This window comes from Melospiza melodia, chromosome 12, assembly GCF_035770615.1.
Source record: "Melospiza melodia melodia isolate bMelMel2 chromosome 12, bMelMel2.pri, whole genome shotgun sequence".
Lineage (NCBI taxonomy): Eukaryota > Metazoa > Chordata > Aves > Passeriformes > Passerellidae > Melospiza > Melospiza melodia.
This window is the reverse complement of record NC_086205.1, coordinates 11,217,263-11,332,297: the sequence shown is the minus strand read 5'-3', so window position 1 is coordinate 11,332,297 and position 115,035 is coordinate 11,217,263. Positions and strand designations below refer to the sequence as shown.

Genomic DNA, 115,035 nt, shown 5'->3' with positions numbered 1-115,035 from the left:
GATGGAAAATTCGGTCGAGGTAGCTGCAGTAAGACAATGGGTTTCCCTCTTGGCAAGTTTATCTTTGTTGGGAGTTTCTGTAACAGACAATAGAAAACGGTTTTGTTCTGTGAGGCTGGAACATCAAAGGTGTCATTGAAATGTGACAAGATGTTCATAGTATGAAATGGAAAAACATTGCCATACAGCTGGTTTTGTAGTATATTAAGGAGAGCACTCTATATAGATACTGTTCTATGTTGCAGGATAATTCATTTGGTGCCTGAATTTTTTAAACTTAATTAGTTGTTATAATCTATTCTATTGGGAATAAGATAATGCTGCTTATTCCGTGTTTCTACACAGTACTGTAATGGAATGAGGTAATTATTTTCGTGCTTAACAATTCAAGAATTTTAAAAGTGATCTTTTAGTATGTGTATTTTGCAAGCTGTCTGCATGATATTCTGACAAGTATCCTCTTAATAGACCTTTACTTGACCACTTTTGTTTATCACAAGTGCAAAGAAATTGACTCTGTAGAAATGTAAAGACAGCAGGTGAAGATGTGTGATGTGTTTCATGACTGCACAAGTGGTGTGTGCTGTGCAATGTCTTGATTATCACAGATGTGTGAAAAACAACCCCCTGACACCCAAGAAACCCCAGGAACCAAGCAGTATTTGTACAGACTCTGATGAAGGACGCAGTTTGTGGAGACAGTAGACGATTTTTGTGTCACTTATGTCTATTGAAAAAGATCCACACCAGCCTTTTAAAGTTGTATACCATAATATAAAGGCCCTGAGGAGATAAATTACTGGGATCAACTGTGGCTCTGACTGAGATTTGTGTATTTAGACCAGTGTTTTCCAACTTGGAGTCGCTTGTTAGCTGTCTAAAAGGTTATGCCTCCTAAAATCAGGCCTGACCGTTAGCCCCTGTTGACTTCAGCAGTAGTTGTAGATATTCTGCACCAAAGAAAATCACAAGACTTTTATTTAAGCATCTAAATGAGAATTTAGGTGCTTGACTTCAGGTACAAATATTTGAAAATTTGGGCCTTAACCTCTCTGTTCTTCAGTTAATGCATCTGTAAAGTTTGATAATAGCATTGACCTACCTCACAGGCAAGATGTGAGGCTTTATTTATTAATGTTTTTAAGCAATTGGAGATCCTTGAAGAGGAGGTGCTATAGAAGTGAAAGTATTATTGTAAATGATACTGTAGTAGGAATAAATATATGTAAATTAATGGACATAAACAGCAGCAATGTTTTCTAAGAAAAATAAATATAGAAAATATGTACATGTGTACATCATATGCACCAATATCTGATTTCCCTTGTTGTGCTTCTCCTGCAAGTGCAGTGTGTGTGTCTGCAGCTCTGTTCAGCCGGGCCAGCTGCAGTACCTGGCGGTCCAGGTGAGCCCAGCCAGTGTCACCACTGTGATTCAGGGACATCAGGGGTGGCTCTGAGTGCTGCTGGAGCTCAGCCTGAGCTCCCTGCACAGCTCTGCTCTTTGCTGTGCCTCGGTCCTGCAGGCAGCTGCTGGGTGTGCCGGGGTGCTGCAGCGCTGTGGGCACACCAGGGGCTCCTCCCCAGTGGGAATGTGTGTGTGTGGGAGCTGCTGTCCCACTGAAGGTGTTATGGAGCTGAAATACTGATTACAGCAAGGAGTGTATACTCCATCTGTTTCTTTACTTCCCACATCATAGCTTTATTCTTGCCTTTTCTCTGTAAACAGTATTTGCCATTTTGTCTAAACCAGTGGTTTCAACTGGGATCCACGGACTACTTAAAGAGCTGCAAAAGGTAAGTAAGAAAAGCAAATTGATCATCAGAAACTTAAATCTTTTGTGTGAGGGTCAACTTTAAAGAATTTAGAGGTTGGCACGTTACAAAAAGTTGAAGATCGCAGGCCTAAACAGGATTTTCAGGCTTATTCACATTGAATGATCATATTACATATCAGGTTCTTACTCATATATTTAAAAATGTATCAGAGCCAAATGAAAATGGACAGTCTGATCTTATGCCAAATCCTTCTCTCTGCTTACACAAATTTTGGGAAACTCCACAGGTTTCAGGAGCGTTAGTCTGGATCCACATCACAGTACCAGTCAGAAAAAATCATGCATTGTATAAATCTCTGGCTACTGTAGACTCCCAGTATTATATTTGTATTTTGGGTTCCTTTGAGTGTACAGATTGCTTGTCCAAAGCCAAACTGTGCTCAAGTTTCAGTAAAAAAAAAGTTAAGTAAAAATACAGAAAGATAAAATCTGCGTGGCTGGTGGTGTTTCATTGTTGTAGCTAGTTCAGTCACAACACTTGTGTGTTCTGGTTGTTTAAAACCACACAGAGAAATGCAGCAGGAGTGTGCATCAGTCACACAATCCACACATCTTGCAGGAGGTGCCACTTTGGGGCATTCTGTGGGAAAGCAGGGTAGACAGGGTAATCCTCAACACCATGGGAGAAATCATGGGAAATACAAGCTACAGCCTGGGGGTTTTTCTTTTGCCAGTTTTTTGGGGTTTTTTTTTCCTACTGTGCAGTATTTTCCTGTGTTACTCAGTCTGAGGCACAAGAAATGCAAACACCAAGAAAAGAAACAAAGGTCTGATGCTTTGTCAAAAAATTTTTGACCTCTCCATGATCACAGTTTGGGTGAACTGTGAAAGATCTGTAGTTTCCCGTTGTGCCTAAAGATCTTAACATTTTTGTGGCAATAATCCCCAGTTCCTCTGCCTAACTGAAGCGTACTGGACTCCAAATGGGAAGATCAAATGTGAAGTTTGAGATTTGGAATAGGCTGCCAGATGTCAGTCATGTTAGAGCAAGAGAAGAAGAGACATACAGGAGGGCAGAACCCAGATAATCAGCACAGCCTGGGTGAGTAATAGTGTGCTGCAAATTGCGGTTTTCTGTCTCACCTGGGACAGGGGGCAACTTCTGCTGGACCAAACAGCAGCTGCAGGAGAAATATCAATATGTGCTATTTGTGGGCAGCTCCTGCCTTTGACAATATGTGGGGATGCATTAGGGCAATCACTGCCACAGCTTCTTTAATGTTGCCCTTCTGTGTAACTTGTGCTTGAGAGTTAAATTTTTTAAAAACAATTATGGTTTTAATATTAATCCTGTACCTTCAGTGACACAGTTATTTCTGCTCTCTATTTTGAAAGTGTCTCTAATAAATCCCGTGGTTGCAGACAAGAAATTGTATTCCTTTTTTTACTACTAGCCCACAAGGAGTAAAGAATTACACAATGTTCATTTACAAAATGGTAGTTATTCATCTTGGAAAGACAGGTTTGACAGAAAAACACTGAAGTGTTTAATAAATGGAAGGAATATTGTCTAGTTGAATGGTTAAAAGGCCTATTTATGGATAGAATTTTCTGTTTTATGTATAAAGCAACATAGCAGTTACTCTCATGTTTATGATAATTTGAAATTTAGCACAAATCCAAATAATAAAAAAGTAGCTAAGAGCAGTGAATATTGGGTTGTACATCCCTCCAATTAGAGCAATGTCCTGTATTTCCTGAAGTGACTGGTAGCTTGCCTCCCATCTAGTTTTGTCTGGGTTGAGACAGCATTTTGGACATATATTTTGAAAATCATAATTAATCATAGTACTGTGGGCTGAGAATTTCAACCTTATTACTCTGAAAAGTAAGTTTATGTTGGCATTTATACTTCAAATAGCAGAAAATAATAAATTTCTATTATTTTTTCCTTGTATTGTAAAAAAAATTAAATATGGTGAAGGACAAGTGCAAAGGAAATATTGTTGCTTCTTACCTTAATGCTCTTTCTCTGTAGCTCAAATCATCATTCACAGGTGTGTTTTCAAGGCTTGCATCCCAAGGTAGCTCACTGTGTGAGCTATCTATTTTATACAAAATGTTACCACATGAAACACCTTTTATGTGTGATAGGAGAGTTTCTGCACACAGCCACCACGGGCTGAGAGGTACAGGTATAATTAAAGGGTTAATGTGGATTCCCTGTTTCAATCCTGCCTCTGAAGTGGGAGAACTCCTCCAGCTGGCTGTAGTGGTTATGCAAACACACAAAAGCCACTGAGTGGGGATTGAGGTGAGTGTGAAGTGCAGTTTCTGTGTATGTGTGCTGTGTGCATCCACCGCTGGGCTCACAGCTTTGCTCAGCTCCTGGTGAATCCCAAGGGAAGGGGCTGTTCTGCACCCTTGCTCAGGCTCATGACTGGTTCAATCCCATCTATTTCCCTTAACGGTGTATTCTCTGCATCACTCAAAATTTTAGCAGCTGCTGGGGAAGCCCATATTTAAACATGAATGTGTACAAGGGAATGGTTTTTAACCATCTCTGACCCACCAGTTTACACATAAACAGTGCAGTTGTTATTCATATGGTGAAATATGTTTATGGACACAAAATTGAGAGCCTAAAATTCAGTGAAATTAAATGTGTCTGACTTTGTCAGAGCTCCTTGTGTGCACTTAAACCCTCCTGAGCTCAGTGACCCTTTTCCCTGTGTTATGGATGTTTTGTATCTCTTCTGTCCTTGTCTGTTCTACCGATCCAGAGGAGAAGCTTTTCTGACTGGAGATTAGTTAATTTCTTTATCATGCTTTGTTGCCAAAGAGTCTAAAAAATAAAGAAAATATAAAGAAAAAAGATAAGAAAAAGATAAATGTTGTATTTGCTTGTGATCATCTCTTCTCCTTTAAACCACATCAGAGGCAGCTCCCTGTCAGTTGTCCCTTGGTGCAAAATCTTCACACAAACAGTACAAGTGTTTCCTTCACATTACAAACAGGTCAAGGAAACAATGGGTTTTTCATGGCAATTATTCCTAATATTTCTGAAGGATATTTAAATTTGGTGCCTCACTTTTATTAAAGCTAGAAATTCCTGCGACTTAGCCTGCTTTCACATTTTATCCAGGTGCTTGCAGAAATGGAGATAGCTGGAAGAAATGCCTCAACTGCATTAACAAAATATGGTTTGTGTCATGGGGGAGTCATACATTCATACTAGACACATTCAACTAGGCTGATCTTTGATCAGTGCAGCATAAAATACTCCTGCTTGTGTTCAGGGAAGGAGCAGGGTTGGCCTTCTGCCTGTGTCTGGTCTTACTGAAAACACCTGGGTCTGAACCGGCTCCTCAGCCCCGCGCCTGAGCTGTCCCAGCGTGCTGCTCACACGTCATGCAGATTGAGAGATTTGGCATCAAGGTGATCGTAATCTCTTACAAATAGCTTCAAATGAGAAATATTTCAGCTGTTTTAAGAAGATTTTTACAGTAATCAAATACCATGAGGTTGATTAGTCTCATTGGATTATGAAATTTGAATTATTCTTTTTCTTTTTTCTACCACAAAGCTACTTCTGATTCGTCAGAAACCTAAATTTTAGACTTCAGCTCATTACAAGTCTCGATGTAAACTACGTTTCCCCATCCTTCCTCTAAACTGTTTGAGAGTTTAGCAAAATCTAACAAATCCATTGTAGTTATTATTTTGTGATATTTTTATTAGTAATAAATAGCAACAACATCATTTGGGTTTTGGTTGAGGTTTTCTTTGTTTGTTTGTTTGTTTGTTTTTGTTTTCGTGAGTGAAATTTGAGGAGTAAAGAGAGAGATAAAGATCAAAATTTGCTTTCCCTTAAAATGGGAAGAATGAAGCTTTTTATGACTTAGAAAAAGTGATAGTGAACAATATGACTTAGAAAAAGTGATAGTGAACAATAATGCCAGTTTGGTTTCCATGTGGAAAATAAGGACTCGTTAGTTGGACAGTTAATATTAGGAGAAAGAAAGTATTCCTCCGTGAAAAAAAAAAAAATCTGAAACTTTTGAAAACTCTGAAGTAAATTAAACGACACCATAAAATAGAAAACACACTTTCTTCTAGTTAGGTGGCAAACCTTTCTATGTGACAATAAATTTTAGATCTCCCTGCATTATATAAGTGTCAACATTGCTCGGAAAATAGGTGACATTCTAGTTTGGAACTTCCTTCTGCTTTCTTTCTGAAGGGAAGGGAAAAGTCTATCTTTGGTGATGATTACTAAAGTCCAGATATTAATTAGGTGTGTTGCCCCCGGAAAGAAAAAAAAAAAAAAAAAAAAAAAAAAAAACAAAAACAAAGAGAAAAAAAAAAAAAAGAAAAAAAAAAAAGAAAACACCAACAAACGAACACCCTAAGTTCTTTATTTTTCGTGGGCAGTTGTTTAATTTGGCCTGAGGCTTCGGGACCTGTGACGGTGAGGTGCCCCGAGGGTGGCCCGAAGCCCCGCAGCTCTCGCTGTGTCTGCCCCGCTGGGCTCTGCTCAGCCCGGTGATGCTGTGGCGCTGGAACTGAGCGCTTGGCACTGGCGGGAGCTGGGAAGCGGGGTCCCTGTATTCCAGGGATGGGTGGCGGAGAGGAAAAAGGCAAAACAGCGGAATCAGCCAGGTCCCGGCCCCACTCGGGGATGGGCAGTGCCCGCTGCGGGAGCGGGGCATGGAGCTGGGAGATGGAGCCGGGGGATGGAGCCGGGAGATGGAGCCGGGGGATGGAGCCGGGGGATGGAGCCGGGGCTGGAGCCGGGGGATGGAGCCGAGGCTGGAGCCAGGGAATGGAGCCGGGGCACGGAACAGGGGATGGAGCCGGGGGTGGAGCCGGGGGATGGAGCCGGGGCTGGAGCCGGGGGATGGAGCCGGGGCATGGAGCGGGGGCATGGAGCCGGGGATGGAGCCGGGGGATGGAGCCGGGGCATGGAGCCGGGGGATGGAGCCGGGGGATGGAGCCGGGGCATGGAGCCGGGGATGGAGCCGGGGCAAGGAGCCGGGGGATGGAGCCGGGGCTGGAGCCAGGGCAAGGAGCAGGGGCTGGAGCCGGGGCATGGAGCGGGGGCTGGAGCCAGGGCTGGAGCTGGCCGTCCCCCGCCCGCTGCCCCAGCTCCGGAATTCGCCCGCTCCTACGGCGGAGGGCACGGCCGCAGCCCCGGCACCGGCAAGACCCTTCTCCGGTCCTTTCCTCTCCTTTCTGTCTCTTTTCTCCTTTCCTTCCTTCTTCTTTCCTTCTTTCTTCTTTCATTATTTCCTTGTTTCTTTTGCTCTTTCTCATTTTCTCTCTTTTTCACTCTCTTTCTCCTTATCCTTTGTCAAATTTTAATTCAGTTCGTCTTTAAAAGAATAAGCGGTGAAATCATATAGCTGTGGGCGAAATAGCGATTAATGCATTCAATGTCTGTGCTAGAAGGGCCGCTTCTCCCTTAGTATCGTTAATTCCTGGCTCAATCGTATTGGACGGAGGGCGAGGAAGCAGGGAGGGAAGTAAGAATGTTCCAGGAGACCTTTGGGACCTTTGGGACGGCGTGCTGGGTGCCTGTCTGTTGGCAGCCCCGGAGTGGGTCCGCGCAGGGCCGCGGGTGTCCCTCGTTTCTCCAGCCGCTGCACAAACCCCTTGTTCCGCAGGCAAATATCTGATGGTCTGCAGGAGCTTCACGTTCCTGCAGCCTCATGGTTTCTGCTGCAGTGAAACTCCCGGCGGAAATCCACGGTGACACTGCTGGAATCAATAATCTCTGGTGTTTTTACAGGTAATTAACGAGATTGGAAATGGGGCCGTTAATTGCGGAGGAGGTGCGGAAGGCAGACCCGCGATTCCCGCCCGTGTGGGACCCGGCCCTGCCCGCCCGGGGGGACACAGCACTACCGCCGCTCTGCGACACGGACCCGAGCCCGATGGTAACCCTTAACGCCATAAATAAATGAGTTACACCGCCTTTCCTCCCGTGTGCTGGCAGGGAAGGACGGTCCCTTCCCAGCCCGCTGAAGGAGCCCCGGGCTCTGCGGTCCGGGCCCGCAGCCGCTGCCGGGAGCGCAGCCGTGTCCCTGTCCTGGCTCGGGGGGCACGGGGCAGCGCGGAGTGGCAGCTGTGCTATCGCTTACTGCAGGGTCTGGTAGTAGTCAGAAAGGTGAGGAGTTGGTGAAATACATGTTGTACTTATTGCAGTTTACAGGGACACAGAGGGCGGCCTTGGCCCACGGGCAGCCTGACGGGGGGATGGATTCCGGCCCTTCCCGGGTGTTTGCTCCCTCTCACCGCTCCCTTCGGGGCCCCTGGGATGAGCTCTGCCTCGGATCTTCCCAACACGGAAATATTTATCCGTTCTCCTCCAGATTTCTCTTCCGTCCGTGGTGCTGGCACAGGCGATGGCCGAGGATGTAGCCCTCGGAGGAAACTCTTTCCAAGGAGTGACAGGAGCAGGGTGTTCTGTCCCCTATTCCTGGCCTTCTACAGACCCTCCTTCCGTACTGAGCTGCCCCTTCTCCGACTGCCCGGCGTACTCTGTGGCTGTAAATTAATGAAAACGTAACAACTCAAAAAAAAAAAAAAAAAAAAAAAAAAAAAGATGGTGCTGAAACGTGCGGATGGGACATAAAAGCGATGGGAAAAGGTTCAAAGCTTTCAGTGATGACTTTTCAACCTTTATTTATGTGCCTATTAATGCAATATCCATCATGGAGATACGCATCTTTATCCTTTCAACTGATATGCTGGGAATCAATTGGATATGCAGATTACATTTCATAAGTTTCCAAATGTTAATCTCCCCGGTCCTTTGCTGGTAATTTTTTTTTTTTTTTTTTTTTTGCCAAATAGTGTTATGTTTCTGCTCCCCCCCCCAAAAAAAAAACCCCAAAATTAAACAAAACAAAATTAAAAAATAATAAAACAACAAAACAAAACCCTCAGTAAAAATAATTAATCTTTAGGCTACTTGTCTCTATTGCTAAGGTTGGGCCCCGGTGCCGGCCCAGGAGCCGGCCCCTCCTGCTCGCTCCCATCTCAGGCTTTCCCAGGGCATCGCCCCCGGTCCGGGCTTCTCCGGGGCTCTGGGGGCCGGGGAAAGTGTCCGAGCGGGTGCTTTCCCCTCCTAAACTAGGGCTGCTTCCCTCCAGCCTGGCGGCCGGGGAAGGGTCCCCGTCCCGCCGGTCCCATCGCTTCCCGGGTGGCTGCCCCAGAGCGCGGCGCGGGGCTCCGTCCCTCACAGCCCCGGCTCCACGAGCGATGTCCCCGGACACCTCTGGGTCTATAAACGGGAGGGGGGATGTGCCATAACAGGGCACAGAGCGGCTTCCCTCGGAGGGCTCCGTGGCGGAGCAGGTTTCTGAGGCTGGCACTGGGCTGCGCGGCGCTGCCTGTCGCTGTGGCCGTGGCTGTCGTGCCGCGGGATGCCACCACCTGCTGCCTCCCTACCTGCTCCGCTTCTCCGTCCCGCCGCCCCCGACACTGCCCATCGCGTCCCCTCTCCAAGCAGAGTATTCAATAATCGTTCATATTGCACCGACGCCAAATTTCTTGAACAGTACTGAAGTTTCTCTTCATTTTACAACTGGCCGTCCTACGGGGGTCACTCTGGTCCCAGCAGGTCCACAGCGGTTTGCCCTAACGTGCCTCGGGTCCGGGGCAGCGCTCGCGTGTCCCCACGCCTGGCTTGCGGTGGGGACGGACCCCGCTAACGCGGAGCACACGGCCGGGGCTGGACAGCGGTCCCTGGAAGCCGCAGCCCCGCAAGCCCCGCTGCCCATCCCGCCGGGCACACGCTCCCCTCCGGCGGGCAGCGGCTCCGGCTCTGCCCCGTCCGGGAAGCCGTGAGCGGGCGGCGGAGGGTCCCCCAAACACACACACATCCCCTCGCTCTGAGGGAGGGGGAAAGAGGAAAACCTCTGTGAAGGGAAAGCCGTGAGGCAGAGGGAAGCTGCACCGAGCAGCCCCGAGGGTGTCCTCGGCCGGAGACCCAAACCCAGAGGGTTTTTTTTTAGGTGTTTATGGCGAGGACAGCGTGGAGACCAAACAGCAGTTACAGGCGTCCATATTCAATAGTTATGTCAGTCATGACTTCCTTCGTTCTTTCTTAGGGTTTTTTGTGTTGGTGTTTTTCAGTTTTCTTTCTTTCCTTTTCTCTTTTTTCCTCTCTTTCTCTTCTACTCCCTCCTCCGCTTTCTCCCTTTCCTTTCTTTTCCTTTCCTTTCCTTTCCTTTCCTTTCCTTTCCTTTCCTTTCCTTTCCTTTCCTTTCCTTTCCTTTCCTTTCCTTTCCTTTCCTTTCCTTTCCTTTCCTTTCCTTTCCTTTCCTTTCCCAAGCACACTTTTTATATATCAAACTGTGCAGTCTCCTCTCCACCTCCCTTGGAAATTGCCGGTGACTTCGCTTCGAAACCCGTATGAGAAATGAATTTGTGCACGCAAAACCGGAAAGAGTGTAATTGATTTATTTCTAATAGAGGGGAGACCAACACTGTTTATCGTTCAGAAATGATTGCCTGTGTTCTTAATAGCTCTAATTTTCACTGTCCATTTGATGTGCTGCAGGTTTAATATAGAGCACTTACTAATCCAATTAAAAGTGCACCTGGCCTGGAAGAGCTCTGTAATTAGCAGGAGCGTTTTTAGCTATTTCCACTGGAAAACCGTGAAATCATCTCTGCTGGCCTAAAGGACTGTAATATGGGGGTGGGGGCGAGGAGGGGAGGGAGGAGCGGGGCCAGGCATTCGTGCCTAATCTTTTTGCCTTGAATTTTTCACAGTTCCCGTGCGGGAAGATGAGGCTGTTTCATCGCGGGGCACTGGTGTCTGGTAGCGCAGGACCGCGAGGGCGAGACTAGGTGGGTTTCACACGGCTTTTCCTGCCGTCCAGGCGAGCCCGGGCCGGGATCCTGTCCTGGGGAAGCGCGGCTCGGCTTTGGGGCTGCGGGTACGCGCTGGGTTGCGGGGCCCACGGCAGTCCCACGGGGCCGGGCGCGGAACGGGAACCGGAGCTGCGGAAGCCGCCAGCCCTGTCGGGGGAAGCGTCCAGGCCCTGCTCCAGCCCCGAACGATCGCGGGGAGCGGCTCCGGAGCTGCCGAGAGGGTTTGCGGCAGGGCCGGCGCGGGATGGGCCTGGGGCGGCCCCGGGCGCGACACCGGCTCCACGCAAAAACACGCGGCACGCACACGGAGGCGCGGCGTTAAAGGAGGGGGGAGCAGCTGGAAAGCACTGCCCAGGCTGGCTCTCCTGCCGGGATGAGGGGCTCCGCTCCTCCTCCGAGGGTGAGGGGTCGAGACAGTCCCACTCCGCACCCCTCCTCGCGCGGACGAGGATTGCTGCCCACAGCATCACGGTGGCTACCAAGGGTTTCTGCTCCCGCGCTCGGGGCCGCAGCGGTGCCAGTGGGCAGTGAAGTGGCGCGGGGATGCTCTTAGCGCCGGGTGCACTTGGTGCGGCCCTGCTCCCCGCCGGGGGTTCCCGAGCGAGAATTAAACCCTGAGGAGTTTAATCTCTTTTTAAAACAACACTTCCACCGACTTCCTCCCTCCAGCTAAAGGCGCGTGGCGAGTGGCGCGGCGCGGTCCGTGGAACGAGGGCTCGGCCCGGCCGGCTCCTGCCGCGCCACGGGCCCGGCCGCTCCCCGGCAGTGCGGGCGCTCCGCCTCCCGGCTCGGCCCGGCTCCCACCGCACTGGGCTCCCTAACGGGTTTCCCAGAGCTCCGGCCACCGCGGGGTTTGTAGGACACAACCGCTTTGTGAAATACACGCTGATTTTCACTGAGCGTGAACTTTTCCTGCCGGCCTCTTCCTCGGGGTGCGGGAGCGTTCCCGGGCAGCAGCCGGTGTTTGGGAGTGTTTGAGTGCATTTGAAAGCAATGGAAACCACTCGGTTTGGTGGCCGGCGCTTGGGGCTTGGGGGAGAGCGGGATCACCGGCCAGAGGCACCCACCCGTGCTGTGGGTGCCGCTTCTTCTGCGGAGCCCTCGTCCCGCACTGCGGAGCGGAGCCCGACGCAAACCCCGAGTTTCCCCGGGGGCCGCGCCGTGCTGCTGCCGGTCCCTTGACGGCCGGTTCGCTTATTATTAGGGCTCCGGATTTCTGCCTAAATAACGCGAACCCCCGCCACCCTGGGGCCGGCTCCGGCCCCGCAACCATCGTCCGGCTCGTAAAGGGAACGCGGACTGGGAGCCCAGAAAACATTTTCCCCTTCATTTCAAAGGAGGAAACCTGAGCGATTCTCATCCTTTTGATTGATTAAGGTCTTGAATAACTTGAAGCTCGGGAGTGACAGTTCCTGAATAGACGATTGCAAATAAAGAGCCCTGTGGAAAGCCGGGCTGGCACTTCGGAGTGTAAAGGAGGCGAGTTTGCTGGCACTTACCAAGTTATAAATAAAAGGCCGTGCACAATGGTACCTTCTCTAAGGACAGACAGTCTTTACAACACTCCTGGCGTCATATCCTGCTGTGGGCACTCCAGCGCCGAGGCAGACTTTACCTCTTTTATTTTTCCAGCAGTTTAGTTTGAATACTACAATAAATTCCTGGGAACAAACGCTTGTTAGTAAGACTTTAACATGCACCGCCTCGCACCCATACACATATAAACGCTCACGCACACGCGTGAAACGCAGGGACACCCTTGTCCCATCGGTTTTTAAACGCAGACATCCCCACGGACATCTCACTGGCAGCTCTTCCTCTCCAAACCGTGAGCACCATTTGTTCCAGAGATGTTTCTTCTGGACGGAGAGAGATTTCGGATCAAAGTAAATAAGTAAAAGGAAAGAATCAAACAAGAAGTTATTTTTTTTCTTTAAAATTAAAAATGTTGTTGCCCCGACCCCGCCGCTGATGCTCGGGGAGCGGAGCCAGGAGACAAAACGCTTCGTGGCAGCCAGGCGGGTGCTGTCCCGCGGAGTCCCGCAGTGACACGGGGTCCTGAGGGGTGCGGTGTCCAGGCCGGCCCCGTCGGTGCTTCTCTCCCGGGGCTGGGGCGGCCGTCGGGGAACCGAGTAGATCCCCATCGCCGGCCGCCCTCCGCTTGCGAGGAAAGGGTCCGGCGCGGCTGCGCCCGCGGGGTCAGCGCGGGGCCGTGCCGTGTCCTGCCGAGCCGAGCCGCGCGGTGCCGGTGCCGTTCGGGCCGCGCCGCCGTCGCGCCGGCCGGGCCGATGGGCGAGAGCCGCCGCTCGCCCAATCAGCGGGGGCGGCGCGGCCGGGCCGGACGGCGGTGGCCAATCGCGGCGGCGCCGCCGCAGAGCCGCGCCGGGCACGGAGCCGATAAATGCTCCCGGCCCCGCGGCCGCCGCTCCCCGCCGCACCGGGGACACCGCCGCCGGCCCCCGCCCCGCGCCCGCCCGCCCTCCCCGCGCCCAGCCCGGCGGGGCTCCGGCCCGGCCCCTGCCCTCCCGGTGCGGGGCAGCGCGGGTCACTGACAAAGGGGCAGCGGCGGAGCTGCCTCCTCCCCGCCCCTCGGCGGCATCCCCCACCCCCTCCGGGACCGCTCCTGATTCGGCGGGGCCCGCTGACAGCGCGGGTCTCCCCTAGATCAGCCCTCACCTGGATATAACCCTGCCGGCCGCTGCCGCTGCGATGACAACTCTGGCCGGAGCTGTCCCCAGGATGATGCGCCCCGGGGCCGGGCAGAACTATCCCCGCAGCGGGTTCCCGCTGGAAGGTAAGGCCGCGCCTGTGCCGCTCCCGGTCGGGAAAGGGATAATCGTTCCGTGCCGGGACGCCGGGACAAAGCGGCCCCCCCGGCCCGCCGAAACCGGCGCACGGAGTCCTCCAGGACAGCCGCTCGGCTTCCCCCTGCGCTGTCAGAGCAGGGCTTGCCCCGGGACAGGCACGACTCGGACCGCTGCGGCTCCGGCCTCGCACCCCCGAGCGGCCTGGCCCGCGAGCGGGAGTTCGGCAGCGCAGCCGGCCCCGGTTAATTTGGTGGAGTGATCTGGGGAGCCCAAAGTTGGGGGAAAAGTTAGGAAAAAAATAAATTCGGGTAAAAGTGATGCGAATCGAAAGGAAGTCGAGAGCCGTGGGTCGGGCCGCTGCGAGTGCCGCTCTGAAGGCAGCGGCGGCGTGAGGGCCCCAGGGCCGGCACTGCCAGGCCCGTGCCCGACGGAGGGCGGGCGGCGGCCGCGGCTCCCACCGCCGCTCCCGGGGCACTGCGGCCTTCCCGCAGCGCTTCCCCGTTCTCCGCCGGGGTCGGGCGGGCTCTGGGAGCCGGCTCCGGCTGAGTGCAACAGGTGAAGCCGCGGCCGCCTCCCTGCGCTGCCCGCCGGGAGCTGCGGGCCGCGGGTGCGCGGCGGGGCGGGCGGGGGTGAGTTGCTTCATAGAAAAGCAACGACAAAAAAATAGTAACAACAACAAAAAAAGACGCAGCAGGATCCGAAGGAGACGTTAACGCCGTTTACCCCCTTGCCTCCCTTCCCTCCTTTTCTAGTCTCTACCCCTCTAGGCCAGGGCAGAGTCAATCAGCTCGGAGGAGTGTTTATCAATGGCAGGCCTTTACCCAACCATATCCGGCACAAGATAGTGGAGATGGCCCACCATGGTATAAGGCCCTGTGTCATCTCCCGCCAGCTGCGAGTGTCCCACGGCTGCGTCTCCAAAATTCTCTGCAGGTACCAGGAGACGGGCTCCATCCGGCCGGGGGCCATCGGCGGCAGCAAGCCCAAGGTGAGCCTCTCCCGCCAGCCCAGAGCCGGGCAAACCCCGGGCGCGGTGGCGGGGAGCGAGTTCCCATCGGGACACGGCCCAGGCTGGTCGGCACCGGGGTTTACAGCGGGGACGGCGGCCCCGGGAGGGCCGGGGGGGACCGTGCGAGGCCGAGGGTGGGCGCAGACACACATGGGGCACAGCAACCCCGCCGTGTCCCCGCCTGTTGCTCACAAACTTCCCGAGGTTTTAGAAAGTATTGTTGGAGTTCTTGGAAATAATATTATTTTAATTAAGGAAATTCTATTAAAAAAAAAAAAAAAACCAAAAAACCCGAAAATAGGGTGAAAAGGGTGTTTTTTTGAGCGCTTGGCTTCCCGGAGCCCCGGGTGCCCCACGCTCGTTTTCCCCGCAGGAGCGCGGGCGGGCTCGGGGCTGCGGGACGGACCGGGACGCGGTCGGTCGGTGCTGGAGCTGACCCAGCACAGCTGGACCGGGCCCTCCCCGCTTTCGTTGAAAGCGCAACAAAACGAGCTGTATTTCTGTCCGTCTCTTTACTGCTCCTTCTGCTCTGTTTACTTTTTCTCTCTGCTCTAGAGCTGCGTGAATTTATAGCTACGCCTCCGAAAAGTTTGCGCTAACAATAACGGAGATCAAATTTACCTCCAAGATTAGACTTGTCCTTCTCTGGCTTTTCTTTCCCACTAAAGCGAAGTAAAAACTAGCGTTTTAATTGGAAGTTGTTGCTAGATTCTCCCCCCCCCCTCTTTGATTCTTCTAAAGTAACGAAGCGATGCCCGAACTTTTCCTTTCCGTGTTAGGAGTAATTTTTTATAAGCGTGCTACTCAAACGTAAGGCTATTGCCAGCCGGGAGATCGTTTTGTTTTTTTTTTTTTTTTTTTTGGTTTTTAGATTTATTTTAAAATCACGAGGCTACCGAAGAAAAATGCCGGTACTCGAACTTCTCCGCGTTTTTATTACGCTGGTTTTTGTTCGGAACTGCAAAGTTTGTTCAGCCGAAACTTTACTGACCTGGAGCTTCGTTGCCCGGAGTCCTCCGCTGGTCGCAGCCCGGTATTTTCTCGGCCGCACGGCAACCGGTGCTGCCTAATTCGGGGTTTTCCATGCCGAAGGCTGTGTCCCACCTTCCCGGTAACCCCGGAGGATTTTCTGGGACGTTTCGTTTACCGCGGGGTGTGTTCGTTTTATGCGGCCCGTTACTGCCTTCTGTGTCCCCCTCTCTTTACCCTGCCCGCTTTCTGGTGTTTTGTGTCGGCGTTTCCGAGCGGGGCCGGTGTCGGCTCTCGCTGACGACGGCGCGGGCGGCCCCGAGCGCCCCGGGGCTGTGGCGGCGGCAGCCCCCGCTCCCCGGCCCCACAGACTGTGCCCGCTCGCCTTGTCTTTACTGAAGCAGGTGACGACGCCGGACGTTGAGAAGAAAATAGAGGAATACAAGCGGGAAAACGCGGGCATGTTCAGCTGGGAGATCCGGGACAAGCTGCTGAAGGACGGCGTGTGTGACCGCAACTCGGTGCCGTCAGGTACGGAGCGGTTCGGGGTGTCCGGGAGGGTCGGGGGCGGCCCGGGGAGGGCAGCGCGGTGTCCGGGCGAGCCCCGTGCCCTCGGGACCGGAGCCCCGGGCAGCCCGGAGCGGTGCCCACGGAGCGGCCGCCGTTAGCGCGCGGTGCCTCCCTCCCGGGAGGATTCCTGCTCTCGGCGGGGTGTTTTCAATTAAATCGCAACTGCCTCCCCCTCCCCTCCTCCTCCCGGCGCTTCCCCGCCGTCCCCTCCGGGCTGCTGCCGCAGGAGGGCTTGGAGCCCGCCGGAGACGGAGCTGGGGAGAAGGAGATGGGGAGCAGCTCCCTGTGCCGGCGGGGTGTTTGCGGGATGAGGCAGGGGGCACACGGAGCCGGAGCAGTGTTTTTGAGGGCTCCGGGGGTCTTTATCACCCACCATGCGGGCTCGGGGGAAAGAAACATTCCCGGGAGCCGCTGTGCCCGCGCTGGAGTCCGGTGCGGGAGGGTGAAACCCCCGCGGGGACGGGAGTGACAGGCTGCCTGCCCTAAGTCCCGACTGGCAGTGGCCGAGGGACACAGGCCAGTGGCTCTGAGGGGGAACTCGGCTTCCCGGGCTGGCCCGAGAGCCGCGGGGGGCTGCTGAGGACGAGCCGGTCACAGCTCTGCACTCCCCCCTGAAGTGAGCTCCATCAGCCGCATCCTGCGGAGCAAGTTTGGGAAAGGCGAGGAAGAGGAGGCTGAGCTGGAAAGAAAAGAGGTGGAGGAAGGCGACAAGAAGGCCAAGCACAGCATTGATGGCATCCTCAGTGAAAGAGGTAAAGTCCCGCTTGCCCCTGCCCTCCGTGGAGCCCTGCGATGCCCAGTGCCAGTGTTTATCACTGCCCATCTCGCCGGTGCCTGGTGCCAGTGGCTATCACTGCCCATCTCCCCGGTGCCCGGAGCTGGTGGCTGTCACTCCCCGTCTCCCAGAGGCTGTCCTGGGGCCAGCCCAGCGGGAGGTGCAGGGCGAGTGAGCCCTGCCAGCCTGGCTGCCACGTCCCATCGTGTCCCACTCCCCAGCAGAGCGACCCTGCGGCGTGTGGGAATGGCGCAGGGGCTGGAACAAAGATGGGAGGCACTGCTGATTTTGTCTTCCAGTAACCAGGGAGGGTTGGGGCCACCACAGAGCCCCTCACCACAGCCACAGAGCCCCTCACCACGGCCGTGCAGGGGCTCCTCTCCCAATCCCAGCAAAAGGCTGCAGCTGCACAGAACGGGCAGTTGCAGCAAAAGCCTGCGGAGCCTCAAGTCTCTGCAGTGCGAACAGGGCAGGGAGACACATGTTTTGTTTTTTCCGCTCTTAAAACTGCTGGGGAGAGCGTGTGCCGGTGTTTGGCCGGGCCTGCCCGAGGCGGAGGTGAGGGGCTGCTGCGGGCACAGCTGCTCTCCCGCCGCCGCAGCCAGGCTCCCGGCCGGCCGGGGTGCAGCGCCAGGCCAGGGCCCGGCCCGGCCGCCTCTGCGGGGAACTCGCTGCCCAGCACATGCACAGGCGCTGGAGAAGGCGAGACAAAAGTACCAAATGAGCTGGTCAAACATTTGTACAACTTTTCCAGCTTTTACAAAGAAGGCCTTCTATACACAATCTACACTTGGAGATGAACTTGGAAAACAAAGAGGGGGGAGTCCATTGAAACTCACACTTTGGCTTTGCACAGACAAAGCTTCAGCTAGCAGCAGCTTGATGTGAACAAAAGAAGGCAACCTTTTTATAATTCAAGGAGAAAAGAAGAGAAAACAGTCCCACAAAAGGCTGAGAAAAGACATTATGGGCTTGCAATGAGGGATGAATTATTCAATGAGCCCCTAATAGCTGATGCTCCACGCAGTTTTATGGACTCTCAAACGTGGAAAAAAATAGTTGTTTTTAGAGAGAAAATGTTTATAGCATTTCTAGGCATCAAGGGATGCTGGTGCTGTGCAAGGACAACAGAAATCCGTTCTTTGTCAGTAGGACATGTCCTTGTTTTGTTAGAACAAACCACTAAACCCTCCTAAAACTTAGTTTTCAACTGTTATTAAAACTTTCAGGGGAAGCCTCATCTTCTGTGTGTTTGTGTTTGCAAGGAGGTGTGTAATACAGACATGCAGAAGACGCTAACAAAATTAGAGATTTTAAGGCACAAGGCACAGTTTGATTGCCTGGTCGAGTTGCCCCCATATGATGGGTCCAGAGTTCCCTCCAGCATCTCCTTCAACAGGATTTTTCAAGAGGGATGTGCATCAAGGGAAAAATAGCTGAATTCAGTGCCCTAGTTGTCTAGCTTTGCCGCCTTCTTTAATTTCTTGACAGAGATTAGACACAGGAGATAAGTGAACCTTGATAATATCGCTGCTTTATGGAAGAAAGAGTGGTTAATAGTGACAGCAAGGGAAAAAATACTGTTACCGATACAACCCATCCTTCTGTTTCTGTTTCAAACAGTCTTCCTGTTCTTTGACTGTCTTCCCTTTAAAGTGAGGCTCCTGATTTATTATAAATCAGTGTCTGGGTGCATGGCTGCCTCCCACCAGCCCAGGGGAGCCCCAGAACTCCTGCAGGAAAGCCACCGGGGCTGGTGATGCCTTGCTGCAAGAGCGGCTCGCTCGTGCCTCCCAGCACAGTCGTAGGAGGAGGCTGCAACGTTCCCTTTCTTTCACTTTCTGCGGATGTGAATGTCTAACTTTATTTGTTTTGAGTTCAATCAGTAGCAATTTTCCCCTTGATTACATGGGGTAGTGCAGTCCTCTCCTGCCCTAGGCATGCAGGTTTTTGCTGCGTGAACGTGACCGGACAGTTGTGTGGAAACGGCAGCTTTGGTAATCCCATCTGTTCTGTGACACTGGCTGGGAAGGCTTGGCAGTGTGAGGGAGAGTGTGCTCTTCCCCACAGCAACGCTGCTCCCCCTCCCTGACTAGCAAGCTGTTGCTTAATCTCATTACTGGAGTGCTGGGATGCTGCAGTGCGAGCGCGCTGCTGCTCCAGAGAACATTTGTTGCCACCCTCGTGCCCTGCATGGAGTGTGGTTCTATAGCCACAGCACACCAGTGACACCATTACAAGAAAAGAATCACCATAAAAGAAGTCCACCACTACTTTCTGTATCTGACCAACAAAAAATAAGTTCTGCCTCAACTCCATTGCCAGCCGAGGAGCTTTGATTTCACTCCATCTATAAAAACAATCCTGGTCTGTTACTAAAATAACAGCACTCCTGAGGAGTTTGATGCTGCAGGATCATATTTGCCAGCACCCACCAGCTTGGCTACAAGGCTGTGGCAGAGGGTGCCTGCTGGCAATGCATCTCAGATGCCCTTCTGACACTCGGGTTGTTTACAGAATGTCCAAGGGTGTCCATGTGCTGGGCAGCAAACCCCTCAGTGCCAGCTCAGCGCTGAGTGCTCTGTGTTACAGAGGGGAAAAAAGTGCGGGGTTTTGTGCAATATGAGGAGTTTTTGTAGCTCTGTTCTTGGGGACTTGAGGTATCCTGGAGCTTGGGTGCCAGGGAAGGCTGTGGGATAGGTCAGAAAGTGACTGCTGAGGCTGTTCACGATGGCTATTCTGCTTGGGAGCACACATTAGTGCTGGACTTTGGCTGGCGCTGCCTGAAATCCCCTCCTCACCACGGGCCTTTGGGTGGCTCAAGGAGTGGCATTTTTTCCAAGAACAAGGACAAGAGTTGTCGTTTTAATGTAGCTATTTCAAGATTTAGGGAGTATTTACAGCAGAGTGGGATTAGAGAGAATAGAAACATGATATTTTTAAAAAATGTGTGACAGAAACAGTGAATCATTGGGATCTCTCCCACCACATATATGGGTGTAGGTAAACTTTTGCATGGCTGGTGTGATTCCGTTTCATCCTCTCCTCTTGGACACTTACATGTGATTCTCACACCGTTTACAGATGCCACATGTGCAGCCCTGTATGTGCTGCATTTCGGTGTTTCTGCCAGTGTCACCCTCAGCTCTGCTTCTGGGGATATATTTAAAGAAAACTTGATTGTCAGAGTGTGTATCAGGAGGCTGATAGTTCTATAACAGCATATCTGTATTTCTGCACATGTGATAATTTTTTTCTGAAAGGCACAAGCCATAAATATAGAACACCAGAAATTTTTGTGCCTTTATGTGGCACATCAGGGCTTATTTTTAGCATGACCACTACGGAAGAGGGACTTGCTTGTACCTTTGGGGGCAGTTCTGTGCAGCATGGTTTGCTGACTAATCCGATCACTCCCCCCTCCATAAGATAGCTGTTGTTTGCTGGCAGCACCCAGCGGCTTTCAGCACCGCAGGGATGGGGCAGAGCTGCTCCCCAGGCTGCTGTGAGCGGGCTGGGGAGGGGGCTGGGGCCGGGACCCCCCCTCCTGGCTTCAAAGGGGGCCTCTGTTCCCAGCCAGCGGAATTGGCCCCCGGGCCCTGTCCCGCGGATCCTCCCCCAGTCATGCGCACCCGTCCAAAAAGGGCCCTACTCATCCCCAGCCTCTACCCTTGGCTCTACTGAGAGCAATTCAGGCTACAGCAGACTAAATTGCCTCCTTTATTTTCTTCTTACTTTCATCTTGGACCAAACCCTTCCCCCTTTCCCTCCCCTTCCTCTTTTCTTTTTTTCTGTGTGCCTGAGGCTCACATTAATACAATTTCGGCACCACCCCTATTTTAGTGTGTGTATGTGGGGAGTTTGAGGGGGTAGGAAAAAAAAGGACCTTAGCACAAAAGCCCTGCTCAGCAGCTCGAAAGTTCAAGCTGCTGCTGCCTCTCTAGCTGTGTGATGCTTTTCCTGTTTGTGAGTTTTTGGAAACATTTTTGCTTTGTACTGTAATGGAATTAGAGGACAGATGCTGACTGTAAATGGGACACGCGACTACCAGCCCCTAGCTTAAATATTTAGATGCAATGTTACAATTACTGACTTGATGCAGGAGGCTTTGAAGTGGTGCCACATGATCTAAAGGGTAGCTCGAGCTAGATGGGCTGGCAGATGTTTTGATTAGGGCTGGTCAGTATCTTGCAGCCAGTTATTTTTGGATTGCTAAAGTAATAAAGACACTTTATTAAGGGAGAAGATTAACATGGAGGCACCAGATATCAGTTTGAGTCATTCATTTCTACATAGTAGACTGTTGGATTAGCGGCTGGAGCATGGGATGAGTCAGACGCTGAGTTAGAATTTGGTTGCAAGGGCTGTCTTGGTTTTATTCTGGTGTCCTGTCCCAAAGTGCAGTGGTAGGAGGAGCACTTAAGTGCTGTGTGAAGTGCTGCTGTGGGCAGGGAAGCACAGTTTGTTCCCCTGCTCAGTGTTCGTGGAAAAGATTCACTGATGGAGTGAGACGTGATGGCTGTGGCTGCAGGCAGTTATCTCCTTTATAACTGAAATTTCTGATAATAACTGATGTCTCCTTGAGCCTGAGATATCGTGCAGTACTTAATATATTTGATCTCTAGCAGGTCTAAGAAATCAACTCATGTCACTAGAACAGTGTTGTTTCTGGGGCTCTCAGAGCTGACAAGAAAATAGTACTTAATTAAGAAAAACTCCCTAGTGAGTCCAGTATCTGGCTCAAGGGAGACAGTGCCAACTATATTTTCTTCCGTCTGTCTTTTCCCCTTCTCTTTCCTCATATCTTAATAATGAGAGTCCAGGCCTGGGTAGAAGAGCCAGGTGTTGTGCAGGTGATTCCATGCAAACCCAACACAGCTTTGTTTCTTCTGCCTGACCCATCATCACTGTGGGGCTCTGGGACAGGCTTCTTCTTCCAAATGATTATTCTGAAGAAATAATAACAATAACAACAACAATAATAATATTAATAATAATAATATTGCAAACAACGATAATAGTAATAATAACAACTGATGACCTCTGCGGTGAATAATGACCTCACCATCAAGTGAGAGTGTGATGTCCCAGCATGCTGAGCATTTTTAGAAAGGTGCTAAATGTTTGACTTTAGGGTGACTTCAAAGTGGAGTTTGCTCTTCCAGAGCTGCCGGGGGCAGCCCATTCCCTCCTGTCTTGAAGTGGGGGATTTTGAGGAGAGTGCTAATTGTCAGACTAACTGCAGGCTAATCGTCTGACAAAAGCACCAGTAATATTTCCAGCTGTGGGAAGAAAGGGTGTTAATCTAGCAGCGACTCTCTGAAGTAATACATGTACACATCATATCCTTGGCTTGAAATCATGATTATATTAGTGGCTTTGAATGTTTTGCCATCTGAGGGACGCTTTCTTCAACTTAGGAGTCAGCGCCTGTTCAAGCAGATTTGCTGTGGGCATCCTTTCCAGTTTTCCTAATTGCATATATCTAGAACAAAGCTGAATGTTATTTCAGCAAATGTCAGGATTGCTTCACACACAGCAGTCAATTAACTTGAATTTGTACCCGAGTTAGCACCTTATTTGGTTGCTTTGAAGATCTTCATCTATTAGACTAAAAGGGTGTCGTTCCAGAAAGGCAGAGGCAACAAACACTTGGTTGACTTCGGTGTGGCTAGGACTTCCTCTGAGAGTGTGATTTATGTATTTGGTTTCCAGATCCTCCTGTGACTGCAGGATCTGTGATGTCAGTAGGAATTTACCCTAATAGACATCAGGCTTTTCTTGGCACCAGCTCTGTGGTGTGCTGAGGAGCTGCAGCTCTGGGGGAACGCTCAGGTTTGGGATGTGATGTGATGTGAGCGGGGTTTGCTCGCTGCAGCCCTGCAGATGCTGTGCCGAGGGTCCCCTCAAAGGGCCTATTCATGTGTGCGGCGCTGCTCACGTGGGCTGCGCCAGCCTGCAGTGGGGCCCAAATTTGTTCTCTTCTCTCAGTAAAAGTACCCACTGCACAGAGTGGGACTTAAATCCCGAGTGAAACCCGGGAAAAACTCTCACTGAGGGCAGGGATCTTTGTGTCTCAGTTTACATAGAGGTAGCAGTGGAATCAGCAGACAGACAGAGGTTTTAATTAGATAAATAGCTAATTAGCAATTAATGCTTTAAGTAATAGCTAATACCGATAAAATTCTTAAAACAAGTAATTTCCTGTGTCTGAGTTTGAATAGTGATTCTCTGTTACATACAACACTTTTATCTAACACTTATTTGGGGATCGTTTAGTTTGGTTTGGGTTTACTTATTGATAAGGGTTGGAACAGGGTTTAGGAGCGGGAAGCCAATAAAGCTGATAGTGATAAATTATCATGAGTCCCGAGAGCTTTGTAATAAAACTGCATTGGGAAATGAAGCAGAACTACAAAGTGCTCTCTGGTTAATTTAAGAAGAAATTGAGTGAAACACAAAGCAATAAATCAGAGCAAGCCACTCAATGTGAATTTCTCGATGTAAATGTCACTTAAAATCCTATGTAGCAAACGTATATGGCCAGAGAAAGAACAAAATATAGAAATAAAAATGCAGGATACTTTCAAGTGGTCCCTGAACGCTGAGCTTTCTGGCTAATAAAAATGATGTACAGTAATATAATTCACCACAAGACCTTGTTCAGCCTAGTGTGAATGTGGCATTTTACTTTACTTGCCCTGGAGTACTCCTGCCCCATGCTGTTAAACTAATTCAGTTTAAATCACTCTGCCTAGAAAAAAGTGAAGCCTAATGAAATTAAAACTCACTGAGGACACATTAGAGTTAAAGTGTGTCATGTGCTGAGATTATTTAGTTAAGGGAGTTTGATGTAATTGTTGACAGGTCGTTTATTCATCCTAGTAAATAAAGATTCACGAACTATTAAGAATGTGCATATATAACTAGTAAGACAGTAAAAGGCAATTAAGCAGTCAGTTTAATGTCTTATCTTGCTGGTTGCCCTACAGTTGTTTTACAACTAGGAATTAAAATTTGAAAAGAAAGTTTTCAGTGTCCCTGGCCAAATATTGATTAAGTAGTTGTTTGCTGATGCCATTGTGGCACATATAAAGGCCAGTGGTTCTGCCCCTTGTTGTTCATCTTCCATTGTTGCTGATTCTTAACCTCGGAGATCAAAGGAGGATCATTTCAGTTTATCTGTCCTGGAAAATCCTCCTTTGCTCCTAAAACCGTATGGATTAATGGCCAAATTGTCTTTAATGAGATGTGAAATTTGAATGGAATCCTTATTTTGCATGGTCTGTTGAATGTATACATTGTATGCTCTTACAGTTTTGTGTTTTTGTTTTTTTTTTTTTTTTTTTTTTCTTTAGCATTACTGGATTTGATTTTGTTTTAATCACTTTATTTTTAGTATACAGTGCATTGAAATATTAGTATTGTAGCAGGTAAAATACAATGTACTTAACTGAATTTTACTGAAGCTATTTTTATTGCATATAATCTTTTTGATAAGCGTAGCCTAAAGGGGACAAAAAAAAAGTTGTCTTCATATACCAAATCACACAGGAGATAAATAGTCCAGGGCTGCCAATAAAAGAAAGGGAGCTTGAGAAGCCAGCCCGTTCTCCAGACTGGGCTCTCAGAATACAGGGGACACAAGCAAGCTTGCAACATTTGTTTGGTGATTTTCTTCAGTTTGGATTTTATGGCCTCTACTTGCCTCAGCTAGAATAGTTGTGCTGTGCCTTCTCCCAAAAAAAGGGAAGTTGGATTGACGAGGCTGCGCAGAAAAACAAGCAAGAGCCCTTGAGAACAATCAGTTCCTTGTGCGTGGCAGAAAGCTATATTTATTTCAGAGACAGTAAAATGAATCCCACCACATCCTCAGCAGAAGAGGCTGTGCAATCTGGATGAGTTTTCTTGTCATTATGACACAAGTTTTCATCTGAATTGTGAGGTGTGGGAGTGTTAGATCCAGGTCCCACTGCGTCCACCAGACACAGTTTGTGAATTTAGCTTCACACACAGTAGTAAGAAGCCTGGTGAAACCAGAAAGCCTCTCCTGGTGTTGCATTTTAGTAAAGGATAAGACAAAATTTTTAATCGTTTTCTCATTCCCTTTCTTAAACACATTCTGCTTCCATTCTGTCTGGTTACTGCTGATTAAAATATCAGTCCGTGCATGCTTTGCAGGTGCTCAGCTACTTTAGGAGACATTTTGTCCCAGGATAAGAGCTACCACTCTTTTAAAGCGTTTTAGATATAAATTTCCTCAAAGTCTGTGCACTCATCTTTTTTGTTCCCATAGAGAGCTGTGGTGAACACAGTGATATCCATGCTACTTTTGATTTTATTTTAACAGATTTTTGCCTGGTTATAGACTTTCTGGCAAACACAATCAATGTTTATATCATGCACAAGCCCATATAAGGACCAGTCTTAAGGATTTTTATATTTATGATATGCCTCGTGTTGGATGTCTGATCTAAAAATGACTATGCAGTAATTTCTTTATCAGATGTATTGTCACATAGATGGCTGTGCTTTGAATAGTATGAGGAATAAACTGTCTGTGGCTGACAATTCTGCAAGCAGACAGCTTATTCAGCCCCTGTCAAATCTTATTCACCTTACTTAAATGAGCAGGACTGTTCATGCCAATATAATCAGAATCTCTTCCACGTACTAGCCTGGAAAAGCAATAGCAACCGCAGCTCTTTTGGCAAAATTACCCTGCACTTTGTTAAAAATGTAACCCATCTACCCCCTGCGAGGCAGTAGCACCAGCCGTACTCAGTGTAACCAAATTGTACTTAAAACTGGTTTTCATCTCTGTTTTTAACTGTCCCGGGGAGGGTGGAGATGAGTACAGACTGGCTTCACAGAAAACAGGCTAGCAAGTAGAAGGGGATGTTTCCACAGAAAATGGGTTTTTACTGAAGATGGTGTGGCAGGACTTCCCTTTCATTCTGACCTCAGGGCTGGCTGTTTGATCTGGTGTGAAGTGCTGAAGGGTCAGAGCGTGGGGTGGGAGGATCTGTGCCCCAGTAAATGCTCTGACACCTACCCAGCCCCTCCTGGCAGGCTGAGTGCTGAGAAAACCTCGCACGGAGCTAGCTGGAATTCAGGACTCGTTTCACAAACAGAAAAATAAGTTCTTTTCAGAAGGAAGGTGCTTTAAAAAAACCAAAAGGAAGTGGAAATTATTCAGCTAAAGAAAATGGGAAGTGAAATACACTGTTTCACAATGAAATCCTGAAAAGTACAGATTTTGAAAAAAAAAAATAAAAATCTCTGGAATTCCATTTACCAAGGGATAAATCAAGTAACTCCACTGCAGATGGGGAACTGATGCTGTTGTGTGAGTGAATGCTGAATTAAATTATCAGTATTTACATAGAAGAAGAGAAACTTCCAAACAACTGCTAGCTAAGGAGTGATGGTATAAGTGAGCAGTGATCCAATCTTTATGGTGTGATGTTATAGATGAAGATCTACAAAACTTTTCATGTAGAATTTTAACACATGTGGTGCAGAGAAAGGCATCGTGTGTACCTCCCTTGCTGTGTGTGGTGGCTATTCCCTGTATGGTGTATGACTTCACTGTGTTCTTTGTCTGTGGAACTGGAAAATAATAGAAGAAAACATTCAGGAATCTACTTAGAAGATTATACAATAGATGTCATAGTTAGGAAAAAGCCCTGTGGGTTCATCCTTGCTTTAGCACAGTTGATTTGACCTGCTCTCTTTTAAATCAACAGGCTCAAGCAAAAATGCTCGAACATTTGGCAGCTGCATAGAAAACCACACAAACCCCTGTTGCTTTAGTACCCACAACTTGTTTTCCAACAAATACAGTGTTGTCTTTTGAAAACCCCTTAAAGCTAACTGCTTGTCCACCTCTTCTGAACAGCTCTGAGACTGGTGTGAGCTGTGTGCGTGTGTACTGGGGCACGGGCTGAGGCAGCCTGGAGCATTGCAGGGTCTCAGGATGCTCACATGTCCTGGTGGAAATGCAAAATGGCTGCATACAGTAGGCATATTTTCAGGCTTTTTGTTATTTCCATCTCTATGATTTAAAAGTTTCTTGAGACCAAATGGCATTGGCGTTTATATCAGAACAGCCCTGTGCTCTCAGCAGGGCTGTGCAGGGTATTTAGCATTGAATTTGGCCCTGAATGAAAGTTTAATCACATTCCAGATTTGAGGGAATGCCTTCACTTTCTCAGACTTAGCAAGACCTTACAGTGCTAAACATCTATTTTTGCTGGTAAAGACCTGACACAGCCAGTAAGTGTAGTTAAAATGCTGCAAGCAGAGCAAATTAAAAAAAGCTGCTTTAGAGAATGGCACTTAATTTTTCTAACATATGATTTAGCAAAAAAAAAAAAAAAAAGCAAACAACCCCCCCAGCTCTCTGCTGTAAGGAGCTCTGTAACCAATCTGCTCCACCAGTCCTGGCAGGGTGGGAGGCAGTGCTGCTCCCTCTGATTTCTGGCTCCTCCCTGGCTGAAGGGTATCAGGAGGGGAGGCACACTCTGTCCCCATGTGCAACATTCCTGTCCTTGGTCCCAGTCAATACAACAAATTAAATTTTTGGAAGGACACCATGTAATTTGAATGGTTGTCAAATCTTATACTATGATGGGTGTAAAGAGGGTTGGTCCCCAGGCTGTATGAGGCCACTTAGCCAAAGAAGAACTTAAATCAGAATTCAGTGTTACTGTGCTTCTCCTGTACTGGCAGTCAAAAAGATGGAGTGATGATGATTGATGACATAAATACTTCTGTTAATCTGATATCAGAAACAGAATTTTCAGTTCTGGAAGACAGAAATTTAAAGTGAATATAAAAAAAAATCATGACTATAGCCACCAGTATCTGAATCCTGGTAATGATAGTTATAAATAAAACACCCTAGAAAAATGTTATGAGGGGGAAAAAAGGTCCTCCAGGTGATGAAAGTGTTGAGGGGACTCACCTGCTCCTATTCTTGAGTGTTCCCATGCAGAAAAGTGACCCCTATTAAAGAAACAGGCCAGCTGGTGCTGAGTGCTTGGCTGCTGGCAGCACAGAGTGTCTGTGCAGCAGTGGCTTCCCAGGATGGCAAAGGGGGAACCCTTTGGATGCACCTCTGTGCTGCTGCTCCTGTTTCAGCCTCGGGGTTTCTGTGAGTGCCGTGCCCTTGGGGTGCCTTGGGCCCCTTCTGAGGGCCAGGTCCTTTGGCTGAAAGAGCCATTGTGCCCCTCTGAGTGTGAGCTGGAGCAGTGAGCAGAGTGCCTGCAACTGAGGGCTGGGTGCTGGGCTGGCTCCAGCCCAGGTGGGAGCTGGGGCTGCCCTGTTTGCAGCCCAGGCAGCTCCTCACTCTGCCCTTTCCTTCTGGGGGGCTTGCAAGTGATTTCTTTGTATTCATTGTGAGGTGTAAAGCTTGCACAGGACCGTTGTGCTCTCGAGGTGTAGCCAGGGGGGTCACAGTGGTGCTTTGCAGGTGGTGCTTTGCTCTCGGTGACATTCAGCTGTTGCAGTGGGCGCCTCAGGCCCCTGGGGTTTGGGCTGAAGGGCTTGCTCCCACCCTTGCACAGCTGCTGCTGGTTTGCTGCTGTAGAAAAGGGGCTGCCCAGCCCATCTTTCCATAGGCTTTGGCTTTCTTCTGACTGGGCTCTGGTGAGTGTGGTTCTGTGTCTTTGAATTGGGCTGAGGGATCTTGTTTAATACCCCTTTTGAGTAGCAAGGAGTGATCTTAGTGACTAATGTGTTTATAAGTAAGTGATACCCCTATACAAACAAACAACAAAAATGTGGTTATAGCAAAATTGGTGCTGGAAGAGTTGGCTTTAGTTTGAGGGAGAACTGGTTGGAATTAGAATTTGCTCTGTGTTTCTTGCAGTGACTTTCTGCATTGCTTGTGCCTGGAGCCAGCTGAGATAGGACTGCTTGCTCCTCCTTCCCTCTTACTGGTCTCTTGCTCATCTGTGGTTAAATTTGCTACTTGTATCTGTGGTGTTTTTTCTTTTAGTGGTTTCTTTTTTGTGTTTTGGTTTGCTTTTATTTATTTATTTTTTTTTTTTTTTTTTTTTTTTTTTTGAGAAATGGGACCAATGATATTTTCCTCTCTCAATGGTATTTCCAAATGTCTGGTGTCCAGGAATCAAAAGTGTTCCATAGGTTCAGCTGTCATCATTCATCTGCTGAAACTGCAAATCCAGATGGAATGATACTTTAGAGTGAATGTTTGTGGCTAGAGAGGATTGCAGCCTGTCCTTGGAAGAGCAATTGGGCTTTCAGCTTTGGGGTTTGCAGAGCTGGGGAACACCAGGGGTTGTTTGTAGAGGGAACAGGGCTACCCTCAGGTCCAGTGGCCCATGGCATGAACCACTTAATTCACCAGATGCACAGAGCAGCAGGGGTGTGCTTTGGTGAAGTGGTAAACACTCTGCACCTTTAGTTTTAGTAGTTTTATGACTATTTTTTAAAGCTAAAGCAGATCAGTAGCTACTGTGGGCTGGGATTAAGTCCAAGAATCTGGAGGTGTCACCTCAATTTACACTGAGGCTCCGAGCCACCATGTATTTACTGGAGTACAGCAGGAATTGATACATATTTTTTGCTGAGTCTCCCATGAATACCCTGCAATTCTCTCAAATATGTGGTGTGAAAAATCTATTCAATAATATGTATGAATAATCATTGGTTCTAAGAAAGTATTCAAAGCTTGAAATTTATGTAGTTGTGACTGGGCACGCAGGTCTTGCACTGATTTCTCTTCTACAACTGCTCTTGCATATATTAAAAATGTGTATTTCCTGGACAGCTGTTAAAACTTTTTTCTTCTTTTAAAATTATATTTATTTTTTACTGTTGTACTTGTTAAAACAGAAGCATGTACTGAGCAGAAAAAGGAGACAACAATCATGCCTTGAGCATTCTTTTGTTGTACATTACCACTATTTATAGTTTAAAACTCTAGCTTTCCATCCTTATGCAAGAGAACACATTCTCAATGGTGGGATTTTTGTGTTACACAGGCTGACTAGAGATAAACTACTTTGGTTTGATTTTAAACTTTTATTAAATGAAATCTGTAATTTATTTTATAAGCATTATTCTTGACAAAGAGAAATAGTCCAGCAACTTGGACATGAAGTAATGAGACAAAAATACAGGGAGCCAGTTGCAATTGATAGACTGGCTTAAACTTGTCAACAGGTCTTAAACAAAGAAAAGTTTTAAATTTCAAAACTGCAGTACAACTTGCAGTAAGGCGAGCTTTGATTTCTAGAGTTGGTGAAACAAATATTTTTTACCGATTTCTAAAATTTCCAGGAAAATTGTGTTGTTATAGCCTATCCTTAAACAGTAAATTTATAGGTTGGTTTTGTGTGTTTTTCTTCTTTCTTAGCACCACTAATTCCTCTAATTAATAGTGTCAAGCATGTGAGATTGCTCATAAATCTGAAAAAAGGCCTATTGAATTTAATAGTGAGACTTGCATTGTCTTTAAAGAAATTTGGTCAGACCCTAAACAGAAAGGTTTTTTTTCCCGTCTCTCTCTTTGTTTTTTCTTCCCCCCCTTCCCCCTCTCCTTTCCTTGAGGCAGAAAAAGTTTTGAGTTTTTCTGAGGAAACTGAGGAATTCTAGCATTCCTGGGCATGAGAGGAGAATACTGATTAGAATCAGGCAGAGAGCAAGCAGGTGCTGAGCATGTTCATTGCTTAACCCCCTGCCCTGCTCCTGCATCCCGGCCTGACCCAGCGCTCAGACCCTGCAAATAGCAGCAAGTTGCCAGATGTTGGAGATGTTTTCAGTAGGGTGATTATTCACCAAGTCTTGTCTGAAACCAGGGAGTTCCTACAATGCCTGTATTTCATGTTTAAAGCTGGCCTGGGTGAGCCATGGGAGACAGTGCTGAGAAAAATACTGTATTTCTGGGAATGGGAGCTGGCTGTTCTGTTGCTGGCTGCTGTGTGGCATCCTTTTGCAATAAACTAACAAGCAAAGTAGATTGCCTGAGGGGGAGAAAACTGTCTATTTCTGTTTTGTTTTTTTGTTTTATTCTTTTTTAAGAACAGAAAAAGATTTTATGGGTTAGAAACAGTGCACCCTAAAGAGAGGTGTGTTTAAAAGTTAAGACTCGAAAGCTTTTGTCTGGAGAATAATACACTCGGAGTAAAGAGCTGCACAATGGAAGTCTTTTCTTCCAGTTATGTATGGATGAGCATCAGTCAGCCAAGGAAGAACTTCAAAGGCCAATGTGAACACTTGCTAGGCTCTTTCTTTCCTGACAGGTTCTTCTTGAGGTAAGATGGGGAGAGCTGTTTGTGCTGGGAGCTGGAGCTCTCCTCCTGCAATAAATCATGTGCAAACTGAGGTACCAGCCACAGCCATCTCTGTCTCCAGATTTGTCTTTTTGGAAGTTGCTAAACCATCCCATTTCACAAGTCTTTTATTGCTTATTCATAAAGAAGTCTCAAATTCCACTTCTGCCTTGCTGGAAAGGCACCATGCCAGATGGAGGGGGAAGATGATCCATTTCTCTGCCTCCAAAAAGTCTCATTATTGATACACTGTAATTTGCTTTTAAGGTGGAAAAACCAGCCCCAATGTGTTTTAATATGAGTGGTCCAAGGGTATAATTGCTGTGCATTAAAACAGCAACCAAACTTCATGTCTGCAAGAAGACATGGAGACATGTCTAGGGAGAGGGTCAGGGTTGGTAAAGGAGATGCTTCTCTAATATAGGAAAGAGAAACTCCAAGTAGCATCCAGAGAAATCTCTTCAAGTTGACCTAATAATTTCATTTTATCAATTTTAAAGTATTTTATTTTGGTTGGAAATTTTTTTTATGTTAAATACTGCAGTCTAGAGTGATTTATCTCATTTTACAGTGGGTTTAAGGAGCAGTTTTAGTGTTACCTGTGAGGCTGTGCTCAGAGGCACTACTTTAGAGGACGCTGTGTGTCACATCAGTCTTTTGTTAAAGGCAGACACAACAGAGAAACCAGAGGATGTCTGATGGAGAGAGCAGCTCTTGTGAGTTCCCAGGAGCACAAAGCAGAGCAATCTGTGCTGCCAGCCCAAACAGGGCTGATGCTCCTGCTGATGCACACAGTGCCATTGACTTTTTGGGGGGTGGGGTAGGGAAGGCCAGGCCCCTTCTGTGACAAAAGAAACCCTGCAGCACCTTGTCTCTAATATCTGAGAAATGCTTGCCCAGGTGAGTGGGTGGCCCCTCTGCCAGGCCATGGCCACGAGCAGTGTGTGAGCATCCCTGGGTGCCCCTTGTGCTGCCACAGAGCAGGGGCCGAGCAAAGCTGTGGGAGCAGAGGGCTGGCTGTCCTTGCTCAGGAAATTTGTAGCAGTTCTCCTGAGGTTCAGGGAAGGGCCACGTAGGATGTTCTCAAAGTGTTTGTGGTGCAGGCTGGGATTTGGGAGCTGACTGCTGCAAAGACGAGGCTCTGGGGTTTTTTTGTGCTTTCTCTGTGTTCCTATCCTGATCATCCAGCTCTGCCAGACTTAACATTTGAGTCCCTTTCCATGACAGCCCTCATTCATTTAGCTATGCATTAGGCAGGGAAGAAGAACCAGTAATTATGAGCAAGCTGGCAGTGCTGTGTTCCAGTAACTGTTTCATGGTGTGTTTGAGTTGATGGCTGCAAGAATGGAAAATAAGTCTTTGGGATGATGTGGGAGATCTCTGTTTGCATGCTCTGACTCTTGGCTCGAGCCTGCCCTACGTGCTCAGGCACCCTTGGCTTCAGTCAGCCTGTTTGAAGGAAGTGGGGTTTCTCTGAAGGTTGGGTTCAGAATAAATGATTTGCCCACAGCAGCAGCAGTTGTGATATTCTCTAGGAGTGCATTGCATGACTTCTCTAGACACAGGCTGTGAGCTGCTTTGAAGCCAGCCGTGGAAGGTGGCAGAAAAGCCAGATTAGTACTGGCTGGCTTAAATTTTCTGTATAAGTCTTTGCATTCTTTAAGTGAAAAAAAGTTGGGTTCCCTCTGCATTAATGATTTCAGGTGAGTTCAGCTTCCCTGCTAAGAAAATTTCATTTAGTAAAGCAAAGGGTGTTTCACACAACGAAGACATGCAATTGTGGAAAAAGGTCATTTGAAACTATGATACTTTGTAATAAATCTCGAAATGTGCGATCCTGCAACCGATCTTTTTGTTTTGTTTTGTTTTGTTTTTTTTTATTTTTTTACTTGGAGCATAACCCACTGCCACCCAACTCCCTGAAAATCAAGTCTATGAACATTCACTTAAATGGAATTTTATCTTTCATTTCAGGAAAAGGGTGAAAGAATAAATAGGATTTAGAACTGAAAACAGGACAATAGAATTGAATTTGGTAGAGTGTTGTCAGCAGGATTTTAATTTTTCATAAGTAAGGGAAAGAGGACCATTTTGGATTTTTGTGTTGTGGGCTGACAGTCCTAGACCATTAGTAGAAATCAGGTACTAGTCCTTGTTTTGTATCTGTACAGAGCTTGAAATATATTTGGGAAATTAAAGAATTTGGTTCCTGCTTTCCTGAAACAATTTTAGGCTCTTGCAATGTAAATGGAACATTTTTGACCATGATAATGTCTCTGTAGTCTCATCTTCAAAGTGCTTGTTTTTATAAAATAATAAATGTCCTTTGACTTCACTGCTGGAAAAATTCTAGATAAATTCAGGGTGTTATTTTTACTCTATTCCTTCTCCAAATTTAAAGCAGTCTCTGTTTGCTAGAGATTGAGATAGGGAAAGTTAAGAACCAGGAGTAATTCTTATTTTGCTGCCACTTTTCATCAGATGTTCATCAGTCATGGAGTGCCACAGGCACTTGTAGAATGAATCTTTAAAGATATCAAAATAGAATACAAACTTGAAAATTTGTCTAACAGGTTTCTGTCATGCAAATATTCAGGAGATGTTTGGGCATTTATTTGTCTCTGCCCTTGTTGCATGTGGAGGAGAGCCGAGTAAGGAGCTCAGCATCAGCTTCAGTCCATGTAGATTCAGGCATTATCTGTTTTTTCCTGTATATTTCTGTAGTTGCTGTGTGTGTCCCTGATTTCAATTTTAGTAAAAGAAAAAAATTTAACGTCCTCTTGTTTATTTTGATGGGTTACAAAGAATAAACCAACAAAATCTGAGGTATTGTCTTAATGACTCTTGTGGAACAAGCAATAGTGGACTGAGGAATTAGAAAATTGTATTTTCAGGTAGATTTTCCAATAAACTGTCAGGAAATAGTGCTACAGTATAGAATATGTTTTAGACCAGATCCTGGACCATGCATCAAATCAGAGTGATTCCTTTGTTGAAGTTCCTTGATTTCCAGGAATATAAGAGATCTCAACCTGGCTAATGGAACATTTTGTAGTTTGAATAACTGAGGACTCTTTCCTGAGTAAGGGCATGTAGAATGCACAGCCAGATATTGGAATGTCTGTGTTGTGAGGTTAAGTTGTTTTTTGTTTTTTTTAATTTTTCTTTTGGGATAATAGCTGTAGAACGAGAGAATCTCGTTCTAATTAATAATGTAAAACAAGTTATGGAACCAACAATATTCTATTTTGGGGAGAATCTGAAAGATTTCTGATCCCTTTCAATGCAGCTTCTGTAAAAAGATGGTAAAGCACACTTCAGTGTGATGTATGTGCCTACTGGTATGAGTCTCCTGAATGTATTGTTAAGGAATATTGCAGATTTTGAGGAATGATGCTTAGTAACTTCTGCTTGTTCTATGTGTGTCACATTTCACACACATTCTGCAGATACACACAAACTCTGAAGCTGGGTTTCAGAGCTAGGTCTGGCCAGGCACATTGTTTGTGCAGCCAGGAGAAATTCATGTACTTGGTACAAAAGATGAGTTTGTAACTATTTAAGCAAAGCTGTACCTCTTTTTATTAGTAAAAGAATGCAAATGGAGGATTTTATGCAGATTAAGAAACATTTATTTTACTGCTCAGAGGGCTTGCTGTCAGCACCCATTAAAGTCTCCAAATTAAAATAAAAATAAAACAAACAGAGCAACAAACAACCCCCTCCAACCCTCGAATTTCAAACAAAACCAATCCTATGGATATGCTCTGTGTGGTAGATAATTTAGGAAAGTAGGTTATATCCTCAAGACATTGCTCTGGCACCCCTCCATGTGAACACTGCTAATATCCTTTGAGTTACTTGGTGCTATTGTCTTTCTAAATACTGTTTGGAGGTTGTGCTGCTCTGGAGATCTCAGAGCTGTTTTTTTCTGCTGGGAAGATACAAGTCCATTGAATGTGAAGCTCTGTCAAATCATGACAGTTATGGCAACATTTTGTTCTAAAGAAAACAAAAGGAAGAATTCAGGCTACATAAAATCACTCTTTTCAACATTTGGCAGAACAAAATATTTTTGTTCGTTAATTTTAAAATTTTGTTTGTAATTTAAAGATTTTTATTCTTAGAAAATGAAAATTAAAGACCTGATTATTATTCTGAATGCCTTTAAAAAACAATTTTCCTCTGCAGTTTTCTACTGTTGAGACATATTTAGATTTCTCTTAGCCAGAAGGAAAACAAATGCTGAGACACAAACTCTTTAGGGACAGTTTCTCACTCCACAAAGTGTCCTTCAGAGGGCTGGCTGAGAAGAAGTGTCAGAAACAATCTTTTCGCTTTTCCTCGCCCCAGCACTCAGACTCTGCTTTGCCCAGGTCACTCGGCCCGTGGGATGAGCAGGAGTCGGCAGCCCCCGGCAGGGTGGGGAACAGGAGGGGTTTTTGTGGTGCTGCTGAGCACAGGAGAGCAGCCCCAGAGCTGGGACCCAGGGTGGGAGCTCTGCCTTCCCCAGCTGGGACGGTCCCTCGGAGGGAGAAAGAGGCTGCCACAGCAAACAGTAGGAGTGCTCGTCTGCACCAGAGCAGCGGATTTTCCCCTCCCGTGCCGTGTTAGTATTGAGCTAGTTTGGTTTGCACTTAGCTTAGAAAGAAGCGATTTATGCAATAATTGTAATGGCTTTTAAAGTTTGTTTTGCAGAGTTTTATTAGTTGAAAATCATAGGAGCTGTTGAGGGAAATAGCAGACAACTTAGCAGCAAGGAAGTTAATTATGACTGTTCAGTGGTTTGGAATAGAGACATGAATATTAATTCTTTTAAAGCTGCTTGACGTATAAGCTGAGTTTGATTGGGGCTGCTTCTTTCTCTCTCTCCCTTTAGCATTCCTTCATTTTTTCATTCTTTTGTCCGCTTGACACACAGCCTTTCTAAAGTGGTTTTGCAGAAACTGTTGGCATGATCCCTGAACAATTTTTCCATGGAGTAAACTGCTCCCCCAATGTATAGCCCGATTTTAATTAAAAGATCTGTCTACACTGTTTCAAACAGATGAAGAAATATCTCTTGGTGTGAAGGTGTGAGTGGAAGGATGGTCTGATACTGGCAGTACTGAGCACCTCTGTGGCTTTTGGATGTTGGGGGTAAAAAAGTTTGTGGTGAAAAAGATGTGGAGTTTTTTTGCTTTTGGAAGATTTCTGGGGCTGCCAGAAGTTTTCTGTGAGGCTATATTCAGTGCCTTTGAAATTTAAACACAGGTTGAGAAATGAGTTTGTTTATTAACTCAAATTATGGGTGCTGCCAGTCTCCTGCAGGGGGGGGGGGGGGGGGGGAGGAAAGAAAGGTGTAACTTTAAGCACACACTGATTTGTTCTTATTACATAACAAAAGTCTATTTCTTTATCATGTTATCATTCAGTTAATAAAAATTAGCTACAATAACAGCATCAACTTAGAAACCCCTCAAAGTCCAGGGGATTTTCTTTCACAATGAACATGAATACTGTTCAGAAATACAAACAGTCAAAGGATAACTTTAGGTCTGAAAGAGAAACCTGGCAAGGGTAATTGAATAAGCCTGGATCTCCTGAATATGTCATGGTGAGTGCAGTCAACATGTCATAATTAGGTTTATTGAGGGCCATTCCAACAATCTGCTTCTATTCTTCCTGCCTTATTGTCCACAGCTAGGCAAATAGCCAGGGGACAAAAGGAATCAAGTGCTGACAAAACATGAAAGAGGAAAAAGATTTAGCTGCTTTTATCAAAGAAACTGAGAAGGACTTTGTGTAAATAAAGTAAGTAACTGGCCATCCTGCATTTAGGCAATGCCGTTTTCATTAGAATTAATTCTTGACATATTGGAAGGGTTCCAAGGGAAGGATTTCTACTTCTGACAAGTTTAATTTGTAAATTAAAAACAGTTGGTTAAACATGAGCTGCCATCAACAAAACTTAACTAAAGCCATACATGGTCAAGTCCTAAGCAGGTGAAAAAGAGAATTACTTTGAAAACAAAGTATTCTCCAAAATTATGCAAATTCTTAGAATCTCATAACAAATGTTTTCTATTGAGACCTTCAGCAGATAGCTGTTTGGAAATCTTTGGATCCTGTTTATTTTGCTATTTAAATCCTGTTAGATTGCACAGTACTTGCTGCTTGCTCTTTATGGTGGATAAGAAAAAGTGACCTCAAGGTTTTGGGATCTGCTGGGGTCTAATAGTGGAAGACAAAAGTAGGGTTGATGCAAAATGCCAGTGCTTTGGGTAGGAAGTGGAGGGGAGCTTTTCAGGTGGGTTTCTCCTGCCTCTCCTTTACCTCTTCAAATGGTGGTGATTCAAATGATGGCTTTGTTTGGGCACAGGGACAAATGAAGTGTTCTCTGGATTCACACATGGTGAAAGAGCATCTCAGCACAGCCCTTCTTGTCTGGGAGCTGCTCCTGGAGAATCCTCCTCTTACTGAGGTCAATGTGAGCTTCTTGCTGCCGTGGTGGGAGTGGGATTGGTCCCTCTGGGCTGAGCACGGGACAGATCATGTCAGAGCATGTGCTTTGGGGCCATACCAGTGGCTCCAAAGATTAAAGAATTAACATATGGTCACATTTTTGTTCTACTGTACAGCTTTTAATTTTCCTTTAAGAAAATTAGGTTGTGTTGTATGTGTGAAAGCCAGACACTGCTGTTCTGTAACTGTCTGAAGTGTTTGTTTTCTGAAAAGTTTGCCACTGAACATTTCCAGACCAAAAACCTCCAAACCCTTTTGTTAATTTAGTCTTAAGGTTAAGCAGATGTAGTATGAAACTTGTATGGGGAAAAAAAATAAAAAATAAACACACGTAAATCCCTTTCTTCAAAACTTTAGAATGTCTTGAAATTAAATAGGAAGACTGAAATTTATGAAATAAAAATTCAGTACAGAAAATTTCGTAAAATATGTCCAAAGTCTTTTGGTGCTTCCTAGGACTCTGTGAAGTTAGAACTAGCAGCTTTAGGAGAGGAGCTGGAATGCCACTGCGCAGATCAATTTATCTGGGTGCTTTCCCATGGATTGGAGTTTTGCTGGAAATTTAGACTTGTCTCTGAGTTTATATGTTTTCTAAGATTCAATTTAATTTTCAGCTTCAGTAATCTTTCAAGATTTTTCTTTTGGTTTTTTTCTTAAAAAAAAAATTCCAGACTTGATTTCATTGATTTTCTGTCCAGAAACATCCTGAGCTGTTAAAGACAACCTAAAAGTTCTGATAAAATGTTCGGCAGCATGTAGGGAAGCAGGATGAAGGGAGGAGATGAAGGAGGATGTGCCCATCTGCATCAGGCTCTGCATAAACCCCAGGAGTGCCGGCACTCTTGGTAGCAAAGAGCAGATTATCTGACTTTTGGGACTGCATTCCCACCCACAGGACATAGATGGTAGGGGAATGCTGTTCTTCAAAGTTTAAGTTGGCTACTTTCAGTCAATTCCCTCAAGATAAGATTAAATGGTGCTTATTAAGCTCTAAAGTATTTTTGGTTTATTTTTTTCAGTTTATGTATTTAATTTTTCCCCTCCCTCCTTTTTTTTTTTTTTTTTTTTTTTTTGTTTTTGTTTAGTAACAGTAATAAACCCACTGCCAGTATTAAATTACTTTGTATAGGATTTACTACTGAAGTTGCAGATAATAAGAAAAGCTGGATAATCAGATATTCAAGCGTGGTGGTGAAGCTATTTACATGGAAACCAAAACCAGAAATAATATTACAAATGACAAAAAGCAGAGAATAGCTGAATCCAGTTATTACAAAACGGTTTTGTGGTGTTTGTCACACGATCTTGAGGAGAATATTGTCCAGGAGCACGCATGCCCCAGGCAGTGCTGGAAGGACAGCTAATTGTAGGGGAGCAGGGCTGCTTGTGTGCATGCCCCTGTCCAGTGAGAAGTGGTTTGTCTCTATGAATGGCTCTGTTCTGCTTTGTATCACCAAAGAACTGATGTAATACAAAACAAATCCATTTGCTTATGTTTCAAATTTTATGGTGGTTCTTGATAATTCAATAATGATAATGACAATAATCAATGGTCCCTTTGCTTCAAAAAACGTTGTGATTTATCTGTTTTTATGGTAGTGAATATGTAAGATGGCTTGACTAATATTTTTCTGGTTTGCCCAGCATTAGGCTATTCTAGAACTATTATCAAAACACTGTATGTTTTATGTAGTGGTAGAGGCTGGAGTGACAGATTGGACAAATACAGAATAAATTTAGTAGGGAAATAAATATTTCCCCCAATTTAGTGTTGGGGGGGGGTTAATGTATAAGGGTAAAGTAATTTACCAAAATTTGAAAGACTGAAAGCATCTAAGCTATTTGTTTTGTTTTATTGGGTTGATTCTTAACATGTTCCAAATGGAAAGTTTATGTATCCTTGTTGGAGACTTGTGCTGTAGCTTTGCGTGTGTAATTTATACATTATAGTTGGGAATTATTGTGGCACTTTGCTGTATTTCTAGACTGTGTATAACAAATAAGAGCAGTTTGTACCAAAGATTTCTACAGGCTGTAAACCCAACTGTACTGCTAGTTAAGAGAGGACAGTCTGTGTGTTTAGTGCTTGTTTCAATAATGTAATAATTGTGGCAATTGGTGTGTGTGTAGATTTGACTTATTAGCTGTGACCTGATGGGATCAAAATGCAGATCTCAGTTCCTACAGTGCCACTGTGGTGTCTGTCACGGGTGAGATCCCTCTTCCCTCGTGGAGCTGAGGCTGGGGCTGTGCCGCCTTGTATCTGAGCCTCACCTTTGCCTTGTGCAGCAAACCAACCTGGTGGCCCTGGCTGGGGCTGTGGCACGGAGGAGCCTGCTGGGTGCACGGTTCAGGGCTGGGAGCTGGCTGAGCAGTCCCTCAGCCTGGAGCAGCCCTTGGGGACAGCTTTGCCATTTCCAGCCCTAAGCTCCTGCCATGTGTCAGGCTGCTGCACAACTGGCTGTCCCCACTGCACCCACAGCCTTGCTCTGAGGTGCACTGCATCTGGGAAACATTGCTGCTCCAAGAGTGCAGGTGGCAAATAAATGATTATTTCTAAATGTACTGGGATGCAGTTTTACTGCCAGTGCCCTTCCGAGGCTGGGATTTCTAGAAGAGGAATCCAAGTGGGGCAGAATATTTTATGTTGACGGCTAGCAGTCTAATCTAACCTGATGTACAGAGCTGCCTGTGAATATATGAAGAAGAGTGAAATTAATAATGTGAAGTATGGAAAATATATGGAAAATAAATTAGCTAATATTTTTTGAAAAATGTGTTAGAAAATACAACATTTCTGAAACAGAAGAGCATCAGGTGTTGGAGAAGCACTGCAGCAGTGGTGTTTAACATTAAATTAAATAAATCTCTGAGTTAATCCAGAGTTTTGAGGGTCTTGAATAATGTTAAAGCAAGATTGCAGACCAGGGTAGCTCAAAAAACCCCATCCAAATTTCAGTAGAACCGTTAATTTAATGCAGTGCAGTTGAGCCGTTTTCTAGCAGGCTGCTCAACATATGGCTTTGTATTCCAAAAAAAGAGCAATTTAACCATGCTGGTGCTGGCAGTGAAACCTCCAAGTCTCTTCTGTCCCTCTTCTGCAGCTGAGACCTTTTCTTCTGTTGTGCATTTTCATTGCTGTCCTGCTTCTCTTTCCCTTCATAAATGCAAGATGCTTTTCCAGAGTTTGCCAGCACTGGGTTTCCAGCTGGATGTTTAAGGTCAAAGTTCTCCATGTTCTGGTGAGCAAGAAAGATTCTGATCCAGGACTGGGGTGATGAACACTCTTGCTAAGCAAGGCAGGGGTAGGGTAGCAGCAGAGAAGTAAAAAAATAAATCCCAGGAAGTGTTGGTGAGGGAAAGACTTGTGACAGGTTGCACAAAGAATTAGGCTTGAGGAGATGCAATATTAATGAAAAAACCTTTTTGAAGAAGCGGGGCTAAAAATGTGGTCTGTGTTTTTTCCAGGTTGTTTGTACTCCTACAGCCTTCTTAGTTATGGGAGATACCAGCACAATTCTTGGTGTGAATGCACTCATAAGTCACTTCTACACTGTTATGAGTATAGCTAATCCTCTTTCATGGGGGAGTAATTCTTCTGCAAGGAAACAACCTTGTATTTGTTAAGTAAATTATTTCTGTGTAAAGAGAAGTCTGAGTCTATAAATAATAAGTCAGAATTTATAAAGAGGACACCTGGGTACTTCTTGTTTCTGTGCACTTGCATTGTGGCTGTAATTATGTTACATTATATTTTATGTTGAAGCTTCTCCTTTCATTTGTATATTCTTGCTATTTTAAAGAGAAAATAGACTTCATAGGCAGAATTAAGAAGTTCAATAAGTTTTCTTAGTGCAGCTTCCTAAGTCTCAAATAATCAAAACTTATCAAGTCAACCTGACAAAATCCCCAAGCATTGTAATTTAAAACAAAATATTCGAGACCTTTAGGCAATTAAGAAAGTTGAACAGCTGCACATTTTAACACAGTACTGAATTAATTAGGAAAATTTAAATCTGTAATGATTTAAGTAAAGACGTTTTTATTCCTTAGGCACTAAAATGCAAACAACTGAATGTGCTTTGTCTCAGAAAAAAAAAAGCAAAGTTAACTTGCTGATTCCTTTTCTTTATAACCCTGGAAAAAAAAAACATATTAAAACTATTTGTTTCTTTGGTCTGAGTCTAAGGGTGAAAGTTTAAATCCCGAAGTGTTTTTTGTGGAGTGTAAGGGAAACAAGCAGAGCCTGAGCTGGACCCCAGCATTTTGCCAAGGGTTAAGGTCTTATGAGCACAATGGGATGTTGATGCTTTTTTAACACATTCAGCCATATTAACTTATTTTCTGTTGTGGGGATGTTTGCGTTGTTTTTTATTTGTTTACTCTTGTTTGTTTGAACTAATCACCACTTAAGTAAAAGCCTCGCTGCCTGCCCTGCCTCCTCTTCACCCAGCGTTTAGCCATGGTGACCAGTCAGGCATAAAAACGTGCTTATCTGCAAATGAATGGCAGCTCTTTGCTTCATTAAAGCCTCTTTCTCTTCTGGCACTCGCATTGTGACCCTTTGATATTAATTCAAAGGGCAATTAAAGAATGCGGCCCATCTTTGAAGTAGAGCATTCAGGGCAAGGAATGGGATGAACCTGGGACTCTGATGGACTGTGCACATTCAACAGGCCTTTTCAAGGCAGTTTGAAGTGACTCAAAGAAAATGGGCAGGAGAAGGTCAAAGAGAAAAAAGGGGCTAAAGAAACAGTCTGTATTTGTTCGAAGTATTAGCCAAGCAAACTGCAAATAGCAACAAAATGAAACAGTTAATAGAGCAGCCAGACAGAGGCATGTCAATCACTTAACTTGAACAGCATTGGGCTAACCAAGGCTTCAGTCCACTGTGTTACCTAATTATCTTGGGAAAGCCAGTAGCTGGAAGTAATAGTATTGTATTTCTTTCTGCTTACTGCTCAGAAAAGGTGATAAATACTCACAGCTTCATAATTATTCAACATATATACATAAAGAGTGGTGGGTTGGTGGATTGTAGGCAAGCTGCTAGTAGAAAACCAACAAAAAACCCTTCTCGATTAACCTGAGATGCAGAATGTGAGCATTAGCATGTTTAAAATCGTGTAAGGGTTTGCTTATGGAGCGAGCTAAGACACGCATGGTTTCCTCTGGAACAAACCTTAAAGACAAACACATTTACAGACCTTGGAGCGTCGTTTTCAATCTTCCCTCCAAATATAGTTTTAAACCACACATAATGTGAAGGGTCAGACTTTAAACCACAATAAACAATGAGATTAAGAGCCAAGACTGCAACTCTCCTAACTCAGCATATGCTGTTTTACCTAAGCGATGTAGCGCACATGGTATGAGATTCCTGCCTTATTTTGCCCTAACAGGGTAAATTAAGGACAAAGTTTCACATTTGCCTCACGATTTTTTTTGGTATTGTTGGTTAAATTATCCCCATGGGGCTTGATTTTCCACTGGCCCGAATTTGCACATGAAAAGCATTTTATTTTATTTGCCCAAATGGATGTGCCCATAAACAGGCATATTTTAAAGTCCTGGCGTAAGAAGAGATTCCTGAACTTATCTTCATAGTTGCAATAAATTGTCAAATTATTGAAACAAGGAAATAATAATGAATTTGCAATGTGAGAAAGTGTTCTGGCCTTGATCCAGATGATACAGAAGATTGTAAATAAATATGAGCAGAAGTGTGTGGCAAGAACCATCTTGAAATATGTGAAGTTTTGCAACATTACCAAGCTACTTGCATCTTGGAGGTGCTTTTTTGGTCTTGATATTTTTATCTTTCCTTTTTTTCCCCCCCTGTTTTTAATGTGAATGGATTTTAATTGGAAAGAATGGCTGTTGCTTTGTGCTGGTTAAATCTACTGCACAGGTTTGCATCAGTTTGCAGGTTCTGCTGTGGCTGCCTTGGTGTAAATGTAGCTTCAGTCTCCAGCATGGTCCTGTTTGGTGGGATCCCACTTGTATTCACAATCCCTAAGCTGTGTAGCAAATTTGGGTGGTACACTTGGTTTAACATGGTAAAGGATTTGTAGCAAAAAATGCTCCGCACACATGAAATGGACAATATACAATATGACTTAACGCATGTTAAAAAAATACTCCATCAACAGCTGGTAATGGTTTACTGTGGAGGAGAAGGAAGAAATAATTTTTTGTTGCTGTTGTTGAGAAAACAAAAGCATTGGCACAGTCAAAAAAATCACTTTTGTTGAGATCTTGCATGCTAAATTTTAACCAGAGGGACTATTTTTTTTTCCTGGCTACAGTGCACCCTCCTTTGAACTTCAGTCTAATAAATAATCTGAAAGGCTATTCAGTGCGGTTGTGCTTGTATGAAGGGTTTTGCCATCATACAAGAAGAAATATCATCTTTTCTTTTATAGTGGCCACTGTATTTTCTTTTTTAGGAGCAGAAGAAAGATGAATTCTTGTATATGTTAGGCATAGCACTGTTTTGAAGTTACATAGTAATAGAAAAAATGACACGGTGTGAACACTTCACTGTCTAAGAATTCCAGCTGGAATAACTGTACAGAACCAATGACCCTTGTTTTGTATGGGTCCCTCCTGATGTCCATAGGGTTTTAGCTGTAGTTCATTGGAGTCAAAGCTATAAATTATATTAGATCAGTTTTAAAAGATTCTCCTCTTGCAGGAGGGATAAGGCTTTATAAGGATCCCTCTGAATATATCAAGACTGACAAAGTATTATTTCATCAGCTGAAAATAGAGAGGATTTCTACAAGGAGCATAGAGCCTGAGCTGGTATAAGCTGCCTTGCCTGTATCTCCAGCTGGACTTGGACCAGGATCTGTGGCAGTGGCAGTCCTGTTAGGTATAGGTGACTAGTGGGCTGTTCTCATCATCTCTCTCCTTTGATTTTAGCTGTTTCCAATATTATCTAAACTTCTTTCTTCTGCTGCAAATGGCAAGTGCACTGTTCTCACTCCCTGGGGTAGCTGTATTTGCCCAGAACGAGGAAGGTCAGTGCATGTCCCAGAGGAGTGGTTCCTTCTCCTGCTGGATAGCATACCATTCAGTGGGCTCTGCCAAGGTAAAATTGGGAGGGTAGGATTGCAAAAGGAAGCAGTAGTCTTCATGTTGTGACCAGAGCAAAAGAAGGATGACTGAATGGAGTCAACTGACTGACAAAAGGAAACAGAAAGCACTGAAGTCCCATGGCATGTGTTACCTATTATCTGAACACATGGCAAACCCCTTGGGGTTTGAACACCCTGTTCTGTGGAAACTTGGAGAGTTGGGATATCTGCCCAAATCTCACTTGCATGAGTTTTGGGGAGCTTTGCTTCCTCCTTAGATTTTGGTTTCAAACCAAGTGGGCCCTGACTGCAACATGCCTTGGTGGAACAGGTGCTGCAGCCAGGAACTTGCTTGGAACTGGTTTTCTTTCTTCGTTGCAGTTGTCTCTACTCATGGTTTTGTCCTACAGAAATCTGTCCAATTGCCTGATCCAAGGGAGCCATCAAGCCCCAAACCCTGAAAAGATTACTCCAAACCCCACATTGTCTGGGGTATGTTCTCTTTTGGATGGAGGAAAGAACATTTTGAGTCTTCTCAGGTGTGCATAAGGATTTAACAAAAACCCAAATGCTTTATTTTTGCTGCTTGCCTGGCAGAGTTTCGTAGGTGCTGTGTGTGTGACTGAGTCCCCTCTGTCTGTGAGATGAGTGTGCTTTGAGGTAGGACACTGCCCTGAACCACTCCTGATTGTCAGCCAGGCAGCCTAAGATGTGAGGTGAGTGCTTGGGATGCATCCCTCAGGAGGCAGTGGGATGCTTGAAAGCATAAAATTTATCTGGCTATTCCCCCACCCAACCAAACTGAAGTCTAGTTTAGCTGCATGGCAAGAGATAGAACCTGAGCATCTTTTCCATTTAACTAGAGCCTGTTTTTCCTCATTGGTGCAAGTACCTGATGTGCCCAGCATCTTTGATTTCTTCAGTGAGTGTTGGTTTGTGCTATGTGGATTTAGCTTTATAAAAACAAAACTTAATTTTCAGCTGCTTTTCTCTCAGAGCTTTTGGGAAATATTTTTGCCTAGCAAGAAAGCAAAGCCAGCTCTCAGAATATGAGGCTATACTGCATTTTCTGAACAAAAACAACAGGTAGTCTCTTTGCTTTGCTAAAACCCTTCATTTGCTGTGTCCCAGGGCTTCTCCTGGTGACTGGAGGCCTTTTTTTTGCTGGTGCTCCTTCCCAGATGCTGGTTGCTGTATGCTGTGTGCGCAGCGTACACTCGATACATCATCTAAGCACTGGAAAGTGTTCATTCCCTTTGTGCAGTCTCTCAGGCCTGATGTAAAACAGGCAGAAGTGCAGCAATTCCTGCCATAATGTAACATGATTCCAGGAATTAGAAATTTCCAACTCTGAATGTACCAGGAAGCAGCAGCACGCCCTGTGCTGGCGGGGATGGGCTGGTTGTGGGCTCCTCAGCCTCTCCTTTTAGTGCACAGTGTGTGTGTATGGCTGCAAGAACAGAGGCTACAGAGGGGAGGAATACATGTCTGTATGAATGGATCTGTTTTTTTTTCCTGTAGACTCTGAAAGTTCTTCCAAGAATTAAGTCTAAAACCACCAAGTGTTAGCTAGAAAGTGGTTCTGAGTGCCTCAGCTGAAAGGCTGGATCCTGCTGACGTGGGAATCTATGGAAGTTTTGCCTTCGGCTTTTTTGGCAGTGGGACTGCATCTGAAAAATGCCATAAAGTGATCTGAAAAAAGTTGTGAAGCTGCAGAAATACACAGACTAACCTCAGAAGCATGAAAGGAAGCTTTTTAGAATATATTATCATTCATGGGCAGGTTTTTGTAATGTCAAAGTGCTTGAGTGTTACTGGGAGTTTTACAAAGCTTGCAAACAAAAGATTAAACTCCAAAGGAGTATCTTTAGGTTAATTTTTTTATCTGGAAATGCATTAAATGAAGAAAACATCAAATTTTACTCAAATTCAAATAACAAGTTTAGAAGAAGCAAGAAATGCTTAATAAAACATGTCTAAAATTAATTATTACTAGAAAATAAGTTTTTTCCACTTGAAAACAATTGACAGGGTTTAGGAATCAAGTCTGGGGTCAAAGGGTCTTGATGGCCAAGTCAAAGGGCACCCAGAGATGTATATTAATGCGTGTCAGCTTCTAGATCCTAGAGTCAAGCAGAAGTTCATAAAAGAAACAAGGCATCTTAAGAAGAAGTGTTATTAGCAAACATCAGGTCAAAGTTTATCTTTGGGTCAGTGTGTACGGGAGGGTCATCCATTCATGCTCCTAACACAGGCGTTATCCTTAAAGCTGCCTTGGTGCAAGGTGTAAAGGGAAAATAGAAAAACTGTGAAAACTTGGTGATTTATCAGAACACTTTGCAAGACTAAGACTTAAATTGAGTATCCTTAATGGAGCAAAGGGAAATAGGAATTTTATTTCATTTATCCTTGGTAGTGTTTTTTGTTCAATTCTTTTTTAAATCCAAAGATAAAACTTAATTTTTGTATGGACACATAGGATTCTCAGCAATGTCTTTGCACTCTTGCCTGAGTCAGAGTTGATGCTATAGGGGACAGACACGTCTTTCTTTTGAAAGGACCAGTATAGCCAATGTCAAACCCTTTGATGTGGAGGTATTGTAAATCTTTACACGTGATCCTTCCTGGAAGCCATGGATTTCCTAAGAAGCGTGTTGACCAGTTCATCCCATTTACAACGCTGCTTCTGCAGCTCTGCTTTCTCCTCTTCCCACCGCCTTGGGTGTGGGAACCCCGGCGCCCAGGGCAGCCGTGGCCGGGGGCGCTCCGCCACTCAGACCTGGAGGAATGCTCCTGCTGTGCCGGAGCACACAAAGGCTGCCTACTTGCTTTGACAAGCCCATGCTGCAGAAAATCCTTGCAATCTTTTGTGCTGCGTGGTGTTGACTTATTTTAGTTCCACGCTAAGATGCTCCCCATTGAAACAGGCCAAAAAAAAAGAAAGAAAAAATGGAATACGGTTCTTTTAAAAACTGTTATTCTGATGCCTTTAGGAGCACTTTGCCTGACTTTCTAAAGAGATGTGTTTCAACGGTGCAACTTTGCTTATGCTTTGGAGGGGAGGAGAATGGCATGGTTGTAGGAATAATAAATATGAGTGTTCACTGAAGCCCATTATGTTTGCATTGAATGGCGATTGGAATATAATGTGCAATGATAACTGAGTATTTCTGGGAACCAGTGTGACAAGAGGTGACAGAAGAGAGATTATCTGTTGGACCTTTATTTGTATAGTGTGAATATTGTAGACCTGAATTGTGCATTTAGTACACATGTGGTGCATTGGAAAGTCCTCAGCTCCAGAGACATCAGCATAGTGGAAAGCCTTGGCATGCTCAGGAAAACAGTCATGTGCTTGCTGCTCTTCAGTGCAGTTATTACAGAGAGTCCCAGCCTCTTAATTAAGTTTTTCATTAAATCTTTCTGAATTTTGTGCTGGTAAAATATATGAGGAAAGTCTTAAGAAAAAGCCTTGAGCTGTAACAAACTTCAATGTTGTTTAGACAAAATGCTTTTCCTGTTGGATCCTGGCAATCGGAAAAAACTGACTTTTTTGGGAGCACATAATATTTGCTAGAAGTTTCTTGACTCCAGATGGAATTCCTGGTTGGGAGTAAGGGAGAAAGTGCCTGTCCTGTCTGCTATGAGCAGGGCATGTCCCTGCATTAGGAAGGAAGTGTGTTTCCCTGGCACTGAGGTAAAAGCTGCAACCAGACCTCTCTAGGTCCTCCAAGTTCCTCCATTTCATCGGTTTAGCTACGCTGTACTGGGTGTTTGGAGTGTGGGAGAGTAAAACTCAGATGCTTGGGGCTTATTTTGGGGTGTGTGTTGGGTTTTTGTTTGGTTTATGATCTGTCTTTTTTCAAGCACTCATTGAACCTTCTGAAGAGTGGAAATATAGAAGGAGCTACTGGTCTCCTAGACTGTTCTGTTGGTCTCCACTCTAAAGCATCCTGAGTGACTGCCATGCCCACATGCCTCTCCCTCTAGAAGACAAATGACTCCTCCTTTCTTTTTTCACAAAAGACTTTAACTAGATTTTAGGGTTTTTCCTGCTAATACAGAATTGGGAAGGCGGGGGAGAAAGCTTGGAAGGAAAAATGTGAAATGAAGAGAAGGGCAAATATTCCCTTTCTCACCAAGTTGCAACCATGGTTTGAAAGCATGAAATGACATGAATTGGAAACATACCCAAAAGGCAGAGCAGCTGAACCTTTGCTGCTATAATCTGTCATGGCTCCACCAAAGTTAATTTGAAAGTCTGCCTGTTCCTAAATAGGTGCAAAGGCCTTCCAGTGAATTGTGTGTTACCACAGGAAATCACATTAAAGAGAAAGGCTTTTTGGGAGTCAGTAAGTCGTCACTTCTAATGGTAGCTGCATTGAGTTTGATATAAGCTCTCAGGAAATATGTGGCGTTGACTTTGTGAGAATATCTTTTCTGCTAAACTGAGAGTTGAAACTCTGTAAAATACTTTGTGCTAGAGCCTGGTCTTGACAGAGTTCTGCTAAAAAATGTGAGCTGTGTCATGGGAACAGACTTCTGAAACCACGTTGTATGTGTGGCACAGAATTCAGAAAGCTAAAAGTTTGTTCAGTGTCTTCATGAACTCCAAGGCTAAGGAGGACTGTGGCAATCTTACTTCCTTCAGTGTCCTAACAGGATCAAATTTACTTCTAATTCTGGTTGAAAAAATTAACCAAGTAACTTAAGTTTATCATGTTCCTAATGAAGCTTATGGCAGCATTAGTTTACTACAAGATGGTGCCCACTAAAATAATAAACAATTACTTTAAAAGAGGAAAACAACTGAATGCCAATTAAGACAAGCATCAGAATGACAATGTTCCATTTTCCCACTGTACAGAGAATGATTTGTAGTCAAGGGATTACTTTTGAAATAGTTTTGAATTATGCCCTTTAATTTATTAAATGAATCCTTCTTAGGAACTTGATTGCTAATTCACTTTAATTTAGAAAAGCCCCACTGTCTTTGGATGTAGGCAGAGCCCTCAGGGGTCTATAAAACTGTCAATAGGGCTGTTAATTTGGCTTTTCTTTTTTCTTATGGCTTAAAGCTTAATTGTGGGAGCTGGGAAGATGCCACAGTTTTGGTTTGCAGGGACTCAGTGTCTCATGGGTTTCAGATCCCATCAGAAGTCATAGGAGCCCTCCTGCTGCTGCTGGCATGCCAAGCTAGCAAAGCTGCAAAAATCTGGGGTTTGCTGCAAGTCCCACCTGGTTTTCGTGCTGGAATCGGAGATGGACAAGAACCAAGTCACTCAGTCTAAATGTCCCTCAGCTTTGGGTGGGTCTGGATCCTGATCAGGATCTGAACTTTTTGTGCCTTAGGCTTGTCTCTAATTGAATCCATGCAAAACCAGACATTTCACATGACTTTGATGCAAAACCATAAATAGGCCCATTTTTTATTCAAAACGAAGTCCAGGTTTGCTTAGAAAGATCACAAACCTCCTACTGAACCTTGATGGTCCCAGATTATAATGAAAATTGAAGTCTCCAATGCAATAGCATTCCTGCAGGCAAAGATGCTTGATATTTGTCTTTCTAGTTAAATGTGTTACTGTTCAGAGGCAGGCAATGATGTCCCACTTGCTGAAAGTTGGACAGAAGATGGTCTAGACCCTTCCTTACACAGACCCTGGTTGTAATTAGGTTTCTTGGGTTAGATCCCAATAAAAAATAAATCTTAATGGCACTTGTAGTGGTTTCGTGTCTTATATAGAACTCTATAGGAATAATTCGAAGTGATATGGGATTGAAAACGCAAAACAAATTATGGAAGCTTGGATGAGATTTTGTCTGGATTGAAACACTTTTTTGCAAACTCTTTTCCTGAGTAGTCAGATAGGAAAAAAACCCAAAACTCTGGATGTTTGAATTTTGCAAAACAATTTTCAAGTTGAAGATGACTTTCAAAAAGTGCAAGGATTTTGGCAATACAAATTCTAGTACCTGAGCAGCATGACTGTTATTTAATTTTAAGACAGATGCAGGCTCTTCTTTGAAGATCCCAATCTGAGTGTTCACTGTGAAATTTTCCACTGCACATTTCAGCTAATCCTTTTATATGTGATCATGTGTGTTAGAATTAAGTGGATGTTCATCAGAACACAGCCTGGGTCAAAGTTTGTTTGTAAAATATTGTTTGCAACTGCCCTTAGACTGTGATTTGGAAAGTCTGATTGGAGTATCTGAATAGGCAATTGTCACTGAAAACATCAGAAATGTTTCCAGGCCATCTGTCATTCAGCCACTTGTTGTTATTTGTATTTCCATGGTAAACAGGAGCCCTACTCATGGACTGCCACTGTGCTGGGAGCTGTACCAACACAACTCTTGGATTTCTCTAAAGGAGAAAGGACCTAATGATGTAAGCACATGAAGGTGCACAGACATGTTTAGACTTTTAAGTAGAGATGGAGGCTATTGAGCTCTATGATGAGCACTGGTTTCAGCTCACTGGTATCCAGAAACTGCAGCAGGTGATGGCAAGCTGTCACAGTAGCAAAGCCCCTCTAGAATTCCTGTCTCATTTGATGTCTATTGAGACAACAAATGTTCTAGGCTTCTGCTGTGAGTCCAAAGACACATTTATATGCTACCAGGCACAGAGGAACACTCATTGATTACTTGGCCAACAGTAGACAAAGGCAAAAAGTCCACTACCCTCACAGGGCAACCCTGTTGCATTTGTTTCTGTGCTTTGTGATCCCCTTGGGCAGGATTAGACCTGGGACCCTGGATCTCCCTGTCCTGCTTGTCTAACAATAAAAAGGAAGCCACTTAGAAAAGCTGCCAAGAACTGGTTTGTCCGTTGATGCTGGTTTTCCTTTGCAGACACGGGAGGCTGGCTGGCAGTGTGCAGCTTTTATTCTTTGCTGTCTCTCTGCTATTGTGCAGGGTTCACTCTGGCAGCCTCCCCCTGGACGCATCTGGGGCATCTGTCAGGCCCCTCCTCGGGCTCTGTCCGGCTGGCTTGCAGGCCAAGTTTTGACTTCCTAATCTGTATTAACCACTTTGATGTGGCTCTCAGCAGGGTTTGACCTAAAGCAGGCAGAGAATCACATCTCACAATCCATAGGGTATGAATTGAAGGAAAAAATTAGCATTTTAAAAATTTGCTGTCAAATAAAAAGAAAGAGCATGATTTTTGCTGAAATTCAGTTGGGCTTGAATGCTTGTCTTTTCTAAGCTTCCTAGAAAAGCCCAGCAAAATATGTGCTGCTTGTTTGCATAGGAAGGGAAGGCAGGCTCTGTGTTAGTGGTTGATGTTCTTCCAGTATTCATCATGGAGGTATTTCTCTTTCAGTCTGGATTTACAAGATGAGTAACTCAAGCTTCCATTTTAGGATCTATTATGTTTTCATATGGTGGCCGGAAAATGCCAAGCACTCTGCAGAGTGCTTTTGAGAAGACCTCTTGGTTTTGAATGTGCTATATGATGTTTTCAGGAGAAATTAGAAACAAGGAGGACTACTTTTATTCCCACCTAAGAAAGCTCCCTTGTTGTGTGTTTTGTGATGGAGCTTTTAGGACTCTCACTTGTGATGTTCCTGGGTACCCAGCAGTGCACATAAGAGTGCTTGCAGGCTGTGGTGCTCTTAGCTGAGTACAAGTGGAAGCAAAAAGGAACTCTGTGTGGTGCCAGAGCACTGAAAGGCAAGATGCAGCAGGAGCCAGGATTTTTACTGATGACATGAAGCTTCTCCCAGATCTTCTCCTGCTTCCCACTGTTGAGGACTTCTGGGGAAACAGGGAGAGCCTTTAAATAGATGCTATCAATTAACCCTACAGCCTAACAATTTAAGATGGCTGATTTTACAGAGATGAAAGACTGTATTTTAGCTTTTCTGGATTCATCTGTTTGTATTTTGGCAATTTTTCCCTTCTAATTTTAAATATTGCAAATCTGATTTGGAGCCACTTTCACTGTTATCTTTGAGAATTTGCCCTATTTCTGGAGGGTAAAATGATCAGTTTTAATGAAACCATTGATTTTCAGTCTGTGGGAGATCATCAGAAAGTGAGCTCCTCTTCATTCTCCAAAAAAAACCTGCAGGGTTTTTCCATTGGGTTCCCCGTTTGGGTAAAAGGAACTAAAGTAAAAACCTTGTGTTCTCTGAGTGTGAACATTCCTGATGCCTGAGGGTGGGTGAGGGCTACATCTGAGTCTCAAGGGTAGATTCAAAGACCACTGACACAATGTGGCTTGCATTTAACACTGGGAATGTAGAGCTGGATTCTTCAGAATATCTTTTCTTGGGAATGGCAGGGAGCAAATAAGTTGTATGTATGGTTTTGTACCTTGTATATCACTTAAATACTCTCTTTAGACAGTCACATAATTTTAAGTCATTGAAATTCTGGATGCCTATGTTGTAGGGACACTGTGGGAGTAGAAAAAAAGGAAATGAGTGAACATATATTTTGTAATGTTAGTGTCCAAGCAAAGCCTACAGGACTCATCAACAGGCATCCTGGCACTTCTGCTGTATGTGATGGTGAACAGTTAAGAGAAGCCAGTGTGTTTATTGCACTAAATTTGGTGCAGAGTTACTTTTTCGGGTTTGGGGCTGCAAATAATTCAGAGAGACAGTTATAAATTGGTTAATATATGTGGAGGTTTCAGAGCTGGTGATATTAAGTATGTGTATATTTAGTCAAATAATTTTTGACATCTCTGCCATTAAGCATTCACCAGCAACCATCTTTCCTGCAGGTTTTCAAGAGTATTTATCAGCATCTGTCAACAAGCAGTAAATGAGAGCAAATGTGAGGGAATTACATATGTCTGTAGTGTAGAGACTGGATCCAGAGTGGCTCCCAGCAGGCACATTTTCCATGCTATAAAGGTGCTGTGGGCTGGCTGCAGGCCAGCACAGCCCATCACTCCCTTTTGCTGACTGCTCTGACATCAGCTGGTGGGGGGCTTTGTTCTGGTTTTTTTTTTTTTTTTTTTTTTTTTTTTAAATTGGACTGAAAAATTGTGAGTTTTCTTTGGAAACAAAGCTCCCCCGTTTCTTGGGAATAGATGGCAATCTGTATACCTTGCTTCATTATTAGCAAGCCAGGGTCCATGTCCTCAAAGCACTGTGTGTGTGCTTTATTTTCTTGTGTTTGTTTAGTGCCTGTGTTATGGCAGTGCTCTGGTCAGGTGACATCTGTGAGCTCCAATAGCTTTTGTGAGGTTGGTAGAGGACAGTCCCCAGGAAATGTAATTAAAGGATGATGCCAGGAGCTCATGGGCGTGCAGACCTCACAGGGTGAGGAACAAGGAGCACCTGCAGGTGACCAGTTCTCGGATGGACTCAAGGTAATTACTGTAACAGCATTGCAGGCACTGTAATGAATGAAAAAGCATTGTGTGCTTCAGGGAGTCTTGGGCACAGTCCTGCACCTCCCCATGCTGGCACCCAAAGTAGGGGCTGGAATGAGAAACCCCACAGGGAGTAACACAAAGAGGTACTGAGCACCCTGCTGCTGTCCTGTTGTAGGGTCCTTTTATCCCAAACACTGCAACAACCATAAAGGCAGGGGCTGCCTTTGACCAGTGGGACTGGAGGGCTCAATACCCAGTAGGACCAGGTTTCATGACAGAAGATGATGGATTTTGAGGTCAGCACCCCAATTCTTATGTAGTTGTGATGGAAGTGACCTAGAGTTACTAACAGCTTTGGCTGGAAAATAAGTATTTTGCAGGAGTAGGTAGTGCCTTTGGAAATCAATCACAGGAAAAATATTTGGTGAAAAATAAGGTATTTTTATTGACTGAAATCTGAAAAGTGGAGGGGAAAATGTCAGTACTTTTAGTTTTGTTTCACAAAAGTCTCCTGCTGAGTTAAGTAATTTCTAGAGGAAATGGAGTTGTATTCAATGACAAAAACCAATATTCTATTTAAGGAAAAAAAAACCATCTGGAAATATTTTGGCCATTCCTAGTCCTGAAAGCGATAAATAGAAATGGTCATAATACTCAGTGTACTTCTGTAGTGGGTAAAAGTGGCTTGAGGGGCAGTCTGGCTGCAGCTGTGGGTTTAAGAAAAGATGATAAACTTGATTTCCCACTGAGACTTTGAGGACTGTAATCATGGTATGGAGATGAAGCTATCTATAACAGCTTGCTGTGCTAGTGTTTTTTGTAATCAAGAATGTTATTAATTCAGGTGCTAGAACTAGTTAAGACAAATAGGAAGTTTATTAAATTTATTTTTTTTTTTTTACTTTAGCCATCTGTACAGTTTTTGTTTTCTTCAAAAATGTTTTAGCACTACTACAAGTGGAAGTAGTGAAGAGATACAGAGCTGATGTTGAAAAATGCTTGTAAGCATTTTCCATCTTGGTGTGATCAGTAGTTTGATCAATTCATATAACTTTAGGAGTTCTGTTTGCATGGTGTTGTTGCAAAGGATTGAGGCAAATATAATTTATAGATTTTTTTTTTTCTTCTGAAAAATCCGCATTGCCTTAGACAATTGTGAGATTGCTGACAACTCAATTATTTGCAGTGCTTTAACTCACTAATACAGTCTCATTATTTATCCAGAGACTCCTTCATTTGCTTTATTTAATTTCTCAGCTGACAAATTCCATCTCCCAGGATACTCAATGTTTTCAGTCTTAATTGGTTATCAATCAGCTCTTCCATCAGCTGATACTGGCTTGAAGACATGACACCAATCCTTTCTTAATATGTTCTGGGATTTCTGCAAGAGATTTCACTTTCCTCCTAAGTCTCCCTGTCTTATATTAAAATATCACCTAAAATTCTTAAAGTTTCTTGGGAGAAACATAAATCCAAATGAGGTTATTTGGTTTCCTTATTTTTTTTTAAATTTAGGAGGCAAAGTTCTTTAATCCTCTGGAAGTCTTTCCTTGAAATGTCCTAGTATTCGTAAGTGAACAGACAACACGCCGCAACACTTAAATGCAGTTCCCAGGGATGCTCCCGGTGGGAAGGGCTGGAAAAGCCCCCAGACGTGGGCACTCGTGAGCTCGCGGAGAGAAGCCCCGAGCGGAGCCTTTGCCTCGTGCTGCCGCTTTCGCGGAGCCGCTCGGGGCGCGCTCGGTGCCGCAGCGCCGGCTCCGCTCGCTGCGCTCCGCCCGGGCCCGCCGGGAAAGGACGGACGGACAGACAGACAGACGGCAAGGGGCAAAGCTTGCCTGGGTCCAGCTTTGCCCGTGTACCGCTAGAAACAGCAGAGCAGTGAGGCTTGTGAATGGAAACTCTGCACAGTCAGCGAGGAAGTCTTGGCTTCGTGGGGAAAACTGTAGCGACTTAAATTTTATTTAGTCATTAAACCTGAGCTAACCCTTATATAAATACAAACTTCTGAAACCACAGGGAAACCTCCTACAGGCTACATGAGTTTTACCAAATCACAGTATTTATTTGACTTTTTTTTTTATACGTGTGTATGTACTCCCTGGACATAGGATCGAAGTGCTAACTGCAGTTCCTTTATATTTAGTTTTCAATGTAAGTAATAAGAATTAATAATAGTAATGTAAATAATGATAATAAGTATAATTATAATAATGACAATAATAGTAATAATTGTAGTAATCCCCCAATGCAAATTTACAGCAATGAAAGTTGGGATCAGACTCACATGCAAAGCTGGTAAGTACTTTAGCGTTACTTGTATCAACAAAGCAAATCTCTTTTTGGCAAAGGAGGTGGGGGAATAAGAAGAGATTTTTGTAGTTGTATTTGCAGTTTCCTTTTCCCTTCCTTTCACTCTAGAAATTCTTTATCCTTTCATGCACAGTTGAGAATTAGCCATTTATTCTTAGTGCTGGCGATGCAGTCTTTGATATTTAAAATGGAATGTGTTCCTTTTTGATGCTCTGTGATTTTGAATGAAGTACATGCTAGCAGATTAATGGTGCAGAACAGTTAGACACTGTGCATTTTTTTCTTTTCCATATTATTTCATCATTGCAAAAAAAAATTTAATATATTTTTAAAAAAGAAGAGCCTGTGAATTGTCTATTGTTTATGCGGTGAAATTGTTTTCACAGTGTTGTCATTCTCTTCTAACTTGAAATCATTGAATAGCTATGAGCTGTCACATTTTTTGTCACTTATAACTGCATCAAGCTGTGCTGACAAAATGTCCCTGCATAACTGTTAATATGCATTGTCATTTTAAGCATGAAACAGTTTAGCTAATGATTTATCTCTTATAATGCAGCACTTGGGGCAGCTGTATGATTTGTCTCTTTAGCAAGTCAAGTAATTTCTTTAACAAAATGTTAAGCACAGATGGGCCATAGGCTGTCAGTTAACCATTATTGTGCATGCATCTGCTTGCCTTCAATGCACTGTTTTATGTATTCAGCCACTTACTTAGGCACAGTTCTCTGAAAAGCGGAACCTACTCTGATTGGCAAATAAAATGTTCATTTGTCTCTTCTTCCTATTGTTTTGTTTTGGTAACACATGTCAGCAGCTCAATTACCCAGTTCATTAACAGCTCCCAGTGGACATGATGGCCAACCCATGATAAGGAGGGCGATTGTGGCACATATGGTCAATAATAGCCTGTCTCTTGGTAATTGTAAATAAAAGTCACTGTTGGCCTTTTCCTTTTACTGCAGCTACTGTTTTCCTTTTCACTTTGCCGTACAAAGCACATTTCTCTATGTGAATCAGCCCAAACAACATAAAAATACCATCCATTTTTCTCAAGAAGATCACTTTTATCACTGCTGTGGTGGTTGCTTCCTTTCTGTGCTGACTTTTCAGCTTAGAGCTCACAGGATATGGGCTTGATCTTTTCCAATTCCAGCAACGGATTAATTGCTCTTATTAACGAGTTTACTTAAGTAGCAACATATTTTCTCAACATTTCTCTTATTCTCTCACTGCAGACTTTTTTTTAAGTGTCTGTGGAGTTAAAGTAATTTATAATTTTTTTTGTAAGTATGCCCTTTACAAATAGCAGCGGTTTTCAAAGGAGTAATTGAAGTGTGACTTAATCCCTGTTAGATGAGCGATATTCCTGTCTAGAACAGAGGCTTTCTTTTTGGTTTCATTTCTCCTTCTTTGATATATCATAGTCAAAATGCCAGTAGAATTGCTTAAAAGCAATTCTTCTACTTGTGGCTATTTCCATTGTATCAGGTACTCTGCTGCTTTCTAGCAAGGTTGAGAATTTCTTTATATATTTCCTGGTTCCTAAATTTTCACTTTTAATAGGAAAAAAGAAGCATGTAGCAGCAGCATTAGCATGTTTTATTATAAACCCATCTGAGAAATCTTTTGTGGCTTCTTGTTTCATTCTTTGTTTCTTGAAAGCTGATTTTGTTTTTTGTCTCAAAGAAAAGGAGTCCAGTTGATAAGTTTTGGGCTGTGACTTAATAGGGTGAAATTTGGGGTGTCCAAATTTCCCTTCTGTCCTCTTATCCCATGGATGCCGAAGCACAGAAAATGAACATTGAATCGGGTAAAATTGCAGCTCTGAGTAACAGTAACCTTGCCCAAAAGTGCTTTGGGGGGGAGAACCTAAACTTTGGGAGTGCTCTCCTGTTCCTTGAAGCATGCTTTATCTTAGATAAACACAGCTTCAGTTGTGTCTAAAGAGCTCACAGGTGGCTGTGGGGTGACTCGGGACCCCTGAGCTCGTCCCCTGCTGCCTGCCATATTCATAACTAATCTGTAGTCTCCTCCCTGGGCTGCAGGCACTCGGGGAGTTGTTGAGTGTCAGAGTTTATTTGTCCTGGTTTGATTAGCACAGACCTGGCAGGGCGTATTTTCTTTTTAATGGCTCCTTGCTGTGACAGTGAGGTTTTGGGAGGAGGAGGAGAGGGGGGAGCCTGGCGTCATGTTTCCTCAGGCAAACACAGAAAAAGGAAGGGCTGATGTGCTGGGAGAGGTGCTTCAGAGCCTTCATTATATTTTGTATGGATATGAGAGCCTGCCCCTAAACAGGACTGCTGAGAGGGAAGGAGAGGAGAGGGATAAGGATGCTGTTTTATCTTCCTGCGGACTTTATTTTGAGGAAGAAAAGGATGCTTGGTGTGTTTCTGTTTTGTTGACTATTAAAAGCCAGCTGCTGAAAGCCTACCCTAACACAAACAAGGATGCAGGCAGGAATGCCTTACTGCTCCATGGTGGGGAGCCAACACCAGCCGTGTGTTTGGGGAGCGCCTCGGGTGCCTGTGACACTCCCATCCTGGGGCAGTTCTGCCGCTCTCCCTCCCTCCCCTTCCTCCTTAAGTCCCCCTCGGTGTGAGGAGGGCTGTTTGAGCCCCTCACCTCTGCTGGAGGAGGCAGTGTTGGAGGGACGCCTCCAGGTGCGGAGGTTTGGGGAGGGGGAGCTGGATTAACCCCTGCTGTGCATCCCCTTCACCCGGCTGCCCTCCCCAGCCCCCCGGCCCAGCGCCCCCGCCTCCACGGCAGCCGCCTTTGTGCCTCCCGCATCCTGCCAGGCAGGTGTCAGAGCCCTGAATGCGGGCAAAGGCCCCGCTGATGGATACCACAGATGGAGCGTGGAAATCGGCCCAATAGGCCTCAGCCACAGGCCATTTCTTAGGACCCAACAAAAGCCTCCAAATAAGTCAACAAAAATCCCAAAGATCACAAAGAGAAAGTGTCATTTGTCATTTGCTGTGGGTTTGTGTGGGGGTGGCGGCCCCGCTGCACTCCCCTTGCCTGCACCCGAGCAAACACGAGGAGGTCACTCGCCTCTCCTCGGCCGGGATGGCTGTGGGGATCAGACGGGCGCCGGCAGCCATTGCTGCCATGGTGAGCCCCAGGGCTGGCAGAGAGAGCACCCCAGGGAGCCCCAGGGTGTCAGAGAGAACACCCCAGTGAGCCCCAGGGCCTGGGGAGACTCAGGGCTGGCAGAGAGAGCACCCCAACGAGCCCCATGGCCGGCAGAGTGAACACCCCAGTGAGCCCCAGGCCTGGCAGAGAGAACACCCCAACGAGCCCCATGGCCGGCAGAGTGAACACCCCAGTGAATCCTAGGCCAGCAGAGAGAACACTCTAGTGAGCCCCAGGGCCAGCAGAGTGAGCACCCTGGGGAGCCCCAGGCTGGCAGAGAGAACAGCCCAGTGAAGCCCAGGCTGGCAGAGAGCACCCTGGGGAGCCCCAGGGCCAGTAGAATGAACACCCTAGGGAGCTCCAGAGTTGCAGTGGCACAAGGGGGACAACCCTGTGAAATTAATATTGCTTAAATAAAGAACTGAGAAGATGGGTGTGTGGAGGGTAGCTAGCTAATAAACTGCTACCAAACCCCTCCCTGGCCTTTGCTATTTTAAATTTTTTTAATTTGCCTTATTTTAGTGAGATCCCTAGCTAGACATAATTCATTCTGGCTGTTAGACTAGGAGGAAGAGACTGTATGTAATATGTTATTAAAAAACGTTACAGAGTGTGAAGAGTTGTGAGAGAGGTTCTGCTTCCCTGGGTCACAGATGATAACCTCTCCATGATAATCCCTCTGCCTGCTTCTGTCAGGTGCACTCTGTTGCAGCCCTAATGCATGGGCTTTAAATGGTTGTCATGTTATTGTTATTTAATTATTCAAATGAAATGTCTTGCTGGGAGGAAGAACAGCCCACAGAGTGACCCCTCGTGTGTCATTTTGTTGTTGGGTTTTTGCCCCATGTGTCTATTTACAGTGTTTGGAAAAGGGATGGTTGCAGAACTCCAGGTGACCAAATGCCTGTGACATTGGGCAGTGGGGTTGTGCATTTGTGGTGATAATCGGCATGCAGCATTTCCTTAGGCCACCAGATAGGTCATGAGCAGTTAAGGGACAAATAATTTCTCTTTAATTCTGTAATTCCTTTTTAAATTATTCTTTGTGACTCAGCAACTGGTAATGCTGTTGGCTGTCTCTCCAATTTTGAGCTGTATAGTAAGAGGGGTTCTGGTGATCCCAAGGAGCCCAGCCAGGCAATCTCCCATGGCAGTGAGTCTCCTTCTATTTATGACTTTAGGGGCTGGAAAATTAGGATCAGTAGGACACGTGTAAAGGTTAGTGATAGGCATGTTTTGTGTTTGTGGAGGTGATGGATATAGAAATAACCCAGCTAAAATATCACCAGCTTTGCCAGTGCTGAATAATATCTTTGTATATCATGGAAGTCAGTAGAAACGTTAGTGAGATACTGATTAGAGAGGGCAATGCACTGTGACTATTGAACATATATAATATATATATTGCTTGTCTAAAGGCTGAGGTATATCCAGTTTTTGTGCTTAGCCAGTACTCTGAACTTTCTCACTATACAAAAGTCTAATAATCATATTTTGATATGAAAAAATAAGAATAAAGGCTTCCTTGATGATAGTGGTATTTAAGAATACTTTGTAAGGAATAAGAACAGTACAGTTTGTAGTATAGACATGTAGCTATCCTTTGAGATTACATTTGTCTGACTTTCTTATTACAGGGCAAATAAGACAAAAGAAGCCAATGTTTTCAATAAAGCTGCACATAGCAGCCAGGCCTGGCAAAAAGTAATGTCAGTGAAAGCAGATAGATATGAAAGTAGTTTGATGTGATATACATTTTATCCCTACTTTAATTTTACTATTTTCTCTTTAAATTCTTGCCCTTGATTACACATATTGTTCCAGACTCCTAGATACTATAGTTATTTTTTTATTGGCTTACCTTTGTGCCTTTCACTTACTGCTTAATGAAATATAAAATGAATAAAATGAAAATGAAATGAAGCCAGGGTTTTAGTTCTACATTCTTTTGCAGAAAGGAATGAGAGCATAGGGAAACATGTCAAGATTTTGCTAAGTCTTTATAAAACATTTTAAAAAAGGTAATGATATATCTCCTGATATTTCCCACTCAGTTGGTGAGGGAGTTCGTTTCAGTAATTCAGGGAATTCAGCAGTAAATATCCCCTTTAAATTGCACAGTTTAAGCTTGCTTTTTATAAGCATATACATAGATGTGTGAAGAGGTTGTACTCATACATGTGGAGTCTGTAAGTGCATTGAAAGTGCGCCTGACATCTTCCTGACAACTTCCTTTTCTTTTAACTCATTGTACACAATTAAAGGCAGCTTTTGTCAGAGAAATTCTCTCCAAAAGGGACATTTCTGAGCTCTGTTTCAGATCTCACCCCACCAGGTAAGGGCAGAGTGTAGCCGGTGTGACCCCGGTAGTGTGGCTGGTGTGCTCTCCTCCAGCCCAGCTGGGCAGTAAGAGCTGTTCTGCTTAAGGTGGCTGATTTGTATCACAGAGTGACGTTAGGGAACTACATTTAAAATAGTCTATATTTCTTTTTGCTCCTGGATGACAGTGTGGAGCCATCCTGCAGGGCTGGGACTTGGCAGTTGCTGAGGAAGGCAGGTGTCACTTGGGACCCTAGCTGAGAGGGTTTGGGATTTGTCACTAATTCAGACAATGTATGATGTTAATTTTGGGATACTCTAGATTGCCTGTTTAATAAGGACTGGACTTGAACTGTTTAGGATAGGATGTTTGTGGGGATTCTCCTTTGTTCTAGAGAACAATATTCTCAAGAATAAGAACTTCTTAGTCCAGTCTTAGGACAAACCTTCACTGCAAATAAGACTCTGGGAGCTGATGTTTGTTCAGTATATTGATGCTGAGATCCACAGGAGTTTTTCCTTATGTCTGTGTTTGCTGGGTCCAAGATATTGATGCTGTCTGGAAAATGAAGACACCTTTCACAAAAGAGCCACTGGTCTAGTAGTAATTGTTCTTTTTTTTTTTTTTTTGTATGCAGAAATTAATAAACTTTTCAGCTGAATTGTCTGAAAAAGCTCTTTATGTTTCTCATGCTCTAAGTAAACAGATTAGTTGTATTTATTAGCTCAAACAGCTTGAGTGAAATTGGAAATGTGAGATAGCTAGAAATGAACCTGGTGGGGGGGTTTTAGCTGGAGCTTGAGAAACAGTTTGCTTCCAAATAAATTACATTAAAAGGATTATATTAAATCAATGTCTGTATCAATAATTTCTTTGGCATTGCTGAAGTAGTAGCAGCAATGCTTGTATTTCCATTGAGCAAGCAGTTTCAGCATCGCTGGGGAGTGTCTGCCCTCTTTAGGTTGTTTCCCTTGAAGACTCAGGCAAGAAGGAATGCTGGTTGCCTGGACAGCAGCTGGTGCAAGTGAAGACTGGCTTTGAAATTCTACTTTTTTGGTTCATTACCATTTACTGGAGAGAAGAGTGAGTGTGGTTGGGTACTGGAAGAGGTTATGCTGCCTTCACAGTTATAGCTCTGAGTTCAGCTGTGGCTGGAGCTCACTTGATGGCCAGGGGAAACAAGCAGGGCTGCTGGGATCTGTCTGGCCCTGTCTGTGACCTCCCTATCTGCATGTCTGTGAAATCCAGAAGGAGTTTCCATATTGATTTCTCTATAAACTGCTGATTGCAAGAGTTAAGCCTCTTTCCTGGTTCATGGTCATGTTGTATGTGGTTTGTTTCTCGCTGATTTTTCTCAAGTTCTCACTCAGGGTTTGTGAGGGGCCTTTGGTCCAAGACAGATATGAAAGGATGTCATTGATTGATTCAATATTTTGCCATTTTTTCTCCTTAATTAAAGCTAATTTTGCCTTTTTTTTTGGTTTTTTTTTTTTTTTGAGCATCAGCACCTCAGTCTGATGAAGGCTCTGACATTGATTCTGAACCAGATTTGCCTTTAAAAAGAAAGCAGCGTCGCAGCAGGACAACCTTCACAGCAGAACAACTGGAAGAGCTGGAAAGAGCTTTTGAGAGGACACACTACCCTGACATTTACACCAGGGAAGAACTTGCACAAAGAGCCAAGCTCACAGAGGCTCGTGTCCAGGTATGTATAATAAATAAAAGCTGCCTAATGAAAGGAGTTTCCTTTTCTGTTAGCATGTGAGTCCTTTTATATTCCTACATGATCCTGCTCTAGAGTAGAAGGAAAATGTGAAGCAACACTGTTTACAGCTGTAGAATTTTTGCATCTGTACATGGACTTTTTTTAAACTGTTTAAGAGAACTGCTTTGAAAAAACTTTTGTGTCTTTCCATTAATTGTTCCATACTTACCATGAATATAGTATAGAATCTTTGAAGAGGAAGAAAAAAGTCTGATATGCCCACTTGTTTGCTTTATGCACTTGACAGCACTCTGCATACAACAGCTCAGCTGTTGGGCCAGTTTATAGTAACATAACTGATTTCATCTGTTGTTGTCTGGGTCTTCCAGGCATTAAAAAAAGAGAGAAAAACGTTTTCTAAAGGAAAATGTGTCTCCAGAGCCATGCAAGTCAGGAAGGTGGCTGGTGCAGAATCTACAGTTTACTTTTAGGTTAGATTTTGGTTAGAAGTTGACTTGGTATAAATCCTATAATATCTTTTTTATCCCTACTCTCAATTTAATTCAAAAGAGAATAAGTTCTCAGATAAGTTCTAGGTCTTCACAGCTTCATGTATATCTGGGTTGTCTAAAGCAAGCTAATGTACTAGAGCAGTAACATGGAGTTGATTTAAATTTTTTTTAAAAGTATGTGCCTGGATTTTTAGCTGTCTAAACCTAGGAAAGTAGCTGCCAAATTATCCTGGAATAAACTGCACCCCAGAGTTCAAGTTTTGATTAGGACTTCTCCTGTTTGATATCAAAGAAACATATGCTGTGAAAAGTTTAATACTACAGGCAGAATCTTCTGCTGCTCTTTCACCACTTGACATCTACAAATTGCTGGGAAAAGTACGCCCTTTTTAAATCAGTCTGAGTTGCAAGCGTTCCCAAGCCAGTGTGTGGTTGGGTGACAAGCAAGATGTTGAAGCATGTGATCTAACAAAGGAAGAGAAATGAGTGGTGACTTGTGGTCTGACCAAGGATACAGGTGAATTTGGTTTCTTTGGTAAAACTCTTATTATGGTTTGACCTTTGAAACTCGGCCTGAGGCATTCAGACTGTGCAAACTTAAATAAACAATACAAAACACCTCTCTGACTTTTGAAGACAGTCACACCTATTGCAGCACAGCTGTATTATTGAGTGTCTGTGTTGAAAGGCTCAGACTTTTTACCTGCTAAATGTTTTTGCAGAAAACTTCATGCCACATTTCTTGTAAGTGTTTATTATGACTGTGGGAGAAAATCAGATGTGTGGATGAATTTGTCTGGAAGGCAAGCTCAGTTGTGCATGACTCTTCTTAACATGTTTACTAAGTGAAATGCTTGCAAAACAGCTCCATAGATAGACTTGGGCCAGGTAAGAGCAAATCAAGCCCCAGGAATCATTTGCACACAAACATAACAAAGATAACTTGCTTCACAAATGTTGTTAGCAAGACGAATGGGATCTTGGAGATGATGTTTTGGTCTATGTTACCTTCAGTGAAAAATACGATAAAATGAAAAAGACCTTGTTCATGTTTTTCTAAATCAATGACCCACAGCTAGAAGAAAAGCAGAACTCTCATTAACATAACAGCTGTCTTAATGTGGCTTTAACCCTGTGACTTTTTGCATTCCTCATGGCTTCCTTGGTTCCCTCGAGACGCATCCTGTCTCACACCGCTCGTATGATCTACAGCCTCACGAATTCCCCAGTACCTCTGACATGGATATTTTACCTAACCCAGCATGGAAGAGAGTTCCCAGTCAATCAATGATTAAAATACCAGAACAAAACCTTTCTGGATTAAAGATGAGCTGGGGTTGAAGTAACCAGCCTGTGGGCAGTTTTCTAGTGCACTCCATCTGTCTGGTACACTTGAAGGCTGGCAGAATGATTTAGCAGTGGATTAAGGGTTACAGGATTTGCCTTATCAGCATTCAGCACCTCTCTATAGCCCCTTAAAATAGCCACGTATTATGGGCATGAAATAAAAGACGACCTGTGAAAAGAAAATAACCCTGAGAGACTTGAGGCTGAGAGGGCTGGATAGCCATACTGAAGTAGCATTCAGGCTTTCTTAGTCACACTTCTTTTTTGGTAACATTATGATAGAGATCAGAGATACCAAATTTTATATGGATATATACACAAAGGTCTCTTTGACTGCTTCCCAATAAAGCATTATCTAAAAGAGCTGGCTCTTGCAGCCTGAATCCAACTAAGCCCAGAAATTTATTTATTTATTTCCTTTGGAGCTGTAAGGTCCAATTCTGTACAGTAGTTTTATATTGCTTAGGCGGTTATTTAGTTGGTAACAACTGGATCAACCTTGTTATTCCCTCAGCCCCTCTGTGTAGTACTTGCATCTCATGTTTTGTTTTCTCTACTCTGTCACCCTGTGCTTCCCCTTTCCTTCTGTTCCCTGAGGCTGTCTATTACTCTCGTGAAAGGAAGAGTCTTACACCACTGAACTGTGGTTTTCCTCACTTTCCCACTGCTGAAGGGTAACCAAATGCATGTTTCTAACCTGGTTGCTTGGACGTGGAGGAAAAAACTTGCCTCTGGTCTGGGATCAAGAGTTGAACATGTCAGCCCCTAAGGGGAATTTTTTGAGAGCAACAAGCAACTGAAAACAGACTTTACACTGTGAATGTTATTTGTGTACCTAATCATGGGAACAGGAAAGGCTTTTGGGGAAAGAAGTGTTCCAACAAACTCCACATTGTAAGAGTCACGAGATGTGTAACTGTAATCATGGCAAATATTTCAACCCTGGGTGTAAGAACGAGTTAAAATGCTCCCTGCAATTCCTCCTGCAGCACCTTTCCACTCAAGGACTGTTGAGTTTTTCCCCCAGTGGTGTTTGAACCTAGATGTGATATAAGTCAGGAAAACCTTTTCTGCTGCCTCTCCCAAAGGCACTTGCTCTTCTCTGCATCATTAGATGCAGAAGGAAGAGAATTCTTTGGTCTTGTGATATTATCAGATAAAATTCAGAAAGATAAGCACAGTTCCAAAGGAGGGCCTTTCCCTTAAAAATAAGAAAAAAAAATAGTGGTACCCTGGGAATGTGAAGTTTAAGATTTGCATGTTTTGAGCAAAAATTGCAGTACTTTACCTGTCCAGTTTAAAACCTCATTAAAACCATCATTAGGTTGCAGTGCAGGCCCTTAAGGTCCATGGCCTATTTTTACTGAGAATCTGAAGGCAAGTTTGAAAAGTGAATTTATCTCTAGTGTAGATCAAAAGGCCTTTCTGAGCTGTGGAGTTATGGCATCAGGAATGAAGTGGGTAGTATCTTTTCTGGCCACGTTTGATTCCCACAGCAGACTTGTTTTTAGACAAACTGGGCAAGCTTTGGCAGCAGCTTGGGCCCGTTTCAGATCGATGGTGGGGAGTGTTTACGTCAATCTTTTGGCAAAGGATTTCTAAATAAGGTTCAGGTTTGTCCTGTGGCTGGCCAGGAACCTGCCTTGGCCAACAGGGGCTGGCCATGCTGGCAAATCTTTTGGGGCTGTGTGTTGATGGCAGGCATCCCAAATTGCCAGAAATGTGGGGCATTTATTGGATTGTATTTGGACCATGTTAAGGAGTGCCCCAGCTGTATGGATCCTTGGGGCAGGAGGCCCTGCTGTGAGAAGCAGCTGGCACATGGCTCCCCTGTTTAATTCCAAAATGAAATAGGAAAAATTTGTTTGGATTCTTTTTCATCCATGAATAATGGTGAAAAAGAAGGGCAAGTCAGAAATAATTCTTAATCATGACTATTTCCCACCCTGAAGAGTTTCTTCTCAGCCAAATCCCAGCTTTAAACTGATTTGCTTGAGGACGTATTAAAAAAAAAAAAAAAGTTGTTTATCAACAGAGCATGTCTGAAAATTTGGGCACATCTCTCCAGGCTACTAGCATGGAATTGAATGTTCCCATGTCAAGCTTGTAATCAGCTTGTTAGCTATTGTAAAAACTTTATTATAACCTCAACAAATAAGTCCCAAGAGCTCAGATGTCTTGAGTAGCTAAAAGAAGAATTATTAAGAAAGTGTATTTTAAGTGTTGTGCTTGGATATTATTTTCTTTGCCTCACTGTGGTGCAGGGAGGGAAAGAGTTTGGAGAGGAGTAAGGGGAAAGGTGAGAGAAGTTATGACTCTTGGGCTAGTAGTAAAGTTTAAAGGCTCTGGAGTCCAATTTCTCAGCTTTAGTGGTATTTTCTCAGTAGAAAACAGTGAAAAGCACTCTCTGAGAAATCACTGGGGAGGGGGAATCTGTGCCAAAGCAAAGTCTTAGTTTGCTCAAACCTCTGAAATGGTTTGAGCATATACTGAACTGCACAGTCCTATGGGAAGATGGGGCAAAGGAATGCAGGATGGATTCAAGAACACTCAAGATTCACTTTCATCAGATCTTTAGTTATTCCTGATGTGGTTTTATGGAGGATTTCTGATGCCTTTTCTTGAGACTGAATCTCTTGCATCATAAAAAGGCTAAAGAAAGAAACTGCTGTGTGTATCATTGCAGTAGATAACCCTGTAATTGCATGGCCCCCCTCCCCTGTAAAGGGGAAATTCTTATGGGTAAATTAACCAGCTGCATTCATATGTGGGCCCAAGAGGACATTTTTAAATATAAAGGAAAAGAGGGATGTGATTTTGATTGTCTCTTTCTGGTCCCTGCTGCCTAAGGGCTCTAATTAGTGTCACTTTAACTTATAAATACGCAGCTCAATTTGCTTGTTACTCAATAATTTTTAGAACTATTCCACTGCAGAGTTGTAGAAGTATTTTTGTAGGACTGAGTCAAAGTTTTCTCAAAGAAACCTAAGAGATTGAAGCATGTTGGATCACACTGGGAGGTTGTTCGAAGTCCCTATTCCCTTTGTCACAGGCTAGTGACTTTTAGTCTGTGTTGTTTTTTTTTTTTTTGTTTTATTTTGTGTGTGGTGTGTTTGGTTTCATTTTGACTTTCTTTGGTTTTGGATTATTTTTTTTTGGTGGGGTTTTCTTTGTTTTGTTTTGGGGTTTGTTTGGTATATTTTCCCCTTTTATTCTCTTCTCCCCCCCCTGTATGTTTTCAAGGAACGCTGGTTTCTAGCACACTGATAACTCGTAGTATCCTGAACAGCATCACTTCCCATGCCCATAAAGAGCAGGCTTTGACAGGCACGGAGCCCCAGCTTTGTGACATTCCCTCTGGTGGCCACGGCAGGCTGCTCTCAGCAGGCTTTGGGATGCTGTGAGGGAACATGGTGTGCATCTGTAGGCAGTGGACCTTATCCCTATGAGGCTGGGGGTGTGCAGATGTCACAGTCATGCTGATTTTTCAACTCGTTGTGCTAAAATACAATTCTGTTTCTACTCTTTCTTCATCCCATGGCTGCTCCCTGGCTGTGCTCTCCCTGCAGCTCATAGTACTGATACCCTGGTGAGCCAGGATGGAAACTCACCCTAGTGCAAAAACAAAGAAAAGGGAGGATAAGAAACTTATTTCCTGTGCATGCCCTTGAAGGGCTGCTGAAGTAAGCGAGGCCTGGCATCTTAGGGACTGCAGGAGCAGACCCTGGAGGTGTCTGTGGCAGTCACACTGCCGTGTTTTGCAAAGGTAGCAGAGTCAGCTCTGCCTGGGCTGCTGGAGCTCAGCTGTGTTTGCAGTTTCCTCTTCAGCCTCCTCCCTTCCCAAGGCACCCCTGCTGCTTCTGGCACAGCCCACATTCTTTCCCTGGTGGAACATCCGCCGACTCTGGCTTCCAGGATGGTCAGACTTTGTTTTCAACACATGAATTTTGTGGGAAGGGAGAGGTGGAGAATAAGAGGGTGGGGGAAGCAGTTACCATGAAAAATATCATGAGGAAAAACCAAACCAACTCCTCCCTCCCCCCATCTAGAATCCATCTAAAATTAGAAGTGCCATTAACAATATATCAGTCTCTCGACTTTTGTGTTTCTGGCACTGGTGCTTGCAATGGTCAGGACTTTGTATAACAAAATATCCACGGTTTTTTTGCAACATTCACATCTTGAATGTTTTTCCCTGTTGAATCTGAGATCTTTTTGCCTTAAAAGCACATAGAGCACTCTGTGTTTATGATCAGACTGTCGAAATGTCAAGGCTAATTACACTAGTGTGTTCCCAAGTGAATAAATGCATCTTCTAACGAATATCCTGTTGAGATCAACAAAATATGATATTGGCATGATCACTTGCAAACTGCTTTAATAAAAAATGATAATAAGAGGCAGGATCCAAATATAAGGAAATAGAGATGGAAGAAACCTATTAGTTCACCTTATCCATCTACATTGGTTTTTTATGTTCTGTGGCAGAGAGATTTCTTTCTGGGTCAGTCCAGTCCCAGCTGTTTGGAAAACTTGAGCTTCCAGTACTTAAAGTGCTGCTTTCCCCCCATTTTGTTCTGCATTTCATCCTCTTCGGTTCTATTTTTGATCTATAAATGTTGGCCAGACTTTGAGATTCAAGTTTGTTTCCAAATCATCTGGATTATTTACATTCCATCTTTCAAAGTGACATAGGAACCGAGGAGTCCAAGCTTCACTACAGTGAGTGTGACTTGGCTTCTGTGCAGACATAGTTTCTGAATGCTTGGGTCCCTCAGCCAAACTGTGTTTCCTCTGTCCATTTTTAGATAGTTTAGAGTTTGATTTCTGTTGTGCCCACTGCAGGGTGGCACTTTCTCACAGGATGACTCTTGGGATCTCCTCCAGGGGCTGCTCTGTACTGGAAGCATCCCTGCAGCCAGGTGATGATTGTGCCCCTCAAATGGAGGTTGTGGAGAAAGGAGCATCCTATGGGGGCCTGCTATATATGAAAAGGCCACTCATAAGATGAGAATTTTGTTATGTTGGTGGAAGTTGAAATCTGTTGCACATAAGGAGACATTGCATTTAAATCATATTGGAAATGTATAAACAAAAGAAAATATTCCCCCAGGTTTTTACAATATGTTTCTAAGCCGACACACTGGCTTGTGGTGACTGAATTTATTTTTAAATCTTGGCTTGAGATTAGCAAAGTTTTTCAAGGTTTCTTTAGTGGTAGTATTGTACATGAATTTTTCATGTTACATGAGGATTTAAGAAATGAAAAAAAATTCTGGACTCTTGAAATAGATCAAGGCAACTGACTGAGGGAAATATTATGATTAATATAGTCCAAGGGAAATATTATGATTTAAAAACCCCAATAATTTTAGTTAAAATGACATTCTGAATATGTTCTGAATTCAGCATTCACAATTCTGTTCAAGCTTCCAATTAAAGTGTGGGATTTGACTAATTTTAATAAGTATTACATAAAATGTAAATAAAATACTTAGGTTTCAGTTATTTAGGTTTCAGTTATTTATTTTTTAGTAACTTTTTCTTGATTTGGTGGCTTTTGTATTTTTGTTTTCTTATGTGCCTCTACCATTCTGTAGTGATGAACTTGTGTGGTATTAGTGGCAGTAAGGCTTCCTCTGCAGTTTTGAACTTGCTCAAGGGATTTTGGTGAGTTAATTTTGGACTAACTCTGGTGCTAGTCAGGTGCCATCTGCCCTCCTGCCCCCAGGGAAAGCCAGAGGACTGTGCCAGTGCCACGTGACAAGGGTGCCCATCAAGTAGCACTCATTTGGCACGTCCCAATCACACAGGACTGAAGTGGCAGTGCACAGCCTTGTTTCTGCACCCCTGCAGAGTCCAACTCAGGATAATGGGGCTCCAGGTGGCAACAAAGCTCTGTGCAAGGATGTCCATTGTGTGGCTGCTGCAGACTTTTTGATACTGTTGGGTGTGTTCCTTTCAGAGATGTTTAATACACAGCTGCAGTTGTGGAAAAAATGTGAGTCTACAAAATGAGCCAAAAATCTGACCATAAATAAAAAAAGAAAACTTGTCATTTAGGCAAATTGCTTACTATTGAATTAAAATTTGAGATTTGACTCATTTTAATAACTATCTGGAGTTTGAAGGCAAATGCTTATCTGTAGAGAATATAAAATCTTGTTACCTCACTTTCCTGAGTGAAATCTATTCATGTAGCCTAGTTCTGCTCGTGTTGCCAAAGCACTTGGAGATCATGAGATAACCCTCTTGACCTGAAGAAGAGAGAGTGTCAAGGCAAAAAGCCAGAGTTAATGGCCTGGGTCAGCTAATTACAACAAGGGTTTGCTGTTCCCTGGTCACTCTTTGACCTCCATTATCCTTCCTAAGTGTTCTGTGGATCTTTAGCAAGGTCCCTTTCTTGCTCTACAGGCTGAATCTGGACCCATTCTCAGCTACTGCTTATGGTGGGTTTTGCATTTCCACCCTGGTGCCTTGTCCTTTCCAGCTGCTTTCAGAAATGGTTCATGTGGAGACAGGGGGGGTCAGTATGTACAGCAAAACAACAAGAGAGGGATTTGTGACATAGAACACAGGCTCCACCTATCCCTCTGTCCTAGATCTTAAACTGGAGTGGGAGTGTATAATTGAGGAGTAGATGTTGCAGCCAAAGGAGGAGGCAGCTGTGTGCACTGAGCATCTCATTCTGAAGTCAGAGCAAACTACATGGTGACAGATGGCCTATGGCAGAAACCAGATGGCCCAGTGAGTCCCACCACTCCTGTCATGAAATAGCAAGCAGAGGAGAAGCCCACAGTGCAGCCCAAAAGGTTGTTACCCTCTAGTGTGAGGGCCACTCATGGTTTATAAATGGTGCTACACTTAGAATCCCAGTCTGTGATGCCTGATTCATAAGCCAGCAAGGGCTGCTTGCTCAAGGGTTACAGATCAGAGTCCCATCTTGTACAAACACATCTATAAGTGCCTCATCAGCTAATGTGCCTCAGTGGCTTTCAGGCCAGGCTGCCTTACAGGCTGTGCAGATCTACTTTACCAGATATTAACACTCAGTTGAGGTCTTATCTAATGAATTGTATCTATAGATGAGCACCACAGCTGCTTCAGGGTGTAGGATTATGAGCAACTGGCTGCTTGTTTACAAATGTGTGCAGTCTCTGTTACCTGAACCAACCATTCTTTCCTTCAGTGCTCCACCATGGAGCTGAGAGCTGCAGTCAGGAGCTTGCTCTGACCCCACAACAAGGCAATGTGCCTCACCCTTCTCCAGGCACTCCTGCACTCTTTGGCCTTCCAATTTGTGATGTGCAAAATTGTTATAATATCAAAATTAACAATTAACGTGTTTTCCAACTCCTATTATATCAGCATTTGTGATGTCTTGCCTCTTTGTATCTTGGATGTAGTAAGAACTATGCAGGACTTGGAAGGCATAAAACACAACCTGAGAATGATGTGAAGAAAAGGAGATTTATAGCTAAAATATCCCACAAATCCAAACCTCATCTGGTTGGTGTGCTGTCCTGGGAACGGATTTCAAAGTGGTTCTGAAATGCTAATCTAGTACTGAAGTTCTGACCTACTGTTTTGTACATATGTGAACAGATGAAAACTTGCTGGGAGGGATTTGTGTATTTTGTACATGGGGCTTGTATTTTTCTAATTAAAAGCTTGAAGTTCTGTTGGTCATTAGGACAATATATTATCCCAATATGTAAGTATGTGCACCTTCTAACAGTGCATTAAGTGATGCCACTAACTTGTCAGCAAGTTAAAGACAATACAGTACAGATGAAATAGCTTTGGCTGGCACTTAGATTAAATGGAGAGGTTTCCCCTTTGTCATTAAATCTGGAACAGTAATGATAGTGATTAAAACCACTAAAGCTTGAAAGAGTAGACAGCTTTTTTCTCAGGAGAGGCTGAATTTGAGAGGAAACTAGGGATCAGAATTCCTGTGTTGAATCTGTTGGACCATGGAAATGTGTGCCAAGGGCAACTTTCTTGTCTAGGAGCACTAAGTTCAGTATGCATCTTCTGCATCCCTCATCTCAGACACGGCCCGTGTTTGAAATGCAATGCCATTCTTTCTGATACATCTGTACTAAATGTGAAGAAATCAAATGTTCATGTTTAAAACATTTGCAGGTCTGGTTTAGCAATCGTCGTGCCAGATGGAGGAAGCAGGCAGGAGCCAACCAACTGATGGCTTTCAACCATCTGATCCCTGGAGGTTTCCCACCCAGTGCCATGCCAACTTTGCCAACGTACCAGCTCTCTGAGCCCTCCTACCAACCCACCTCCATACCCCAAGGTACAGTAGCCCACAGGTACTTGGTTAAAATAGTGTTATTGGGGGGGGGTTTCCTGTGCTCATCCACTGTAGAAATATTTTCTTTTTTAATGAGTTGGCTAATTTATGGTCTGACTCAGGGAGGACTCTGCAAGCCTGTTTATTTTAAGCATGTAAGAACTGAGATTTGTTTTGCTACAAGAAAGGGGTGGTTCCATGGGAAGGGTGCTCTCCAGAGAAATAATCACCTTCTGCCCAGCAGGCATGCAGCTTTGGTAAAGCGATGGACACTCATTTCTGTCCTGTCACTGCACTGGCCTCCTTTGCTGGAAATGTCTGGTGTGATGTAGAAGGAGAAGGGTGCACTCTGTCTTTGTTGTGACTATCATTGATGGAGCATTGGAACTTCTGTAAATACTCTGAATATTTATCTGGGGGTGGAAAAAACAGCTATTCAGACCACCTTGTCTCACATCAGTCAGTAGTCAGTCTCAGTAGGGTAAAAATTTTTCTTAATATTATCAGAAATTCTGTGATCTTTGATGGATTTGAGTGGGAGGGAACAGACCCTCAAATATATGCTTTGTTAAATTTTAGTATTAAATAAAAACCTTATGAGCAATATTTAATAAAATAATTTGTGTCCTCTTATTGCTTCCTCCTTGAGATTTGGATCCTAACTCTCAGTGGAGGTTCTAATTGATGGAATTTTTCGAAGCCCAGGGTTTCTCCCATCCATTGCTTGACTTGATACAAGCCATGGTGGGATTTCTGAGCTGTGAGCAGGAGAGGAAAGCCAGTCTTATAAGTAAATAAAATATTTTCCTTTATTTTTATATATAGACATATTTTAAAAAAATATTGCTGTCAATATGTGCTCACTAAAGGTTGTCTGAAAACTGCATGCCTGTTGTTATGGTATTTACAGTCTGTTTAGGATTTTTTTTGTGTAAGCTGACAGGCTGGTTAAATGTCCAGCAATATTATAGCTTTACTTTTCTACTTAACCAGTATTTAGATGCAAGTTCTGATGCAGTTCTCTTAAGCTGAGCTTCACATAATGAACTTATTATGCCAGAATAAAGGAGGAAAACATATTAACATATTTCTTCTGCTTCCAGCCGTGTCTGATCCAAGCAGCACCGTCCATAGACCTCAGCCTCTCCCTCCAAGCACTGTACACCAAAGCAGCCTCCCTTCGAACCCCGAGAGCAGCTCTGCCTACTGCCTGCCCAGCACCAGGCACGGATTTTCCAGCTATACAGACAGCTTTGTGCCTCCGTCCGGGCCCTCCAATCCCATGAACCCTGCCATTGGCAATGGCCTCTCACCTCAGGTCAGTCCTGTGTTTTCAGACAGAGGATTTGCTGTATACCAGAACCAAAGAGTCTATTCCCTCAGGCCACAGTATAATGAATTGCCAAATTTAAACCATAATGTATTCTTTATATAAGCCACATGATTTCAGTTTGCTAGTTTCCTTTTTTTTTGTTTTAATTTTTTTCCTTCTACTGGCTGAATAAAGAGTCATAGCTTATATTTAATTTCAACTGATTTATAATGGAATCATGCGGACTTCATGTTTGCATCCAATTGTCGAGCATTTGTAATGTACTGCTCTTCTCCTGCAGATCCATGACTAGGTACAGAAAACAGAGCTTGTATTTTTTCTGTGAATAAAATATCTCATTAAAATAACATCATCAAGATTTTACCAAGTTGTCCAGGAAAATTATGGGCAAGTTGTATGAGAAGATTTCCAAGGACTGAGCAATGTGTATTGAGATGAGCTGTAATCGAGTTATAAATACATAAATTAGAAGTATTACTGCTCTTTGGCAATATATAAATGCATGAATACCATAATTGTTTTTCTAATTTGCGTGAGCTCTTTTAAGGAAATCAGGTTAATAAATTGCCTTGATAATTGAGTGTCAAAAGATTGGTTACATTTTCCTACACACGGCATCTGTCTGAAGCTGACATTATTAGTTAAAGCTCGAATAGATGGTAGTTTATTTTATTAACAAGAGCTTTGCCCAGGTGCTTGGAAAGAGATGTCCACTAAATTCTGAGGAGTCACAAAGAAGATGCAATCTATAATTACAATCAGGAATCTCTTCAGGGCTGAAAGTGAGAGTTTTAACAGCTTTATCTGCTTTCTACCTTTTTTTCCTCTCAGTGGTTAGAAAAACAGAGAGAAGCTCAGAATGACACAAATGAAAAGTGAAAAGACAATTATACTCAATTACACACTAATCACTGACTATCACCACTGCCTAAGCAGGGAGAGGGCATTCTAATAGGCAGAAAATGAGATTTTAATGGCACAAAGGGTGGCCAAAATAACGACTCGTATATCTTTGCCTCCTTCGTTTTCTTCAACTTGTGGTTTGCATCTCGGGAGTGCAGTTCCTGGTTCCTGTGCAACGGTGATAACTCTGTGCAGCTGAAAAGTTCAAAGGCTCTGGAGTTGAAAAGAATGAATAACAAAGGCAATGAAATAAACATTTTTGCCCAAAGGCAAAAGTTCATAAACCCTTTTTTGTAACGGTAAATGTAATTAAGATTCACAGATTCCTATAGCATGGAGTGTGGTACAAAACTTCATGGCTTGAAACCTCAGGAAAAAAATGCCAACAGAAAAACAAACGGATGTACTTCCAACAAGACTTGAATAGATTTTGTTTGAAAAAATTCGGATTTCTAAATGCAAACTTCATCAAAATCCATGACATTATATTAGTTGTTTCTTTTTTTTTAATGGCTAGTTTCATAGTGTGCAAGACTTCCACATTTTTGACATAATTATCTATTGGGTTTTCAATGTTAATCCATAAAAATTAGTTGTTATTGTCAGTTTAAATATGTGTTGGTTCTGGCTATGGAAAATGTGATCTCTTTTTTTCCCCTTTCACAAAGCTTTTATTGTCTGTGACACAGAAGTGGAGCACAACAACAGTAAAGAAATCTTGTGATGGCTGGGTGAAATGGGACAAAAATGTGAGGCCAGGTCTCCTCCTGCCAAAGTCTTGCTGATTTGAGGTTTGATGTAATCAAAATGAGATTCTGTCCTTTTTACACCTAGCCCTGTCTTTACCCTAGGAGTCTTCTGTTGTTTTATTGTTTGTTTATTTGTTTTCCTTAGACTTCTGAAGCCTTTTTCTAACCCAGTGCTTAGCACTTCTGGCTGTGTCCAGCAGCTCTACTAACAGGTACAGCTGGGTTTAGGGGATGCTGACCCCTTTAAAATTGACCTCATGCTTTCCTTGCTCAGTACATAGAGGAGAATACTTATATCCATTTAGATTTGGAACAACTTCTTGGCAACTAAATGATTACCTTCAACAGATCTTAAAAATCTTCCCATCAAGAAAACAAATTAAAAACCCAGACCTGAATTCATGTGGCATTGCCAACAATTCCTCTATATCAGTTTTGGTGCCTAAAGAATGAGTTAGGGACATGCCTAAAATGTAGAGATGTATAAAGTGCCACATTCAGACTTTATGTTTATATAAAGCAGTAATACAGCTTGAAACATGTAAATTGTGTGCAGCAAATTGTGGGACTGTAGCAAACCAGTGAAACTCTTGATGCCCAAAGGAGCCTGAGCTGCTGGTCACAATGTTGGTGTGTGAAATGTCCCTTAGTTGTGGGGTGTGTCACTGTGCATCCCCTCTCCATGCTTCTTCAGGGCTCTTCCTGAGGTGCTGGAAGAGAGGCTGAGGTAAGGTAAAGTTGAAAGCCAGCTCTGCATTCGGGGTTTCATGAAAAAGGGAAACAGGCGTTTTCCTGCTGAGTGGGCATGATACACTGCCCTGCCTGTGTGCATGGAATTTAGATGAGAAAGAGAGAGGGTCTATTTACTAGCCAGTGCATTTTTGACCACAATAAATCTGGGTGTGTGAGTAATTAACATAATGTTTCCACCCATCCATGTGTCTCTTGCTGGCAAGTGCTCCTGACAAACTGAGTCTAAAGCTGAATTTATGGTGGCTGTAGCAGGGAGGGGGAAGGGGGGCTTTGTCTGAAGCCCAGATAATATTTTGTGATTAAAAAACCCCATCCTTAGAACATACAGAATGAAATCTAATACTAAGATACACAGGATCGTATTCTTAGCAGACTTAAACCTCTCTCTCCTCTTTGTCATCAGTTTATTACAAATGGGGATCTGACACAAAGACACCAGGGAATCTTTATTTTCTATGTAGAATGGTTCCATTCTGACTTTTTTCTTGAATATGATGGACAAATATGGTGTTTAAGGCAAACATTGATGAAGGTAGCAGACAATCAGAGACACCTAGGGTGATGTTATTTTATTATTATTGTGTTAGCCTTGAATTTTGGCATAAGAGGGGACTGTATTTCTCAGTTCTTGGAAGAAAAATGCTCCACTACATAGCTGTCTTGCAAGCCGAGTGTTGAAAAGTTGTTGATCTTGTGTAAAAATATAAGAGAACAGAAAGAGTTCCGCCTTGTTTAATACTTTTTAACATCAAGACAAGATCTGCAGCTGTCCTTCAGATGACTGATTATTCTCCTTGCTCATCTGGTTTATTCATTACTACCTGGATGTGGTGAGAGAACCTCTGTCTTGCAGGCATGCAACGGGTTGACTTTTGCTGAAAAAAGTCAGGGATTAATGTCTTGGGGAGATGGCAGCCTGGAGTGTTTGTATTTCATGAAAAAGCAACTCAACTGCTAGCATGCCATCTCAGCCAGGGCTCTTTAAATATAATGTCAGAAAAGAGATTATTAGTGTGTAATATATGTAAATTGCATATTTTTATGTTTTCTATGCCTATTATGCAGCTTCTTGCCTTTCATGAATACATTTATGGCAATATTGTATTTCCTTTTCAAATTAGGTTTTAGTTGCTCAGTGAATTTTCTTTTAACAAATGTTTTTTAACTCAGAATTATGAGGGGACAGCATATCTGGATGTTAATGTATGTACACAGGACTTAGGCATGCTTTTGGATTGGCATGGCACTTTATGATTAGTGGCCATCACTGACTTTTTGCTCTGAAGCAGAGCAGTGACTGCAGAAACACTTGTCTCCCACCTTCAGGTGGATGGCCTTGGTGAAGGGCGGATTGTTTTAAAGACAGGATATCAGTATTTTGAACTGCTTCATTTAAGATAAGGAAAAAGGCTTTTCTGGTGTACATCAGCATCCCCTGACCTCCTCATGTGCTTTTTATTAGTGTCAGAGAGCAGAGTTTTCCCTACACCAGGTCAGGCAGTTTGCTGGTTTGGAGAGTGCTGCTCTGGCTGCTGTGGATCCAGGTGGAGCAGCAATACTCTGCTGGGATTGCTGCTTTGTGAGTTTGTTTGCTTCCTGTATTTAACCTGTAGGATATTTAACTTCTAGGATACTTAACCTGTAGGATATTTAACCTGTTTAACCTAGGAGAATCCAGGCTTAAACAGCACTTCAGTTTTAAGATTTTACCAGGAGAAGAACAAACATGTGTAACCTGTCTCCTGCTAGGCATAATTGTTTTTCCTCCTTGTCCTTTAGAAAACTTCTCAGATCTACTGTTTCCTCTTCTTTGCCTTCTCCCCCATAATTGAATCAAACCTGTAGCTTTAAAGGCTGCAGTTTGAAAATGGGAAGTGGATTGAATATTGAATTGGCTGTGTAGGAGATCATAACAGCCTTTAACAAAGTTTGCAGTTTCATGCCATTACCTGGAGCTCAGGAATAATCTTGATAAGAAAATCCCAAACTTTTCCATGAACAGTAGTACAGAGGCAAGCTCTTTCAAGGTTTCTTTCTTCTACTGTCAAAACATTTCACTGCCTGAGTTTCAGAGTTACCCTGTAACTCCTTTTGGTGAGGTGGATCTTAGGCAATGGGCTTCTCTAAAGTCTTTGGGAGCACTTGGTTTTCATTAACCTGACGTATGGAACCGATGGCAGCTGTCGAATCGGTTAGATATGTTCATATTGTCTTATTAACTCTGTTTTTAGGGGACCCACAGGAACCAGGGCTAAAAGTTTTCATTCCCTCATTAAGGGGGACAAGAGCAATGAAAAAAAAGCAACTATTAATTCATTATACTTTTCCCCATACCTTCTGTTGGATTACCTCGAGCTGGTTGCCCACAGAAACATTTCATTTGGGTTCAAGTCCCACAGCAATGAGAAGCTTATGATCTTTGGCACGATGCACTTGGCTTTGAGAGCTCTTTGCTTATTGACCCAAGAACATGAGACAGGGCATGGATTCCTTAGTGAGTAAGAAAGTTAATTCACATGACATAATCTTCATGACCACGAGTTTTTGTTCTTTCTTCTTTTTTTAAATTTAAAGTTCAGACAATGGGATTTATTATTTCTTGTTTCTCTGAGCAAAATAGATGAGATTCAATAGTATTGTAATTGTTAGTGAGTAAAAAATAACTACAAGTATTATTTATTTTATATTTATTATTTATTTTATATACTAATATTTTATATAAAATATTCTATATTTTATAGAAGTATATATTTGTAAATAACATATTTACTAAATACATTAATATAGCAGAAAAATAAACAGGTGACTGTTTAAACTGTATCTTTTTGAATGTCCACCTTAACTTTTCTCTTTTGGTTTGTTTTGCTTTCAGCCATAATTAATCCATACATCCCGATTGTTGAGGGAAGGTGTGTGAGAGCTGAGCTAGTGACAGCTGGGCTGGTGTTCAGAATAGCCAGAATCCTTCTTTTGTGTTTGGGGCTGAATGGAAGGTGGAAGGAGGAGAGTTCACAGGCAAAGAGCAACCTAATACCAAATTTAGGCTTTTAATGACTTCTTTTGAGTAATATTGCCATAGTTGACCATTTAAAGTCACGAGACTGCAGTCTCTGGGGCTGCCTGAAAAAGCTGGGAGATGTTTAATTGCATAGATATGCTTATATATTCATAAATTATATGTTCATCTTTGAGCTTTGTTTTGCCTTTTCAGTGATCTTTGGTTTCTTTTCAGGGGCTCAAGAATTAGCTGATCTTAGAATTATTTTCGTGATGTACCAAGTTCTGGGACTCTGTGATATAGCACTTTAAAAAGACATGAGTTTTGTGATAGACTGTAATAATGCTTTGAAAATTGGCAGTTGTCTGTAGGTAAAAATGTATTTGATGAAAGAATCAAGTTATCCTCTTAATTATCCTAAATGAGCACCAGTGCACCTTCTCCAATTCCAGTGTAGGTACCAGTGGTACCTGGTGGTGTGAAATCAGTATCAGGTCTCATTGATATGAGTATGCAGAGCGTCAGATCATCAATGTCCAAAGTCAGTATATTTTCTCTTATTTTCATTAACCAAGTAAGTGGTTGCCAGGTCTTGCCATTTGGCAAAAATTGCTTTCTGTCAGGTTTCTTTTATTCAATAGAAATATTCATATATATAAAATGAATCAGCAGTGTGGTTCTAGGATCCTATAGCTATAGATCCATATAGCTAATTAATTAATCCTCTAAAACCACTCATTATAGTGAGTGATAACAATCCTTTTTTTGTGTTCTTTCTTATGCAATATTTTGTTTTTTGAGAGATTTCTCTACAGTGAAGAGAGCTAACAGCAGGTAATGCCATTCATCTAGGAAGGAGTTTAAAATTTTCAGTGTTAGTGATGAATGAGGGTATCTGACCCACATCTGTTTTACATTAGAATGGAACATTGCCCTGACATCGTTAGGAGCATTTGTCAAGATTCCCTGGACAGAGCTTCTGTAAATTACATGCTGCAAATGTGTCAGGGTCAGATAAGAGGATATCATTAACGGTGCTAAAGTTTACTCATGGTTCTGTCAGTTCAACTTAATATGTTAACTGCCAACCATTTTCCTTGAGCTGTTTCATTAAATCTTTCATTCACAGGAGGGGAAAAATAGTATCACTGTACCCAAAAAAATATTGCACATGTTCTTTTCTCATAAATCATATTAATTGCAGGCATGGTCACAAAGCATATTAAACACAAGCATGCGTAAATGAATTAAAACATATGAGAATTTTATTGTGCCTATGGAGGGTCCTGCATTCTCAAATACTAACCATGTTAACAGCCAGAATGTTTCATTTCTATAAAATAAGCTTTTTAAAAATGTAGTTTAATGGCCTTTATTTTGTTGATAATAGAATTATTTCCAGCAGCTGATAATGGACCAGACATTGTATTCATGCCTTTAAGGCTTTCATCCCTCGAGTTCTCTTTCTCGATGGTACCCTCAGCTGGTGATTCTGTGCTGACTCCACCAGCAAGGGATTTGTCCTAATGAATATTTAGGGTTGCTTCAGATGTGTTCTCTAAAAACTTTCCTGCAGACTTTGGTTGGAGCAGTCCACTGTGTTCCCTTTACTTATTCCTGATTTCACCTTTGTTTTCTAATAGAGTGATTTAATCAATTGTATACTGTATTTTATTGTATAAGCACAAAGACTGTGCCTTAACATTCCTATGTGTGTTTTGTAAAAGGTGAGAGCAAAATATATGTAGTTAAAAAACTTCAATCTGATTTTTGTTTTGTGTTTATGGGAGTTTTCTCTAAAAGAAATAGAATAGTTATTGTATCACTTTAATGCAGAGTTAGCTCTGTCCTTGGATTCTGGGTCAGTGAGGCTGATACTTACTAATTTAGCTTTCCCAAAGTGATTTAGAAGGAAGCACATGTTTTCCAGTAATTTGGATGGTATAGAGATTGAATACCTTTATTTTCTACCTTAACTATTATAAAGCAATCATATCCATTTACTTAGAACTATTCTGCTTCATACCCACAGAAGATCTGAGCTGCAAAATTCAGATCCTTGTGTGTCTCCTGTGCAGCTAAGCTGAGGATGCTGAGCAACTTGCAGACATGGCCCGTTAATGGATTTCTAATTGATTAGGTGAAAGTTAGCCATGCCCTTCCTGTAACTCCTTGTATGGGTGAGAAGGTCATGGCACATACCGTAGCAAAGGCTCCTGCCCTGGGGCTACTTCCCTTGGAGCTTTCAAAACAGACATGACCAAAAATCGAATTATTTAGATACTAATCAACTGCAGGATGATTCTGAAGGCTTCTGAGGAAGATATTTCTGGGAAGTTGGTTACTGTTCAGACTTCAGTTTTCTCCAGCTCAGAGACAGACAGCTCAGTGAGTTCTGCTCCAGAATATTTACTAGGTGCACACCCACTTAGTAAAATTATGCCTAATTATATTCTAATTTAAAAACTTAAATAAATCTCACTAAATGCTAATTTTCATTTTGCCAAAGAAAAGAAATCTCAATCCAAATAGAGTTGCTACTGATGTTTGAGTGACATTTGAGATTCTGTATGGACTCAGTTTAAATTCCAAGACAAATCTCCAACTTTAAAATAGCTTCCAATCCGAAAGTTTTTGAGCTCACTCTTTTTGCTGGCAAAGTCCAAATTTTGTCTCAGGCTTTATTCTATTGAAAACATTAAATTAAAACAAACCTCTAGTTGAAATCCGCAGTTGGTAAAATAGTTATTTACCCAAATTAGCAATTGGTTCTGAAAGTGCTGGCAGCCAAGGCAGCGATGTGAGAGCCCTGAGGCACAGAGGAGCTCCCCTGGGACAGGAGCCCAGCCCAGCCCCTTCTCTCTGCTCTTGAACTTGGAGCAAAACGTGGGGAAGTCCTGCAAATATCGGTGTCACACTGGCCCTGCACGGCAATGCAAAGGGCTGTGCGCTTGAGATTTCTGACAAACCCCTGTGCAATTTAAACCGTAGTCAAAACCGTTATGCTCCTGCCAACATAAATATTTCCCAAAGTAGTAATTTTTAATGTAAATGTTTAAGTTATCCCTTTATTTTTTTTAGTTCTTTCTCTTTTAACTCTACTAGTGTTAATTTCAAAGGACAAGGATTAATATAACCTGAATGAACATGGGTTCTAATGCTGTGTCCTGCTGATGCATGTCAGGTCATTAACCATGCTACATTTTGGACCATATCAAATTCCAAAGTTATAAGAAAAATATTTTGAAGTTCTGAAAGAGAAAAGCTTGCTAAAATAATAGAAATTTTAAAGTTTTCACAACGAATTATTAGAACAAAAACTTGAGAGCCCAGTATTTTCAACTTTTGGGGAGTTTTGGCACAAAATGTACAGATAACATGATTTTTCAATCTGTGGTGATTTCAGAGTTGTTTTATTACTAACCACAGTTACTATCTTTGTTACTATTTACAATTATTTATTTATATATTTATTATTTTTTCTTAAGAAAAATATTATTATTGTCTTTTAACAGGTTTTGGGCATTGAATGTATTTGTTGAATTAAATAGAAAATATCTTACATCCTAAATCCAAATTCATCTTGTTTTTATAAACAAAAGTTTATAAAAAACAATTGGAAAGTCATAAGATTTCAATATCTGAATGCAGTCTTTAGATATATTTTGTAATTTGTTTTTGCATGAATACTTCAGTTTGTGAAACATTCAGCAAATACCACTGGCTAAATTCATGTTTTTCAGCCCAGTGAATCAGAAGTGAACATTCCAGTGCTATGTGTAGTAACTGAACTTCTTTCTCAGCAATTTTTTTCAGTGAGATATCTTGGGTGCATTTGATGCAAACATATTGTGTGTTTTCAATGCAGGGATCTGGGTTTCTCCTTTTGAGCTACTCTGTTTCTACCTCCTGCTCTTTTCCTAATCAGATGTGTAAAAACTGGGTAGGTCTTCTTTCCTACCCAAATCACTATCTCTGGATCATATTTCATCTGTTTATTAAGAAAAAAACCCAAGCCAACAAAAAAGCAAACAACTCAGAGCTGGAAACACAAGCTCCCTGCAATAACAATACTTTTTAGTTTGTGATGGAAAATAAGTACAATTTCAGGAGGAGTATCAGAACCTCAGGAAACAGATCTGTTTTTATGAGGTTTAATTTAGTCTATAAAAATAGACTCTATTTTTAAAAAACTTTCTTTAGTTTATGGCAAGAATTGCTGCAAAGCAAAATGATTATCAAATAGCACATGTCAGATAATTGTAATACTTTTTTGGAGCAAGAACAGCTTGTAAATTATCACAATATGCAGTTTTGGCAGAAGCTGTATGTCACCTGTCTATTAGAAGCTGCAGAATGCTTGTCAGGCTCTGAAGTGCAATTTATTTCAGCAAAAAGTAAGCAAATCTCAGTCATACACTTACTTTTAAAATGTTCTGCAGTGGTGTACCAGGAGAGGAAATGTTCACCAACTTGTAACGGGAGAGATTTTTGAACAAGAAGTTTCTCTGTAGTTTTGTGCTTAAAAATGCAGATGCTTTTGAAATTATTTCTTGCTCTCCTACTGGAAATTATGGCCCGGGGGGCTGGGCTTTTATAGGGACAAGCATGTATTTTCCAGTAAACACTTTTCAGCTACTGATTTCGTAACTGTCCCTGTAAAAGCAGTTTAATAAAGGAGTCACAGCTGACTTGAAGTTGCTCTGGAGTGCCTGACCCTTTCTGTTGTGTCCTCTAACTCAGATGTTGGAATCAATAACTGCTTTAATGATAACCAGCATTTTACTCTTGCACACACTTTACAGCTCACAGGGCATGCAGCAGTGGGGGTACAGCTGCTCTGCCCCTTTCCCTACCCCAGAACATCAGGATTCTGTGGTGTTCTTTGTTACCTCCACCAGCAGTACTACTGGGATGTGCTCCAAACTGATTTCACTGTAATGGTTGCTGATCTTGGAGAAGAAAATTGTGTCAGCTTTTTCACAGCTTTTTATGTTTGTAGATCATGCAGGACATCATGGTTAAACTTTGTTCTCTTTCTGTTCTCTTATAATTTCATCCTCAAGCAAGAACATCTGCAGAACTCCCAGCTGGGGCTGGGATCAGGCACTCTAAAACCATAAAAGTTAAAATTTATTCCTTATTTGCCCCAGTATCATGTCTTATTGCTTGCTAGCCATCAGATTTTCTTTTGGTGGATGATGCAATCGAATTCTACTTCCTCTTGGGATTAGCTACTCAAAGCACAGTTCAAGTATCAAGTCTACCTGGTTTAGGAAATCAAGTTATAGATTTGAGAACTTCTGTGGTTCTGTAAGCAATGGAGTTCTTAATCTATTTTAACTCTTTCTATTTTTCTACTTTCTAGGTAATGGGACTCCTGACTAACCACGGTGGTGTGCCTCACCAGCCCCAAACTGATTATGCCCTGTCCCCTCTCACTGGGGGCCTGGAGCCCACCACCACTGTGTCAGCCAGCTGCAGCCAGAGGTTAGAGCACATGAAGAGCTTAGACAGCCTGCCCACATCCCAGTCCTACTGCCCACCAACCTACAGCACCACGGGATACAGCATGGACCCCGTCACGGGCTACCAGTACGGCCAGTACGGCCAAAGTGAGTATGGCACACTGGCATTGGGAAGGGCACTGGGCTGCCCACAGCCTGAGCTGTCTGTCTGTCTGTCTGTCTGTCTGTGAGGAAGGGAGTTCTGAGCAGAGATCCTCAGGGCTCACTGCTACTTCTCCTCCAAGCCATGCACTGGTGAGATAGCTGATTGTTCGAGCAGGATTTCTGCTGCATAATTATTTTCTTAAGTGATGTCAACAACATCTTGATGTTATTAATTGTTGAGACATGAAACCTGATTGCCATTAGGTAAAACATAAGAGTTGTCCAAAATGAAATAACCGCTGGCATTCCACTATTAGAAACACATGTTCTTAATGAGGTCAGCTCAAGAATCATTACAGTATATAATCCCAGATACATAGAGTTTTGTCAAACTTGTCCTAGGAATAAAAATATTAGTCCCTTTCCTTTGATACATCAGTATTAAATATGACATTGTCAACCTGTAGTTGGCATGGCCCCATGCTGTGAGGTTGTCACAGCATGACTTAAAAAGCTTCTTTTGCTTTTTTGCAGGTGCCTTTCATTATCTGAAGCCAGATATTGCATAAATGAACTGTCCACTTCAAGTTAAAGCTGGTCTTGTTTTCCGGTTTCACTCCAAGGCTTGGATATGAGGGATCTTCTCAACACGGTGCAGCCTAAACTGGGGCAGTCCCACTGAGAGAAACAAGCTTGTTATATTCTCTCCAGTCATAGCTTTTAGTAGACTTTTGAAGGCTGGACAAAGCTATACAGAAGACAAAGGCCAAAAGCAATAATGAATAAATGTGACATGCTTCATTATGAGTGGGTATACAAAACAGAGCAGTATTTAACATCACAGCCTGGCAAACATTCCATTTTTTTTTTGTTGTTGAAATTAATGTGCATTGATTGGGACAAACGGAACATTTTGAAACTAAACTTAGAGCAGTTGAGCTCTGTGTACTCTGACTCATCTGACATCCAGTGCTGACTTTAGTCTAACTTTAAAACAGCTCCGTTTCTGAAGCAAGGTTGGAAGAGCCTCTCACTGTACACACTGGAAATTGCCATCAAGAGGAAATGCCACTGTCCTTAGGAAGATGGATAAGTGTGAAAGACTTCCCGAGCAACTCATTGGTTACCTTGCTGTGCTTTGTAATCACCTTGTCAAGAAATGTCGCTCACAGGTTTGGCTTTACCAAGAGAGGAGATCTTGTGTAACATGAAATCCAGATTTTACCTTTTTTTATGTGTTTTCCCAGTGTGTTTTACCTTTTTAAACAAATATGGGAGACAAAAAACCCCACCAACAACACGACTGATTTTTCATAACTGCCTAGCAATGTGCAATACTGTGTACCTCACACAAACTTTGGGATCATCCAAAGTCATAGATATAGAATCAGAACTATATTTTTGCAGGTACTTTTATTTTTGCAGTGCATAATTCCTGATGATAAGATACAGAAATGTTGCAGTCTGCTGGATTACTGAAATCCAGCTTGCTAATCATGATTTAAAGGTCATCTTCAGGAAACAATAGGAAGAAATGATTAAGTTTACATGTTTTTTAGTGCTGTACAGGACATAGACCGAGATGGACCTGTATTTGAGACATCTGTTTAAATTATACAGCAATATCCAATATAGACAGTATAATTATAGGAACCAAGGTTTACAAGAAGTTTGCATTGTGACATTTTAGAATGTCAATAAATTTGTGTTTTGTGATGTTGAGAGGAAGAGGATGATGGAAGGTGGGATTATTTATTTCTCTCTATTCTTGGAACAAAGAGGGAGGCAGAACACAAATACATTCCTTTTAGAGTTAAGGACTATGAAGTAGTGAGTTAGACTAGGTTCAGTACAGAGGTTAGTTCACACAACGGTCTTAAGGGTGATGGAAAAATGAAATATTATCTTTGTGTTGCAGCCTCTACAACAAAATGTGTTGTAAAAAAAAGAAAAACGCAAACAAACAAACAAAAAAATCAAAAAAAGAAAACAAAAAACAAATGTCTTTCATGTAAAAAGTTCAGTAAATATTTACTATTTATAATGAATAAACATTATGAAGCCTTTCAAAGCACTGATGATTTTGTCCTAAAATGTAGTATTGTGATAAATACATTGATACATTTTAATCTGAATATCATGAAGAAATAAACCATGTTATCTTCGATGCAGCCTGTGTTCATTATATGAGTGTATTCTGCACTCATGCTGGCCTGGGGGGCATTGGGCAGCCTCTGTGCCCAGGTGCTGCTTGTGTGCCATGTGGAACTCTGTGTGTGCCTGGCTGTGGGTGAGATAAAGAACTTTGCTTTTTCTGAGTGCTGTGGGTACCGGTAGTGCATCTGCCTAACAAGGGAAAAACCCTTGCCATGCATTCAAAATGAAATAGCATAGGTTTAAACCCAGCACAAGTAGGGCAACTCGGATGGCTTCAGAAAATTTAGGGACTTTGTAATCAGTTATGGGTGGTATCTGTCCTGAATTATATTTTTTTTCCTCAGAAACCTCAAGAATTTTTAATAGGCCTACACACAAACTGATTGTAACATGAGGAAGACCCTTCAAAATTAGTGAAGTAAATTTTAGTGCCAAATCACTGGGCAAGGGAATTTTACTTCACCCTAGGCTTGGTGAACATTTAATTTCCTCACTATTTTGTAGGGGATGTAACCACCTCTAATTTCTTTCTGCCTTTTTTCCTATGTGCATTTTATTTTTATTTTGTTCTTTTAAATCTAGCCCACTTCCATTGGAAAAAGAAGGAATATGTTTCCTGAACAGAAGACATTAAAAAGGGGGAAAGGAGATTTCTTTTTTTTTCCTTTGCAATTTCTGTTTCTCTGATACACTTTTTAACTTCTGAGACAATTGGTATTTAAAACTGTCTTATTAACACCTGTTCCCTGCTCCAAACTGCTGGTTTTTTATGATTTTTTTCAATGTTGCTTCCAAGGACTTGGCCCTTGGCAAGGGCCTCATGTCCTTGCTGCAAAGGCCATGTAAACTTCTATTTCCCACTTGCAATCCCTTTCCTGTAAAGCACTGGATAGAATCCTGCTTGCTTGCACAGTTTGGAACTGGGTGATGAGTGCTCCTTTGCAAGAGGAGTGTACCCTTGTCGCAGGGAGAATGAAAAATGTCACCTTCCTTTGCTGTCCCAGCAGCTGCAGGGTGGGGGGGCTGTGATTTCTCCCCATCCCCCCAATCCCACTGAGGTGCTTCACTGACCTCACATTAGGGAATTTTGGGAATTTTGGGCATTTTGGCTGCTCCATCCTCTTCTCAAGGGTGCCCTAAGCACTTTCCTGTGTGAGAGCCTAATGCAGAGCAGGAGAGATTGGAAACAAAAGAGATAGGGAGGAAAGGCCCTGTCCCTGCCCATGGCGGGGGGTTGGAACTGGATGATCTTTAGGGTCCCTTCCAACCTCAACCATTCTATGATTCTTTGAAAATCATCCCTTCTTCTCACAGTCAAGCCACGTAGTGGTGAACTGGGAGGAGCTCTTGTCATGGGAAGGGAGGAGCCTGGGCAGAGCAGTATCTTGATTTATTATGTGCTGCAGAAATCTTTGACAGAGCTATAGGGATAACTTGGGAGCTGTTGATCCCTTCTTGTTATCACTGTCAAGACTGAGGAGGTTCTTGGAAACCACACGTGCTTCTGGGATATGAATCCTGAATGCTCAGAAAGTCAAAGGGGAATGAGCCTGCCATGGATATTGCATTTGACAGAAAAGCCATGCAAAAGTTGGGAGCAATGTGCTCACAGCAATGGATTCCAAGCCCCACTCACTTATGAGTGCAGAAAAGGGCAGGTCTCAGGGTCCCTCCTCTTATTTTTCTGCGTGTGAGTGTGCATATTTTACAAGATGGAAATAAATCACCACAGCTGCTTAACCAACTGTCTGTCATCTCATTAGAATGGGAAGCTTTTGAGAGACAGGTTTTCATAAAAAAAAAATCTCTTTGTGTCACAACCATGATTTAAAATTTATTAAGTCTTCCTTTATCTAGAAATGACTTCTACTCCCATCGCAATACCTAGTATATGCACTTTGCCATACTTTAGTATCTCTTGCTATTCCTTTATGCAGGCATTAATGAATGAGCTAGGAAAAGAATAATTTTTAATGACACCTATTATCCTTTTCCCTAGATATTTCAGTGTTTCTTGTTTAAATAAAAGCTAGAAATAAACATTTTTCTCCAATAATCTCACAGAGTTTTCTACTCAGTGTTGCTCAAAAGTCTCTATCCAAATAACAAATGCTGTTGAAGTGTATCTTTCTGGGCTATTTTGAAAGGCACAAAATGCCTATCCCAATCTACAAATCTTCACTAAAAATAGCTGACTGTCAAACAGGTTCTGACTGTCCTCAGAAATCTGCTTCTGCACCTATATGCAGAAGAGTTAGGTTTTTAATCTCTAACCCCAGGTTAAGGTCTGTACAGATTCAAACACAAAATATCTGGCTACAGGTCTGTAATCTGTATCTCTAAATGTAATGAAAAAAATATAAAGCTGCTTAACTTTGCAGTTCCAAACCCCAACCCAAATTATCACATGCTACTAATATTTTTTGGTAGCAAGGATGTCTGCATTTTCTCAGAAGTATGGCAGACAGCAGCATGTAAACTATTTTTTATGTCTGAATTCTGGGCTTTATCCTCGCACATTTAAGAAATGCATTATCTCTGGTTACTGCTGATGTGTAAAGCATACATTTTTGCTGTTTTAGTAACCGTGAACATTCTCAACATTTGCTATCCATAAAGTCTTCTGGCCTAAAGTCTATAAAGTGGATTACTAGAAGATACCTTTTTATGAAATAAGAAGAAATTAATTTAAGGCAATATCAATGTGACCATCAGAAACCTGGAACAGCTTGAATTTATAAACTTTTTTGTATTGCTCACTTCAATGTTCTGCTTAATTGCAAGGAAACCTGAATCCTGATTAGAAGATCCCATTTTAAATTTATTTTCGCTTTTCCAATAACATCTAGATATTCCCTGGAGCAACTGGAGAGTCCTAGGGTTATTTAAAGAAGCACATGAGTTGATTTGAATCTATTCAAGACATTTGTCTATTGTACAATAATAAAACTTGCAGTCTGCTTCAGTGGTCATTGCAGGTGAGACACATTGCATTTGATGTGTCAGATTTTCACTCCCAGCACTTCTGGGCAGCTCATCACAGGCTGGGAAGTTCTCATCAGTCTTGGGGAGCAAAATGCTACAGCTAGAGGATTAGTCAGGTTCAAAACCTGACAGGTATTTACCATAGAAACAGGCTTCAAAATCAGGATGTGCACACAGTGCTAGTGCTTGGCTCTGTTTTGCCATCGTGGTTCCCACAAAAATACTTTGCAGTGTTCACACAGAGTTTAAATCTTTGCTTAGTGCATTTACATGGCCTCAGAACCAGTGGCTGATTAACCCGGGGTGGCTGTGGACAGCTTGGGCACTACAGCATTTTGACATGCACTGTTTATTATTCAGCTACTCAGGCAATGTCATGAAAAATCATAATAAAACTAGGAAGACACATCACATTTGACCTTTGCTGAATAATTTAATAAAGCCAGCTCGATACACAAATATGAAAGAGCAGTTGCTGGTAAGAGCGGAACTATTGCTTCCTTGTCTGAGAATTGGAAACAGTTCAGAAGCTTTATTAACCATTCAGTGTCTTCATCCTCAGCAAAGTTTGTCCCTTAGGCCATAACCAAATGTTAAGCTACTTGTTTCTCCCCACACTCCCCTCCTTTCAGTGCTCACACGGGTATCTTTGCTTATGCTGTACACAATTATGGTCTCAGTTCTTCTCATGGCTCTGAACAATTATCCAATTTTTTTCCTCACAGACTCAGTTTTGTTTGCACAAACATTTTTCTCCCCATATATATGCATTTATTCATAATGATCTCAAATGTACATACCTTTAAAATTTTAGCTTTAAAAGGGTGATGGTTACAGGTACTCTGCACACTCAAACAATGATGTTTTATAATTCAGAAATTCAGAGATGGAAGAAATGTTTTTGGAGACACTCTCCTGTGAGTGTCCCCATGGTCAGTACCAGAATAATTAACTAGGGGTACAAATCTCCTGAGTGCTTTGAAATGCTGTTTTGGCTGTGTTTATCCTGGGGAAGGGTCTGTCAGGGCTGGGGGTGGTGTGGCTTGCAGGGACCACCTGGTTCTGCACTACATGAGCCATAGAGCATCACTGGAGTCTTGCCCCTCTGTGGAGTTCATGACACAGTGTTTGACTGAACCCTTTTTCCACTGTCCCCATCTGAAGTCTCCAGGTGGTGGAAGATACACATTGCCCTCGATATCATGGTTTCTCCTCATGGCATCCCTTTCCCGTGTGGCTCTCCAACAAACTTGAGTCCTGCCACTCTGCAGGTGTCCAATAGCCACACCTTTTATCCCAGTGCCTGCATCAGCTCAACAGAATTTCTCCTTCCCTTACTCTTCCCAAAGACTGACCAGCAGCACCACCACCAACTGCAGCACTCCCAAAAAGTCATCAGTTTATCCTGGCACTGAAACCTGAGGGAAATATTTGCACAGTCATAGCTGCCTGATTGAAAAGGGGATAGTGAATGTGTGTGAAAAGGCAAGGTGGAGCTCAGCTTTTCCTTTAGAGCCCAAAAGGGTTTCTGAGTGCAGTGCAGGGCAGTGCAGCCATGCCAGGCATGGGCTGGGGATGGTGGGGGGTCAAGGGGAGCAGCCAAAACATGGCCCTCACTGTGCAAACCCAGGGCACTGGGATATTTCTCTGTCTGCTCTGGGGTGCCCTGACCCCCAGGGCAGCACTGACTTTGACCCTCATTCATGGGGAAAGTTTCCCAGACTAGAACCCACAAAAGTGGGAAATAGATTATAGAGAGCAGTGTAGGTCTATCGCTTGGTGAGAAATTTAGGTTTTGCGATTTTTAGTATGTTGTGGATGGAAGCAACATGGAGGGTGCAGGGTGTTGTCCTGGGTTTCTTCTTCATGCTGCTTCTTCCTTCTTCTTGGCTTTGGGCAGCATTTTGTAATTGAGCAGAAAAGTCCTCATTGCAGGCTCTTTGGGAACAGTTGTTGGGTTAAAAGGGAAAATAATCTAGGTGTTAGCTCTTTATTGGATAGTTTAGTCTTAAAAGACCTTGTACCAAGAGATTGTTGGCCATTCTGTGCCTTCTAATAAAGAGCTGCCAAACTCACAGCAGAGAGACTGTTTTACTGATAAGAAATAATAAACACCCGAGTCAGAACATGAATTCCTGTCTCAGGTGCCTTCAATCCAGACCCAGGGAAACCCACAGGCGGGACCCCCACACCTCACGGCTGTGAGGGGAGCACAGAGGCACTGCCCGGAGCAGCCTGTGGCCTGCTGGGCCTGGGGCACACCCAGGGCCTGGGCTGGGCTGGCCTCGGTGTGTGGCGGCCATCTGGAGTCTCTGGTGCCAGCATGTGCAGGAAACAGCCCAGCTCTCCCCGTGGGTGGGTGCAGAGACAGCAGGAGCCCTGCTGGGAATCCTCTGAGGAACCTGAGGGGATTTTTCTGCTGAGGGTTAGCCCCTAAGTTCAGTTTTCCACAGGGGTGTTGCTGTCCAGTAGGTGGGAGGGGAGATGGTGCTGTGACCCCTAAAAGTGCATTTTTCTTGTGTTTGTGGGGTCAGCAAGGGGTGGCTGAGGGGAGCAGCCAGGGCAGAGATGTTCCCAGAGGTGCTGCCTTGGGGCAAAGCTCAGTTGATCCTTTGAGAATGGCTGGGAACAGCATGTGCCATTTCTGGAGTTGGCTCCTGGTGCATGGAGCACTGTGAAAATTAAACCCCCTCCCTTTCAGGTGCTGCTGGGACATGGCAGGGCTGTGCCAGTGCTGCAGAGGTCCCAGGTGATCCATGTGGGAGCAGCAATGGTGGGGACCAGGATCTCTGGGGGTTTGCTCTGTCACTGCACTTGCCAGGCTCACTCCTGTGAGCCTTCACCTTAGTCTGGTTTGGTTCCAGAGCATTTTGTGGAGCCAGCCATGACCCAGACTGTGCCTGCTGTGCTGAGACAGTGGTGGAGCCTCAGGGGAGAGGTGTCTGCCTGTCCCAGCCAGGTGCTGACCCTGGGGACAGGGACAGGCTGCAGGGCTGGTCTGCCCTGCTTTGAGAACCAAGCACAGCAAAACCACCTGTGAGACTCAGTAAAGGTACTTGGTTTGGCTAAAATAACCCTGAAGATTCTGTAAATAAATCCTGGGTTTAGACAGGCATCAAAGTTGTGGCAGAAACCCTTGCTCACCTCCTTTGGTAATCCTTATTCATAAAGGGCAGCATAAATGTCAGATATTTGAAGGATCTGGAAGGAAGCATTTTCTCCAGCCCCCATCTAAAGGAAAATATCTCTCCTAGTGTGGATAACATCACAAGTGCTCTTGCCAAAGAGGAACTTGGAGTTGTTAATTTTTTTACTGCTAAATAAAATAAAAAAATTCCTAAAAAATTACACAGAATAGATAAGGAGCTCAATCTTATGCCCATGTGCACCCATTTTCCTTTGATTTTTAGTGGAAAATTTAGGTGTGTGGGGACCCAGAGATAGGAAAGAACAAGGCAATTTTAATCTGTGAAACTACAGTTCTGTTACTTCTATTCTGATTCTGCTCAAGATCATCAGGAAAGATTAACTTTGGCAGCTTGTTCAGTGACTAAATCTTGATATTTTTGTGGCTTAATTCATAACATAACTGTAAGCTATTGCCCTGTGTTTATATTTCCCATCCATTTCTCACATTTCCAAAGCATACTGATATGTGATCCTGGCAATTTAGCTACCATAATTGGCATTTTTCTAGGGCCAAAAGGAAACAAATTCCTTATCCTCCATACTTCTTTAATTTCTGAAAAACAACAAGTAACATGGTTAATCCTCTTTTTTGATCTTTTCCCCCCCTTTGAGTTTTTCTTATGGTCTTTTCCTTTTAATCTTTTACTTTCTTTTTAATCTTCACTCATTGTCCCCCTGCATTTGAAGAATTTCATGTACTTACATCTCTAAAAAGAATTGGATCACTTTATGGAAATAGCTCTTTAGGATCTTGTTCAAAGCACCATTATGTACTTTTAACTGTTTGGGGGGAGGGTGAAAAAAGGAGAGAAAAAGCAACTTTAAAAGCCCTGTTTGTTTGTGGAACCTAGCAGAACACAAGATGCAGAAACAGTGTCTGGAACCACCCCAAGCTAAAATAAGACCAGGCTACTCTAGATGAGCAGGAGGATGAATAAGAATCTGCCTTTGATAGGGGTTGGACCCATCACCTGGCTCCTGGTGGAGGTGTGCTGGGGCAAGGGCCTTTCAGGAGGGGCAAGCAGAGCAGGACAGGTGAGCCCTGTGTTCATCCTGAGCAGCTCCTCCCAGTCTGGAGGGGATGAGCTGTGCTGTGGGCATGCAAACCCCTTAAACCTTCCCTGCAGAGGCCACCATGACCACCCCGAGTAAGCCTCCCTGTGTGCAGCAGCCTTTCCCAGGTGGTGTGGGAGCAGCTCTGTAGCAGCCACGTGGAGCTGGTGATGTGTAGGATCAGTTTTGCTAAGGGTGCTCTGTTTTGCTCTCCTCTGGCATATCACAGCCCAGGTGTGGGACAGGGAATGTGTCACACTGAGGTTGTTGGGCCAGGATTCTGGGTTTGGGAGATACCAGCATGGCCCAGTGTTAACACAGTAATTTATCTTCCAGGCTTAGGCTGATGTGGTTCTGACTGTCTGAATGCTAGAGAAAAGAAGGGTTTTTGTGCCTTTTGTCAAGCACTAAAAAACTGCTTAGATATGTGAGAATACCAGTACATTGCATAGCATAAGATGAGTTAAAATACTTATTTCTAGGAAATAATGAGTATGAATCTCAGGAATCAGGTGAAGCTGTTTTAACAGGCAAGGTGAAGCACAGCATTCCTTATTCATTGCATACCCAAAACTGCCACTGTGAATTCACTGGTGGGATTTTTGTCACTCAATTCTTGACTCCATTGGGGTGTCCTACCCCTCAAACCCCCTTTAATTTTTTTTTTTTAATTTTATTTTGCCAATCTCAAAAGCCCCAGAAACTGGCCAACAGAGGTTATGTGTTTCTCAAGCAGGCAAGAAATTTACAGGAATTAACATGTGTCCAACTTAATTTATGCAGAATTGCAGGCTTCTTTTACTGAAGCAAATTCCTTATAAAACAAACAAACAGTAAGAATTTACAGAGTTCTGGAAAAGTTACAAAACCTAAATGAAAATCCTTTTCCAGTTACATGAATATAAATTGGGCATAGTTCCCCTGAATATTTTATACTAGTTTAATGCATGTTTTTTATTTGTAGTTTGACTGCTGATAAAATTTTTCTTCTGTTGCCTCAAAACAAGACTCAGTCCCCTGAATCTCTTCTCCTTTACCAACAAGAATAGGTGAATTAGATCTGTCCTGTAACTTGGCCCCAGCCAAGAACAGGATTTGGCATTGCTCTTTATTGGAATTTTAAATCTTTTTTCTTTCTATTATTTTCTCTTTTTTTTTTTTTTTTTTTTTTGAGGGCTGATTTTAAAACAAATAGTTAAAATGTGGATCTGAGCATTTCTTCTAGAAGTTGCATATTCTAAATGTACTTATACCATAGTCTGCTGCTCATATAAAATTACAGACTTCACTTTCATCTTTCTTTTTACAAGGAACCCTTAATGACAAACGCAGGCTGTTTAGTGATACCGATATACTGCAATCTTAGCATGTGAATTAGTCATCATACAATCAGTTCAGGGGGTCAGGCCTAAAGAAACAGTGCAGAGTTGGCAAACTGCTAGTCTGGTGATGTGCTCTCCACTTCAAAGTCATGGTGCTTATTCCCCAGAATTCAGATCACAGAAAGAAACAGCTGGTATTGTCGTTTGTGGCAGTAAGGATTTTTTTTTTTTTTTGTAGCAAGATAAGGTTTCACTACTTTGTAAAACAACAATTTACTTTAGAGTGACCCAGCCTGTAAAACACAATAGGAAGCAGGAATCCACGGAGCACTGCTCTGCTATTATTATGCAAGTAGACATGACCTGTGACAAACCACACTGGAGAAGACTTAACCTCCTTGCTCCTTGTCTGAAAATATTCAGTGTAGTCCACTTGTCAGTGGCAGTCAAAGTTTTCATATTCCAGAATGACTTTATAAACAGTTCTTTTCTGTTTGGATATTGCTCTCTCGAATATTTCCAGTGTGGCATGTATTTTTGGCAGCACACAGCTACAGACTACCAGTCCTAACACTCAATGCAAACACATTAAAAATTTCAACTTTACACCTAAGCTCCAAGGCTGTCAAATTTGAGTTCAAATTTAAGTTTTCATGTTCGACTTGTAGATAGCAGTTGACTGAAATGTCTTTTTTTTTTCTTTCTTCCCCTAAACCCCCACTGGTGCTTTTAAAGTCATTTCCCCTAGTAACCTGAGCAGATTTGTTGCCCAAATATTGTGGGGGTAGGGGAATAAAAAATTAAATCACACATTTTAAACTTTCTGGCAGATGAGTGTCTCAGGTTTTTGTTATTGTTCAATTATTGTTATTATTCATAGACTTCAGAGGCAGACAAGGCAGGCTTATCAGCCAAATGCCTCATTATCAAATGACTGAGACCCAATAAGTGCTTAACAGCATTCCTTACCAAAAGAGGAAATGGTTCCAGGCCAGATCCAACTCTGCCAGAGCCGGTGGACAGAGTCCCACTTCAATGAAGCATCACTTGGGGCCCCTGGATGCTCACTCCCCTCTATTTTCTGACATGCTTTTGAACTCCCCAAAATGAACCAAACAGCTTTAGCTTCTCTCATCTCGCAATGTGTTCTGCAACTTCTGGAAAGGAACCTGGACACGAGGAAAAATGCAACAGAACAAAAAGAGCTACAATACAAACCATATGACAACGCCTATTTCTTCATCCTCTTTGTCATGTTGTTTTACTCTTTCCTGGCATTAACTGTCTTCTTTGGTTATGTACGCTCGAAGAAAGCGGTTTCAAAGCAAGATCCTTACCAGGAGTTCATGGAGGACAGGAATCGAAATAAGAAGTGGAACATGACCCGGCCAGCAGTGATGAAATTTGACTTTGAAGAAGAAAGTATTCTTTGAACTCCTTAAACCAAAATACTCTGCAAAATGCACGGGGCTGTCTCTGCTGCCAAGATCTCAAGTGAAGATCTACACATTTATCTTGCTCAACCGTTACCCTCACAACAGGGCAGAGTATTGCTTGGAATAGGTAAAGGAAAAAGAATTTTTTTTTCTTTTGTTTTCTTGTAATCCATTTGTTGCTGGAATATATATTTTCTAAATTTTGGAGAAATCTTATAAACTTTAAAATGAGGGTGAAAAGTGGACATTTTTGGCTTTTGCTTCTGCTTCGGTGCAACAAGAATAGGAATCCATCCTACACAGAGACCCTGAATTTAAGACAAAGGACTATGCATATACCCACTCCAGTGGAATGCTGTTGCTTCTGAGTCCTTCAAACCTGGGAACTGGAGTGTAGTATCCCTGGGAAGTGCCTCCCTGGAATAGCAGAATGCATTTTGCCTAGACCAGCAAATACTGTTTAACATGTAAATATAGAAAAGCTCCTCTTGCATTCCCTCCTCTCAAAAATTAATTTCATATGCTATGGCAAAAGATTGAAAAAAAACATCTGCAAAATGTAATTAAAATGCATCTAGAGGAAAAACAGGTTGTGTGTTCAGGGAGTTTAGAGTCCTTGCCTTGTCCATGTTTTGTATGTATTTATTCTTCACCAGTTTCTAATTGAAGCGTACGTTTCATTTATAGAGAATGGTAAATACAGCTGATCACAAACCTAACATGGGAAGGGCTTCTCTGTGTCTGCAGTAAATATTTGCTAAAATATTGCACAAGCTTTGCTCAGAGTTGTACTGAACACATCAGCCTACATCTGATTTATTAATTTTTCTCCTGCTTAATAAGTATTGAAAAAAGAAGAGTTCTGATACAGAGCACGTTGCTGTGTTTAATACAAAAGAGCAGCGCTGAAGTGCTCAGTGATGTCCTGCCTGTGCCATGACACACTGCTCTGTGATAGCACACGTGCTCATCTTCTGAGCCTTTAACGCCAGTCCCCCTCAGCCGAGGTCTCCCATTAATGCTCTCCGCTTGTATCCTGTGTGTAACTGCTTGGATACATTACACACAGGCTGCACCACAGAGCCCCTGGCTGCTCACAGCCTCTCTGAGCATGCTAATCATTTCCAGGCAGTAGGTAGGCTCTGTTTTTTCCTTACTATGTATACAAAGCCAAAGTGGGGCAAATAAATTTCCATGTATGTATTAAATTTTCGTGCTAGTGGAATTATAAGGTTAAGGATTTGGTTTTTCTAAAGTATGTGGTGTTCATGATTATGTATGAACTGTTTTAGGGATGTGTAGATTTTTCATTTATTCAATATTCAGAGAAAGATTTTATATCTATTCAGCATGTGCTAAATGTTCAGATGTTCCTGTTTCCTGGTGGGATGTGTTCTGGTGTCTGTGCAAGCAGGGAGGTTGATGCTATGAATAACCCCTTCTCATAAAATGAGTATTTTGCTTCCTGCTTACCAGCATGAACGTTTGTAGATGTAGGTGTTGATTCAGCTCAGAGTGCTCTGTCTCTGATAATAAGGAAGATAATAAGAATAATATAATAATAATAGTAAGATAATAAGAATAAGAAGAATAAGATGATACTTTCCCAGTTGTACTTGCTCAGCCATCAAGGATTTGTTGGTCAAGCAGAGGCCATCTGAGGCAGAGGCCACTCCTGTTGCCCAAATGCAGGGGTGGGATATGTGCAGAACACTGATGTGGAAGGGATGAACACAAGCTTTCAACAGGCCAGAAAATGTTCACAGATGTACTTTTGCTCGATCCATCCAACTCCAATTTAAATGGTTTTGACTATATTAACAAGAGCAGAGCTGCAGTTCTTGCACAAATCACTGTTTGGTCTATGTTATGCGTGTCCTGGCTGCTCCATCTACAGAGTTTGGAGTGGAAAAACGAAAGTTCAAGTTATCTGTGTTCACATCATGCTCCTGACTTTGGAGTATGTGAAATTGAAATCACTCTGAATTAAGTGGCTTGTTAGGGCTTGGAGCAAATGGGCAGACAGACTCTTCCAAACACAGAATTCTGGCTTCTTTTTGTGCTCTGAAAGGCTGGGTAAATGTGCTCTCCTGACAGAAGATTTTTTTACTGTTTTTATCTTGTAGCCAGTGGATTTTTATTCTTTGCACTGTACGCTATATAATCTTAAAAATTAAAGAAACTTTCTTTCAAACTCATGTCCTTTATTTCTGTAAGCCATTTCTGCTTTTGTCTTACCAAGCAATTATCAGATTTGCCCAAATCCCTTAAACATTCTTCGGCAATGTGCTGCCATTGTCTGGAGTTTAGGCTTTTTGGAAACATTCACAGCTCACTTAACAACAAGACCGAAAGTTCTTCAAACAATTTTACATCTTTTGTGCCTGCCTGTGTGTGTGTTCATGAATATTATTTTCCTGTCCTATCTCTGTGCAGTAGCAAAAATGTCTCTTTGTCAATGTTAGACACGTTGGTGGCATTATTGGCCTTTTTTCTTCTGTGTGTCAAAGCCTGTTCATCCCTGCCCAGGAGACCTTATGAGTAACACATGAGAAGGACAATTCCATGCTGCAGCTCCATAGGCAGATCCTCAGCCACAACAGCATTTCTGAGCCTTCAATGCAGCCACATCCCTCTGCCCCTCCGACTATCCCATGAACCAGGGGCTGCTGGAGAAGCTTTAGGTTTGGAAGTGTGGCACAAGATCTGTGTGCAGCCTTGGGAGTTGAATGCCATCTTTGCAGGACAAGCAAATCCCCTGTCTGACCAGTGATGTGCACAGAGAAGGAGGTTAAAAGGTACATTGTAGGCACACAGTTCGTGGTGATTGGGATGGGGCTGTGTGAGCCCATCCCTAATGGGCTACAGCTGTGAGCAGCAGGTGAGAGGCATTGAAGGTAACGAGCCATGGAGTGCCCAGGGGCACTGACCAACCACCAAAGGGAGCAGAGGGCACACAGGGGCAGGGCATGAGCCATGAGGGGCACACAGGTGCAGGGCATGAGCCATGAGGGGCACACAGGTGCAGTGCATTAACAGTGAGGGACACACAGGTGCAGTGCATCAACAGGAGGGGATAAAAGGCTGGGCTAAAGAACAAGAAGGGCAGTTACTTGCAGCCTTCTGAATTGTCCCGATGTTACTTTGTGTTGGCAGAAGCCTTCTGATGAGGTAAGGTGTTTTTTCTGGATGGGTTGAAGCTTTCTGAAGCTGTGTGGTGACACTCTGTGTGTTGTGTATCTCAGCTGTGACATGTGCTGTGACAGTACATAACCTTCCCTCAGCAGAGGGCTATGTGACCAGGCACTGCCATTTTGGTGCCTCCATAGGATGATGTGTTGGTTGTCTGCTCTGGAAACAGAAGGTGGTTAGGGTGGTAAGGGCAGGGATAAAGGACACACACACACTATGATGTGAAACTTCTGAGGCAGTCAACCCACTGCCTATAAAGTGAGAATTATTCACCTCATTCTGTTTTCTGTGTATGGAACCAGCACAGTGCTTCCAGAGCTCACAGAACCCTCTGATGTGTAACCTTGTCAGTCTCCTTTACAGCCACCTCTGTTTTTTTTTGTGTGTGGGGTGTGAAACAGGACTAGAAGAGCCAAAATAACTCCATTAATGGTGAGCTCTGGGCTGTGAAGTATGATTTACACCTCTGAGATAACCAGAATGCTCCAGGCCAAGCGCTGGAGAAGGAAGGGGTGTGGGGAAGGGAAGGTGGTGCTGTGGGAAATGGAGCTGGAGAGCTGTTTGTGGCATCAAGACTCAGTCGTACATGCTAATAAGTGCCTTGAACTTCAAAAGTTTTAGCATTGCAAGAAGAGAGGGATTCATTAATTGTCTTTGCTTCCTATTTTTTCTCTCTCTGCTTACTGGTGTTCTGAATTAACATCACTCATCTGGCAATCTCACTAAGAACCTTCATGTTCCTCCTTCCTTGCTAGTAAGAAACATGCTAAAACCAATTAGATCATGGGTCTTGCTTTATTTGCCCAACTTTTTACTAATTCTTGTGGCCCTCTGTAACACATTGCAGCTGAAGTGTGTGGGCTGCTTTTGGGGAGGAGTCCGCTTTGAATTTAGTTTGAGCGTTTTGAGATACTCTAGGAAAGGCTTCACTGAAATGCAGGCATGTTGCAGTTTCCACCCAGCCTTTGTGAATTAGCACTGCAGCTTTCTTAGACTGCTTTGCAAGAAGGTCTACTTCTGATGAGACTCCTGCAGGGAAATATTAGTGTCTTCTCTAATTTTATTTGACTATGTGTATACCCTTGTGGCACATTTTACTGTAGTAGGGTTTTTCTTCCTTTGAATGTCAAAATTATAATAAGTAAGCTGGATCAGCTGGAATGGCAGATATGTTGTGGTGCCCTCATACTGGTGTAAATCTGGACTAAGTTGGTTTGGCTGTGTAAATTCTGGCGTCTGCTGGTGTGTGTTACATCTAGAACAGAATTTTATAGGTGTATTTTGACTACTTACAACTCTGAACTCTGCAGATGAAGTTCTCTGCACCCATGTGGAGCCTAAAATACATTTGGGTGACCAAGAATTCCTGCAGTCTGTAGGCAGCTGTAGACATTGAGCATTCTTTTGCTGTATTTACCAATGCATGGAGAACTTCATGGCAGGAACTACTGTTACATTCCAGAAAAAAAGAATGTAACGTTGCCTGAATTAAAGCAATGTTGGCACTGTATATGTCTCTGCCTTGTTTAGGTAGCATGGCAGATGCTGCAAACTTCTGGCACTTCACCTGCAACATACCTTTGTGCACAAACAAAAAGAGCCTGATGTTTAGTAAGGAAACACTTTTCTCGTCACAGGAAGACATAAAATGACTTTATGGAATTGCTCAAGTACCTCTGGCCTGGATTCAGAGGAGCACACAAGTCTACCCTGAAATCTTCTGTCAGTCATGTGTATGAGTGCAGTGAGGCTTGGAGAGCACATGCTGGAAATTGAACACATGCTGCCATGTTCTCCTGAGCTTGCCTGCTTCCTGAGCTGGGAAACTCAATAAGTGAAGCAACCTGTACTACAAACTTTAGCAGCTAAAATAGCCTGATTTTTTTTTCTTCTTTTTGTGTGGGATGTGCAATAGGAAATCCTTTGCCATGTAAGTAAGCTTAGTAAATTAATAGACTTGATACTTCTGGGAATAAGTAAATTCTGGGGGCTTGTCTTGAATCAAATTAATGTAAGCCCTGCAAAGACTCTTTTCCTCCATAAAAGAATGACACAGTTGGAGACTTTCCATCTTTTTTGGCTATTCTGGAAAAAAAAAAAAAATTGGAAGGCACAGCAAGCCTTGACTGACAACTTCTTGTAGTATAACTGCACACTACCTTTAACTTGTTTTATAAATTCTCCACAACAGGGCCTTTTTTTGCAGCCTGGGAATGCTATGTGACCTAGCACATGAAACTGCAGTAAATATAGATGACAGTGCCCCCTCCCTGCCATCTATTTGCTTTCATCCCCCAAGACAAAGGACAACCTAAAGGGTCACGAAATTAACACAAAGAGAAAATATTCTGCCAGTGGAGGTCATGTGGCTGGGTGTCCTTGTGTGTACAAGGAAATGCTTAATGTATATTCAATAAGTCAAAAGGAAGTTGTACTCTGGCTCATTTGGAAGCCTGTGGTCAGGCCCAGAATGTTTGCTGGGGTAGCTGTCCTTGTTTTCTGCCCTAAGCACACCTTACCTTGTATTGCATGTTGATTACACAATTCCTACCTCTGTGTCTGAAGAGAACTTAACTTGGATGTAATTTTGATGGCATAAGTGTCAAAAGATTTCAAGCAATGGCTTTGTCCTTTGACTTGAGTCACTGAGGTGTCAGTGTGGAAACAGAGGCTTGTTGAGCTCATGGTGTGGCTGCCCAGGCTCGCTGGGAGCTGGTTGGACCCTGGAAAAACCCTATAAAACCTGGGGGTTTTACAGACAGGTCCAAATCTGTGATTTGGAAAAGACATCCCATGAGGGGTAATGTGCTCCTGGTCTCCTCACACTGAGCATGGGCTTTGCTTCAGCAAAACATGTAAAAGCTGTGTGGTCCAGGGACCTTGATGAACCAATGAGTTCCACAGGAGTTTTAGGAGAAGGGAAAAAAATAAATCAGTTTGACATAATGCCAAGACTCTAGTTTTTTTCCCCCTCTAAATAAAATAGCTTTAAGTAAAGCTGTATTAGTTTTATTTTCAGCAGAGCATTTTTACTGAAGAAATCTTTGAAAGTTTTTGATGCATAGAATCATTAGATAATCACATAAATAGCTTGGTCATGCAGTGTCATGTGGTTTTACTTATACACACAAGTTCTGTCAAAACCCTTTCTGTCTCTTCTTTCTTCTATCTCTGTGGTATTTGCTGATTCATGCAAACTGCTGTGCATTGAGGGAGGGAGGTAATTGCAGTGGAGTGGTTCTGTCAGAGCCTCACATGGCTCCTCTCATGTTTGCTTATCAGTGCTGATCCCGATGGGCTGGAGGAGAGGGAGTGTAATCTGTCCTCAGCGCTGAGCACTATCAGCCTGGCAGGGCTCCTGGCTTCCACAGGAGCTCTCTAGAAAATGACAGCTCTCATTTTGTGGCCATTTGAAGAAAACTCCCCTGCTGAATGCTGAAATTTGCTTCCAGTCTTGGAATTGTGAGCTAAATGGGAACTGTTTTTCTCCTGTCCTCTCAAGTTGCTTAAGTGTAGAATTTTTAAGAGTTTTTTTTTAAATTTTATTTTTAGCAAAGGAGGGAAAAAAGAAAAATGTGTTTTTCTAACTTTCAGCTGTATGCTTTGATCCTGTATCCTTCTGTGGGTAGATTTGTTTTGTTGCTGCAAGATCAGGATATGGAGGATATTAGCCAGCTTTTTCATACAGCTTTATATTGGTGTCAGCTCAGATGATCAGCTCATCTGAGGAGGGTGAAAACCATTTAAATTTGGCACAGGGACGTTGCTCATAGCAACCAACTTTAGGCCCTGAGCAGAGTGGGCTGGTGAGGGGCAAGGCTGCAGCTCTCACCTGTTCCTCTTTCTTAGTGACCCTATAGGATAAAAACACTAAATCCAAATTCACATCTCTAGCTGGGACCCAAACTTAAATATATCCCTTCTGGTAGACAGGTAGTGCTTTTCTTTAATAAATCTTTATTTATATCAGCATTTTAATAATTATTTGTATTTTAATGCTTTAAAAATTATCTGTATCCTGCACCATGTGACATGCTTTGAACTGCTTTCTTATACACAGTTACTATACAACTACACAGAAAGCTGTAAATCAATGAGTTTAATCAAAAAGGCAAACTCTGCATTAAAAGAGTCTCAGGGAATACAAGTTTTTCAGCTGCTCATTCTTGAAACTTACTGCAGTCAAAATTAAATGGTCCCAATCCCAGAAGAGCGTACCTGAAGTGCTGATGTGTTCATTGGAGTGTGTTTAGTGTTTTAAGCTTATCACAAAAACTGTAGTCAGGATGTTGTGTCAGTTCTGAATTACACCATTGTGCCATGCAGAAAACAAATTTCCTTTAGCTGAAGAGAATGAGCTGGATAGGATGAGTGGGAGGCATCACACAGGTATCACCCATGATTTGTGTCTGACTGCACAACTGCACTGGAAGAAAGGATAAACATCCCAACACTTCTAATCATATTCTCAGCCACTCTCAAGAGCTGTTTAAACAACAGATTTTTCTTTTAGTTGTATGTTTATGTCCTGGCATGACTTGTGATTAAAATTTATACACTCTGTAAAGAAAAAGGTGTTTTGGCTGGATGGGATTTTTGCCTCTTTGTGACCACAGTTTTGTGCTTGCAGAGTTCTACTGGTTAGGTCTCTTTTGTCAGATTTGAGTTGCTTCAGGTCCTCTCCTGGAATGAAGAGATCCTGGCAAGCATTGGTTATTTGTGTCAGAGCTGGCTGTGTTGCTGGTTTGGCTCCCCTGTGCAGGTTTAAACCTCTGTCCCCTGCCCTGCTCGTGGGAAAGCTCCACTGCAGCACTCTGGGCCCCCACTGCCACCTCTTCACCAGTCAGGTGTGCTGAAGTTGGACTGGTTATCTTGATTATTCAGTCCGTTAACTGCATTTGATTATCCTCATTTCTTATGGTCACCTGATTGCTGGACTTTGCTGTGCACAATGGGGCCATGTGAAAATCACAAGATAATTGGGCCCATTTAGTTTGCCTTTTTTTTTTGTCTGATGAAACACTTTGATTTTTTTTTTCTCCCCTCTTTTGATTAAAATTTTCAAAATTTCTATTGGAATGGACAGTGGGACCTCAGGAGAGGTTATGTCTGTCTTACTCTTATGCTACATTTAGTGGAAATTTGGTCTTTTTTTGGTGCGTTATTTTGAAATACTTGGTACTTTGCAGAGAGACAATAAGCAGGATTATGTGTACCAGACAGCATGAGGATTCCAAATCCAGAACATTTGTCATTTCAGTTAATGTTGTGTGACTGAGGGAGGAATTTGATCTGTTTTAGTTTTGAATCTCTCAATTCTGTCGCTGACCATTAATTTTGCATCAGCATAGACTAAAAATGCCATCCTTTATAAATACCTACTGGAGGAATAGTAAAAAAAATTTTAGAGGGCTGTGTCCATTATAATTTTACTCACACCTCACACACTCAAATCTATTGCAAATCGGTCTGCTGTTCCTAAAGTCAGCCTTGCATCCTCAGTTCACACCAGCTGAGGATCTGTCCAGTGTTGTTGATTTTTGTAAGACATTTCCTTCGCTTCCAGTGAGTTAACTATTTTGTACATGGGGTACTCTAAATTGTGTGTGGCTTTTGTTGAAAGGAAAGAAAAACTTTGGATATTGTTTTTTATTTACTTCTATTTTTCCATAAATTCCTGCAAGAACTGCTTATTTGTCTATTACTTTGTTTATTTTTAATCTGAGTCTCAGCTCTTCCTTCTTTCCTTCATCTCTAATTCATTTTTCAGTCAGAAAATAGGACACCTGTTAGCCAACTGTGAGCTGAATTTCTGTAATTTACAGAAAGACTGGTCATAAAGTGCTCAAAGCTCTGGGGACTTGGGTACCACCCACTGCAGAACAGATTAATTTCACGGTGTTTTTCTGCATTTGCACAAATTAAAAATGAGAATCTGTACTTTGTTTGTTTGAACTTCTTGAATTAAATTTCTTCAATTCGTTTTGAGCTTGGGTTTGGACAGTCAGCATTTTCAAAAGTCTCCAAATTCCAAGTTCAATGCCAGTTGGATGTGCAGGCCTCTTTCTCTGCCTGTATCCCATTAGTTTCTGATGAAAAAGGATTAATTTCTGTAGCTTTGTTCCTCACCAGTTTCCTCCACTTGGACATTATTACCATTGTTTGCACGTCTCAGCCCTGTTGTTCCTGTATTACATGTTATTGCTGGATAAAATGCTAATCTCTGGGACTTTCAATTTGTGTTCACTCCTCCCTCAATCAATGCTGCTTCATGTTGGAATTGGTGTTTGAAGAAACAGAGCTGTGGCTTCAGGGATCTCTCTTAGTTGTTTTGGGGAAACTTTGCTTTGATTAACAGTGAGTCAGTGATGTAATGTAATTCAACCATGCTTAAATTTAGCCAAACCAGTCCAGATCTTTGGGGATTTTTTTTTTTAATTCTCTTGTCTCCTTCCTTGCAGTGAGAGAGGATAGAAGTGTTCACCCCCTTGGCCCTTGTGGGAAGTTGCCATGAAAACAAAACCTTTCAAACCTGCTGAAACGTGGGAAACCCACACATGGAAAACTTTTGGGCCAGAAAGAATTGCTGTAACAATAGTTTGGTAACTCAGAACTTATTGAATCACATCTCCCTCTAGGGTTTAGATGTCCCTGGATGGGGTCAGGCTGCCAATTGATGACTCTGCCTGTAGCAAGTTTTGCCATTTATAAAATGTTTCCTTGCAGTTCCCATGATGTTTTTACATGCAAGAAACTGTTCTGAGTTAAAGCATCCCCTCATTGCTGGCACTGGACAGGAGTTAACCTGAATCATCATCTTGATGACTGAACTGCAGATTTTGGGTTTTCCACAAAATTTTTGTTGGTGATGTGGGTTTTTTTTTTTCCTCCCTAATTATTTTTTTCTACTTTGGTAAATTTATATGGGTCTTCTACGTTGCACTGAGCAGTTCAGTCAGAAGTGCTCAAGTAAGGCTGAGGATTAGCATTAACTCTCTTTGGTTAATGAAGTGAAATAGGAGCCTTCCTGAAGGCATTTAGACTGAATTATATAAAAATTTATTTTAAGACTGGTCTATCAGCTTCTGGTGTATCTTGGCCCACTGACCAGGTAGGCTAACATTTATTTACTTCACTTTATCAAATTATAGGAAGGAATTTTACATATGAAAGAGCAAGCAGTAGTATGTAACACTTAGAAGGGCAGATTATTTTTATCTGAGATTTCTTCATAGTCATAATTTCTTTATATACTAAACTGAATAGATGCAGCAATTATTTGGGGAATTAGTCTGGTTTTCTGTTCTGAGAGGTGGATCTTGAGGGTTGACAGTGCATCTTTACTACAGGAGGATAGTTTACAAAATATCTATTAGCTGTCGCCTGGTTTCATGCCTCTCCATTCCACTGTAATTGGATAAACTACAGAATATTGTGAACTTATTACTTGTTTTGTTGAAATAGAACTGAGTCAATGGTGTGATCAAGGCCAAAGCAGGTACCAATCTGAATTGGCTGTTGCTACCTGTTGGCATAAATCACTTGAATAGATCAGCCCTGGGGTGCCCAGATTAAATAAAGACAAGTTGGACATGACCTACATTTCATAAACATTTCAAAGGCTGTTCTGAAATCAGGAAGAAATTCTTTTGTTCTTGCTGCCTGCTCTTTAAAAAATCACTCCAATGACGCTGCTCTCCTTGTACTAATAAAGAGTGCAAAGGTAAAGGCACGGTGGTACCTGGATGGATTTTGCAGACTTCAGGAATAGACTGTTTGCCTTTCCTGCATTTATTCCATAAAGGAGAGCTAATCTACTACAGTGCTGCTTTTTTTTCCACAGACCATGCCCAACTCACATGTACAACTTTTCCATTCTAGAACTAATTAGTTTTGGTTGAGTAAGTCATCAACATTAAGTAACAATAAGAATCATATTTCCAGGAACACTTTCCTTGTTACAGAAAGTTGGAATCAACTGTGGAAGTGTGGTTACTGAATCTACTTACTTTTTACAGAGTTTTATTTAAAGGCAGAGCTTCCTCCTGTAATACAAAGTCTTTTAAATGTAGCTGATTGGACTGTAGTTGTAAAATTTTAGACTGTGAATGTAAAGTTTTGTTGCTCTCTGATTTTAATAGAAAGATTTGCATATTCTGAAAATCTTCCCAATATGAGGGGCAGTTCTGCTAACAGAGAATTTTAAGAAAACTCTTCTCTGGAATCTTTTAAGAATAGATTAGATAAGTGTTGGCTCGGGTGGAGCTCTGAAAATCCCTGCAGTTTCACACTTTCTGTGAGCCATGCATTCTGTTTAGTCCATTTGTGTTACACAGGACTGCAGCTGGTTTCAGTTACAAAAGTTTTGTTTACCCTGACTGGGCTTCAACCTTCAGTTTAGGGGCAGATTCTGCCGCTGAGGAGCCATGTACAGCGCCCCTCTCCCTAAAAATCAGCCTGGACTTCCTTTTTTCATCCTCTAAGGATCAGGCTGGTGTCTACCACCTGCTATTCCTTCTGTACCAGAGAGAAATTTCAGCCCTTCCCCTCTTGTGCCTATTTTCTCCTCACACTCTGTGACAGAGGATGCACCTTCTGCTGGTTTTTACCTACCTGAAGGCTGCTTGCCTCAATCTCCTCCTTTCCTCAGTTATTTCTGGCCTGTCTCCAAGGAGGATGCAAAGATGTCTGTCCTGAGGTCTGAGTTTTGGGCTGTTTGATCACTCCTAGGTAAATGATTTCTGCATATTCTCCCTTTTTGGTCTCTCTTGAGAATCTTCTGCTGCAGTTCTGCTTTGATTTCACACTCTGTCCATTTACAGTCAGGCAAGGTTCCAGTAAAATAAATGGATTCCCCTGATGCACTGTGGGACATGTTTCTTTTGAATGGTGTCATGTTCTTTGTGACTTGTTTTTTCATTACTCAGAAAAGAGGGAGAAAGGTGAAGACCTTGGGCTTTTACATTTCTCAGTTGTCTCCTTGCTTTTCATTTTAACTTTCACTTCTTGTCTTTCATCATTCTACCACCCAAATGTGCTTGGGTCAAAACAAAATGCTTCACCCTTTCACAGTTTTACATTCAGGCTTTGCTGCAGAATCAGCACATCAGCCTCATGGCAAGGGGAAGCAGGTATTGAGGAACAAAAGAGCCTAATCACTTTTTTCTTTTTTCCCCCCCTTGCTTTGACTGTCTAATGTTGTTAGTTTACTTCCCACTAGAATATACAAGTGAGGAGCTTATTGACCCACTGAGGCCTGCCCTTATTAACCCGGAAAAAATCTAATCAAGCAATCCATCAGCACTGTGAACTAACAAGTTCAATTGGTGCCTGCAGTTTCTGGTTTCTTTCACAAACATGGATCCAAGGTTCTTTGAACTGACCATCCTTGTTTACTTTCCTTGCTGAGTGTGTTCATTTGTTTCTCAACTCAGCTGTGTGATGGGTGGATAAATTTTGTCTGTCCCTTGCTACAACCTCATGTTTAGCTTTGTGCTGCCTTCTTTTTTGGCAACAGCTTTATTCAAAGAGTTGAGTGATATCAACTTGTCAAATTCCTTTAATGCACGTGTACCACGTTCATTTCTGGGGCAGACTTTGGTACATGCAGATATAAAACCTCACTGCAGAGTTACCCTGACCTGACCACACTCATGATTCCACTTTCAGCCTGGCAATTGAGATCAGCTACAGTGGTGGGCAGCACAGAAAAGGAGCACAGTGACTTTCTAGCAGCTCTTGTCTTGGGCTCTCTGTGCTAATCCAGTCAAATCAGGCTTGAACAGTCACATTTCTGAGACTGTCACCTGTGTTGTGCTCAGCCCATCAGACACAGCTCCAAGGAAGCTGCAGTTGAAAGAGCCATGAATTTTTCCCTGTTTTCCTCCTGTTCATTCCACAATGCCCAACACCTTATTTACAGAGCCTAAAGGAATTGTGTTTCCAGAGTTTTAAATCCCAAAGAATGCTTTACAGTGGAGAGGAGGGTTGTGTAGCTTTAACTTTTACAGCTCTGCCTTGGTGTGACAGTTTTTCCAGGAGAACAGCAATGTCACTAGCTGAAGTTGGGGTTAATGTAATGATAGCAGGCCCTGCTGTTCTGACTGGCTCTATGGATGCACTGTGGATCTCAGGCTGTGTTTCAGCTGGAGTCCAGGGAATCTTGTTGGGCAGAGAGAAGAAATCATAATTAATAAAAAAAACCACCAAAAAACAAGGCAAGAAAGCACAAATGTAGACCAGCAGTTTTCCTGGGCACTGTAGGTTTCCAATACTGCCCAAGAACAGTCACACCTTATCTGTTCTCACATCTGGGCCAAAGCTTTACTTCATGTGGAAAGGGTACAGCTGCACAATGCCAAAGCAGCAAGTGAGGATCCAAATCCCAATTTTCCTTTTGCTGGTTACTGTGCATTGCATGTCATGTATTCCAGGCAATGTGTTTCCTATTTGCATAGCTGTTTATATTTTAAACAATCCTATCTCAGAGCAACAATGTGTATTTGCTTTTTAAATATTTGTTTTGATATATTTCCCAATTTCTGGTCCTGGCACATCAAACTCAATAGAATACACTCTGGTTTTGGGAAGATGAAATCAGCCAGTGATGTAATCTTTGTAACTGATGTCTCTCTTTGCTTCATGGCTTGACTAAGTTTGCTTTTTTAATTTTATCTCTTATAAATTCAACAACAAAGGATAGACAATAAAAGTTAGAGATTTCAGACGCTCCCTGTGTTTTAAATTTGTAAGAAAATCATCTAAGTGACTGAGCTGGGATAGAAGTCAGTAACAAACAGAGCTAAGACAAATAACCACTAGACTCAATGCCTGTCACTCAGCAGAGATGTGTCTCTTTAATGTGGAAAGGGATTGTTACTCTAAATTCACTGCAAAATTCTCCCTGTTTGCAGGAATCCCCCTTATCCTGGTGCTGCAAACCATGGCTGGTAGCCAGGATACAGTGAGATGAGGAAGCTTTCCTCTCTGCTGAATGACAGGTTTGGATTTGTTGTGTCACATGTTACTGTCCAGTGGCGGTCAGGCTTTGGTGCTGGCAGATCAGATCCTGGGTGATTATTCTTATTATATTATTAATATGGTATTTATTAATTATTATATTGTTTATATGGTTATTATTATATGGTATAGTTGCCATTGACTTTGCAGCTGACACTTGCAAACCTGGTGAGCCCTGACAGAGAAGCTGAGGGAGTGTAGGAAGTCCTGTCAAAGCAAAACCTTCAAGAAGCTTCAACACTGTACTAAAAGGAAAATTAATTTTTTTTCCTAATTATTTTGTTAATTTGCTCATTTTTGATAAATCAGTTTAGGAAGCTCACTTCAATTAATTTTCAGTCCCCTCCCACTGCTGGCACACTGTAACATGGGGATCTCTGCATCAGTCAGGATCCATCTCAAGACAGCAAGGTCTTCCTGACTGTTGAACCATTTATTTATGTAAGAACCACTCTACTGTTGGAGATGTGCATTTAACCTTTTTCTGGTTTCAGAAAACAGACCCAATTCAAGAGAGTGAAGGTAATAAAACATTTTCTTACTACAAATGTTATTTCCTTTGAAATATCACCTCATTCAATTTATTCATTTTTAATTGTTATGCCTGTACACACATGTGAGAAGCAGAACGATCTTTTTTTTTTTCCTGCAAGGAGAAAATACCATCTTTTTTAGCAGCATACAAATTCTGAGATGCTTTGAGTGATATTTTGGCCTAGGATTTTATGGGAAGTGATGGAAAATAGCTAAAAATATTTAAGGAAAAACAACAACAGACAAATAACACTCAACAATACAGCTTTTCTAATTATCTGGATTTCAAAAGAACAGATGTTAAAAAAGAATAATTTTTTCCTTTATTCTTTCCCTCACAAAACCCCTAATTTCTAACTCTCTTCAAAAACCTAAATGAAACAAAAGTACTCCTGAGGCCAGAAGTCAACCAAACTCGTTGGTTTAAATATCCTAAGTTGAGTGGAAATTCTGAGACGCTGTGAAAGGAAACCTGAGTTGTGAGACATGATATTAAGGATGGAGGAGCAATAACTGGGTGCAATGGCAGTGAGGGGTTGTTTAGTGGTGTCTGAGCAGACACTCTGAGTAGCTGTCATTGTCACACATTCAGCATTTCCCTTTGTGTTGCTAGAAGCTCCTCTATGAAAAATGCAGGCTCTTTATGTTGCTTTGACCCCAGTAATGATTAAGGTAAACACTTTCAAAGTCATAGGTGAATGGCCACATGTGGCTTCTGTTGACTTTAGTGGAGCCTCTGCATGAGCTTCTGTGCTTAGTGTTTGGTTTGTCTGTGAGTGTGGAATCCTGCCTGTTCTGGTTCATCTTGGGCTGGAGACCACAAAAAATACATTTTTGAAGTAGTGGCCTAAGAAAAAGCCACAGAAACGTATTACAAAGTTGCAACAATATTCAAGGACAAGTACAGGGATGATATGACAGATGGAAATGAAAGCAGAAAAAGGAATGTAGTCTGGAGACCAAATATGTTGGGTAAGTTTAGCCCACAATGGAAATTTTGAAGTTCAAGCAATCACACCAATCCCATCATCCACAAAGCTTGGTTAAAACTTTTGATAGAATTCCAGTGGTATTTGTAAAAGGTTGATTTTAGTCCTAGCAGCATTTTTCCATAATGAAACAGGAAAAAAAAAAAGAGAAAATAAAATAAGATTTATAGTTATGTTTGACATTGACAAAAAACCCCCAGTGCAGATTTGCTGATCCTTGCCCTGGAAATCCATGGAGTCTGTGAGTTCTTGTTAAATGGGACCCACAACAGCTCACGTTCTCTCCCCCGGACCCCCCCGCCCCCCCTTTTGTTGTTGCCAGCTTTGAAAACAAATTCCTGAACTATGTGGCCAAAAATCTTTGGAGTATCCCACACAGCACAGGTGTAACTCAAGAATCCTCCAGCGAGCTTCCCACCCCTGCTCCATCTGCTCCGGGCACCTGATTTATTACAGCACACAGGTCAAACCTGTCTCTGCTGCTCGACTGCTCATAAACTCCTTTTTGTCTGAGGGAGAGGAGATAGTATTAGCACTCCATAAATCATAAAGTGAAAGAGGAGTAGGAGTAGCAATATCACAGCTTTCAGCCTGGCTTTGAAGCCCCACGTTGGGCAGTAGAATCACAAGCGCGTTTTGGCCAGAGGCTTCTGAGGCCGCCTTGGCTCCTGAGGTTGCTGAGCCTTGGTTGCCCTCCCTGGGCTCCCAGAGCAGGGGAAGGCGTGCAGGGCTTGGGAGCTGCCTCTCCCCTCCAGCACGAGCAGCTGCTGCAGTGTTTGGACAGCCAGGTTGGCTCTGCCACAAATGGCCCCCAAGCTCCTGGTGACCCAAGCTGTCATCACTTCCCTGGGAATTCGGGATGGGATTTTCTGAAGAACCCTGTAGAGACCCAACTCTGTTCCCTTGAACACTGGTGGTGATGCTTGTATTGTTTTTTGTGGGAAGTGCTGCTCTGGAGGCAAAAAAAATTCTCAGTGTCTTTGTGGTTTTGGTGGACAAAATAGAGGTGCAAAATGCTGATGTTTAATCTCACATTTCCTTTTGCTTTGGTGCTCTGGTGAGTTGTTTATTTTCAACCTTTTCATCACTGGAGGAGTAGCTGGGAGTTTTGTCTCAAGCTGTCATGACACAAGCTGAATA

General features: G+C 43.0%; 1 protein-coding gene across 2 annotated transcripts; it reads left to right on the top strand.

The window, feature by feature from the left end:
* Positions 1 to 13,327: 13,327 nt before the first annotated feature.
* On the top strand, positions 13,328 to 88,190 carry PAX3 (paired box 3). Of its 2 annotated transcripts, none has more exons than XM_063166410.1 (9): positions 13,328 to 13,457; positions 14,223 to 14,458; positions 15,850 to 15,979; positions 16,636 to 16,770; positions 63,302 to 63,501; positions 73,509 to 73,674; positions 74,775 to 74,989; positions 85,776 to 86,022; positions 86,554 to 88,190. In XM_063166410.1, exons 1-9 carry the CDS (start codon positions 13,373 to 13,375, stop codon positions 86,586 to 86,588), a joined length of 1,449 nt encoding a protein of 482 aa, XP_063022480.1. In that variant the 5' UTR covers positions 13,328 to 13,372; the 3' UTR covers positions 86,589 to 88,190. The 2 variants fall into 2 exon arrangements, with proteins under 2 accessions (XP_063022480.1, XP_063022479.1); XM_063166409.1 differs by having other exon boundaries at positions 63,296 to 63,501.
* Positions 88,191 to 115,035: the final 26,845 nt, after the last annotated feature.

Coding starts and splice junctions, on each gene's coding strand:
- PAX3 (XM_063166409.1), top strand. CDS start 13,373: ATGACAACTCTGGCCGGAGCTGTCCCCAGGATGATGCGCCCCGGGGCC. Junction 16,771..63,295: donor TGGCATCCTCAGTGAAAGAG/GTAAAGTCCCGC, acceptor TTTTTTTTTGAG/CATCAGCACCTCAGTCTGAT. Junction 86,023..86,553: donor GTACGGCCAGTACGGCCAAA/GTGAGTATGGCA, acceptor GCTTTTTTGCAG/GTGCCTTTCATTATCTGAAG.